General features: G+C 37.9%; 4 protein-coding genes across 9 annotated transcripts; 2 read left to right on the plus strand and 2 right to left on the minus strand.

Moving 5' to 3' along the window:
• Positions 1-25,644: 25,644 nt before the first annotated feature.
• Positions 25,645-28,940, minus strand: LOC121313235 (F-box only protein 43-like). The gene is made up of 4 exons (XM_041245566.1): positions 27,415-28,940; positions 26,988-27,090; positions 26,560-26,751; positions 25,645-26,076 (listed from the first exon to the last, which is right to left on the minus strand). The coding sequence occupies exons 1-4, from the start codon at positions 28,878-28,880 to the stop codon at positions 25,828-25,830; spliced, it is 2,010 nt and encodes a 669-aa protein (XP_041101500.1). The 5' UTR covers positions 28,881-28,940; the 3' UTR covers positions 25,645-25,827.
• Positions 28,941-31,772: 2,832 nt separating this feature from the next.
• Positions 31,773-34,426, plus strand: LOC121308470 (DNA-directed RNA polymerases I, II, and III subunit RPABC4). Of its 2 annotated transcripts, none has more exons than XM_041240894.1 (4): positions 31,773-31,889; positions 32,563-32,639; positions 33,437-33,529; positions 34,238-34,426. In XM_041240894.1, exons 2-4 carry the CDS (start codon positions 32,579-32,581, stop codon positions 34,258-34,260), a joined length of 177 nt encoding a protein of 58 aa, XP_041096828.1. In that variant the 5' UTR covers positions 31,773-31,889; positions 32,563-32,578; the 3' UTR covers positions 34,261-34,426. The 2 variants fall into 2 exon arrangements, with proteins under 2 accessions (XP_041096828.1, XP_041096836.1); XM_041240902.1 differs by having other exon boundaries at positions 31,773-31,860.
• Positions 34,427-40,462: 6,036 nt separating this feature from the next.
• Positions 40,463-71,725, plus strand: LOC121313238 (sperm-associated antigen 1A-like). 2 transcript variants are annotated; one of them, XM_041245567.1, is made up of 11 exons: positions 40,463-40,582; positions 40,875-40,991; positions 49,124-49,546; positions 51,004-51,103; positions 52,075-52,227; positions 53,100-53,275; positions 55,925-56,066; positions 56,497-56,623; positions 57,153-57,314; positions 69,391-69,759; positions 70,043-71,725. In XM_041245567.1, exons 3-11 carry the CDS (start codon positions 49,171-49,173, stop codon positions 70,172-70,174), a joined length of 1,737 nt encoding a protein of 578 aa, XP_041101501.1. In that variant the 5' UTR covers positions 40,463-40,582; positions 40,875-40,991; positions 49,124-49,170; the 3' UTR covers positions 70,175-71,725. The 2 variants fall into 2 exon arrangements, with proteins under 2 accessions (XP_041101501.1, XP_041101502.1); XM_041245568.1 differs by having other exon boundaries at positions 69,517-69,759.
• A 2,464-nt stretch (positions 71,726-74,189) lies between these two features.
• On the minus strand, positions 74,190-118,499 carry LOC121313239 (E3 ubiquitin-protein ligase RNF19A-like). 4 transcript variants are annotated; one of them, XR_005949956.1, is made up of 12 exons: positions 118,280-118,499; positions 90,058-90,886; positions 80,232-80,440; positions 79,556-79,700; positions 78,853-79,015; positions 78,184-78,298; positions 77,626-77,787; positions 76,943-77,156; positions 76,602-76,745; positions 75,599-76,344; positions 74,741-74,879; positions 74,198-74,282 (listed from the first exon to the last, which is right to left on the minus strand). XR_005949956.1 is itself a non-coding variant. In XM_041245570.1 (10 exons), the coding sequence occupies exons 2-10, from the start codon at positions 90,681-90,683 to the stop codon at positions 75,663-75,665; spliced, it is 2,460 nt and encodes an 819-aa protein (XP_041101504.1). In that variant the 5' UTR covers positions 90,684-90,886; positions 118,280-118,499; the 3' UTR covers positions 74,893-75,662. The 4 variants fall into 4 exon arrangements, 1 of the variants encoding a protein (XP_041101504.1); XR_005949955.1 differs by having other exon boundaries at positions 74,190-74,876; XR_005949954.1 differs by having other exon boundaries at positions 74,190-74,879.
• Between the last annotated feature and the right edge of the window lie 9,979 nt (positions 118,500-128,478).

The following is a 128,478-nucleotide window of genomic DNA, read 5'->3' on the forward strand; positions in this document are numbered from 1 at the left end:
GTAAGCTTTTTTTTTTTACTTCTACAAAATGAGACGTATCCACCCAGAACACTGCTACCCCTGTGTATGCCCCATGCTGCATATAATTCCATTAGGATTAACTGATCCCTTGGTTGTTATGCAGTATATGACACATTTTTACATAAATATTAAGTGCTTCCATTAGTGTAACTGCTTACAACAACTGTCAGACAATGAGAGAGCTCTCAGTGACTTAGAACTTGTATGATATATGATAGTTCTTTGGCAAATACAATGCAAAGCTAACTCGTACCACGTGTTTGTTAAACGGTATTTATAAGTAATGTTTAAGATATAAACAGCACCGGCGCAGGGTAAGTGAGTGTTGTAATGATGACCTGTATTTCGGAGGGAGAAAAAAAAAGTTCCAATAAAAATATATTTAATGCTAATTTTATTAAGATTAAAATATAAAAATATAAAATGTATTGCACCACATTTACTTGTTTGCTGTAACACAAGGATTGGTAATACACTGCCATAAACATAGTTTTACATAGTTCTAATAAAAAAAAATAATAATCAATAAAAAAAAAAAAACAGTAGTGCAGATAGGCATTGTCCAGTGCCAACTCAGAACAAACAAGGACAGCGCTACTGCTGCTGTTGTTTCAGACCCTTCTTAATTGTGTGCTTTTCATGGGAATCGTTGCCTGTTCTGTACCCCGATGCTAAATCAAAGGATTGAAAACATTACTGTGGATAGCCAGCACTTTGTAGGACTGACACTTTTATAGCCCTGCTGCCTTAATGTCAGTTTCTTCTCATTGTGCACGCGATCAAACAAAGCCATCACTCAGACGAGAGCTTCAGTTTAACCAACTTGCTTAAGTTGTTCTTGGTTACTGAAATGAAGAGAGAGAGAGAGAGAGAGAGAGAGAGAGAGAGAGAGAGAGAGAGAGAGAGAGAGAGAGAGAGAGAGAGAGAGAGAGAGAGAGAGAGAGAGAGAGAGAGAATAATAGATGGGCTTCAGTGAGTTACAGGAAAATAATTCCATCTAGGGTTTCTGTGACGTCATAAATTCCAGGACCGAAGGAATGACCTGGTGGACACCCACTAACAACTTTTTTTCACATTAATAGGGGAACATAGCTCTTATCAGCCTCAGACTGACACTTATTAGCCATCACTGCACCACATACCCACCCCCTCTCAGCTTGAACACTCGGGTTAGTGCGGACCCAGCCGAGGGGCAATGTGCTTGGGACAGACCACCCACATTTCCATTTACTGAATCCAGTAGATAATATTTTAGGGTTTCTACAGCCCACTTTTCTGCCAAAAATTATGTTTCTACTATGGCAGATTGGTGCTCCCTCGGTAACAATTTTCTACTTCGGCAGATGTTCCTCACCTTTTTACCATTGGTGACAAAACTGCCCCGACACCCACACCAGAGGCATCAGTCTGTACCAAAAATGGCTTTTTAAAATCCGGAACTATTAATACAATATGTTTTCCAGCTGATTAAAGGCTTTATTGGCCTCTCCTGTCCACTTGTAGTTTTACTCTTTGTCATTTCGGTTAATGGAGCTGCAATTGTAGCAAAGTCCGGAATAATCCTCCGATAATACCCCATGATTCCCAGGAATGCCCGAACCTACTTCTTATGTATGGGCCTTGGCTACTTTTTTATGGCTTCCACTTTGCTCACTTTTGGCCAAATTAAACCACCACTGACATAATACCCAAATATTTTGCCACCATTAACCCCATGTGGGTACTATTGTTTTTAATATCGCTCTCTAAAAACGATGGCGGATTTACACGTTACAACAAGCCGAAAATAGACCACATTCCAGACTGTTCAAAGTTCATGAATCGTGTTTGTTCAACATGAGCAAATGATTCAATACTGGGAATCTCTTCTTAGAAAGATGATATTTATTAAGTATGCAATAAAATAAGTTTGAAAATCACACAAAACAGTTACACGGTTAAATGTCACATTAAAAGCATTACAATGACAACTAAGGTTTAAAACAATAACTCACCAAAGAAATACTATTACATACTGACACAAGGGGTCACAATACCTGAATAGATATTTTAAGAGTATTGTTACCTAGCCTGAAAAGTAGTCTCTTGCATTTCTCTGAGTGTCAGGGTTCCCAGCCTTGATGGATAAATACTTAGAGCTGAGGGCTCCAGGTGCAGTCTTTAGTTTCTTAGAGAGTCTTCTTAGGTCTGAGGCAGCCATCAAAGGTCCGGGGTGGCTAGCAGGTCCGGGGGAGGCCATCAAAGGTCCGGGGCAGCCATCAAAGGTCTGGGGCAGCTAGCAGGTCTGGGGGAGCTAGCAGGTCTGGGGGAGCATGGAGCTGGGCTAAAGCAGGGGTTTTATACTTTTCAAACAAAGAGATTGTTTGAATTCCCCACTGCATGCTCTGATTGGCTATTTTGTAGCACATGGACTTGCAATCTTGACGATTGCTCCCCCCCTTCCTCTGTCTGATTATCATAATCTGGAAACGGGAAACTTTAAAACATGCATAAATTTTGCTAAATAATTCAGATTTTATTCTAAATTCCTGCTATTTTTACCAAAAGAAATTCAATTTCTTTAGACACCAAACATGTCTGGTTGCGACTTTAGTTAGGCATTGCAAACAGTTTAATTCTCTTAGGGGTTTATTACCTGGGTTATTCTTGTACTCATAGTGATATTAAATCAATATGATGTGAAATTTGTCTTAAATATTTTAAGCTAGTTTCCCTCTTTTTCAGTCTCCTAAACCACCTCTCTCTCACTAGACGGGTTAATTAAATCACAGAGACGGGTTTGATTAGCCTTTTGTTTCCTGAGTGCCTGGTGCATTCAAGGCATTAGATTGATCGTTATCTCTAGGCGGCTAGACAAATTAGATTAAGGTTCATTCAATGTAGATTCCTGATAATATAACATCATAAGAACATAATAACATTTGCAATATATTTGTGATGACAATGTCTATAGAACCTATACCCAGATGGCACTTTTCAGGGTTAGCTGTAAACCCTGTCTGGTGTAAGCTGACTAAGACAATTACCACCTTAGCCAAGTGAGTCTTCCATCCTCACTGTGCACAAAGATGTCATCAATATATTGTAAGATTATTTTATAATCTTTATTAAAGCATATACTGCACAATAAAGGGTTTATATAAAACCTGTAAGAGTGGAGGATTTTGCATCAATTTCTATTTCTTCTTATTCTTGAGTGTTAGGGGTAAGTGCTATTTGCACAGAATCTCACAGTAACCTATAACTCCGGTGAAAACTTCTCATGCAAGGACGAAAACAACTAGTAAATTTGTAAACTGTAAATTTGGCAGAGACTGCTGCTCCAGTAAATCCTAGTCTCCTCAAGTAACATTTTGGGTACCCTTCCCCCTGTGGGAACCTTGCATTTTTCCTCTCTTCTAACCCTTCTTGTTTTTCGCACTATTTGGGGCTTTACAAACAACGTTGGGTCCGGAAATGGGAAGATCTGTTCAAGACAATCTTCTGACCAATTTCGCCCTGGCACTAAATTTCCAGCTGGGGGAGCCAATTCCACTTTTACTTTAACCAGCTCCTCAAACCCTGGATAATCTCTTCTAGAATTACTGCGTGGCAATTTCGGCATGACCCCAACTCTCATTTTGCATATTGAATTTTGATATTCAAGGTTAACCATACTGGTTGCATAAAAATATGTCTCCATGCACACAAGTAATTCCAGTTTTAAGATTATGGTCCAATTGGTTTGGCTCCACAAAATTCATGGAGACCAAAATAATTGCACTGCCCAAATTTGTGAGTGCCAGAGCTTCCTTCCCATTAACATTTAAAGGAATTAAAAATGTATGTACTCTTAGTGCTGTATTCACCACATTTATCACCCCATAATCATACTCATTAACTCATGAAAGCAGCTGAATAATGTTAAATTAACATAACAAATTCACAATTGTATTACATACCGCTTTGTAGTTTTCCATATACTTTACGGAATTGACACAAATTGAAAAATGTGACATTTCTAAATCTAACATGAAATATTGTTCTACCATTATGGCTTCTGGTAGACTTTTGCGATATAATTTTGTTGTTTCTTTGATTACATGATGTGAAATAAAATATCTAAATTACGTTCATATCAGGGTTTTTTTGTTTGTTTGTTTGTTTTTTAATTATGTCTGAATTATAAAATTGTTGGTGATGCAAAATGTTTGGCCATAGCTGTATTTGTTAGTAAAACACAGACAGCAGAATGCAGTACATTTAATATAAATAGCAGAATTTATAACTAAGAATCTGCAGGAAAATATGGGCTGGGTTGGGCTGGAGTTCTCACTTTTGCAAGTCTTTCCACTTCTCTCATCCTCCTCCAGTTTTTCCAGTTGCTTTTTCCTTCTTTCTCTCTAAAACAGTCAGCACCTTAGGGACTAAGGTTTAACCTCTTACAGATTGTTTCGGAAGGCATAGAAGTCCAGCCACAGTTTGAACAGGACTCCAAAGACAGTCATCTACAAGAGAATTAGACTCTGACAGTAAAAATTAGATAGCCATGAGATGCTGTGGCGAAGTGTCCCGCCCCTATATACATGTGTGCGCTGTATTATTATTATTATTATTATATTATTATTATATATTATTAATATATATTGTGTTTTGGGCAGATGGACGAAAGCCGTCTGTCATTGTTTGCTGTTTTAGACCGGCGGAAAGCAGGTCTCAAAGTGTGGATGGGGTTGAATCCCCATCCCTGTAAAGTTCATGGGAATGTGACTGGAGTCTTAATAAGGTAATGGTTTAATGGTTAATTAAGGCTCCAGCAATGATATAAAAGACCCACTCCAAGCTCATTAGGGGAGAGGGTTCAAAGTGGAGAACGAGTGAGGAGTTGGGAGGTAAAACTAAAGTCGAGAGATGAACAATTGCTATACGTGTTGGTTAAAACCAGCACGATACTATTATTGTTTATTTGTTTGGCCAACACGCCTTTTTGTTTTGTGTCTTTTATGTTTGTTTAAATATTTGTTTTATTATTTAATAAATATACTGAGCGTCCCACAGCTCTGTTTTCATCCGCCATTACGTGTTTTGGTTTCTGTGTTCTTCCGCGTCTGACATCACTACTACAGTCATCCTGGTCACAGATGCACAAAATAGAAATATAATGTACAATTATTTTTAAAAGTAGGGTTTCAGTGCTCCTAGCAACTCAACAAGATACATTTATCAGTCTGAAATATTCAATTGAAAAATTCGAAAGAAAAAACATCAAGATAACAAAAATATTGGCTAGTGCCATCTTCTGTTTAAACTTTTCTGTATTGGAAAGCAGATGACAGTAGAGGAGTTAGTCTAGCATATTTATACAGATATCAAATACATATCAAAGATGAAGAGGTTGACACGATCTGCTATGACCCACCTGCCTCTGCTTCTCAATGATTTGCTCAACCTGTTCTGGGGGAATGTCGATCTGCAGGACTGGAGGTATGCTGGAGTTAGTGAAGCAGCTTTGAATGGTGGAGAGTGGAAATGGGAAGTAGTCGTAGTAAAAGTAGTCCTATTTGTATGAAGAACTACACCACCTGTCAACTCACAGATGGAAAACAAACATATTTAACACTATTAAAAAGAGGGTGCTAACAAAAACAGACATTTAACTCATTTTAAATTTAAAGAAAACCATGATGGTAATGTTATATTTCTATAAACAATGGCAACAAGGTAGTATAATATGGATTTTAAAAAGTTATTTAAAAGCCTCACAAAGCATCAATCTCTGTACTTTTGTTAGGGTGAATGTCATTCTTAAGTACCAAGCCAAGCTTGAGAACAAAAATATTCTGACAAACTCAGAACAGACTGGCAACAGTGGCTCTTGTTTGGAGTTTGTTGGGAATTATCCAGTCAATAACATGGCACATTCTCGTCTGAGTCATAAACACATAAAATAAATTATACACTTTTACTACAGGACCAGTTATTATGGAAAGTGGGTGACTATGCCAGGCAGCTGAATTGCAGTTAATGGGAGTTTTTAAAAAAGCATTACTTGCGCAGTAGGGCCACTTAAGCTATTAAATTTTTGGTCTGGAAGACAAACAAAGACAAAGAATGTTTTAAATTACAGTGCAATACAATACAATACAATTTTTCTAAAAATGATGGCCAGTGCCACGTCTTTACCTGAACTGCCCACATATTCAAACTAGAGGAGTGTCCCTCAGAATGTTACTTACCTTGTATTTGTCGACCTTCATAAAGGAGCAAACAAACCTGAGTGAGTGCAGCTCATTTACAATATATATATATATATATATATATATATATATATATATATATATATATATATACCCACCCCCCACACACACACACAGTGGCTCTCAAAAGTATTCACCCCCCCCCTTGGACTTTTCCACATTTTATTGTGTTACAACATGGAATCAAAATTGATTTAATTAGGAATGATCAACACAAAAAAAGTCCATTTAAGTTAAAATCTACAAATTGTTCTAAATTAATTACAAATACAAAACAGAAAATAATTGATTGCATAAGTATTCACCCCCTTGAGTCAATATTTGGTAGAGGCACCTTTGGCAGCAATTACAGCCATGAGCCTATTTGGATAAGTCTCTACCAGCTTTGTACATCTGGACACTGCAATTTTTGCCCATTCTTCTTTGCAAAATTGCTCAAGCTCTGTCAAGTTGGATGGGGACCTTTGGTGAACAGCAATTTTCAACTCTTTCCACATATTCTCAATTGGATTGAGGTCCGGGCTTTGACTGGGCCACTCCAGGACATTGACCTTTTTGTTTTTAAGCCACTCCAGTGTGGCTTTGGCTGTATGTTTGGGGTCATTGTCCTGCTGGAAGATGAATCTTCTCCCAAGTCCCAGGTCTCTTGTAGACTTCAGCAGGTTTTCCTCCAGGATTTCTCTGTACTTTACTGCATCCATTTTGCCCTCTATCTTCACAAGCTTTCCAGGCACAGATGCAGAGAAGCATCCCCATAGCATGATGCTGCCACCACCATGCTTCACAGTAGGGATGGTGTTCTAGGATGATGTGGTGTTCTTGCGCCAAACATAGCGCTTAGCGTTGAGGCCAAAAAGCTCTATTTTGGTCTCATCAGACCATAGAATCTTCTTCCACTTGGTCTCAAAGTCTCCCACATGCCTTCTGGCAAACTGGCCAAGATTTTATGTGAGTTTTTTTAAACAATGGTTTTCTTTTTGCCACTCTCTCATAAAGGCCAGTTTTGTGAAGCACCTGGGCTATTGTTGCCGTATGCACAGTGTCTCCCAGCTCAGCCGTGAAAGACTGGAACTCCTTTAGAGTTGCCATAAGCCTCTTGGTGGCCTCCCTGACTAGTGCCCTTCTCACCCAGATACTCAGTTTTTTGAGGACGGCCAGTCCTAGACAGATTCACAGTTGTGCCATATTCTCTCCATTTCTTAATAATGGACTTTACTGTCCTCCAGGGAATAGTCAATGCCTTGGAAATGTTCTTATATCCTACCCCTGATTGGTGCTTTTGAAGAACCTTATTTCGAATTTGCTTTGAATGTTCTTTCGTCTTCATGATGTAGTTTTTGTTAGGAAATGTACTAACCAATCATGGGACCTCCCAGAGACAGTGTATTTAACCTGAAATCATACGAAACACCTTACTTGCACACAGGTGGACTCCATTCAACTAATTATGTGACTTCTAAAGACAATTGGTTGCACCAGAGCTTATTTAGGTGTGTCATAGCAAAGGGGGTGAATACTTATGCAATCAATTATTTTCTGTTTTGTATTTGTAATTAATTTAGAACAATTTGCAGATTTTATTTTTCACTTTGACATTATAGACTTTTTTTGTGTTGATCAGTGACAAAAACACCTAATTAAATAAATTTTGATTCCACGTTATAACACAATAAAATGTGGCAAAGTCCAAGGGGGGTGAATAATTTTGAGAGCAACTGTATATATTTATATCAATTTACAGTAAATTTGACATACTTGGAAACTTGCTTTTCAATAGGGGTCTTGGCCTTGGATCTATCAGACTTTCTACCAAATTTCAGGCTTGTGAAAATGTACTTAAGTTATTGCAGTAAGTTTGTCGGTGGTATTGGATTTGAACCATTGAAAACTTGGGATCCATCTGATTTTAAAGACGGTTCTGGACCTTGGTCATCTTTCTTCCATACAATTATACAAATATGTATTCTAAGAAGTTGCAATGAATCACTAAGATCTTGGGCCCCAGGGAATTTCCCGTTCTCCCTGCCCTCTTGGTGGGCCTGTGTGTAGATGTGTTGTTCAGCATGCAGAAATCAGATTCCCACTAAACCTCCATTACAACACTAATTGCATTCTACTTATTCATGATTTTATCAAAATAAAGTGGCAAGTGATACATTTGTAAATGATATTCATTGAATAAAAAAAATAGCCTAATTGAAATTATGCCCACTGTAAAAAAACAAATAACAAATATTTTATTTTCACTATAATACAGTACTGCTTCCGTATACAATTTGACATTTTCTTACCCTCTTGTATGCGGTCCTATGAGAGTTTGTCATCTGCATCCATGGAACCAGTAGTAGGGTCAGGATGTATTCCTCTACAGGGTCAAAGAGGACTTCAAAGGGGAATTGTTTCTGATAGATCTGTTTTCTTGTGTCTTCATCAGCAGCAGTGTCCATTGGTGCTCCAAAACGTACAGATGCGGAATAGAGGAACTGAGACAGATTCAAAAAGTAATGTTTGTCTACATAAGAACATAAGAAAGTTTACAAACGAGAGGAGGCCATTCTGCCCATCTTCCTCGTTTGCTTGTTAGTAGCTTCTTCATCCCAGAATTTCATCAAGTAGCTTCTTGAAGGATCCCAGGGTGTCAGCTTCAACAACATTACTGGGGAGTTGATTCCAGACCCTCACGATTCTCTGTGTAAAAAAATGCCTCCTATTTTCTGTTGTGAATGCCCCTTTATCTAATCTCCATGTGTGACTCCTGGTCTTTTTTCAGGTTGAAAAAGTCCCCTGGGTCGACATTGTCAATACCTTTTAGAATTTTGAATGTTTGAATCAGATCGCTGCATAACCTTCTTTGTTCAAGACTGAATAGATTCAGTTCTTATAGCCTGTCTGCATATGACATGCCTTTTAAGCCCGGAATAATTCTGGTCGCTCTTCTTTGCCCTCTTTCTAGAGCAGCAATATCCTTTTTGTAGCAAGGTGACCAGAACTGAACACAATATTCTAGATGAGGTCTTACTAATGCATTGTAAAGTTTTAACATTACTTCTCTTGATTTAAATTCAACACTTTTCACTATATATCCGAGCATTTTGTTGGCCTTTTTTATAGCTTCCCCACATTGTCTAGATGAAGACATTTCTGAGTCAAGTATTTGACTTATAGATCTGAGATTTGAAGACATTCTAGTCAACATAAACTCCTAGATCTTTTTCATAGATTCCTTCTTCAATTTCAGTATCTCCCATATGGTATTTATAATGCACATGTTTATTGCCTGCCTGCCTGCACTTTTTTCAATTTTTTTTTTATAAATGTAGTGTGCCCAATTATTATCCGAATCCTCGGCTCACCACTCCCTAACTTGGGAAGCACGCATCCGAAACATTCTCCTGCCAATCCGTCATTTTTTGCTCTGTAGATCCACAGCAAGGCCACCACACTTATAGTGTTAGAGGACAACACAGATCTGGCAGCTCCACTGCAGAGCCACATGAGCCCTATTGGCCACAGGGGTCACTGATGCTCAGTGAGCCATGGATTCCCCTGCCGACCCAAGCCCTCCCTACCCGGGCAGCGCTCGGCCAATTGTGCGCCGCCCCCTGGGAACTCCCATTCACGGTCGGCTGTGACATAGAACTTCAGATCTCCAGGCTATAGGGCACATCCTGCACTCCACGTGGAGTGCCTTTACTGGATGCGCCGCATGGGAGCCCCTACCTTACATTTTTCTATATTAAATGTAATTAAATGTGTCTGCCCAGTTCTGAATAGATCATTTTGAATTACCTTTGCTGCTGCAATGGTGTTTGCCACTCCTCCTATTTTTGAGTCATCTGCAAATTTAAGTTTGCTTACTATACCAGAATCTAAGCCATTAATGTAGATTAGGAAGAGCAGAGGACCTAATATTGATCCCTGTGTTACTCCACTGGTTACCTCGCTTCATTTTGAGGTTTCTCCTCTAATCAGTACTTTCTGTTTTCTACTTGTTAACCACTCCCTACTCCATATGCATGCATTTCCTTGAATCCCTACTACATTCAATTTGAGAATTAATCTGTTATGCATGACTTTGTCAAAAGCTTTCTGGAAATCTAATAATATAATAATGCTTTGCAATTATCCATTGTCAATGTTGCATCCTCAAAAAATCAAGCAGGTTAGTTATACACGATCTCCCTTTCCTAAAACCATGCTGACTTACTCCCAGGATAATGTTACCATATTGGTAATTTTCCATTTTAGATCTTATTGTAGTTTCAATAAGTTTACATATAATAGAAGTCAGGTTTATTGGTCTGTAGTTACCTGGTTCGGTTTTGTCTCCCTTTTTGTGGATCGGTATTACATTTGCAATTCTCCAATCTGTCGGTACAACCCTTGTCTCAAGAGACTGTTGCAAGATCTTGGTTAGCGGTTTGTAAGTAACTTCTTTCATTTATTTTGCTATTGGGAGAATCTCATCCGGCCTAGGGGATTTGTTTATTTTAAGAGCTTCTAGTCCCTTTAACACTTCTGCCTCTGTTATGCTAAAGTTATTGACAACTGGATAGGAACAAGGTCAACATGTGGGCCATGTTGTCCATATCCTCTTTTGTCAAAACTTGTGAAAAGTAGTCATTTAATATATTTGCTATTCTTTTCTCTTCATCTATGATTTTGCCGTTTGTATCTCTTAGACATTTTACTTCCTCCTTGAATGATCTTTTGGTGTTATTATATTGGAAAAAACTTTTTGGAATTGGTTTTAGCCCCCTTGGCTATGTTCATTTCCATCTCTGTCATGGCCTTTCTAACTTCCTTTTTTACTTGCATTTGCAGTTTCAAGTACTCATTCTGTGTACTTTGTTTTTGGTCCCTTTTAAAAACTTTGCAAAGTGCCTTTTTTCTCTGAACATTATTATTATTATTATTATTATTATTATTATTATTATTATTATTATTATTATTATTATTATTATTTAGTAGTCGCCAATTGTTTTTATCATTTTCTCCCAATTTGGAACAGCCAATTATTTTTAGGCTCAGCTCACCACTACCTCCCCTGCGCTGACTCTGGAGAGGAGAAGACGAACACACGTTGTCCTCTGAAGCATGTGCTGTCAGCCGACTGCTTCTTTTACACATTGCAGGCCCACCATGCAACCACCTCAGAGCTACAGCGTCGGAGGACAACGCAGCTCTGGGCAGCTTACAGGCAAGCCCGCAGTCACCCAGCCAGACTACAGGGGTCACTGGTTCGCAGTGTGCCGATGACACCCTGGCCGACCTACAGAGTACCCAGTTTTAGTAATAGAAGCCATGAAAGTGTTGCTAAGTACTTGTCCTTAAAGGATCACTAACAGTATTTGTTTAATGTACATTTATATACCTTTGTCAGTCAGTTTCTGAGTTGGGGGTCTGTGATTAATATTGCATTTGAAAAAGAGTCTGTCAACAAAAAAAAAATTGAGAACCCCTGTGCTAGAAGCATTCAGTTAGATTTCCAAGAAGTATGGGATGTTCCACTTAAATTGTTAAACTAATAAATATAAAAAACTGCAGTTTGGCAGAATTATTTTGCGTCCAAATTACTGTAGACAAATTAATGAGGACTAGGAAAATGAGTCTAGATGGCACAGTTGGAATGCACTTCGATAGAGCACTGGCTATCACCTCACATGGGACCTCACATAGGACCACCTTACAGGATTATCGGTGTTGCTGGGATGGCATGCTTTCCTACTGAGGGATGAAATGTAGACTCTCACTGCATAGCAGTTTGAGCTTTTCCTTGTTGTACCATGAGCTTAATGAGTCACACCTGAGCATATGACCTCTATGGTTTGTCTGTGTAAGGTGCTATTAATCTAGTCACAATGGATCAAATGGTACTTCTTGTAAGGTTGCTTTATTATTCCTAGTCCCCCACAATTGGATCAAAGGTATTTTTTTTTTTTTTTTTTTTTTTTTAAATCATTGCTACTGCTGTCACAGAACTTTGTTTTGTGAAGTTCATCTAGCCAGAACAGGCTTAAATGCAAGATTAATATTATAATTCTCATTCGTAGTACTATTTTGAATTTATTCATTTATGACTGTATTCCCCACACAATTTATAAGATCATGCTAATTGCTGGATAAAGACTTACTACTCATTTGGGCTACTCTCTGTACTTTGAAAGGATTCAGGTTTTCTTGACAGAACTGTTTGTGATAATCCTTTAGGTCAAACCAGAACTGCACTCCATTCTTCCACAACTGCAAAACTAATCTAGTTAAGAAGAGATTCAAGAATAATGACATGTTCTGGAATCTTGGGACCAAATTTTCTTTGTTCTCTGTAGACTTGAGCTTGAGCTTCAGAAGAAGAGTTGCAGCCTTCATTGATTGTGTATGTCAACCGTTTGTAATAACGCTGCACTGCAGAAGTCATCCTATGTTCTGCTGACATGGTCAGCGTGTGAGAAAGCAAAACTGGGTGGTTCCCAAGCATACCGCAGTACCATAAAAAAAGCATTTGAACAAGTGAATAACAATTCTGTGGAATATACACTTACACAGTGAAATGGTTTACACATCGCAGAAAAAGAGGGAATGAATGACTACCAGTGAAAACCCCTAGGCTACACCAGTTCAACCAGTATGGGAATTGAAAACCATGTTTATAATCAAAAAAGACTGACAGGTGTTTTTTTTCCCTCCCCATTTCATGGTTCTTTTACCTTGTGTCCTGATAATTCACAGAACTGGGTAAAAAAAAGTATCCAGCTCTTTGGTCATGATGCAGTGCTTGTAGCATCCTTTCCATCTGAGCACCTCCCAGAACTGGACTGCACCTGCTGCTGTGGGTCAAAAACAAAAATGAGAGCAAAGAACAAAAGAGAACTGTAATTAGGATGCACCATTTCATATCCATTTGAGATTTGCTTTGTCTGGAGCAAACAGTTTAAAAAAAAAATTCTGAACAAATCTCACATAATCATTTACAGTAGAGTCAATTATTCGAACTCACTGGGGCCGATGCTAGTTTGCATAATCGATTTGTATGGATAATCAAACAGGTGTTAATAACAATTACTGTCCCTTTAATAATGTATAGAATAAAGTTAACATACACAAGTACCTACTGATGATATATAGCTAGTAACCTATTCTATCACATTAAGCATACAAAATTACAAAGCTTTACAAATCATTAAATTAATGCACTTCAGTAAAACTAACACCTACAGTTAAGGTAATGAAATACTGTAATTAAACATATCATATACCAAACTTTGAAAATCATCAAAGAATACAATTCTGTACAACTCTGACACGTTACAGTACTTCAGGAATCATTAAAATTCAGTAAAATGTTTCTATACTTTGATACTTGCTGTTAAGGCATTGTAATAACATACAATTGAAACAAATAAAATAAAAGTTCTAATAGCTGCTCAATAACATACAGGACATCCAGCCCTTCAAGAATGAGGCGACTGTTTAACTGCGATAATTTAAAGCACACAATGCTCCATCTAAGGTTTTGTTTGTCTGAATAATTCTGTAACTTTAATTTGCCTCAGTCTGCTGGTCCTTTTTGGCAGCTAAATCTCATAGCTGTTTTAGCAGCAGAAGCTGTGTGCGTAATACACCACATGTAATTCATCACGTCGTTTACAGGTGCGATCGGTTGAGTAGACGGTACGGTTGATCAAAGATTGGATAATTGACTCTCAACTGTATTTAAACATATTATAAAACTGAACAGTAATTCTGTCTTACAATACAAGTGAATGACAGAGAAACCTTGAAAAAGCAGCCACACAATGTCCAGGCTTTGGTAAGATTTTCCTCAAATCAGAAATAAGCAAAGGGAAAGAAAAGGGCCTTCTGTGCATACACCTTGTCAGAAAGGTTGTCTTTATTTTCCTGGACCCTGAGGCAGAGCTGTCCGTGGAATCTGAGGACCATGAGGCTGTGCTTCTAGCAGAGACGGCGACACAGAAGACCAGCACAGAAATGTATTTAAAATATGATGACAGCCAGCAACAATACTGCTCTGCTCAGTACCCACCCTATATTTCCAAATTCTACACCGCAGAACAAAGATCAAACATATAGAACGTATAAACCTGACGTAAACCTGATGTACAGCGATGGCTAAACAAATTTTGCTTTTTTTATTTTTTATGGCTCAATCTTAATTCTAGGTGATGCAAAACATTTTGTCCACAGCTGTACATCGGCCACTTTTAATCATTTATAAGGAGAAATACAAAACATTTGTATGTTTTTAGAAGGAATGCTAACCACTACTTAAATTAATTGGTCACCTTTATTATCATTATTTATGGTCCCCCTTTTATTAAATCTTTAGTATGTTCATTCAGGATATGCAATTAAAAAAAGAAACAAACATATACAAACATCTGTTGCCATTTAAAAATATCTACATATTGCAAAATCTGTAAATCTGTTGGCTAACCCCGGATGAGCATTATGATGATAGACACACAATATATGCGTATCATATTTCTGAATAATTAAAACCAACATCCAGCCATGCTTTTTAGAAATAATAATGACTATTGCATTGAATGTGTTTATCATTCATCACACCATTTAAAAAATATCAGACAGAGCTGAAATGAAATTAAGAGTTTCACAAGTCATAACTGACCAGTGTAATACATATTACCTGTATTTAAAGTAGCAGTCGCTTTGCAGGAATAATGAAAGCCTTTCCTTTTTTATCCACTGAACACCCTGTTCCCTGTCCAGACACTGAAAACGTGGTTATTTAGCCATGATTTTAAAAAGAGCCTAGGCTGAAGATGGAAGTGAACTTGCCTTAGTGTGCCAAGCGAAACTTTATTATCTGCAGCCATGCTTCTTTCATTCATTATGAATTTTGAACTCAGTCCCACAAGTCGTTCAAAGTTACAAACATCATAAGATTTTACAGAAGCAATCAAACATCGATTCAATAAAAAAAAAATTATAATAATAATAATTAAAACAATATGTGGGCCGCAAGCATAGAAGCATAAAAAGTCCAGAATAAGTAGCATAATTATATATTATATTACTATATTTTTAAAAAAGTGAAATACAAATCCTATGAAAATGGACAAAGATCTGCAGAAGTCAGCTTCCGAACCCAAACCCCAGTGCCACAACAGTCTGTATAATCCTTGAAGCACTTTCTCTCAAGGATACTTTCATCAACTGATTAAAAAAGGACATTTTCAGGAACACTCAACAGCTGAAGCAATCAAGGAACTGTTACAAATGCAGGATGTCACCTGCATTTGTTTTAACAAAGTGAAATTAACACAGCAACAAAACAATGTATGTTTTTATGTTTTTTTCATAAAAGGGTCTAGAAGTCTAAACATGACTGATAAAGCAGCTCACTATGAAGAACTATAGTACTATGAAACAGCCAGATATTACACTTTTTTCCAATCCAAAAAATGGAAAGTTTCTGAGTCAGTGAGATCACAAATGCTGTGAGACTTGATGATTCAGTAACACATACTGATATGGACACTTGGCAACTAGTCCACATCTAGACTGGTGTATTACAGGTTATTATGTTTACATACTGGTCCAAATATGTGTACACTGGAGATATTTAAATTCAAATACCTTGTTTCCATGGACAGCCAACTTGAATAGACTCAAGTGCGCTCGAATTGGTCTGAATTCTTCCAGAATTTGAGTTGATGGACAACTCGAGTTGGTGAAAAAGGAGGCGTTTCCATGCTTTTCCGAGTTACCCGAGTTATCTTATGAGTTGGGCAGGAAATACTTGCGAGTTAAGGCCCGGTCATTCGCTGCAGACGTCATTACAGTAAAATTGTGATTGATTTCAAAGATACATCCTTCTAGAATTCTTTCGGATTTGTTTCACGCAGTACATATACCTCTGGCAGACTGCTATGCAGAACAGGGAAAGATGTGCTGGACAAGGGAAATAATGTGTCAGATATCAAAGTGGATGAGAATGGCAGTGATGAAGCCAATTTGCTTAAAAACATTAAAAATAGACCGGGCATTCCCATCAATGGATTTAAAAAATCTGGAATTGATGATGCGATCAGAAACGCAGAGGCAGTGTAAACTGTGCCTGCTACTGTAGTAGGACTGTTCTTTTTTATGTTAAGCATTTTTAGTTTTTTTTTTTTTTTTTTTAACAAGGGCTTAATTAAGTGACAGCCAAATGCATTGCATTGTGACTGTGGCTAAGTGAAAAATGGCAATTCAAAAACCTTCAAAATCCTCGAAAGTAGCAAATCCGCCCCCTACAACATTTTTTGAGTGTCATTTCATGATGTAATTTCCTCCTGCCAGAATTGGGCGCCAACTCGAGTAACTTGTGGGGGAACAACTCAAGCATGTACCCGGGCTATGTGGTTCATGGAAACATGGTAAAATAGGCCCAAAGCCATGAACACAGTTTTGAAGTCTACATTATTTAGTCTTGTGACGCAGATGAGAAGACGGCTGCCTAACTCTGAAACTCTGTGCCACTGCATTGAAACTCCTAAAACATACTGATTAATGCAGCCCTAATACGACTAAACAGAATGCCAAAAGACTAACCTCTTGAGAGGCAATGGCTGATCGACAGAACAGTCAGACTGCCCCCAAAGAAAAAAACAATGAAAATGAAGTCAAGATAAGGAATAAATACTCCATGAAAGAGGAGATTTGCTGGAAAGGACACTGAATATTAGTCTTTCCTGGCTTATTAAGAGCCATGTAAGAGAAACAACAGAAATGTATTTCAACCAAGAAATTACTACATGAGGATAATATAAGATTTGCCCTGTTGTATCCAGCTACACTGTGGATAAACACAGAAGTGGGATACCTGACATTTTGAAGACCTGGAGAAAGCTACACAGTATAAGTATTGTTGTGACTACACACCATGCTGGATATCTACCGAGGAAGTCTTTATTAGCGCATCCACATAATGTATCAATGTTGTTTCACGTGATCCACAGTGTGTGACAGTTCTTGTACCGGGGTTTCCTCTTCACTAGGCTGATTAAACGTCCCGGGTACTTTTAGAAGGTGTCTCTGGTTTCTTCAAAGCACTTGACCATATCTAGTTACCACCTGATATAAATCTTTGGGTTGTTTCTTTGATTAATTTTGCAACGGGTCCCCACTTCCAAGCATCTCTTATTCGTACAATGTCCGCAGTTCAAGCAGAAGTTCCGCGGGCGATTTGTCGTTTTCAAGTAATGCTGCTCTGTAAGCGAGAAGCGCAAGATAGGATCCTCTAAATTTTCCATTGCTTTTTAAAATAGTCTTCCTACTATTTGCACTCCCTTTTCTGCATGTCCGTTTGACGGGGGGAGGGGGTAGTGTAGAGGGTTAGACCAGCATTTTTCAATGCCTGGATGTCTCTTGTGTGCTAGCTGTGTCATTGCAGATCTCATAGAGGTGGGCAGGATGATTTCTGTCCCTTTCACCAAAACTCCTTTGATCACAGACAGTTCACCGCAAAAGTGTTGGTGTGGTTTGCTCAAAAGCACTTCACTTTTCTGCGTTTTGTCTTTAGTAATTTCTGTGGCAATCTGTTGCCATTTCTCAACTGAAATGAGGAGTAGTGCCCTTACTGGGTCAATGTGGATCTCCACGTCATTTTCACTGGAGCTGGTTTCTGAAACATGCAGGTAAGCTCTGGACAGCACGTCTGCAACAATCAAGCGTTTCCTGGTGTGAACTTGAATGTCATATCATAGTTTTGCAATCTTAACTTATGCCATTGTATGGGTGGTGACATGTCTCCCAAATTCCGGTTTGAGATGGTTAATGGTCAGTTTCCAGCACTACTGATTGTCCATAAATGTATTTGTGTAACTTTTCGGAGCCGAAAACCACTCCAAGTGTCTCTTTTTCGAGTTGTGCATAATGTTTCTCAGCAGACGTCATTGAACAACTTGCAAATGCTACAGGAAGCCAATCTGTCTCACGCTGCTGCAGCAACACTGCATCAAATCCCACATGTTTGTGGTTCCACTGCCGTTCTGTCTGCTTTTAAGAGACTCCTTAGCACATCTGTGTACGTCTGTTTTGTTGTTTGGGTCAGGCACTTCTTCAATTCCTCTAATTTTTTCAGGGTCTGGCTTTATTCCTTCTGTAGACAGCTTGTACCCCAGGTAAGGTAGCTCTCATACTCCAAACAGGCATTCCTCAGTTTAATTTCAAGTTGGGCTTAAGTGCTTGCTCTAGCACTTTGTGCAGTCGTTAGTCATGTTCAGCTTTAGTTTTTCCCCATAGGACGATTTCATCCAGGAAAACTCCTACGCCTTCAATTCCTTCAAATAACCGCTGTGCAGGTCGGGGGAACATTTCTGGAGCTGAACATATTCAAATGGCAACCGCAGAACCAGTGCCTGCCAAAAGACGTGATGAAAACTACTTGTGCTTTCCTCATCCAGTGAAATCTGGTAAAAACCTGAAGATCGTTCATTGGCAAGTGGTAATGTTCCCTTTTAATCAATTTATTTAAGTGTTTTGGGTCTATGCACAATTTTTTCAATGACGACCAGCGAATTTACCCACTCGGTTGGCTCTTCGATTCCCTTGTCTATCAGTTTATTTAGTTCCCCACGTAACCTTTCTTTCACTTTTTTTGCCGGGTAAATCACTGGTTCTCCATTGTCTTTCAGCTGTACTGCACTGGCAAACACCAATTCCTTGAAATGCTTTGGGAAAGTCCCAGGCAATGTTACAAGTTATAAGTACATTTCCCTGCTTTTCTATGTTAACTGACTTGCTATTAGCTGTAACGACATCATTATCGATTATGTGAACTCTTTGAGTTAGACTTAGCTTTTCTTAAACCTAAAATACAGTTGTATGAAAAAGTCTGGGCACCCCTGGAAAAAATATATGTTACAATGAATCTTTCAGTGAACAAAAGTTGACCTGATCTCTACATGGTACAAAGTTAAACATGACACCTTTCTGCAAATTTTAATAAAGGATTACTATTTATTTGCATTTATTACAGATTCAAAATAATAAACAAACGTGAATATGGCACATGCAAAAGTTTGGGCACCCTTTTGGACCATTCTCAATTACTTCTTAAAAAGATGATTACTAAGGCCCAGAAAGGTTGATTCACTTGTTAGGGCTTCAATTAGTCAGGTGAAGTCAATTCCAGTGTTGAACTATTACCTTCTAATCTGTCAGACTGTGATGGTTTATTCTGCCTGGTTTCAACAACCATGGGCTCCTCTAAGCAGATATCTGAGGACTTGAAAGTGAAGATAATTGACTTTCACAAAACAGGAGAAGGCTATAAAAAACTCTCTCAACACTTCCAGCTAGCAATTTCAGCTGTCAGAAACATTGTCAAGAAATGGAAGTTAAATGGAACGGTTAAAGTCAAGGCAAGATCTGGAAGACCAAGAAAAATATCACACAGACTTCCCCAAAAACTGGTCAGATCTGCACAACAGAACCCACAGGTCACTGCAAAGGACCCTCAGAACAGTTTAGCTGACACTGGAGTAGTCGTTCACAGGTCCACAGTACAGCGTACCTTACACAACAAGGATCTGCATGGGAGAGTTGTCAGAAGGAAGCCGTTTCTTATACCTCATCACAAAAATCAGCGTCTAAAGTATGCAAAAGAAAACCTTAACAAGCCTGAAGCTTTTTGGAACAATGTGCTTTGGACTGATGAAACGAAAATGTAACTGTTTGGCCACAACTGAAGAAGGTACGTTTGGAGAAAAAGGGTGAAGCATTTCAAGAAAAGAACACCTGCCAACTGTTAAGCATGGGAGTGGCTCCATTATGCTTTGGGGTTGTGTGGCAGCCAGTGGAACCGGAAATATTGTGCAGGTGGAAGGAAGAATGGATTCAACTAAATATCAACAAATCCTAGAAGATAATATCCTAAAGTCAGTCAGGACACTGAAGCTGAAAATAGGTTGGATATTTCAGCAAGACAATGATCCAAAACATACCTCAAAATCAACCATGAAATATTTACAAGAAAGAAGGAGAAAGATTTTGTAATGGCCGTCACAGTCCCCAGACTATTAAAAATCTATGGGGAGATCTCAAACATGCAGTGCATGCAAGGAGACCTAAGAATCTTTCTGAACTGGAAGAGTTCTGCAAGGAAGAGTGGGAAAAAGTATTAAGTGACAGGGTGCCCAAACTTTTGCACGAGCCATGTTCACTTTTGTTTATTATTCTGAATTTGCAATAAATGCAAATAAATAGTAATCCAGTATTAAAATTTGCAGAAAGGTGTCAGGTCAACTTCTGTTCACTGAAAATTTCATTGTAACATACATTTTTTCTAGTGGTGCCCAAACTTTTGCATACAGTTGTAGGTTGCCGTTCACCTTGTACAATTACAAACAGCAAGTCTACTGTATGTCCTTTGCAAGTTCGAGGTTTATCGGCTTCTTTAAAAGTCTATGCTTTAATTGCTAAAAGCTTGTCATTGGCTGAATGTTCACTTGCACTCCTGTGTCCATTTTCAGTGGTATTATAGGTCCATTCATTTCCAGGGGTGCAATCCATTCATTCTTTGTTCCCCGATCGACATATCATCCTCATCCTCACTTGAGTCGCCATGTGCTCCCTCCTTGTGCTGAACTAGCTGCACTTTTCTTTTTCAGTATAAACAGTATTTATCAGAGTGGGACTGCCCCTGCATTTTCAGCACATTCTTCCAAAAGCTGGACACTTTTTAGGTTAGTGTTTATGTCCACACCTTCCACGTGTATATGTTTATTTTGATGTGCTAGCTTTAATTTTACTTGTATACACTTTATTTTGGCCTAAGGCTTTACACACAGCATCTACCACTGCTTCATGTTCATTTTCAAAAGATTTCATGTGAATTCTTTCCATCTCTGATGTTTGGCAGATATATATAGCTTGTCGTAGTCAAATCTCCCTCTCTAAGAAGACGTACTCTGACTTTTTGTTGTCCTGTATTCCAATCACAATCTGATCTCTTGACACAGAATCAAATAGAGGCCCAAAATTGCAAGTCTCACTTTTCAGGCACAAGTCTGTAACACAGTTCAATTGATTCTATCTCTTTTTGTAACGTAGGTTTCTTTTTTCTGCGGTGTGCAATATGCTTCAAACTTTTCCATCACAGTGTCGTACTTATCCTTTTTTTGTTCCGTGAACGTGACAGTGTTGCAGACTTCTAAGGCTCCGCAGCCTGCCACCATTAGTAGAGCAATCTTTTGTCGGTCGTTTTTTTCTTCCGCTCCGATTGCTAAAACATAAAGCTTGAAGCTTTCCAGTTTTCATACACATTTCCTGTCAACTTTAAGTCATTCGACTGAAAAATTGCATCAGTTTTTGCAACTCGGTTTCACTCTGGTGCCATGTATTGTCATGACTGCACACCACACTGAATATCTACTGAAGAACCCTTTATTAGAGCACCCACACTGCCCTCTAGTGGCTGTTTAGTATAACAGTAACTTAAACCTTTCATTAGTACTGTATGTGCGCTCCTTAGTCTAGTTGGAACTGCGATACAAACACTGTAAACTCTTTAAAATGTCCATGATCTTCCCTACCCTATATATATATATATATATATATATATATATATATATATATATATATATATATATATATATATATATAATGGGTTTAAGCAAAATAAGAAACATACATCTTTTATAACTGTACAGCTATATACATCTTTTGTAACTGTACAGCTATATATAGGCACATTTTTTTATCATTATCATTTTGAGAAATGGAGACATAGTTTCACTTCTTAAAATGCTGTTCTATAATCAGTTGAAGTCTGAGGAAATGGGGGAATCAGTGGATACTAACAATGTTAAAAAAAATAGAGAGGGGGCGTGAAGAAGAAAAAAGGTGGAAAATAAAAACACTAGAATAGATTGTTACAAATACGCGCTGGTATGATAGCACTGTTCAAAGAGTTGTGTTCAGTTCGATCAAACATCGAAACAAAATAAGAAAGATTCCAGAGACAATCGCCACCAACCGCTCTATTGTACGCAGGTAGCAGCACTCGGCACACACCTCAGGTCACCAGGAATACCCAAAATAGCCCAAATAACCTCCCTCTTGAATCAGTTAAACAGTCCTCAGCCAGGCTGGGACTGTGATCATCTTGTTAATTTATATACAATATTCAGTTAAAAATCACAAACCTAAGACTGGTAATAAAATACAAAAAGGACTACCCATAAAACACACAGCACTCTCAAAACTAGTATGTTTAGTTCTGTTTCACTTTTATTATAGTTTATGTTGATTTGTATAATTCAAGTACCTCCAGTTTTGTTTTTAACATATTCTAAAGTATACATTGTTCACTAGATAATATGCAAACCTCATTTTCACCATACAAAGCAGAATAATCATACTGTTTAAAACATATCGTTCGTGCATCATTACAATTTCAACCCATTTTCTAAACACACCTCTATAGGTCAGAACTTCTATTCCAAAAGTTGTAATAATAATAATAATAATATATCTTACCATCACACTGTAGCTGTTGTCAATATTAAGATCTTTGGTGGTTGAGGTGGTTTGAATGGAGGGGAATGATCAGCAGTCCTTCTTGTGACATCATAGACAGGGTTCTTTGGTTTATGCACACATAGTACTTTCATCTGATTGGTCAGAGATTCACTGACTGCTTAAAAAATGTCCTGGTTAAATCTTCTGGTTCTGAAAAGGTCTATGGAAAGATTTTAACAAACAAGTAATACAGTTTTTGCAATGCCCCAAACTCTGTTACCAGACTACATCATTTTAATGTCTAATGCACCACATACTCAATCTTCTCATTATGTTTCTATTGAAAACAGTAAACATGGCTTGAAACTAACACTAGCCCTGTACTTGGTCCTGGGATTCAGAACTTCCCTAATAACTCTTATAAGTAAACCTACAGATTCAGGAGTGACTTATTCATACTGTGATAAGAGCTATAAGTTAAGAGCAGATTTACCAAAGGCCTGATTGTTCAAACACCTGGTATTTTTTAATAATATACTTCAACAGTTCTGAAACCCAAGACTTGATACCAGGAAACTGAGTTTTAATCTGAGTCATGAATGCAACCCCTGAACGCTGTTTAAGAGCTTTGGTAGAATTATCCACCTACACTTCAATTCAAGTATTGACCAGGCCTAACCTTACTTGACTTCTGTGCTCTGGTGAATTATAAATCCAAAGTGGTATTGCTTTGGTATTGGATGACCATCCCTTTCAACAAACCATCTCAGGATTGAAATGGTTAGTCATCTAGTGAGAGTAATGAATGCATTAATATAATACCTTGATGTTATAGCAGTATTACAATAAAAATGAGTTGTAACATGACATATTTGCATGATGAAGTCATGAGGCCATGAAATCAGTTCAAGCAAGTGATACTACCCTTATAAAAGTTTACCACGGTAAATGTTCATGTTATTTTTGCACTTTTGCCATGTTTTTCCCATGTTTATACTTTGCTATTTACTGAATTGCAATGTGTGGAGTAGTCTGTGAGGAAGGGACGAATTCTATGTATGTTGCTGAGGAAGAAGCGACAGGAGCGCACCAGAGTAGAGATGAGAGTAGGAGAGGGAGGGGTCGAGGCTGACACAGAGGTTCTTGGTGGATGAGGAGGGAGAGGGTGGTGGATTCAAGAAAAATAGAGCTAGAGATTAGCAATGGAAGAGGGAGGGAAGAAAAGGAGGTCTGATTTGGAGAGGCTGAGTTTAAGATGATGCAAGTGCATCTTGGATTAGCACCTAGTTATTTGCAGTGATTTACTGACACTATCTTCCAAACCACACTGAGATCACAAGATGCAGGGCTGCTGGTCATTCTAGGGGCAACAAAAGCAACACGGGAGGTAGGGTTTTTTCTTGTAGAGTTCCGAAATTATAGAATGCTCTGCCTTTGTTTGCCAGGGAAGCTGGGACCGTTAGTTTTCAAGTCAAAACTAAAAACGCATTTTTGTAAAATGGCTCTTATCTTCGTGGGTTTTAATGTAACTTTAATGTAAAATTGCTGCTTTTGTATTGTGTATACTGTTATTTAAATTGTCTGACTGTGGCAATTGTATGTGTGATATGCTATAGAAATGTATTTCTTTTTTCTGCTATGCACTATACAGTCCTTTACGATACTTCTGTATAAAAAGCACTATATAAAATTCATTGATTATATCATATATACAATTATTAATATTGAAGGAATAAGGAAACGAATTTCCAGTTCTTGTAAAATTGACACATGCATATTAGTGGTGATTGTAATTACTCTTACTGGATGCTTATATTGAGAAGTTCCAAAAAATTGCACTATACAATAGATAACAGTAACATGTCAAAATAATCCAAGGAAGCAGGGAGCATAAAAAGCTTTACCCTGATCCCAAGACATAAAACACAAGGGTGAGGGTGGGTGGTTACAAACCATCCTAGGTTACAGTATGTTGTGGACTTATCAGGTGTAACTAGCCTTGTCCATAGCACACCTACTCAGTCAGTACATTTCAAAAGTGAGTGTGAACTGAATGTCAAAACTAGAAATAAACAAAAAGGCTTTTCTTTTGTTAGACTACACAAGCCACAAGGATGTTGTCCTACATTCCTGGGATCTACCATGATTTCATTAGAACATTGTGGTACCAGGTATATTGTAAGACATGTTCTATGATGATAACCCTGTTTGGATTTGTAAGACAAAAAATAAATAAATAAATAGAAATAAATCAGGAATGAGATTTGATCATGTGACAGTCATGTTTTCTAAATCTTACTTAAAAAACAAAAGTGCATCATAAAAAAGATGTCTGAAGACAAGACTAACAGCAACAGTCAGTGCATTTTAAAAGGAAAATAGAAATTGTATTTGAAACAAAAGAACATTTCAGTTATCACTTTCTAGTAATAACATTACTAAAATAATAAATAAAATGTTAACTGTATTTTGGTGTCCTGGTTCCGAGTTTCAGCTCCAATTTGGTTATGTTAAAACAAATCAATGTTTTATTCTGTCCAGCTGGTTAGCAGAAAAAAATGCTTTCTGCTTTAGTAAGCAGAAATGCAAAACAAATGCACTTTAAACTCTTGACAGTAATCTGCCATCTGGTGGCAAGAATTTAAATAGATTTTGATAGACCGAAGCACATACTGCAATTGGAGAACAAAGCAGTCAGATTGTCACCTTTGATAGCACCGACAAATGCCATTGCAGACTCAGTAGGTGAATTAAGATTACTCTCAAAGAGGAAACTGGTTATTAGAAGGGCTCTATCCTCATTTAATGTTGACCAAAATAGGTTTTCAATCAAATGTATTGCAGTCATACAAAATTCACCATTTATTAAAATTGGAAACTATTTAAAAAACACAGATTTAACAAAACCATCACTATACAAGAACGAAGTTAAAAGTATATACAAAAGGAAGTATTTAAAAGTGCAGCAAAGTTAAGATCACTGATTGGGAGGTTCTATCGCAAATTTACAGATGCATAATTAATACAACATTTCAAAAACTTAAATATTTCTATACCTACAGGTACTATATACAAAGCATCACAGTCTTTTTAAGTTGCGCTTGCTCTTGGCGCTTCCAGGAAGCAGCTCATTTTTGGTATGACGTTTAGTAGACGGGCTGCAGCATTCCTTGGACCCATGGAATGCACAGAAGCAATATGTGCAAAAATCAAATGCACACTCTTCACGACTGCATATGCCTTGCTTCTTAACTGGATGACACCTGGCAGGACACTGGCACCTAGGACAAGGCCTTAATGACTCATCATTGAAGAGGGTTTTGGCGATCTAAGAAATAAATTTGAAGCACTTTGTAAATAGAATTCAGATGTCAGTGTAAATACTTTGCACAAAAGTAAAGGTTATAATACGAATGAGCCCTTTAACAGCAGAAACATGTTTTCATTCAAATGTACTGCAGTCACCTTTTGCCAAGTTCCTAACAATGACCATTTAAGAGAATTGCTCATTAATTTTTATTTACTAAAATATTTAATGGTAACTGAGGGGGAAAATACTGGCTGATTACCCTCAATCTGCTATGCCAGGGCATAACTGTACTTAGCAATCAAGCATCCTTCATTCAAATCCTGAGACAGTTTAATTTATTGAAATATATTTATCACTGGAATATAGTCTAGGTTTCTCTTGCTGTTAAATCATCCAATGACCATGTTCTTGCAAAATGGGGACAGCTAAAATTATCTCCACAAATTAGCACAATGTCCCCAATTTAGTCCCAGCATTGTCTTTACATGAAAGTTTGCTCACCTTTAAATATGCATCACGTTTACTTGACAACTGCTTTCCATTGCTGCCTCCAACAGGTGTAAAAGGGAGTCCATTAGAGCCTGGAGTGGGAGTACCCAAGACCGTTGCCTGAGCCTGGACAGACTTCAGAGCAGATCGGCGTAAGAGATTTAGTCTGGTTTCTGCATCTGGAACACAATTCTGGCTCCCTTGCTGCAACAGCACATATGGAACAAAATTAATTAACTATCACCATAATTACATTACAAAAAGACAAGATCTAAAGAGGAGAAATTAAAGTACATCAAAAACTTCAAACACACAATCACATTCTCCTGTTATTCCATGACCTTAGCAATACAAACAAATTGCTTTTTGTTCGGAATATAGAAATGTAATGTAGGACAACTTTCTTTTGCACCTCGATTAAACAGGTTTTACTGCGATACCTCAGCAACAGCCTTTAACTGTTTCATGTAGGATCTTCTAATTCGATTCTTCATCTTGTCTTGCAAAACTATTTCATTCCAGACTTCAGATACCTGTCCAAATCTGTTAGGGAAAAATATTAAATTGAAAATACCTTTCTTTGATGGGGGGGGGGGGAATCAGAACGCAAAGCTGTATTTATGTTATTTGATACATTACATTTAGTTGTAACTTTTGCATTGTGACATTAGAGTAAGTTACTATAACAATATAGTTAAAGAAACAAAATAAAAGGTAGATGCCAATTAAATGCTCCAAAAATACAAAAAAGTAGCCTGTCCTCAAATGAGGACAATTGCACTGAATGGGTTAAATGGAATTAAAAGTTGTGATCAGTTTGTAATAAAATGTGAATTTGGTTGTATATACATATATATATATATATACCTGTAAATGTCCTCGGGAGAAAGACAATTTAAGATCAAAGCCAACACATGTCTCAAGTGCCTGTGTTTCAGTTCTGCTAGGATGTCAAGTTCTCTTAGCCCCATATTTCTGCCAATAAGCCCCGCCAGAGGCATTGTAGTTTCAAATGGCTTGGACCCCTGAGACAGGCCGAGCAAGTCCTCCACAGTGGTGTGCCGAGGCGCTTTCCTGGCACTTCGAAGGCACATTGCATGCACCGCCTGTAAAGCAGGGGTTCTTGTTAGGTCCTCAAGTCTTAAAACACTCTTATTGCAAGGGGTGGTTTCATTAAACAATTCATCATCTTCCTCAGCAAAGGGTTCCTTTTTCACATTGCCCGGGGATTTCAAGCCTTTTGTAATAGATGTATTAGAATCCACCTGTTCCTCTGACTGAGATCCCCCTTCCCTAAGTGTGGACAATCTCCGGAGCCGTTCTAGCCAGGCCCTTCTTTTAGCTTCCAACACTTTGGGGGTTTCCATGCATTTCTGTGGCAGCAGTTCCTGGAAAGAACCATCATGCTCATGAATGGAATACTCCGATTTATCCAAATCGAGCGACTTGAAGCCACTGTCTTCTGGTATGGAGGTGTCCAACTTAACAACTGGTATCACAGGTGGTGTACTCAGGACCAACAAGTTCAATTGAAACTTTGTTGCAAGGTTGCTTACTGGAGTTATAAATTTGTCTTGAATGGGCTTGGAAAACTTGTTGGACTGAGGGGTCATCAGTAACTCTTGGCTAAGGTGTTCATGAGTAAAACAAGAAATGATGCTTTCATCAAGTTCATTCTGTGTTCCAAACTGCACAGGTGTAATACATTCTGGTACCGGTGATTGGTTGGCTGCACTTTTTGGCTCTTCAACAGTTGATGTTCTCATCTGGGAGAATAAGAACCTTTTTTTTCTGCACGAAGAAACATGTTCTTCTGTTTTTAATGTACTAGTGGCTAAAGCTTCAAAATGCTCATTTTCTGTGAATTCTATAACTTCATTTGAACCACTCTCCTTAAAACTGGAAGTGTTGAAAGACAACCGGCTAGCAACACATGCTTTAAGATTATCTGTACTCCCTCCTGTGGCAGCTTTTGACATAAGCAGACGCCTTCGCAATGAGGAATCTTTTTTGGATGGTCTTGGAGTTTCATAGAAACTAGCCGAAACATTTTTTCCTTTTTTGTCTTGTTCTGAGCAGCAAAGCGGGGAGCGCCGAAATTCATTCTTTGTCCTGGAAGAGTAAACAGGAGAAATTTTTGCCAGAAGGCTTCCAGTTGATTGCTCTATACATGTTTGGCATTCAGCAACAGGTTTTTGTTTGGCATCTTTGGTTTCATCTGCCTCATAGGTTGAGGTGTGAAATGAGTCACTGAAGCCACTGTCTAGAGAAGATGTGGAATATCTTTCTTTGAAGTCTGGATACAAGATCTCAGACCTGAAACTTGCTTCCATGCTTGCTCAAAACCAGCTGCAATACAACAAGTCAATAGGACTTCAGGCACCTTCTGTGAAGATCCACTGAAAAAACAAAAACATTCAACATAAAATTACACGGTCAAGTGTAATACTGCAAAGAGGATTAAACACATTAAAATTAGTGGCGTTCTGCATGATCACCTTTGATAGACAATTCAGCTGCAAAGCCTAAAACAGTGACATTCCTATCCTATACCCCAAACGATTAGTTATATCTGATGGGCAGTATATCTACTAATTAAGTGTGAATTATTTGGCTAAAGAAATGTTAATAACCCCTCCCATCCATATATATTATAAATATAAAAACACCCCAGAAATGTGCACAGGATCAAACAGTAATGTGCCATCCCTTCTGTAGGCCAATGGATTACTCCATTACTTTAACAACTGTTACTTGACAATCTTGGTTCATGTTATAGGCTTACAGTAGTGTTTAGCAATTCGTGACAAGTACTGAACATACATTGCTTTTCATATTATGTGTCACTTTGTTTTTGCATTTATAGATCCAGCACAATTCTTCAATTAAATTTATTTTTGAAATTTTGAATATAGCTTTTGTATCCAAAATAAATGGATTGCTTTGGATCAGTTGCGACCACTTGCTGATCCTGCGCCATATATTTAATACATATGAGAAAACACAAATTTAAAACTCAACTATGTAATGAAATACCGTTTTAAAAGTAAATAATAAAAACGGTTATATCGAAGCTATTAAAAAAAATACCTACCTAACCCAGTATTAGTTTTGTGAAAACGAAGCAAACCATATGTTTTCGTATTTCCTTCCGTTTAATTCAGGTAAAGCTACCAAGATTAACGTTTTCCCTTCACTCCTGGATGTCTAGTTAAATATTAGACCAAAAGACAAGTCAGTTAAACATGGGCTTGGATTCAGGGATGCTGCTTTCAACAGGGCTATGGCAACGTCCAATCGGGTTGCCATTGCTATGGTTTTGTTGATGTACTGAGGGGACGCGTGCCGAGTCTTCAGTTGATTCCTTCCCTCGTATACTTTTGAAATTTGCGCCTTGAGAAACCCGAGCTATTTCCATTCGCTCGCTTAAAATCGTCAGTATGACCGCCAGGGGTTTCCCTGCACTTCGCTGCTCTTTCTAGTACTGTTGCCATACTGGAGCGTGAGAGACATGGTCACAAAACAGATACGAATGTGGGGAGTTAAACTAGTCCTTGCTATTTTTAAATAAGCAAAAACGTGCGTGTGTGTGTGTGTGTGTGTGTGTATATATATATATATATATATATATATATATATATATATATATATATATATATATATATATATGACACACACACATTTTGTTTTTCTAACGAATTAAATGTAAATCGTGGCGATTCTGGAGCAACTGCAGTGTACTACGTACCGTGTAATAGAAATAAATACAGAACATTGGAAAGAGTTAAGTATTAGTTTGTTAGACAATTTACAGCTACTGCAAACGGATTACGTTTTTTATGTTTACTGTGTGGTTTTAAATTCTGGAGGCGACAGTTGTTTTCAATGCAGTCAATCTAAGTTACATTTACCAAGAAAATAGAGAACACTGGCTGGTGAAAAGTGGTTTACTAACTCCAATTAGAGCAACACGTTGCAAAACAGGGTAACACGGTTATGTTTAATGTTGTAGAGAATTTTAAAAGTATGGCCTATTTATACATTTATAGTATCACATGGTTTATACATTTTCATAAAAATAAATTTGTTGAACGTAAAGGGGATTAAATTAATTTGTTCTAGTCATGAACTACATTAACAATATTAGTTTGACTATAAAATTTGTAAATTGGAATTTGTAAAAGTCTTGAGCCTCGGCGGTAATTTATATATATATATATATATATATATATATATATATATATATATATATATACATACACACACACATATATAATTAATTATACAAATGGAAGTGAATTAGGCTAGAGCAATGCAGTTTATATAGATACATATTGAGTGACATTCTAATTTCGTTTTGGATTGATTTAGCAAAGCAAATTGCCCTATATAGCGTATAAACTTATCTGCCACAAAAGACACTTAAAAATAAATAAATACAGATGTGTTTTAATTCAAAGGTAAACATATTTATAGTAATGTTTTACTTACGCGGCTTTGAGAAATCTGGAAGATTTAAATTAAATAGACGTATTAAAACATGCACGACAATAAAACCTTCCTGTCTAAATTTTACCCACGAGTACTTTCAAATATCGTGACCGGTCTCCCGATTGGCTGGAAGTGTTTGCGACATTTTTCTTTATACCGTTCCATCACGAAAATAGGCGCATCACTTATTTCAGGATTGGAATGTTTACAGGCAAGCGAATGTACTTGTCAGCGCGACTACTGGTATTTATTTAAATGTAAAAATTACAAAGATTGTAATTTGTAAAAAATAAAATTATTACTAATCCGTAGGTTTTAATATGACATTTCAGGTGGTCTGCAATCTACTCTATCAGAAGGCAGATGGTGTTAGTCGTCAAACAAACTGTAAGAAAAAGCACATCAAAACCAGCAGCCGACAAATCAATTTCAAGTTGTCAATAAGGTCAATTATCTACTCTGTCCTTATATATATATATATAACTGACATACTGTATTTCTTATGCTGGTAACATTCAGGGGAAAAAAAACGGTCTGAAGTAGCCACCCCCTAACACCACCTTAGTTTAAAAAAAAAAAAAAAAAATGTGTTAGACACGTAGAGCGGTCCCGATGTCAGTATATTTTATGGCTTTGGTCGTGTATAAAATCCTTGGTTATTAGTACGCCTATCCAATAGGTGGCAGTAAAAAAAATATAATACTAGATTAAAAACAGATCATACTGCGGAAGATCACTGAACCAATCACTGCATGTGTTGCATTTCATGCATACATGTTGAACTGTGTCACTGTTAGTGCTGCAGTCTTCTGATCACGGGCTGTAAGTGAGTTTACTTCGTTGGTTGCTGTGTGAGTATAAATAACTAAACTATGGTTTATATGACAATACGGCTTTAAAATTAATTTCGTAAAACAAAGAGTGTTGGTAATGTGATAGCCCCGTCACTCGACCTCTTGTTTACAACGTGTGAATCTGTGCATACAGACTTACAGTACAAACACATACTGTGCTCAAAAGTACATTGAATAAGAAAGTTATCATGTAGGCAGTAACCCTATTCGAGACCAGTCTGTGTGTTCTCCTTTCCACTGAACCACAGTGTAGCAGATTTATGAATCAACGAACGACTGTGCTGCTGGTCCGTGTAACTGCCAGGAACTTACTGTAATAATGTTGTATTGTTCAAATAACGCGGATGTTTTACATTGCCCGGTCTTGTAGAATTGTGTTTCGCTTTTCAGTTTATGGCACAAAATTCAACAACACAGTATCTGACAAACACCAGTAAAATATGGTGGTACTCGTACCAATAGAGTACTTGTTTTTTTTGGTGAGGCCTTCTCTCTTTTTTTAAATAAATGTTTGCTAACAAAGGGGTAAAAACCCTTAACTGCCTACAAACGGTACTACTATGCACGTGATTAGATTGGAGTAGCATTTGTCTTCAAAATATATTGCATTGCCACCAGCAGGGATTTCGTAATCTTGCATTTTATGCAATGTCGGTGCTTAATGTGTCAGTTTTAGGACTGTAGAGATGGATCCACAGAAAGACGTGCAGCCACCCAAACAGCAACCTATGATCTACATTTGTGGAGGTAATGATTTCTTTAGTAATTACAGAAATGTACACGACATGTTATGATAAATGCATTTGCCTTGTTACAGAACTATAAGATGTACAAACCAAAAATTGTTTCAGATATTTAGGACAAACCCCCCAGAACAAAAATGTAAAATATAAATAACTTGTAATAATTATTAGGCATCATGATGACCGCAAAAACATTAGATGCCACAAACACCCCCATAATAGTTGGTTCTTATTCACACCATTAATTAAAAATGTGTATAAGTTTTTGCATCATTGGAGTGAATGGGAACTACCACAGTGGTAGAGTTACTTGCTTATGTATAATATCTGATTGGTGCAAATTAAATTTTGATTGTAGGGGTCTGCACTTCCTCCCAAACCAAAGTTTCAAAATGTCATTAATGTTTAAGAATGTGTGTGTGCATGTGTTTTTTTTTAAGTGTGCATATTGTAATTTCTGAATCATGTATTTGCTCTTAAAGGCACAATACAGCAGACAAGTAACCCGTGTTATTGTTCGTTCTACTCGAAACGAACATTATTATATGTATAATGTTAATCTATATATATATACTTAATATATAGATATATAATATTATATATATATATATATATAATATATATATATATATATATATACAATTTCTAAGTAGTGCAAACTGATAGTAAACAATAGCTGCATAAAACTCAACATTATTTTAGTGTTAAATTGAAGGTGCTTATGGGGCACTGCAGCTTCAACAGCACTGTAGCAGTTTAGACTTAACTTTCTTTGCTGTTTTTGTGTTTTTATGTTGACAGAATGTCACACTGAAAATGAAATTAAAGCCAGAGATCCAATCCGATGCAGAGAATGTGGTTACAGAATAATGTACAAGAAGAGAACAAAAAGACGTATCCTTTGCACCACATGCTATATTATTAATCACTTCTTACGACACATTAGTCCTTTTGATCAGTATTATTAGCTCATTTCCTCTTGGGGAGTGGGATGGGCGTGAATTTAAGATATGACAGCCAAGGGGCTGCCAAACTGGAGAACCCATGGCATAAAGTGAAGAGTGCTAGTGATCTACAGAAAGTAAAGTGCCAAAAGCACTGCAGTTATACCCTTTAAAGACCAGACTGGTATTGGCTAAGACATTTAGTAAAAACTAAAAGATAATGCAATCCTTCAGTGCTGGGGTAACCAAGTCCATCCAAGAGTCATATAATGAGAGACTGTTCTTTGTCAAAGATGTGAACACAGAAGCAACGGCAGTATTTACTGCTATATACAGTAATGTGCAGGTACTGTCCTGAACAGATGTCACAAAGGCTCCCACATACAGCATAGCACAGCAGTCTGTTGCTAAATGACTATATATTAAATTGCTGGACCTTAAAGACCAAAGCAATTGTTGCCTTATATAATTCTAACTAGAGGACGCTTGGGGTGTAAATGGATGCAGCCATCTTCAGTTCTATTATAAAAATATGTTTTTATCCATACAGAAAACTATATTATTCTTGAAATGTGAATAGTGTTTTTTGACCAGTGGTCATGTAAAATGTGTGAAATTTGTTTTTAAAATTTTCATTCCTTAACTCACAGTAATTCAGTGGTTGTGTTTGATGCTCGCTGAATTCTGAAGTCTAACGGTTCCTTCTAATAGAAGATGAATCCTGTTTTCACCTTTTCCTGTTTAATTAAATTTTAGTTTGAACATAGTTCAGTTGCATCGTTGCTTTTCGTAAGAAAAATGTAAATGATTGCTTAAGTTTGTAATAAAAAAACCAACATGAGTGGTATAAACTGTGTTTTGTGCTGTAATTATTGCATAGCATCTTTTAAGAAGTTAGCATCACTGTCGTGAACTCTGCACAAACAACTATAGATCTGCTTCAACTTGAAAAATCCCAGAAATTACAAAGTTGAGTGTCAGCACATTTAACAGCCACACATAAACAGTTGAATATGGGCTACATGTCTCTGTTGTATAGAATAGGTAACTCAAAGGACATATGTAAAACAATATACCCAACAGAATGAATATTATCATGTGGACTGTCAAGGATATACAGTTACATTATGTACAACATTCACTATATAGCTAGCTTGTTAGTTCTGGTGTAAAATGTCATATCTTGCTGCCTTTTCCAAGTTGTGATAGGTCTGCAGCATTACAGTAAGTGCCTGTAATTGCAATGTAACTATCACATGATTTCCTCCTGATTGCAAATTAATCTTCTAAGCATGAGTTAATAACATTTCCCTTAAAACACATGAAATAATCATGAACAGACACTTATTTTAAAGTGTTACCAAATACATACCTATTCATAGGCAGCATAGTTATTTCACTCTAGGAATTTTTAAATCCAGAGTAAATCCAGAATTATTTAATTCATTAAGTTTTATTAAAATCAGTGAGATTTGTTGTGGGTACTAGAATTTATTTTCAATCTAACAACATTTTTTTGGCAATGTACATTATTTCTGTCATTTGAAAAATTTGAAGAAAAAAATGTGTTTTCTAATAGTCTTACACTGATCATGTACTTTTTGTTTGCATATTAATGTGGTGCTTTTTGCTTCAGGAATATGTGGATAAAATAGAATAATGTTAATGTGAGTGCTCACTGTTTGCTGCTACACAGGCTATGCAGTCTGCCCTTCAGTCTCAATCTGTAAAGTTTCTCTAGGGGGGAGCAGTACTGGGGGTTCTTTTAAATACACCATAAGTTAAGGGAAGGGAAACTGGGAGTCGAAAATAAAAATGATTAATCCTAGTTGTCTTTCCTTATCCTACTCCTTTTTCTCCCTTTCTCCCCTAAACACACACTTCTTTCACACGATTGTTTCCCGGTTGTTAATTGCCGGCTGGCTTCTTAGTTCAGCACCTGTTAGCTGCTACCGAGCAAATTGGTGGGCCTGGCCAAGCCAGTCTTGCAGGTCGTGCACATAGTCAGGGCCCGCCAGAGCAGGGTCATTCTCCGCTCCAGGCAGTCGGCTGAAGAGTGGGTCCATGGGGGTATGCAGCTCCCTCCCGAACATCAAAGCTGCCAGCATAGACTCCTGGAGAGCTGATTGATAGGCGAAGAGAGCCAGGGGCAAGAGGTGGTCCCAGTCCAATCGGTCTTGGCCGCTCCAGATGGCCAGTTACACGGCCAGGGTGCGGTTAAACTGCTCAACTAGCCAGTCGCCCTGGGGGTAGAGGGGGTTGTTGCATGTCCACTTGTACACTTGAACTCGAAATTGCAGCCCTGATCGCTGTGGAGCTCTGTCAGCACCCCTTCACCACGCTCACACGTTGTGGCCCGCATCCCTCAGGTCCAGGCACTCGCAGTACCGGCACTAAGTAATCTCGCGTGTCAGGTCGTCAGCGTTCCCATGCTGCCTGCCGGCCCGGTGCTGTAACCGGAAGTCAAAGCCCTGGAGCACCACAATCCAGTGGCCACTTGCCCCTCATTCCTTAAAGTAGAGAAGCCACTGCGGCAAGGTGTGGTTTGATGAAGGCCTCATTGATGCAGGTAGGCGTCCTTCTTTGTGACCACATTGAGTCGGCGGTAGTCGACACAAAACCGGAGGCTGCCTTCTTTCTTCGCGTGAGCACTATGGGAGCCGCCCAAGGGCTGTCAGATAGCTCAATCACCCCATCGGCGGCCATCTCCAGGATGATGCCCTCCGCGGCCTCCCTCTTGGCCAGCGGAAGCTGGAAAGCACAGGCACTGCATCTCCCGTGGTGATGTGGTGCTGGACTAACCCAGTCCGCATGCAGTCCTTGGACTTCGGGGCAAAACAGGCCTCATACTCCCCCAGGAGCCTTCCCAGTATGTGGTGTTGCTTACTGTCGAGCCCCTCCATGCTGCATCGATGGAGGTCCTCCATAACTTCGGCCCACAGTGAAGGAGGCTGTGGGACCGGCACATGGGTGGTGGTACTGGCAAGTTATTGAATTGGCTGGAGAGCGGTCTAGCCAGTGTGTTGTTAGTGTATCAGTCAGTGTATCATTGCCCAGTGCTCCCAATGATTCACATGGTCGTCTCAGTCTCTCTGTTGCTCTTTCAGCCGCATCACGTGTGTGAAACTGGAAGCAGCATGAACAAATTGTTATTCCACTGCACCTGCCAGCATGGTGTAGTTGGTTCTTTCCCCCGTCGATAGAGATAAAATGCAGCTCTGCACCTCTCCATCTAGCGTAGCGATCAATTGGCCTACCTTCTTGGCCTTTGACCACTGGTTCACCGTGTGGTCGCTGCCGGCCATGCCTCCTTTTCGGCCATTCCTAGCCTCGTGTAGGGAGCCTCCACCACCTCAGTGCCCTCAGAAACTGTTCAATTTGGTGCTGGGCCTCTTCACCCATTTGGCGTCTCCTCAGCTTCGGTGGCCCCATCGCTCCTGGCCGGAGATGGCGCTGCCACACTGGCTCCCCTCTAGCTGTCTGGCTGTGGCGTCACATTTATCTCGACTCTGCAAAGCGGTATATCTCAGCACGTAACTCACTCTTGTCGTCCACAACCAGGTCTTCTCCCCAGACCAGGTCTAACTTTTCGAACCGTCTCATCTCTATCCCACTTTTTCTGACACCAATGTAGCATTCATCCTGGAACCCAGTAACGTTACATTGGTGTCAGTCACAGGATGGAAGTACCCAGGCTGTGCACTTGGAAGCCTGTAGCCTGGTGAGCAAGTCTGGGGCGGACTTGAGGTTGGCAGTGGAAAGTGTAGTGTTCACAAGGGTAGTGGTCAGGGCTGGTAGGTGATGCAGTCCGAAAAGACATAAGCCCGATACACACTCCTGCAGGGAGCTGGCTCTTTTGTACAGCGGTATTGGCGCTATGCTTTAGAGTGGGAGGTCCCGGGTTCATGTCACATCTCCACCTGTGGTTCGCTACATTGGTGTCTGAAGTGGATGCAGGTACCCCAGCATGCACTCGTCAGACTGTAGCCTGGTGAGCAAGTCCGAGAGCGGACTTGAGGCTGGCAGGGGAGAGTGTAGCGTGCATGGGGGAAGGCAGCAGCAGAGCTGGTAAGTGACGTAATCACACACAGAGCCGGCTCTTTTGTACAGCAGTATCAGCACTATGCTTTAATGCGAGAGGTCCCAGGTTCGCGCCGGCCCTCCATCTGTGTGTGGTTTGCCTCGCCCTGTGTGATGTACAGCACCTGCCTGCGGGAACTGAAGTTTGCTACAATATATATAGATATTTGTTTTTCAATGTATGCAACATATTCAGTTACCACTGTATTGTGCATCAATGTTCCTTTGGTTCCCTTGCTCTCACATTTGCACACTGAATTCTACAATCATGTACTTTATTTATCGGTATTACTTTTAAGTTTCAGTGTTACATTTTCCAACATAGATATTGTTAAAATTATTTCGGTTTTTATGCAATGTTGATCTGAAGGTATGAGGTTGAAGAACATTAATAGCCATTACTTCTGCATGGTGCTTGACAAATTAAATGGTCTCTTTATTTTGGATACGTTTAGTTCTGCTGTCTACAGCTAAAAATTACAGTTCTTGTGCCCTTTATGGCTACTACAAAGAACTATCACATTTTTTTTTTTACAATGCCAGAAAGAGTGTCCACAGAAAAATCATTTAATGACTGATTATTCTCACAATGAAGCCTAGAAATGTGTATTAATGAGACACGTGCCATTTTTATTTCTAAAGCCGTGTTACAAAACTACACTGTTCCTTTAAACCCATCGCTTCTGTTGGAAAATACGTCACATGTTCTTTGTTTGGGGAACACAGCGGTGTCTTTTTGTTAATTATAATGCAATTATTTTATGCAAGACATATCATTAAATAGGGGTTTTATATATATATATATATATATATAATATATATATATATATATATATAATCTATATATAATATATATATATATATATATATATGCTTATATATATAACGCTTAATATATACATATATGTATACTGATTTGACAGCACAGTAGATGTTTACTGCACGACTGTAAACAAAATTTGGGATGGAAAATGCCGGAGAAGACTGTAAATTATTTCTGTCCCCATGGAAACGTAACACTTCACCAGTTTAGTCCCAGCAACACGAGAGTGGTGTCGTGTCACCAACGGTAAACGAGTGCTGGATGTTAGAAAGTAATTACTTTTTTTTTTTTAATAAATAGCATTTATTCCGTTTTGTATATTAATTTGGACAGCAGTCTAATCCTTTATATCAGCACCTTACCTCAGAAAATAATTTGGTAAGTTAATAATTTTGTTTTCTGAATCCGCAGAACCAAGCAAAATGGCAATTTTCCAGAAATTAACGATTCCTTAACCTATATAAACACCTAACTACTGTCAAATATTTATTTATTTATTATAATTATTAAAATGTATTATTAAATAGATTTGATTTATTTAAAATGTGCTTGTTTTTTATGCTCACTCCATTCAGGAATTGCCTTTTTTCCTTTTCATGACGCTCCAGATTCGAAGTTAAGGGACTGTTGAACCGTATTATCTGTTTTAGTTTAGATTAGCTTCAAATGTTTTCAAGGAATATGACAATGTGCCGTATTGGTTTATGAAGTTTTTTTTTTTTTTTTTTAATTATTCTCCCTTTCTTGGACTATTCCACAATGTTCCTGGACTGCTCGCTTCTTAATCTTAGCAAAACATTTGATAATATGCGCTACATGTTGTTAGAGTTAATTATTACCAATTACCTAAACTGTAGGCAAAATGCTATAGTTTATCTAAGCCCGTTTAATGTAGGGCCTACACATGTTGTAACCAGTATATTTCCCAAAATATATTATTTAATATATTTTGTCTTATGAACTGTGATGTACTGTATTTTAAAGCATAGTATAGGCCTAATTTATTTATAGTAACATTCAAGGTGAGAACAATCATTGCAGAATGTTAGCAAATTAAAGCAGTAAACAGAGCGAATGTGAAGGAAATGTTGTTTTAATCAACTTACATATCATCTATGATGAATAAAAATTACAATGATGTACTTTCCTCACTGTATGCATTTGTATTTTCCTAAACCCTTACAGCAAAAAGTAAATTTTAATTGACCCTTATGTAGTGTTTTGCCACATACTGAATGTTCCATGTTGGCAAGTAACATGTTATGCTTCTTGTTCAGCAGAAGTATTACAGTAGATACTTTGTGTTTTGTGGGCCATGCAATTTTTGTTAGTTATTACAGATCTTGGAACAACCAAAAGTTGCAAAAATCCTGTTGAATTTCTATTGCGAAGTGCACAGATGTCCGACATTTTGGAAAAGATACTGATGGTATTAAGGTAAATTTAGTACTTGGTTGTTTACAATTTGGCAGGGCAACTCTACATTTTATTGACTGTAAACACCCATATCACCTTTGTTTCGTGACCATGGAAGATTTTTATAGATGGTTCCATAGATGGTCCAGAGGGGGTTTTAAATGCACTGTCCAAACTGAAAAAGTAAATACTGTATTAAGGGTGGCCGCTGTTGGTGAGCTACTGCTAATCTTTGTCATGGACAAATACTTTATCTGATCGAAAGATTGTGACGTACGTACACCATATGAAGAGTAACATTTAAAAAAAAAAAAAGGATATTTTAACTGGTAAATTGAAAGAGATTTTTGTATAAGTCAAGTGATGCACATTGATAACATTTAAATATTGTCATTAGCTTTTTGGTTGGCTTATTAAAAAAAAAGAGAGAAATATAGATATTTATAAATCATGTAAAGTGTCTAATACAACTATATTTTATGTTTTAAAGGAAATCTTAAGTTTGATGTTAAATTTCTTTATATTTAAGGTCTGGTTAAGAGGGGATTAATCCTGATCTTACTGAGTTTTGTGAAAATCAAATTGAAAGCTTCGATCCCAGAAGAAGAGCTCTTCGAAAGGAAAAGCCTCCAGGAACTGCTGCTAGTTTTAGTTTGGAGGAGTGGAAAGAAAAGCGATTTAAAGGTATGCAATGGCAGGAGCAAGAAAATGGTGGTACAGCTGCACTAAATAAGATAACCTGATTACCTGTATTTTATCTACAGGAATGTTATTAGATAGGATACTAAATGTATTAGAGAGTATTATATAACTGTTTTTGTGTAAAATATATTAAAAGGACTAATACATTTTAAATTAAAATTGATTTCCCTTTAAACTTTAGCCAAACAACAAGTAGTCTGCAACAGTTAGGGTTGTGTATCATGTAATTCAGTGTATATAATCTCTAATAATTTTGTTTAATCATCTCTGACAGAGCTTGTCAAAAGAAATGAATCAAAGAGAAACTGAACTTAAACACCAATTAGTCCTGGATAACTCTGAAAATGTGCCACCTGTGCGTGGATCAAACATCTTTGTTGCCTCCAAGCAGGTAAAATGCTGACTGAATTTATACTATGTAGAACACAAAAAGAACTAAATCTACTCTGGATTCTATGAAAATGTAACAACATGTGATAGGTTGTGTACCTTGGATGTTTACAAAAATATTGTTACTTTAGTAGCTCAGTAGCATGTATCCTTTAACAGTCAACAATTGAAAGAATGCATATTGGTGTTTAGCAACTTATACACACATGATAACATTAGGTTATTATCGTAACCCTGGTTCCATGAAATAGAAATGTAATCATTACCTAATGGGATATATCTCTTATAGCCTGAATTGCCTGAGCACTTCTATCAAAGCTGATCCTTTAATAGCCCTGTATGCGTCAGACATTGTCGCCGCCACCAGGAGATAAATACGAGTGAAGCGTAATTCTCAGTGCCATTTTGTGTTGGAGCTGTGTTGGAGTGAACGCATCGATCTTGAAGGGTAATGGTTACATGTCTATTGCAGGGAACCAGGGTTATGATAATAACCTAACATTCCCTTTCAAGTACGAAATGTAACCATTACCTAATGGGATAGAGTATCCAAACTTTTGAAAGTGAAGGACTTGCAGCACCGGCAGATGTGCTAAAATGGAAGAAAAACTGCCTTTAAATTTCTGGCTGAGGACTGATAAGGATCCATGGCATATAGTCCACATGCAGTGTATATGCTGCAAGGTTACACTGAGTAACATCAGCATTTAACACCAGAAGTCCAAAAAGGGTGTATGGCTAACTATCCCAGGACTTAAAGCGAAACATAATAAAAATTTGTTAAAAAGCAGAATGAGTGGCTGATCTTAACATTGGTCCCAAAATCAGGGTTCTGCTGATCTACAACATTCAGTCAGTAGAACCTGGTAAAAGTATGAGGCAGTGTTGCAAATGTCTGCGACAAATGATCCTGGAATAACGCCCAGGAGGTTGCAAGGCCTCTTGTGGAGTGACCAGTAACTTTTTTTTGGTGGGGGCAGGTTGGCTAAATTGTATGCAATCCTGAATGTGTGTGCAATCCACCTTGACAGCTGCTGTTTAAATAGGGGTTGTCCGTGGAACTTAGACCTGAAGCAAATAAACAATTGCTTTGATTGCTGGCAACTCTGGGTGCGGTCAACATAATACACCAGTTCTCTAACCGGGCAGAGCGAATTGAATTTTCTCTCCCTGTCAGACTGGAAAGGAGGTGGATGGAAGGCCTCCAATTCCACTGACTGGTTGATATGAAACTCTTTTAGGGAGAAAAACAGAATTAGTGCAGACAGTAACCTTAGATCTGGCCTCCGGAAAAAACAAACAGGTTTTCGCTATTGAGAATGCTTGCATTTCACCTACCCATTTGGCGGAGGTAATAGCAAGTATGAAAGCTGTCTTTAAGGACAGGAATTTCAGTTCTGCTGAATATAGGGGCTCAAATGGCAGTTTTGTAAGCGCATCCAGAACTACATTAAGCCGCTAGCGAGGGACAAGGTCCTTTCTAGGGGGCCTTAACCTCCGAGCACCCTTCAAAAACTGTCCCACCAGGAAGTGTGCTCCTGGGGAGACTGAGTAAATTTTAATATGGCAAGCTGAGATAGCTGCCAGGTAGACCTTAACATAAGGACCTTTTTATTATAACGTGTTACATGTTCCCATGTGTTGCTACAGCTGTTTACGTTAGCTGTGTCTATTGTTTTTATTTTTTAAATTTTTTTTTTACATTTTGACCACTTTTAAACTTTTAAATTGCATTCCCTGCATCCAGTGGCTTCCCATGTTCCTGCATGGACCTCTCAGAACTACATTTCCCATCATTCTCCTGCTCACTGGTAAATCCATCTCCGTTACATATGTGAGCAGGAGGATGATGGGATAGGTAGTTCTGAGAGGTCCATGCGGGTACATGGGAAGCCATCATGAGGCATTTAAACAATACACACACCTTATGTAAACAGTTGTAGCAACATATTGGAACATGTAACACAATAAAATAAAAAGGTCCTGATGTACCCTTTAAGTGTAGAGGGAGATTTCCCTTCATCAAAAAGGTCCTGCAAAAATTGCAGCGTATCTGCCATGGGGCAAGTCCCATGGGGTCCAGTCCATGCGACTGACACCACGTCAGGAATACACCCCATTTGTAACCATAATGGGAGCATGTAGGTGCTGCTCTGATATTTTGAAGAGTCTCAATGACTTTGTCAGATAACCCGAGACTTCTCAAATGTCTCTGTTTAGGGGCCAGACCCAAAGCTGCAGAGCTGTTGGGTCTAGGGCTGCAACGAAGGGTACGTTTTGACCTTGAAAGGTTCAGAACACATTACCGAAGGAAGGTTCGAACCTTCAGTGGTACTCATTTGCATAATTTACTGGTGATATCACCATAGCTACTTGTTTGTATTTGATTGAAAATCAGATTATTTTACAGACATTTTTTTTCAGTACATCTTACGATATACACCACTTTGCTGTTGAGATGGCGAATGAAGAAATTAAAGGTTTGCCTCTGGATAACGCAAGTTGGAGGGGGGAGGTGCGAACGGTGCTCAGTTTGCGAAATTAAAATGATTAATGTTTGCGTATATTTTTCAAACATATTCTACCATAGCACTTCCTTTACACTGTCTTGTACAGTAGGTGTTCAGTACATATTTTACTGAAGCAATACAACCAGTATAGGTACCGCCCCAGTACATTGGCATATACCCTGCTCCATACACGGCAGCGGTGTCATATAGAGTTGCTACGGATAATGATTTGGTAGTGGATTTTAATACAACAACGTAATATGCATTATACAAATCAAAAGATCAAATTTTGCGTGTGAGTGACTGTCACAAGGTTGGCCGGAGTGAGTGACGTCAGACCAGAAGCAGGAAATAAAACGACAGAGGTGGAGTTTGGTGGAGCTGAACGAATGGTCTCGCTCAGCATTTAATGAATGAATAGACACAGAAAATAAACGGTTTCAACAAACAAAAACAGGACACGGCACATTCGCCAAAATAAACAGACAAACAAAACGGACTAACACTAAACAAAACCCTGTGAGCAGATATTGTACTTCTATTATTTATGATCACAATTATCCGTCTCCTATCCTGTTCTCCACTCACTGAACACACAACCCCGAGTGGGTGAAAACATGCTGCTTTTATGCAGCTGTACCGAGACTCGACTGCTATTCAATCATTAAGTTGGAGTCGCGGTACAACTGCACGTGAATTAATAAAGTGCAATTCCCCGTGATCACATATTACATTTTACTTGCATGTGAAGTGCTGTGCAATCCTCGTGCCTAAATACAAATATACATTTTAAACACTCGTGTTACACAGACCCGTTTATATCCCGTGTACCGATGACTATACACCAACATTAAAACACAGCACATAACACAAAATATACACAGGGGCAGGCACTTTGCCACAGTGACATTTAAAGTTTGATTTATAGTATTCACACATTGTCAAATGGTTTCTGTTAAAAAACATGCGTGAGTGCCAACTGACGAACCTTCACAGGTTTACAACTACCTTCGAATTCTACAGTTCCCCGTGCCTGGCTCAGCAGGCCGCGATGGGCCGGCAGTTCCTATGGCTGACTGAATAGGAGCTGTGCCAGTGTCGAAAACCAGGTTCTTCTGGTCCACTTTGGGGCAACTAAGAGCACCTGAGCTTGATCTTGACTGATCTTCTCCACACACAGAGGAAGCCGTGGCAATGGTGTGAAAGCATAGAGTAGAGTCCTGAGCCATCTGTGGGCCAGTGCGTCTATGCCAAGCGGGTAGCCGCTCTCCACTAGGGAATACCAGTGGGAACACCCGAACCTCCCCAGATGAGGTTCACAACCTCTGGGTAAAGCCACCATTCCAAACTCTGGGGGCAGCCTCTGGAGAGGAGGTCCACCGCCCAGTTCCTCACCCCTGGCAGGTGAAGTGCTTTTACTGAAAGCAAGTGAGACAGAGAGGCTGCAGACCACCCTGGTGGTTGATATAAGCAACCACTGTGGTGTTTTCTGTACGGATCTGTCGGTCTCCCTTGTAACTCTCAGAAAAATTGCTACAGGACAAACATTTATGTATAGACCCTCCCATGGGGGTTCCCACACTCCCTGTACCCCCAAGCCATTCCAGACAGTGCTCCAACCTGGGTTGGAAGAATCTGACGTCACCACATCTCTCCTCGTGACACAGCCCAGAGCTGTGCCCAAGTACAGATGAGCTGGTTGTTTCCCTCCATACAGTGACGAGACACTGTGAGTAAGGAGTGGTAATCTAAGACAGGGTGCCAGACCCTGTGGTTGAACCAGGCTTGGAGAGGTCACATTTGTAAGAGCCATAAGGGGAAGATCTGGAATGCTGCTGCCATCAGGTGTAGAAGTCTCTGGAAGGACAGTACCTTCACCGCTGCGTTGGGTTGAAACAGCTCCAAGCAAGCAGTTAGCCACTGGGTCCATGTTTCCAGAATTGAGGCTTACACCGAGATAGACAGCCCTTTGAGAGGGCATTAAATGGCTTTTCTGCCTATGCTGGTGACTGAGCAGGTAATTGAGCACTCTGATGGTTTTTAGTCTCAGAGGGGCCAATATAGCATGAAGCTAGAGAGTGGCTGAACAGCGGTTAACACGAAACTTGTACCGGGTGCCTTGAAAGGCAAACTGCAAGTACTTCCTGTGGCCAGGTCTTATGATGTGAAAGTAGGTGTCCTTGAGGTCAACTGTAGTGAACAGTCGCCTGACCTTACCGACTGCAACAGCTGCTGCTCTGTCAGCATTTTGAACATTCATGCTCTCAAGTACAGATTGAGCTGTCTGAGGTCGAAGATCACTCTGAGGCCACCATCCCGTTTCATCACCTGGAGTAAAACCCTTCTCTCTCGCTGAGAGAGTGAACAATTGAAATTGCCTGTTTCTGTAGTAGGGCCGCCACCTCCTGAGACAGTAATACAGTCTTGAGGGTATGTGACAAAGTGGATGCAGGTGCAGGGGTGATGCAGTGTGGTAATAAAACGGATGGAGAGGTTTAATCCGCTTTGGAAAAGAATACTTTGTTATTTTGTTTTGTATCCAGGTCTGGTGACCGATAACAATAATAATAAACAATAACAGGTTTGCAGACCCAAACAATAATAATAACCCAAGACGTGTCCACCCCACAATTATACACACACACGGTCACCAGTCATGGGTGAGTGCAGTAGTGCTCGTGGTGGGGGATACGGGTTATAGTTGTGACAGTAGTAGTGCTGATCTCTGTTCTCGCTGCTTAGCTCCGTCACAGGTCAGGAGGGAGATTTACCAATTGAGACCGTGGCCTCGTTTGCAAGGGGAGTCGTGGTAAGCAATTTACGAGGATAGAGACCTCAGACATTAAATTCCAAGCAAGTTTGAAATAACGTTTGTAATGTTCTTGTCTTGTTATTTAGAAAATGAAGTTTGAGAGGAAAAAAGAACACAGTTAAAAATGTATTGTTTTATTCATATTATAAGACTCCATACACAATATTTAAACTGCAAATTAAATGTTAATCCACGTTTGTAGATTAGCAGTTAGAATTTATGCACACACTTCTTTGCTTGACACAGATGAAGCCTAGCATAGCCTCAGAATCAGCTGCTGCTGCTGTACGAAGAGAAAGTTTGTTTTATTTGGGTACTTCGTCCAAATTTAGGAATAAACTGTCGTACAACTGAAATTCAATTCAACTATAAAGGCGTTCCAGAGATCCTCCAGCAGACCGAAGAACTGTCTCCTTTTATGTTTCGCCTTTTGCTGCTTTGATATTTTCGATTTTGCAATTTGATTAAAATAATTTGCTCAAAGATCGAAATAGCATTTAATTTAGTTCTTTGAAAATGCTCAAATCGTGAAGTGGTTATTTTTTTTTTTGACTATGAGTGTATCATATAACATTTCCCCCTCTCATCTGACAATGGCACCCAACAATGTTGTTCAGTGCAGAAATGCAAGCACCCAAATCCGCCGTGCACACGCACAGTAGCAGCCAGGCGTCAACCAGGACAGGCTATAATTGGCTTAAAAATGTCTGGATGGAGCGCAGCGGGTTAGCGAACACAGTGATCAGGCGATTTATTTTGTGCCGCCTGTGCCCTGTTCTCCTGAGGCTGCTGCTCTTCAGCAGTGCTTTAAGCTCAGTAATATCTTGCTGTGTTTGGCCTTTTTTTTTTTTTTTTGGTTAGTTTACCGACCACTACTGCCTGTTTGGGGTAGTCAGTTATTTAATATACTATACAGTATATTTGGATTATTTGAATATTATTTATATAATATTTAATATTTTCTTTAATCTTGTTGATAGACACTTTGTTTTTTACTATTTGTTTGTAGCTGATCAGTCTTTTATTATGTCTATTTAAATTATCTGCTGGTTCCTGGGGCCGGAGGGCGGGGGGAATAAAAATTCTACTTCATTGTTAATTAGTGTGTTTATTTTTTTGGCCTTGATTGTGACTTCCATTTAAGGTCTTATTTTTTCCTGTTCTTGGTCTTTGAATTTGGGATTGATTTAGATTCCGGGACAACTTCAATTTAAATAAATACGCATTTAAATTTCAAAGTACATTCGGTGTGTTTAATATATTTGTCTTATTTCACATATAACTTTTTATTTTATAGTTCCCTTCTGTGCTTGCTTAAGATGAGTTGAACTGTTTATTCAATACCCTAACTGGGTAGGTTTGTGAGATGTTTTCATTTGGGTCCCAGATAATATAATAATTCCAAATAACACTCTCTAGAGAAGCAGGAGTGCAACCCATTTTGGTGGGGTGCGACGACACTGAAATTACTATTTCTAACCAGAGTGAATTAACCAGCAGGTTACCCTGGATTGTGTCTAAAGAACAGTGTAATTGTGAAACAAGAAACTTACAAGTAGGTATCTTGAGAAATATAAATTGATTTTAAAATGGCTCAACCAGTGTGGTCACAGTGAAAGCCAGCCATCAGTTATTTACCTGTGTAGCTGCAAGTCAAGTCAACTGAGTTCAAAAGGTCCTATCTTCTTTCACCTCACCAATGAACAGAAAAAAAGACATTGTGCAGCCAGACAGTTAGGATAAGCACCACTTAAATACTTAAACTAAATAAATATATCCCTTATTGTTAAATAAAGAATATGTTAAAGCTCTAGAGGACATTTGGAAAACTACAAAGCATTTTTTTGTTGTTGTTGCGAGGAACCCAAGCAAAACCACTTTGGGTTTGAATGCAGATTTTACTACTGCTGTTTTGCATTTAGCAAATAGCACTGAATTATCCTTATAGTGGGCATACCATTCTTAAATATAAATCCCTTTAATGTATCTGAGATTATATTTTAGGTATACAGATGTACAAAATGTTATTATAAAATACTCTAGCTTTGTAAAACACAATCAATTAAAGTAGTGGAATTATTTGGAACTGTAATGCATGGGCACAATATTGTCAGGTCTTCTAAAGCGATGTCAAATTAAAGATTATTATTATTATTATTATTATTATTATTACCCAAGAGTCACAGATTTTCAGTAATTTACATTGCATACAGACATTTTCTACATGCTTACAAATATAACAGTGTAATAATTAGAATGGTCAGCTAGCTTTACAATAGAATGTTATGACAAAAACTCTCTAGCAACAGAATGTTATTTCCCTGGACGTTATGTTAGGAATTGTTTTGTAATTTTTTGTACTGACCTATAAGAAAACAGTTTACACTACTCAGATAATCCTATTAAATAAAAAAAAAAAGTTCTACATCTCCAATGTGGACCATAAAAACAAGAGGAACATGCATGATCTAAGTTACAGCCTGGAAGGGTTACTCGGGCTTAGTGCTGCAGCAGCCAGTTCGTTCAGGATCTGCAAATCTATTAATCAGCTATGAAAGGGAAGCTTTTTATTGTTGGAATCAAATAATGTATGAAGCTCAAGCAGAGCAGTGTCTTAATTTGAGTACACAAATGTAGTTTTAAATGATTAATTTAATTTAAAAATGTAACAAAAGGACCACTCTCTGACATTATTGTTTAGGTACCACTTCCTCACACCCCTCTATGTAGTGGTGCAGTAGGCTGTCCCACCGGGTGATGTAATCACTGACTGCGCCTGTGTGGGTGTGTTCTTGTGCTATTTCCTTGCAGGATCTTGCCTGCTTGTCGGTGGGGAGATCAGTGCTGAGAAGGGTGAAATGGGGAATGCACAGAGAAAGTTTCCTGGCAGAGGAGATGGTGGACCTCAAACTGAAGATAAACCGCCATCAACAGCCAAGAAGGCCCAGACGAAGAGAGGGAGCTCGGAAAAAGGCAGTTATCAGGGTGCAAACCAGGCTAAAGAGCAAGGGCAGATCAGTGAATTCAAGAGGAATGGGAGCTATGCAGGTGATCAGACAAGCCCCAGTTCATCGGGTACTGACAGCAGCAGGCCTGATGTGCCTGTAGACTCAGGAGCTCTGCCTCCTGCTATTGCCAGGCTGAAAAGTCAAGGCAATGAGCTTTTCAAGAGCGGACAATTTTCTGAAGCACTGCTGAAGTACACACAAGCCATCAATGACTTCACAGAGGCCGGTAAGATTTAAATTCTGTTCATGTGTATTGAGTATTTTAAATGTGGTTTCTGTAACAGGTACGTTAAAACTTTGTTTTTCTGAAACCTTCAAACAAAATGTATTTTTATATAAACTGTGTCTTCTTAAAAAGCCCTTATTTTAAGGTGGTGAGAGGATTGTGTATTTTCTCATTTGATTCAAGAGATTATAATGCTGGTTCAAGAGCTGGCGTTTTTTCTCAGATGATTCAAGAGATTATCATTCTGGTTTAAGAGCTAGTTATGCAGGTTTGAGGGAGGAAAGAAACTGAGTTGTATGTTCCCTGCTCTCTAGAATTCTGCAGTAAGTTGTGTGTTGCTTACAATAAAATGTTAACCTGTGAATCTTTGCTGGGTTTAAATAAACCAGCTGGGCAACTGTTGACAACAAGAAGTATTTTTGTGTACCAATAACCAAATTTTGCAGGTCACCCACAAACTATCTTAATTAGAATTCTCAAGTGAGGTGTATGGTAAATTGTCTGTGTATGTTATCAAGTTGAAACCCCATGTTTTCATTTAATTGGGGTCAAAGTGTAAAGTGACAGCTTCCTGAGTCACTGTACTATACGTTGTTATAATCCCTTCTAACAGAAAGATGATAAATAGCAATCGAGTGGGGAATTTTAGGTAATTTTGATAACATTTTTTGTATTCTTAATTGTATTCTTAGTTGGTAATAGTACTGTAACTAAGGGATCGGGATACATTCTTTCAGCCATGGTTAAAAGCACACTGCTCAGTGAGTCATGTGCATGTGATAATCAACCAAATTGTGTGTATAGTTCAGAGGTCTGAAAGACAAATTGTGTGTGGGGGTGGAGGGGGTGCTGTGGGGGGTGTTGTTGACATTAGCAGAATAATCATATTACAACCCTATTTTAAACCCTGAAATGATTGAAGAAAAAGAAAGGAATTAATCTTTTCACATGGTATTTAGGAGGAATGATAAAATCGGCAGTGCCGTACCAGGATACTTCGAGAATTTGTGTTTTTTTTTTTTTTTTTGTAATTTTTTTTTTTTGTAATTAGGGAGATCTAGGCAAAGCATGGCCCAGATCAAATGAGCAACAATTGAAGATGCATTTCCTCCAAACAAACATAATTCAGTTACATCACAATTGCAGTGAAAAGCTAAATTGTGGCTATTTGGACCACCACTGCTTTCTTTTAAATGTCTAAAACAAAAGCTTTGAAAACCTCAAGAAGTATCAACAAGAATAAAAAGAGAAAGCACTTTTGTATCTGCTGTGAGCTGATCACATTTGTGCATCAGGAGAGAATAAAGACATCATTTCTACCGTAAACCTCAAAGTAATGTATAAACCTGCCTAATGTATAAACAACTATATATATATATATATATTATAATTTAGCTCAAAGAGCCAGATGCCCTATATATACATCTATATATAATTTTTTTTTTTTTTTTTTTCAGAGATAGACAGTCCTGGAGATCTCAGCATTTTGTTTTCAAACCGAGCAGCATGCTTCCTAAAGGATGGTAATTGTAGTGATTGTATTCAGGACTCTACCAGGTGAGGCATGTGCAGTTTGATACTGTTTTATTTTATGAACATTGAACGAAAGTTCTTCTATTCACTGTGATTTTTGAAGTATGTCCATATGACAGTATTAAGGAAGGAAGGGTGGTGTTAATATAAGCGACTGTATTTCATAAAGCTTGAGCAGCCAGAACTGGTCAGCTTTGCCATGCATGGGGTAACATATTTTATACAATAAGAGACACCCAAACACAAGGTACAGAGCAAGTCATATTGGGTAGAAGTCATATTGGGTAGAACTAGAATGTTGAATCTAGGTTGGCCAATCCTGTTTTAATTGTATCTAAATATAAATAAAGTAATTAACATTTTGTTCAAATAAGTAGAATAACGAAGATTTAAGTGGATCCCCAAGGTAGGAATACTAATTATTTAACCAGCTGTACTTCCATTTCAAACCAAAAAATAGCATAATTTAACTCTTTGCACTTATTTTTAACCATTATTCCTCAAAATATGAAAGAATTTCAGATTTCTAATTAAGAAATCTAATTAAGAATTAATGTTTATTAGCTTCATATTTCGTTAAACAAACACTGTATCCTTAATGTTTTGGTGACCATGGCTTTGACTTCTAACCTAATATAGCTGCCATATTAGGTCATGTGACTAACATGGGAATAAATATTGAGTATATTGTTTAAATATTTGGTACACAGCTGTATTCTATAGTTTCCTCAATTGTTCCATTGCTGGTGTTGAGGAGTAAAATAATTACTGGTTCACTGCAACATTTATTTTTTTTACCTCTGGCCATTTCAGTGATGCAGGCCACTCTGTTTGTATGTTTTCCTTTCAGTCAGTTAAAAAAAAAAAAAGATGAAGTTGCTAAACATGGAAAAATGCAACACATTGTTAATTAACATCTGTTAACGTATATTAATACAGAGTAATTGACTGTTCATACCACTGCATAAATCCCTTAATTAATCTATTTTTAACAGAGCCTTGGAGCTTCAGCCTTTCACTGTCAAGCCTCTCCTACGGAGAGCAATGGCTTATGAGTCACTAGAGCGTTACCGGCAAGCCTATGTGGATTATAAGACTGTTCTCCAGATTGACAGTGGGGTACAGTCTGCCAATGACAGCGTCAACAGGTAAACATATGGCCTTTGGCTTCTTCTCAATTAACTACATTGCCAACATGAAAACAAAGTAGCAATGTCTGTCTACCTATAGTAAATATCACTGGTTCTCTCATTATTGTGCACCATGTCTTTTTTATCCTTTGCTGGTTTCTTAATTTAATTGAGGGTATGTAGATCAACCCCTGTGTCGGACTTACACCATGGGATTGAGACCAGACCACGCAGTTGACAGTCAGCACTGGAAGGTACAAGGAAGCAGCAATTTAACCTTTTTAAGGATACATGGAGTGACATAACAAAGGGACCAGTGATAATGTTGCTTATGTTTGTAAGCAGTAAGTTATTTGTGAACACACATAATTCACATTTTAGTTTTCTTTGTTTTAATATGTCATTTGAATAATAGTTGTTTAGCTGAAATGTTGGTTGCGTAAGTAAGTGAAATCTAGTTCGACTAAGTAATTTATTGTAAGACTATTGACTGGAGATGTGAATGACTGTGCTATAAATTTAAATCATGTGACAGCTTTTCAAATCTTTTCAATTAGCTTATTTCCCTTTGTTTGTACTGTAATCTTAAATTTCTTAGAAAATCATTTAGAGTGAACTTAATTATGACATATAGCAGCAGATAATACAATGTGTTTAACATTTTTTTTTAAATAGTAGTAGGACAGGTTTCTTTTCCTCACACCTATAATCAAAAATAAATTAAATTAATCCCCCCTGAAAAGCATTGCCTTGTAATCTACAGTACTGTCAGGCAAGCAAAACAATTCCGGTTGTGGCACCCTTTGTCTGAGTACAATTAACTGTTTTATTTATGATAAAAAAAAAAAACTAAAAAAAAAAAATAAACTTAAGATTTTTCTTTAATTTAGGATTACAAGACTGTTGATAGACCAGGATGGCCATAGCTGGCGAGATAAACTTCCTGAGATCCCAGCAGTCCCAATATCTGCTCAGCAAAACAAATGGGAAGGCACCTCTGGAAACTGTGAACAAACACAGCAAAAGGCTAACGAATCTGGTGGCACTAAACCTGTGCAGGACACAGGTAGCAAACGTATTATGTAGTACAGTATATTTAGTCACAGTGCATCATTTTTAGTTTTTAAATATGTATGTATAAAAAAAATAGGATTGACAGAATGTGTGTGTGAGGTTACAGTGGTATGATTGGGACCAAGACAAGTCTGTCCATCAAGCATTAAATCTGGGGATTTAGCGGGCAACTAAAATCTAGTATCATATTTCTCGAGTGAGCTGCTTGTGTACAGTTTACCAGCTGGAAGAGGTCTTCAGCACAATACGTGACCTTCCATAGGTCACATTGAATGTGAACACCCTAGCTCCACTAATATGCACTGATGGATATGTTAATTACAGTAAAATAGAATAACAGAAAGCAGAGTTATTGTCATGATGGATACACTACTATGTAAGCAACATCCGTACCATTTCTAAAACAGCAGTGTTTTTGACAATGTTTTTTTTTTTTTTTTTTTTTTTTTCTGGAGAGTAAAGGCTGCTACCGACCAGGTGCGATGCAGCAATCGGAACTGTGGTGATGCGTCAAAATGAATAGAACCTCTACTTTTTATAAGTATCTTTCACACCATAGGTGACGCAACAGAATAAATAGGATTGAGTCCTATTTTTTGTGGTTTGATGCACGTCAACGAGGGCATTGAGCAATCAGAGAACAGCTTCAATGCGCATAGTCCAGCAGGGTGAAGCAGTATCCAAAATGACGGAGGAAACAATAATACTTGTCGTTGAAAAAATACCCAGAGCTTTATGACAAAGGGCATCACGATTATAAAGATACAGATTTGAAAGATAATATATGGGAGTCAATTTCGAAGGAACTGGATAAGCCTGGTGTGTGATTTATTGCCATATATGGTGAAATACCGTCAGAGAAGACACTCGGAATTTCCACATCATGTTGATGAATATGTACCAGTCTTCATCATAGTTTTGTGAATGGCAATTTTGAACATTGTACAGGTGTGGCAGTTTTCAAACCTGTCGCATCGCCTTTGTGTCGCTTCTGGTGTGTGCGGTCAGTGTCGCTGCAAAATTGTTTCGTCACCAATTTTAAAAAAATCGCATTTCGTCTGGTGTGTGGAAACCCTAAGACATGCAGCGATTATTTTTTAACTTAATCATTTGTAAAAACGCTGTGCTGGCAGTTCTTAGTGAACACACACTAGCAATTCTATTGATTATGTCTTGAAGAGAGCACAATTGCTGACTTCTCACTCTACGGGAAACTGCAGTAAATAACCAGGTCTTTATATAATACTGGCTGGACTGCTGTCATTTTTTCCCTAGCGTGCTGCTATATCAAGTTATTTTCCTGTTAACCAATGATCACTTGAATTTTAGAGAAAAACAGAATATTTTATCTTTTTCTGATACTTGAATTACTCTTACTTCCCTCTCAACGATCTTAAAACTGTGTTTGGTGGATGCTTATATTGCTTGGTCCTACAGCAATGTGTTAGTTGGATACTTGTGTCTTCTTCCTAGTTAATACTGTGCTTTGAAACTATTTTTAACAGTGAAATTGTGTTATTTTAAAGGTCTGAGGATTAAAGGGGTTATTGTACTTTTCTGCATGGCCCACAATTCTGTAGTTACATATGTGGCTCCCCATAATGTTTTTGTGTGGATCAATGGCGTATATTAACCACATGAATTTTAAACAGAGGTGTTTATGATTATGTGACAGCAGTTTAATTTACCATTACGTTGTTGGTTCTTTTAACTGTGTAGACACAAGTAATTAAGTAATATTATTTACGTTTCTCATATTTCTCTATCTGCTTACTTTTATATCATCTCTGGTTCCCCCATCTGAACTGTCCCTTTAAATCGCTATTAGTTAACATTTTGTAGCACCTATAAAGTTGGAGATATCGGAACAAAAGAAAAGCTGAGACCTGCAATATTATATACAAAAGTCAACCATCTGTGAAATAGTCTTGCAGCAACCATGTGCTTATCACTTGGGAACACACTCTGTACTGTAGCTCTCCTTGTAAAGACAGAAGACTTGAGTCATGAAATCTGCCGAATGTTTCTTTTAGCTAATTTAAAGTTGGGGGTGGGGTTAAACATAAATATATTAATAGACAAAAGTACATGTTCTAAATAGTTCTGTTTATTAAGAAGCTACTGTAATAGCAGTGACTTGAATATACACCCCCCCAATATACACCTGTATTAAAATATTCTATAGATTAATGTCTATGTAGATTAACATTAACATGGTACTATTCCTAATCACTTTCATGACATAACTCGCTGCATATTCACTGCAATTGACTGAGCAGATATAATAATAATAATAATAACTGTTCTGCTTGATGTGGTTGTTTTGCCAGCTCCACCCCCCCAAACCCCTAAGGTTTTTCTATGATCCCCCAGGTAGTACCGAATCCCAGTTTGAGAACTGCTTTAGAGAAATAATTTAAAGTGGGGCCATTTTGAATCTGAAGCTGCTTGTGTATGCTGCTAATGTATGCTGCTAGTGTATAACAGGCAGTGTGAGGATGTGAGACTGGTGCTCACAGAAGTACAGTAGTTTAAACAACAATAGATATTTAAACAACTAACAACTAACTCTGCGATGGATCAGTGTAGTAGTTTGACAGTTAAAGATTAATGCATTTTTTTTTTCCTGGTTTTATTAAAGGTAAAAAAACAGAAGCCCTCTTCCTGTCCCATAAACAAGAAGGAAATGATTTTGTGAAGAAGGGCCAGTATAAAGATGCCATTGAAAAATACACTGAATGCTTGAAGTTAAAACCAAGTGAAACTGCAGTTTACACAAATAGGTCAGTATATGCAAATGGGTTGTTTTGTTTTGTATTGTGCTGCAAGAAAAGGTAAACATTTAAGGTGCAGAATGAACAGGGACTATTTGTAACTTGAGCAGTACTTTCAGTCATATATGTAGAATTAATAAATGGCCTGCTATTTTCCTGAAAGCTTTGACATTGTCACTGATGCATGTAATTTAAAATTGTATGTTACTGACAGGCACTGACAATTATATTCCTCAGAAATTCTTTGTTCAAATATCTCTACACTGTGGTAGTATGTGTGAGTATATATCACATGTGATATAGGTGCCTTTGTGTGTTGAGTAAATATGTATCATTATCATTAAAGTTATCAGTTTAGAAACCAAAAAACAAAGAACAAACTGTCATCAAAATGGCTAAAAAAAAAAGGAAGGTTATGATCTGTTTGTTCTGTTTTTAGAGCCCTGTGTAACTTAAAACTGAATCAATATGAAGAGGCCAAACAGGACTGTGATTCTGCACTGCAGTTAGAACCTTCCAATATGAAAGCATTTTACAGAAGAGCCATGGCTCACAAGGGGTTGCAGGTAATTATCCTCTGATATTATACTATTTATACAATTCATGTCATAAAGACCATATTAAAGTTGGGATTAATTTAAGAAACCACACCTAATAATCACCTTTTAAAATAAATCAGCTAAGGGATAATCAACCATTTTCTCTAGTCTTAATAGAAGTTGCTGGAAGTTGCATTCAACAAATATAATAAACTACATATACTGTGTTGTTTTTCTCCCTTCTACCCAGGTACCCTTCTGTTAAGAGAGTAAAAGTGTTTCTGTTCTGTAAAATACAAAAAGTAACCATCAGTTTCAATAGTAACTGTACAGCAACCTATTTACCCAACTTCCCAAAACGGAAAATACAAAAGAACAAAAACAACTGTATTGTTGGAGCAGCAAGCAGATTATTTATCTTATTTTAATTGTTTTTGCCCTGCACGTTTTTTACAGTTTCCTTTTTTTTAATGTGACACAGTCTAAGTGTGAATATGTATACTGTATATGCAGGACCATTGGATCATAATTTCTTTTTCATTAACTCTTATTGTAGGACTATGCTTACTGCGTGGATGACTTGAAAGAAGTCCTAAGATTGGACCCGAATGTTGCTGAGGCAGAGAAGGAGCTTCAGGAGGCAGCTGACCTGTTGAGCAAGCAGAGTGTTGTTCCCGATAGCCAGGAGAAGCACAGGAAGAAAATCCAGATCCAAGAGGTATAATCTTTATCCAAACAATCATCATAACGATAAAGGAAAACAGCTAGTTTTATTTTTCTAATCTATCACTGGATACCATTAAGAGTGTATTATTCATTTAACAGGCTGATTTATAAATATCTAGCTATATCCTAGGACAAAAACTGTGGGAAACACCCTTATCACAACTTCACCTACGTACCTACTTGTCACACTTCACATTCAAATTAGTTGCAGCTCGTCTCAGTGTAGAATGTATTTTAATGAGGTTCATCAGTGAATAGAAATTAAGCTTAGTCTTTCATAGAGGACTTTATTATTAGTCATGACAAAAGTTTTATTAATTGACACTTCCAACTTGATTACAGGGATCTTGGTTTGTTTATATAGTAACTGAGAGCAACATTTAGTGAACCAAATAAGGCAAGGAACGTGTACATAAATATGTAAATCATTTGTGTTTTTGTAACAGATTGTAAAGGGGCAGCATAATTAAGAATATAGTATTATTGGCTTGTTTCACAGACCCAGATTAACACTAATCTTGGTTTACCTTACCTAAATTAACATTGGGTATTCCTGGACTAGTACTAATCAGGGTCTGTGAAACCAGCCATTCGTTTAAAGTACACTAAGGCAACATTGGTTCTTAATATGTCACACAACTGGGTGTATTTTTGGTTGTCAGGCCATGGTGCTAAGCATCTGTTACCTTAGCTTGTTTCATGTAATGTAATTGTTTTGGGGAAAAAAAAAAAAAAAGCCACCTAGTGGACAATGGTGAGCACATTTTTCTTTGCAAGAAAGCACCATGCCCATTTCTGAAATAAAATGCTGTTCAAATTTATTGCAGTACAGTATGTCAAAAATGCTCTATATATTGCCTTAGATATTTTTTTTCCAATGAAAACTGCAGACTTTTGTATGAGCGAAATAAACTCAATACTATGGACTAGTAGACTAATCTTGTTTGTTTCATTAAATATGCAGCACTCTGCCTCTGTAACGTACAGACTTTTAGTTTAGATTGATTCAGACAATAAGCAGGCACCAGAGCTAATTCGTCACTAGCTGGGCTGAATCTTTGTTTTAACCTCATTGTGCAAGATTTAATGCCGAGTGGCACAGAAACATAAGCGCTAACCCTTTAAAAACACTCTACACAGACAACTAAAATCGTATTCCCTTGTCATAAAAATTAAATTGTAATGCGTGAATATAACAAGAAATATACATAGGAGCGTCCCGGGAACCAAAACAGAAATACTTAAGTCTTTAGTTTTGTCTAAATGTATGTTAAACTTTATTTAGTTTATTTTAGTTTTACTGAATATTTTGATATGTGTGTTTGAAGTTATAGATGTGTAATACATTCACATGTTACCACAATAATGATATACTACAATGAAAATCAGAGATGTGTTTTCTCAGAGAACAACAAATTATAACATTTAAAATGGTGTAATACATGTAAAAAATATCATTTCTTACCTCGACTGATGAACTCCACACAGAGTGAACTCTTGGTCTTCATGTTGCTTGGTCAGGAGGAAATAAACTGATCTCATACCCAGAGATCATTGTTGTAATCCTGTTCGGCACCAAAGCCCACGTCATAATCGTTGTCCAAATTTCTCCTGCATTCGCTCGGGTACAGAGTAAGTATAGGGGTTTGCATTTTCTTTTTTGTTTATAGTTTGTTTTATCAAATTGTTTTATATACAGTGCTGTGAAAAAGTATTCGCCCTATCTTATTTTCTGCATTTTTGCATATTTTTGATACTGATTGTTATCAGTTCTTCAACTAAAGTCTATTATTAGACAAAAGGGACCCTGAGTGAACAAATAATACAAAATTTTGATACGTATTTAATTTATTTATTAAAGAAAGTTATGCAACACCCAATGCCCCTTTGTGAAAAAGTAATCACCCCCTTAGACTCAATAACTGGTTACACCACCTTTAGCAACAATAACTGCAACCAAACGCTTCCTGTAGTTATTGATCAATCTCTCACAGGAGGAATTTTGGCCCACTCCTTCATGCAGAACTGCTTCAACTTAGTGACATTTGTGGGTTTTCGAGCATTAACTGCTCGTTTCAAGTCCTGCTACAACATCTCAATGGGGTTTAGGTCTGGCCTTTGACTAGGCCATTCCAAAACTTTAAACTTCTTGTTCTTCAGCCATTCTGATGTAGACTTACTTGTGTGTGTCGGATCACTGTCTTGCTGCATGACCCAGCTGTGCTTCAGCTCACAGACGGATGGCCTGACATTCTCCTGTAGAATTCTCTGATACAGAGCAGAATTCATGGTTCCTTCAATGATGGTAAGTCATCCAGGTCCTGATGCAGCAAAGCATCCCCAAATCATGACACTACCACCACCATGCTTGACCGTTGTTATGAGGTTCTTAATGTGGAATGCGGTGTTTGGTTTTCGTCAGCCATAACAAGGCCCAAGTTGGCCAAAAAGTTCCACGTTTGACTCATCTGTCCATAGAACATTGTTCCAGAACTCTTGAGGATCATCCAGGTGCTTTTTGGCAAACTTGAGACTAGCATTCATGTTCTTATTGAGCAGGGGTTTCCGTTGTGCTACTCTGCCATGAATCCCATTTTTGCCCAATGTCTTTCTGATGGTGGAATCATGAGCACTGACCTTAGCCGAGGTGAGAGGGGCCTGCAGATCCCTGAATGTTGTTCTAGGGTTCTTTTTGTGACTTCCTGGACAATTTTACGCCTTGCTCTTGGGAGAGATTTTGGCAGGATATCCTCTCCTGGGAAGATTCACTACTGTCCCAACCTTTCTCCATTTGGACAATATGGCTCTGACACTGGTTTGGTGGAGCCCCAGAGCCTTAGAAATGGCTTTGTAAGCCTTTCCAGACTGATAGGCATCAACAACTTTTTTCTGGAGGTCTTTAGGATTTTCATTTGATCGTGCCATGATGTGCCTCTAGACCCTGTGTTCTGACAACTTCACTCTGATGGTAAGGGCAAAAGTTAGACAGATTTATATTGGGCAGAGCTGGCCCAAATCAGGCCTGACTGGTAACCAAAGTATTCAAACAGCTGACCCTAATTATCCCTTTAATTGGGTTGAGTTAACTAGGGGGGGGCAATAACTTTTTCACACCTGAAGATTGCATGTTTGATTACCTTGCACACCAAACAAATGAAAGAAGCACCAAACTTTGGTGTCATTTTTTTCTCTGACACCCTGTATATATTACTACAACCCACAAAAAGATCTGGCCAAATTCAATGTGTAAAATGTGCAAAAATGCAGAAAATCAGGCAATACTTTTTCACGGTACTATATATATATAAATATCTCCGGTGGACAGTGTGGTACCCTGCTCAGATGTAGCAGGCATCTGTGTTTTAAGTGTGTTAGATATCGAGATCATGTGCACCGAAGACGAGGGCTCCATTGTTCCAGCTACGACCGACCAAGCCAGTCATCCTCCTTAAACACAAGATGCTGGGATCAGAACTGCACAAGATGAAATGGCAAACTAGTTTTCATACTGGCTCTTCCAGTGCTCTGACAAGGGCGCTGCCATTTTTCCCTGTGAGAGTTGTTTAGTATGCTTCTCTTCTCCTGTAACTTGGCGACTGGTACCGCGACAAACAGAGTAACAGTCGATCAGCTGTACTCTCTGCCTGCAGCAGGCGATCTGGATGATGTCACTGACTCCTGCCCTGACGAGGCTGTGCTGGAATACACAGTTGTGTATGTACCAATGCTTATTCTGTGATCATCATCATCATCCTCCTCCTACTCACATATGTAACTGAGATGGATTTACCAGTGAGCAGGAGGATGATGGGAAATGTAGTTCTGAGAGATCCATGTGGGTACATGGGAAGCCATCTTGAGACAGGGAATGCAATTTAAAAGTTTAAAATGGTCAAAATGTAAAATAATAATAATAATTTAAACAGTACACACACCTTCAGTAAACAGTTGTAGCAACACATGGGAACATGTAACAATATAAAATAAAAAGGTCCTTATGTACCCTTTAATAACTGTAAGGTAGGTTACCTAATATGAACACAAGCTTGGGGGGGAAGGCTGTCTGCAGTCAGGCAGACATCTACACCAACTTGTATATCCTAGCCATACATCGAAGTATTTTACCCAGAGGCTACATGTTATGCATTTTGACACTAACGTCATGGCTTTGACGAAGATCATCGCAGTAGGAGATGTTATCAGATGAAGACAGTCACACTAACAGCAGATGCACAAAGTCATCTGTAATTTGCCCCTCTCGAAGGAATTCTCTCTTGGCATTGGTCTGAAGGATCCCCTGTTCCATATGAAGGAGGTGAGACAGGAGATCTATCCTGCTCAACAGCTGTGATAAGCGCATTCCCCAGTGGGGGATTCTTAACAAGCAGTTGCCTTGCAGATATCTGCGATTCTAGTAGCCTTTGGAAAGGTATGCCCACTTACAGCAGGGCCGGGGATGCTGATCTTTCTAATGTTAAAATAACGAAATTGGCAAGTTTTACTTCTTGATATTCCTACCTCTACTCCATTTTCTGGCAAGTGGGCAAAATATACATTCACTCCCCACGGCCCTGGAACTTAAATTGACCTGGCTACCCCACAGAATAAATAGCCAACAACACTGAGAACAGTTTAACACCAGCAACAGATATATCTATACACTGAGAACTGGTTATGTTAGAGGGTTTTACAAAAGATTCCATCCATGCTCTCATTCTTTCAGAAGGTGGCCATTCCAGGTATCTGTTGTAATAAAAAAAAAATAATAAATTGGGTCTGAACGCTACAGTTTGGGGAAAATTCAGGAAGGCACCTCCACCGCCACCATCATCAAGGCAGTCCTCTGAGGAGACTGGGAGTTTCCATAGAGCTGTAGGAGAGCCATTTCCATTTCCACATACAATGTTTTTTTTTCTTTTTTCTTGGGATCTCTATAGCTGAAGTATTCACCAAGTACAGATGAACTAACATTCACAAGGTATAGACGTACATCAGACATCTTTTGAGAGCAAGTTCTTTCTAAAAACAAAAAAAGGACTGTACACCCTGGAGCACAGTAACTTTTTTTGGACCCTTATTGGACTACAGGGAAATATCACCTCTCTCCACAGCATACTCTTGGCATTTCTGGGAAACCAATTATATACACTTGCAGGAAAAGTGTATCTTAGAGTGTTTTCGCAGGGAGAGGGTGGTCACAAACCATCAGCTATCCAGCCTTTTCCAGATAGGGGCCAGGCCAACAGCACAGTTATTGTAGCAGTAATCTCCTTGGTAAAAGAAGCAAAACTACATGTGACATGCATAGGGGTGTCTCCTTTTTTTCTTAACTATCTTCCCAGTTTCCCTCAGCATCAAGCCGCCTTTGGGAGATAGAACACGCACCTCACTAAAATCATCCCAACTTTCAGCAATCTGCTGTATGCTGAAAACTCTTTGCCAGTCAAAACAATGGCATACTCAGTACAAATCAATAAGACATAAGGCCATCACAATCCACACAACCTACTTGCTGGACTTACCAATAGCATCCCGAATATACTTGGCACAGAGGATACCCCACGAGTAACAGATCCGCCAGATGTGCTACGTGGTCTATTCAAGTACTAGTTAGAATAGCCCCTTTCGCACAACAGAAGAACACTAGTACTACTTTGTTGCTCCAGTTTTCAGCATGCAGTAGCTATGTACACAATCCAATCCATTTCTTTGTCAACTGGCATATGTAGGCATATTCATCCCTGACAGTAGGCCAACACTGTTTGGATAGTAAATTGAGAGGAAGCCAGTCTTGTTGTTAGGTCCTCACTGGGCCGAAGTTTTGGATTTCTGAGAACCAGCGAAAGTGGTGCCCTGCTGTCCAGAACAGGACAATGTTTTCCACAATCCTTTGCAGCTGATGTTGGCTGCCTGAAGACTGAAGGAGAACTACTGAAGTGCTAGGGCTAGCTGAAGAAGTACAAATCTTACTTGGTCAAAAAAATAAAAGGGGGGAAACCTTCAGTTATCCTCAAGTGCGATCCAAGATCCTAGGGTGGCTAGAGTGTTCGGTGGGGCTGCCCCCTAAGACCCCTCGAAGAAACACTTTGTCTCTCTCTCTCTGGGGAGCCTTAGCCTATATTCAACAATTTAGGTTACCACAGTTTGGATCCTGTCTAGAGGTAAGAGAACTGTCTACTGCATTTCTCGTGACTGCGATCTCAGGAGAAGGATCACAAAACCAAGGCAAAACTGTCTCCAAACAGACATATTTAAACTGGATCTCATCCTGCATCAAGTGAAAGTTCTGTTGCAGTCTTGGAATCTTCACCATCCATCAAAACCCACAGGGTAAAGTATGGTTAATCTTTGGGCCCCCTCTGAAGCCTTTCTAGCATTACAACCTGAATGGGTCTTGTTTGCAGCCTACTTTTACTCTATGTATGTTGTGTCATCCTCTACTAACTTTTACCAACCACTGATGTCTTAAATGCTTTGGTATGGTTCACTCTGTGTGGAGTTCATCAGATGAGGTAAGAAGACAAAGATTACCTGTAATATGGTTTCTTCGTAGGATGAGCTCCACACACAGATATCCCACCCTCCTTTCCCCTTTTCTTTACTATTCTTATTTTTTTGAAATTTGGACAACGATTATGTCGTGGGCTTTGGTGCCAAAAAGGATTACATCAGTGATCTTTGGGTAAGAGATCAGTTTGTTTCCTCCTGACCAAGTATCATGGAGACCAGGATGACGACCAGAGTGAACTCCTATGAAGAAACCATATTACTGGTAATCTTAGTCTTTCTATGCTTCCACCTTTAAGTGCTTCATTATGTGTACGGTATGTTTATCGCCATAAAATTATTAAATCACTAAGCATTTACAAATTGAATTACAATATTATCAGAATTAGTTTCTCAATGGTAAAGCAAAGTTTCAAAGACTATTTGCACATTTCTCAAAACAGTTAACACCAAAAGCATCTACTCAATTAGAAAAAAAAAAAAAAAGTGTCTCAGTGGCAAAACTAAGTTTCTATGCCAAATTTTATTATCCACTTTTATAACCAAACACTTGCACCAAATAAAGAAATAATTACAGCTTTTGTATTTAAGTATAAGCAAAAGAAAAATACCTCTATTTAATCCAAACATTTCACCCAATTACCAAAACACACAAAAATCAAACATTAAAAGAAATGTATACTAAATTTAGAGTGCATTGGTCATATTTGATTGGCACAAAATACTATTTACAAAATTAAACTTACAGTAACAATATATATATATATATATATATATATATATATATATATATATATATATATATATATATGTTTATTTAACACAGAGTCATTAATTCCTATCTGGCCACATATTTTCATCCACATCACAGCGAATACTCTGTCTGGCTAAGCGCCTTGGAAAGATTTATCTGGCATGACGGATCCAGGCTTGGCAATCTTCTGCTGTAATGTCATTACAAGCCTTATCCATGGTGTAGAAGTGTGGCTTGTTCATGGGGATTGTGATCATACACCTTCCACCTCCAGGAGGATAAAAACGGATAGGAGTCAGAAAAACTGGAATATGGAAGGTACATCAACCAAACGGGGATGTGCATCAAACCACTCCCACACCAGCACATCATGATAGAACTGCAGTGTCCCAAATGATGACAAACATTGTGGCCTCTCTTCCTGCCAACATTGCTGCATTGGGTGGGACAAGGTGATTGCACAATTCAAGGAAAACTACCACCCGCTCTGCATTGTATGCGACAAGCAATGGACTGCTGCAAACAAACTCCATACTGGCAGGTGACAGCACACATGGTGATGTTATCCACAGTGGCACACTGTCCAATTATGTTTCGGCCACGTCTGTCTTTTTGCCAAGTTGAAGCCTGCCTCATCAACAAAGATGTATTCACTTGGAGACATGCTGACAAACAAAATCTGAGACCAGCAGAACATTTCACAGAATTAAGGTCCCTGCTCAGAACAGGAGAATTTGGACATTTTCATATCACGAAACTGGTCGTATTTTGCATTACCATTACAGTCAATGTACTTGTATATACTGGTACTGTAATTCCTTCACTGTTCCTTTCAGAAGGTACCGCATAGATTTGTTTCATTTGAACCTGGTGTCTCTTTACAAACACGTTCAATGGTTGACAAGTTGTCATTGTATTTCGTGGTTTAAACAGAGTCATCATTAAATGATCACTCTGTTTGTGACACAAAACATGCTCATACAGTAATTGCAGTATATATGTATGATCTGTAATATGTACTTGACTTACCAATTCTCAGTATGAAATGTGCAGATAATAGATGCAACTGTGGAGCATACCAGGTTTGGTTGAACTATCAACCCAGCTGCTTTCATTGTCAAGCCTCTGTTTGACATGATGAGTGACAGTTGCTTATATTTCATTTGAGACAGCAGCACGCCTTTGTCTCACTTGTCCAGGCTGTCTGCCCACAATACCACATCCACGATCATCTTCCTCTGCTTGCTCCATGCTTTCAAACACTGCAACATGTTTCCACTGGAAATCACAGCCTTTTATGCACAGTATTACCATTTGATAAATGATTGATCAATTAAGCTGTGTATTATTTTCAGATGGAGAATGTTATTTAAGTTAATGAGCACTGATTGTTAGCAACAGCAATGAGATTTATGTAATTTGCAAAGAAGACATTCACATGTGAAACATATTAAAGTATAACAGTTACATTTAGGCAATTGAATATATGGTTTAGAATTGTGCATTTTGAATGTAAACCTGTGAAATGTGTGAATAGTTTAGAAAATTAGAACTCATTTTTGGTGTTTGTGTTAAGTGTTTTGAGAATTATACTAATAGTTTTTTGAATTTTGCTTAAGCCATTGATACAAATTGTAATATAGGTGGTCTGTTTGCTTATATTAATTCTGGTAATACGTCTAGAAAGTTTATGTAATTTTTTTATATACTTATAACCCATTTCCCACATTTCGGCATTTCACAAACTGGATGGGATTGTTAAATCGATAATATAATTGATTGATTGATAATTAACTAGAGCCCTTTCATACCTAGTTCGTTTGGAGAGGTTAATTTGCACAAGTTCAGTGAACACCCAATCAGTTAGTTTTGGCAGGTGTGAAACATCAAACACATTTGTTTCTCATCAGAGCGCACGCCAGGGGACTAGGATTCACTTGAAAAGATGATCTCAGCTCGGAGGAGGAACTGTAAGAGCACTTCCAAACCTAGTTCACTTGCAAGTGATTCGAATCATGGTTCACTTGCAAACTAACTCCTTTTTTTTTTGGTTTGCATCCATTTGTTTCACACCAGAAAAATTTGAGTTTCTTTGTAACAGTGATGTTCTGAGCTTACCCCCACCCTCAATCACATTATCCTCTCAGGAACACACAGGTTTTTAGAATGCAGGAAACAGCAACTTGCTAGTGTTCACGGATATACATGTTTATTTTCACACTGGAAGAATACATTACACAAATGACAACTGGTGCGCACAGACTAACAGATTGTGTACAAAATGACTGATGTTCACAAAGACAAAATCACAGCTGACCTAATGCACAAGAAGACACAACATTAACTAATCCCCAGCCCTGCCTACTCCTAACAGAATCAATTATTCAAAAAACAGTTACACCTGGATTGATTTTATACAAAAATAAACTATTATTTAACATTTATCCCATTTACAATAAACATTCATATATTTTACTCATTTATATGTTTTTGCTTAACCTGCATGAATACTCTTTGTCAAATTCACTTTGCTCAACAGTATATACGATACATAATAAACCATGGCTCTATCGCCAGTAGAATAACAATCACAAACACAATAACATAAATTTAAATATTACAGTGAATGACTCACCTGCTCATTATTTTAAAGTGAATTCAAATTTGTTTGTTTGGTTCAGCTTTATCCAGACTACAGTTCTATTGGTTTCACATGGCACTTTTCCGTACGCACTCGGCTCTCTTACTGATTACTAGAGCGGAAGTTATCTCTGGAAAAACTGTTTTTCATAATGGGGAATGCTTTTGTCCATGTCCTTTTGGTTTATTTGGTGCTTACAATATCAAATCATTGCAGAATAAAGTGAACATGCCTTTTATCATGCCTTATTGTTGCTTGCTGAAGTATGTCACTTCCACTATTTGCTTTGTTGTTTGGAGCAGTTAATTTCCAAGTGAACTGGAGTACGTTTGGTTTCACATTTGCAAAAATTTCAAAAGGAGCAAAGTGACAAACGTACCAAGTCACTTCCAAGCAAACAGAGACCACCATTTCAAATTATCTCAGTTCACCTGGTTTGATGCGCATCCTGGTGCGATTGATATGGTTCTTGGAGGTTTCACATATCCCAGCAAGTGAACTGAACCGCACTTCAATCTGCATCAAAGAGTCAAAACTAACTAGGTGTGAAAGTACCTAATTCGTTTCCCCCTCAAAGTCATGCAGTGTGAAAACAATCCTGTTAGAATTCACAACGCAGCAGAAACCAAAAAAACTATTTTTCGTTCTGTTTTATTATATTTTAGCCACCAGATGTGAGCCAAGTTATTAAAGAAAGTAGGCATAAATATACCGTTTCTCATTAGATGTGTCAGACAAAGTATGTCATGCAGAGAGAGACCAAAGACATTTTTATATGTAACATCTAAAACTAATAATAAACTATGTCGAAAGACTGTACTCTGTATAAAGCCGTAATGGTTTTGCGGAATTGACTGAAATAATGCAATCTGCACATTGATTTTATGCTATATAAATAAGGATCTAAGTTTTCTAGCACCCCCAGAGCCGGCACCTGTTTGAAATGTATGTGTACAATCTTTCTACATTTTTTAAAATATATTTTGTATTATTATATTTACATGTTACATATATCACTTTAAATGGCTTGGACTCTCACTTTACATTGATCTCTCTCGCTGTGCAACTGTGCATACTTAGTCTCTCACCCCTCTTTCTCTCTCTCTGCCTTGACCCACTTTTTTCTGAAGCGGCTCCTCATTGACAAAGGGTTATGTGCCAAGCAGTAATGTATCATTACAATATGATCCTATTGAGACCAGAAAGCCTGATTTAAACAGGGATTAGTAGAGACTGCTAACAGTTTACCCATGTCAGACTGATGCCAGTGGCAATGCAACAGACAACAGAAATTCAAAGAATAAAGTATTCCTCCACATATGTCGCCTTTGAGAATGTCTCCTCCTTGCACATAATTTAGCATGAAAACATTGGTGTGCCTCCATATTTTTAACCCGACTTTTGGGCTTCCATTCTACCAATAGCAGATGGCGAATAAACAGCTAGTACAGCGAGCCTGACACAGAAGCAACCTTCCATGTTTATTATGCACAGTATACACGTTTTGGTCACAAGCATATATCCAAATGATCAGATTCACTTGCAAAAATTGCATTGTGAAAGCAAACGAACTCTGGTGCGATTACAGTGAAGAACCTAGTAAAGCAAACTTAAATTCACTTCAAGGCGAACTGAAGTTTGATTGGTTTCACACCAGAAAATGAAGCAAAATGGCAACATTTTAGTTCATTTTGAAGTTAAGTCAAAATCAGATCTTTATAAATGAACTGGGTATGAAGGGGCTCGTAGAGATTTTATTTTAGGATTGTTTTCTGGTGAGAGGAGAAAAAGCCCCATGCAGCAATGGAGGTTATTGTCATTAAGCGGGCACTTCAATAAAATGTAAACGCAGAAAATGTGATAGTGTGATTACTTGTGTGAGCAAGGTGGGCCGAATGGCCTCCTCTCGTTTGTAACCTTTCTTATGTACCATGCTTTCACTTTGTTTTATTACACTTTGCTATGTTTTACTATGGGGAAACTTTTATAATGTGCTGTGTGTGCAAAAGTGGGACATCTTTTAATATAGCATTTGTTTTTCAGTTTGTCAAGTAAAAAAAAAAAAAGGGGGGGGGGTGGGCATAATTTGTTCATGCCCAGGGGAAAGTCACTATCACAAAGTTTAAAAAGCCCTGGTGTAAATTACACCCTTTCCTTTATTTGAAGGTCAATGACCATGGTGAAGAGGAAACAGAAAATGCACGAGATAGAAAAGAGGTCAACCATCATGTTGGCACAGAAGGAGATAATGAAATCAACCACTGTGGTTATGAAAACATGTTCCCCTTACAGCTCACAAATGCTTATGAGTTTGGACAAGCCTTGAATGCAGTGAAATCTAAGGAGGACGTTGCTGCCTGCGCAAAACTTCTCTGCAGCGTGGAACCAGAGAACCTACCATCACTGATGAGCAATAAATTAGAGGTAGAGAGCTTTACAATAATCATTCAGGCACTGGACAGCCATCTCCTTCAAAAGGACCCTAAACTGGTGTACCGTCATCTAGTCCATCTGCATGAAGCAGAAAGGTTTAAGGTAAGCAATTTTTTGTTTTACTTTTTTTAATACAGCCATAATTCTTGACATGGTTTAAATTTGTACTAGTAAAAACTCTTTAGTACTCTCTACTGGTAGGGTTTGAAATTGTCAGTTGAGATCACTTCTGGAGTTTTGTTTTAATCATGACTCTAATTGGAATCTATACTTGTAGAATTTGAAATCTTACTGGATTGAAATCTCTACCTAATCTCTACATTTTAAAATGCATGTGAACTATGTATACATTTCTATACGTAACTGATATGCTTTGTCTTTGTAGATGGTGTCATTGCTATTGGGCAAAACTGAAAGGGAGCAAGTAAAGCAACTGTTTGATCATCTCTCAACAGTGGAAAGTGCACAATTCACATCAGATGATGTCCAGAATCTTGCAAAACATTATTTATTTTAATCTGCATGCATTAATTAGACTTTGATCTGTGCAAATAGTATGACTTATATACTATTACAGCTCTCAACTGTACAATGAATGAAAAAGACTTAAAATTGCACCTCAATATTTATTGTTTCATGTTAAAAGAAAATATATAATTTATATAGAAAGGGATATTATTTAATTTGGAGATGCATGTATTATTTTTCCATTTGGAGATTTTTACATTATAACTTGCGTGCGTTCATGTTTTAGTTTGACTTTTTTGCCTCAGTTTACAGCTTATCCTGTCCATTAAGTACCCGATTGCTTTCTGTATATCAGATCACCTTTTCTGTTGTAAAAACACAAAGGGCTGGTAAAGTGTATGTTTTTGGAATGTTTTAATCATTCATGGGAAGTTTGGAGCTTTGTGTCAAAGTTAGGTGCAGAGTCATATTTTTAAGGGTTACCAAATCTGCTTGTTTCTTTAAGCTGTTTAAACAAAACCAGAATGCAATAATAAATGGTCTCTAGACTGTCTATTTTTTATCTCAAATACATAATACTGCATGAAGATGACTGTACAGAGAAATGCTGCCAAATCAGCAGAATTAACCACAAAGCAGTGTATATGTGTTTTGAATTTACACTGCATTGAAGATTTTGATGGAACATGTATTTGAAATATATTGGAGATATGTCTGCTTTGAAACTTGACATTGTATATTTATTTAGGTCTTCCACTCAGGTTTCTTCTCCTTTGCAAAATGCTATTTATTTTATAAGTGGCTGAATAAAATAATAAAATGTTTTATTTATTTTTAAATGTCTGTTATACAGGTGACTGTATTTCACTGTTTTTTTTCCACTTGGAATGAAAATCTAGTGAATGTACTAAATTCAGGGGATGAGCTTGATGCAGCAATTGCCTTGGAGCAATAAACTGCATGTTTTAAACAGTATTTATCTGTTTTTTCTTCCTTAAATTATCTTTTGATAAGAGTCTTAACCGTACAACTTTTCCAAAACCCATTCATGTTGCTGCACTCTATGAAAATGTGTATGTCAAACGTATTATTAATGTTTGTCAGTCATGCAAATCTAAATGCATTAAAACAAGAAAAATGTCTCACAACACATTGATAAAACTACATCTGGATTTTCAGTTTAATTCAGTAAGACATCTGTATGTCCATGTAATTTAATACTTAATTCCCTTCTTTTCTTAATAATCGGAAGAGGATCAGAACACGTTGGCCAATTTTTACATAGAATTTGAAAAACCATATCATCCATTTACGTACCTTTCCTTTCCTTTGTATCATACACCTTATGCTCGTATTTTTTACACTTCATTGCCAAAAGAAAAACATATATATTGTGGAGGTCACAGCAAATGTCCTTTTTACATGTTTTAAATCATAACCAGATTAACTTAATTAGGAATTTATGAAGTTGCTTAAGAATCCTCAGTGTCACACACAAGCCGAAATTGTGGGCTGCAGTGCCCACAGTGTCATACAAAAGGGTTTCTTAGACATTTCTCACAAATTCCCAAACCCACGTGATGGCTTAAAACAATTCTGAAAAACTCCCTGGTGAGAGTTTGGATGTTGATCATAAATATAAAATATGGATTGTCAAGTCAGTATACTTTAGATTGTTAAATAAACGTGATATTGAACATCAATTGTCCTTTCTGATTAGGTTATGGATGTATTACTATGTGGAAACTGGAACAATATTAACCAGTAGGCAAAATCAGCCTGTATGTTTCTCTTGCTTTTTGGTTACCATCATAAATGTGATAGGTTTATTGTAAATGTAATTGTCACGAGGGCCAAACACTGTTAAAACATAGGGCTAGGATTAAGGCAATATATAAAGTTGGATATCAAAGTCTGAGGAGCGGGAAATGTACCTAGGATTAAGGCTCAACATTCACATATTTGTTACACCAATTAACTCCTAGAAACTAAAGTTTAGATCACGATATGCAACTCAAATGTAGAGCTACTATATATATAGTCTGACTGAAGTAACTTAAAAAAAAAAAAAAAATGGATGGTGAGTAAGTAGATTCAAGAAAATGCAGAGTCCTTTTCTTCAATCAGTTGTTAGGTTTATTGAAATATGCAGAGAGTCTGGTCCCAGGTCCAGGACAAACAGAATACTCATTCTTACAATTTTTGCATGACATTAAATACCCTTCTGTATAGATGGTCCACCTCCTCTTTCCCTGATATTTAACCAATAGCAAAGGTACAACACATTATTCTGTTACCATATATTTAATTTAGTGTGTATGTGTGTGTCTGTGTGTGTAGTCTTGTGTGACAACCTCTGAACTCAGAGCATTCTTCAAACCCCTGGCACCCCAAAAAGGTCCATAAATCTAGTTTTTGTCATCTTCCTTGTTCATATCTCTCCGTTTTGCTTGAGACCCTTTGAGTCCAGTGGCGTTATCTCTTATTCTCCCCGAGAACCTTTGGGTCCAACACCAGTCCCTGGGAGCCTTTTAGCCCCTTTATGCTTTGCATTCCAAAAGTCTTAGAGCCTGGCCCCTTCTGGTCCACAGCATTGTCATCTTGTTAGCTTGCAGTTAATGCTGGGCAATAAGCTTGGAGACACAAGGTCTCTATCAATTGTTAGCAATACATGCAATTTGAACCAAACAGTCTGCTATCTGCATAGTCTCTCTTCAGAAAAGAACACCAGTATAGCTCTGCCAGTCCACATGCGTAGCAAACTGCTAATCAATTCTCGCTCCATGTTTTCCAACACTGACATGAACTGCAGGATAAATTCTGTGTAGTTTATGTTAAATAGAACATACTTTTTATGGATGCATGCAACAAAAATGCCCACATTTTTCTGTGGTTTAAAATATCTGGATATGGAAAGATTTTTATAAGATGGAGGAAATTCCATACATAAAATTGTGGAAGAATGTCCTTTCTAAGTTTCAAGCTCCAAAAAGCATCATTAAATCCACATTATCTGTATGTTGTTTCCATCGGCACCAAAAGCAAAAATACTATATTCTTGTGCAAAGACAAGCAGGCATCAAAAGTTTATTCTCTCTGGAAAGAGCCTTCTGCAGAGGGCAATTCCCTGTCTTAGTCTGGTACTAGGAGTGCTAGACAGCTGTAAGAATTGTAAGCTGCTGCACCAACACTGCATCAATGCAGGATTACGATTAAATATAGCATCTTTGTTTTAATAACTTTTATTGGTTCACATTTATGTTTTGTATGTGTATTTCAAAAAAGACTTGAATTTTTGATTCACAGTAAAAACAAAAGTATGCAAGCTTACAACTTTCACTTTGCAGTCAGTCTTGACAATGACTGTTAAAAATGAGCATGTTTGAGAACTTAAGTTTCTTGTTCATATCCCACTAATGAATTTATACCATTCATCTCTCATGGCTTTCAATTAAGAGAACAGAAGACAAATTGCTTCAGAATATAATTATTTCTGTTAAGCCTGCATCATTACAAACTGTTGTAGATCATGACACAAAAAATGAGCACATTCAATTGGTGATGTTAATTTCACATCAATAAACCCATTCAATAAAAAAGCAAGACAATAAAAGTAGCCATCTTTAGATGTTTAATTTTCAGATATGCATTTTAATACGCATATTATAAAGCAAAAGTTAACAAACAAATTTACAAATACCTTAAGCCTTTCTGCAACAAACTTGAAATATAACCTGGCACTAGTGTTCAAAGCATAGTAAAGAAATGGGAGAGACACAAAGTTTGCAGCTTGTGGCATTTTTCAGTCCAGAACTAACTTTCAGCAGCACCAACGTTCCCGTAAATGGCAACATTAACAGGAAACAGAACCCAGTTTTGGCATTCAAATGTATTCTCAATATCAGGTTTGCGTCCTGGAATCTTCGTTGGGGATTCCAAAGGGAGTGTCGCACTGATTGCTTCTCAATGGCGCTACAGCAAACTCTGCTGGTCAGGCACCCAGTGAGCTCAGATCGGACACGTGCAGGGCTGGCCTTTGTCCTCCAAAGGCCAGTAGCTCACTAACATCCACTCTCGAGTTCCTGGGCATGAGAGAGGAAGCTGGCTTGGTTGTGGGAACAGAGGATGCCCATTGAACCTTTGGATCTACTGAATTGCTGCAGTGAAGAGAAAAAATTGGACATTCCAAATTGGGGAGGAAAAAAAAAAAATACAAACATTTGGGGTAAAATAATTGGGCACACAATTCAATTTAATAAAATAAGGTGTATTCCCCAACATGATTTTGCAATGCAGTACATTAATGTAGTGAAATTAACAGTGCATGTGCCTGGCTTGTATTATTTGGGTTAGTATCATTAAGCATTTACAAAACAGCCATCTGTATATTCCTCATTCTCATGTGATCCCCAAGGTTTGTGCAACCACTGCACTGTGCTTTTAGTCTACAATATCCCATAGCTGGGCAAGTGTTATAAAATAGACCTCTTACAGCAAGTGTTATGTTAACAAGGATCATCTAAAGCCTGAGCGCTGTCTTTGGTAGGCAATTAAAAGTAAATTTATACATTAGGTCTACCATGGTACATAACTAACTATAGCATCTCTTTCTTACCATGGCCAGAAAGACATTCTGTTAAACATTAAACTTTTGAAGACATGAAGAAATAGGAAAAAAAGAAAAAAAGGCTTTCAAAAAGGCACCATGAGTCAAAGAGAAAGTCAATCTTAAATCTGCGAGGTGGATTCATCTGCTGAAAAAAAAAAAAAAAAAAAAAAAAAAAAAAAAAAAAAGCCATTGAATCAATTAATAGTATACAGTTTCATTACAATTAAAAGGGTCCAGCATCCTATTACTCTACAAGTGAGTAGCACTATCACTGTATGCTCTCTCCCAGTTACAACTTATAGCACACACTCCTTTTACAAAAAAATTACACCTTTTAACCAGTTTCATAAATATGAGATTTGAATCCAGACCCTTTACAAACTGCCTGTTCCCTACCAAGTTTTGGGCTTCTGCATGAGTTTGACTGGACATATACATAGAAGTGGCACAGTGGTTGTCTTAAACCACTAACAGAATGCTAAACCACATTAACTATGTTAAGGTCTACAACTAAAAACTAAACATAAGAAAAAAGGGGGACAGGTAACCAGGTTAGTCACTACCTAGAGTGACAGTGGCTACTTTACTGTTCTTGCAGTGGCAATGGGATGCAATGTTTTAATGCTGTTTGAAGAAAACAATTCAAGCAACATTTGGGTAGTTAAAAAAAAAATAAAAAAAATTATACATCTTTACTATTTTTCCATTCCTGCATCACTTTTGTAGTCATTAGAAATTTGCCATTAGAACCTTGATCAATATAGTATGCTACCCTGTTACATAGGCATTTGGATTGAATCTAACTTTCAAAAATGATCCTAAGGCTGCTCAGAAATAAACACCAGCTCCTGTCATGTGAACAACCTCTTGTTTGCTGGGGACGTGAATGACGAGTTCAAATAGAACAGTATTTGCAGCACTTAAGGTATTAGATTTCAGTCTGAATACACGTGTTCTTCACTGCACCGGGTGGCTGGTGATGGTTGTTATTTGTTTCCTTTAAAGATTCCCCAGATTTAAAGTTCACATCAGTTGAATTCACAATGCTGATGTTCTCCTCCGCTATATATCCTAACTGTGTGACCTCTGAACTCTGTATGGGTGCAGTGGATACAGGAATGGGACAGTTTTCCAAACGATCGTTCTCCACCTCAGGAAGGGGACCGACTGTGGCAAAGCGGGTGTGGTGGTCATTGGAACCGTGGCTACAGGAAGTTTTCATACTCTCCATATCACAGCAGCTGAACTCTGAGAAGTGGCTGGAGTGTGATTCTGCTACGGAGGGGATGCTGTCGCTCAGGGAAGGAGAGTCAAATTCACTTGAGTTGGTGCTCCGCTGTTCGAGAAGCTGAGCATCCATGTCTTCTCTGGTCTCGTTTATCTTTGTACTGCCCTTTTTTCGTAGCTTGCCTTTGCATTTCTTCCCCGCAGTTGTATCGTTTGACCACTTGGTGGCACTGCACTTATTTTCCAGCAGGCAAGAGGAGGTGCAAACAGCATTGCTACGGCCCAGATTGCTGCCATCATCCACACTGCTGCTCCCACTGTGGTGTCGGAATTTAACAGGCTTTGATTCAATGTCCACTTGCACTTCCATACTGTTTACATCTCTGAAATGTTCATTTAAAAAAAAAAAAAAAAAAAAATCAGCGATATTTGAGATCTGTCCTACATGAGCAACAATAGTTTTATATGGTTTGTATAAAGCCTTTTTGAAGTTTTGGAACAAAAGTATGACTGTACAGTATATTTATCTCCTTAACTGGTCAGTGTTAACACTTCTTTTTAAATGCATTAAACATACTACATGCTTTTTTCACCACATCTAAAGAGTTTATCATGCACTTATTCATCTTTTGAATCTTACCTGTCCACAGGATTGTAGGAGTTGAGAATGGATCCAGCCATTGCCTTGGTACTTGCATTGTCACTGATTGTCCCCAGACTAACTGTGCCCGATTCACCACTCAGACTGTAGCGTTCTTTCTGTACATCCGCCTGCACCTCCAGCCTGAAAAAAAAATAAAAGCAAGCAAATAAACTCTGCCATCAAATTACAAAAGCAACATCAATTTGGAACAGTGAAAAAAAATAAAGAATGCACACGCAAGATTAAAGCGAGATGACAGTGGTGAAAATGTCATCTTACTCAAATGCTGAACTTTTATAACAGAACCAGTTCTGGTCCTAATAAATGCCTAACCATACCTGTTAAAGCAGTTGACCATGGCACTTCCAGAAAGGCTGCCTGTGATGCTAGCCCCAGCCAGTGCCATAGTGCTGGCAGTTTCACTCAGGTTATCCCGTATTGCTCCAATGCGGTCCAAGTGGCTGCCGCTGGCACTCAGGCTCCCAGTCATCCCTCCAACACTGCCTTCGCCAATACTGGGGTTGTTATGGGCTTCTGCTACGGACGTAGCATCTGAAATCAAAATATCAAAAATCAATTTTTTTTTTTAAAAATCAGAAGAATCGTCTAAACTGTTTCAACAGTTATATAACTTGTTTATAAGTGAAACAATAAAAACTGAAACTTCATTTCAATTAAGACTATCTGCAGGTAACGGCTGCAGCAGCTAAAGGTTTTGTTAAATTCAATCCAGCTGGAAGGAACACTTCTTGTATCTAGTTGATAAACCAGCATCTGATATATACCAAACCAAAGCAAGGGCAGCAGACTGTGGCTCCTCTTCAAGAATGTTCTTTCAGCCTTCCTGCTACCTAGACACATCACTCCATGCAATTATCTGTACCATGCATCCCTAAAATGTCTTTAATTTGTCTTCTAAGCTTGGCATGGAGTGATTTCCTTGTCAAAAATGAACTTGGGTTCATCCTTGAAAACACAGGGTTATGGATGGATCCTATTCCTTCAGTGGAATGAGCCTCACCAGTGGCAGCATTTCCACCTCCCACATTGACGTCATTTTCGTCATCGAATTCTATCCGCACTCCTTTCCCGTTGCCTGCTGAAACCCCGCAGCCTCCACTGCGGCACAATGAAATGGGAACAACTCCATAGACATAGGCCAGCATGATGGGAACTCCAATTCCTGCAATGTCAAATCACTGAAAATTAACATACGCAACAATACAATTTACTGCAAGAAAGAATTTTTTGATACTCTTGCCTTTTTTCATTTAACACAGCTATCAGTCATTTTTTTAGAGGGATTAAAAAAAATAAATACATAAAGAAATTAAGTTTCAGTGATCTGATTCCATCTGGCTGGCACACTCCACTTTAGTCAGGCCAGATGTAAGATTCAATGACTTCTGGAAGCACAGACCAAAAATCACCATGACTGGGATGGAAAGCCAGACATTTTTTAGACTGTACTCCTACGAAGGGTCAAATATTTTTTTGACTTCATGAATACAAACTCCAAACCATCACCAGAGCTCTTGCTGTGAGGAAGTTAGTTTAAAAGTTTTGTTTCAGTGCTTACCTACAGTTACTGCTGCAACCACTGGAGAAACTATTACAGACAAAGTGACGCCACCAGCAATTGCCAGATTCCTCTTGTGCTTTGAAATATCCTTTCCTTCATAGCGGTTGTGAATCTTGAATAAAGAAAAACAGCTTAAGTTAATACCCAGATTCTGAATGCCCAAATTTATGGACACACAGTACTTCGACAACCTGCCACCCAAAACAATACACCCTGTCACAAGCATTAACACCCTGTACCTTTCTAAACAAGGGATTTAGGGGAGCTCCCCAATAAAAGCTGAATTTCAAAACAATAACTGTGTGAATATAGTAATTGTTACAGCTGTGTATAACGGTATTTAAAATTCTCCAGCCTTACTCTGGTCCCACTGCAGTTGGATGAGATGGATTACTATACTCATTTGTATAGCAAACAACTTGTATCCCATTTCTAGTTTTATTTTAATTTCAAACTATAAGTATATAAAACAGTGCACTTAAATCTCAGTAAAAGGAGCTAGTTTCACAAATAGTCACCAGGCACAGACCCCACAAAAATATTGACTTACGAAAGCTGTCAAGCAGACCGCCAGTTACATTTTATTGGCAGTTGTTTAATATGCCATTATATCAATGATTTATAAATGGAACAGGAGTAGTTGAAACTTTTAAAAACAATGCCTACCTTTCTTCCCACGTACACAGGGATGCCAATGATCATGGCTGGAATAGCTATCCCTGCAATCAATGCAATTCCAACAGGGGCCCCCACTAGAGTACCCAGTTGCCACAGAATCTTCTTCTTCCTACTCCAAGGCTTCTTGCCCCAAAATGTACATCCTGAAGGGCTGTTGGAGATGAGATTTATGGAGTAATTCATTACTCTGCATGCACCAAATACAACTGCTTTTAAGGTTAACAAAGCAGTACATACATGTCTGGTACAGGATTAATTGATTAAGCAATATCTATTTCAGGAGTGTCCTGTTAATTGTCAGTGCAGTGTGGAATTCTGAATTTAGCCAGGACACTGGTTAACACCGATATCACTGATCAGTTGGCAGCTAAAAGTGTGGTGTGGCATTTATTCAAAAGGGAGGCACCTCCATCTCACACCACCACCACCCCCCCCCAAAACACTGGCAGGGCTTTGGTGGAGCACACAGGTTTTGCTCACTACTGTACTGTCAGGGTGCCTAGCAAAAGTACTGACTGCATATCTATTCATTTCTAAACCCCCGACGAGATCAGAAACCAAGGTGCAATAGCAATAGGCCAGATGTGTCTTTGGTAGAACAAATTGAATACAATTGCCCAAATCTATGAAAAACAAGTGGGAGAATTAAAGTTTACATGTGACACTGCATTCTCACATGATGTTCAATTACCTTAAATAGTGCAAGTCAGAGATCTCTTTCATACAGAGCCAGCAGAATTCGCAACCACACACCGCACATGTCATATGATTGCAGCTTCCATCATTCATCTTGATTATGTAAGCAGCGCATCTTGGACAGGGCTTAATATCATCAGCTGGAAAGTAAGACAAATCACACTATTAACAGGACAGCAATACTGCAGCAGGCATTTAAGATTGAATTATCCGCAATATAAGATGTGAAAAGACACCAAGATAACATTCCAAACATTGTTACTGTAAACGGGTTGAGCTGGGATTGGAACCTTTCTACTAATTTAGCCTGTACAAATATGCATTTCAAGCACCAGAGCTAAAATACTAAGGGGTACAACACAATGTAGGAAAGAAAGCCTGTTAAACATGTCAATACAAAAAGTTTAACATCTTCACCCTAGATTTGTTCACACTACAATGCAAGAAAAATAAACACTAGGTAAAAAAAAAAAGTTATTTCAACAAAGTTAACCAATGTGTTTTTATTATTTATTTAATTTATTAGCTAACTCTACATCATGACTACCTTTGCAAATAAACACAGGTCATTTTTATTTAAAAAGCAGGTATGTAGAATGTGAGATATTTACTTATTGATGACCCACACAGGTTGACATGTCTGGCACAAAGAGGGAAAACCACATCTATACCTGCTGCGCCAGACTCCTGGCTGTAACTGAGAGATGAAGAACGGATTGCCCTCAAGCGTAGACTCTGTGCTCTCTGCTGACGAGCAGCGTCACAGGTCTGATTAGGATGCCAGATCTGTTTACAGTGGTAGCAGAACTCTGTACCACACCCTTCACGGCCACAAGTAATTTTTGGACAACTGGCACAGCCAAATGCTATCACTGCATACCTGTAAAGCAAAAATAATAATAATAATAAAAATAATAATAATAATAATAATAATAAAATAATAAAACTACATTCATACACTTTGATTAAGTAGCTTTGACCTAAAAGTACCCTGTCATGCATCTCCCAAGTTAAAATAAATAAGAAATGGGGAAATAAAACAAGTAAATAAACAGATCAAATACAAGGTTGGATAACATAACATTCAGGGTTTTTTTTTTTTCTTTAACCATAATATAACATTCTAAGCAACCATTTAGGAACTGTATTAGATTTGTTATGAACAGTTTAAAATGTAGTCTTGGTACTGCAAGTAAAATACATAACAGGATACCACAATCGCAAAGCAGAATGACAAGCACCAACAATAGTTTAAGGTAAAACATCTATGAAAGTCATGCAGACAGTACCTTCAGTGTACATAAGTTTCACATTATATATATTTTAATTTATTTAGTTGTCGCCAATTATTTTTATTATTTTCTCCCAATTTAGAATATCCAATTATTTTTAGGCTCAGCTCACCGCTATCACCCCCACGCTGACTCAGGTGGGCGAAGACGAACACACGCTGTCCTCTGAAGCATGTGCAGTCATCGTCGTCAGTCGAGGAAATTGCAAAAAGAAGAAAAACAAAAAAAAAAAAAAAAAAAGAAAAAAAAAAGAAAAAATAACCTGAGCGAACCCAGTGACGTCTGAGTGGTACGTCGGGGAGAGTCAGGGCTGGGCAGTTTACAGGCAAGCCTGCAGGCACCCAGCCAGACTTCTGGGGTCGCTGGTGTGCAGTGAGCTGAACCCCCCCCCCCCCCACACACCCCACCAGCAGTGCTCGGCCAATTGTGCGCTGCCCCCTGGGAGCGCCCGTGCACGGTCGACAGTGGAATAGCATGGACTCAAACCGGAGGCCTCCAGGCTAAAGGGCGCATCTTGTACTCCACACAGAGTGCCTTTTCCCTATAGTTTAATATTTTAAAGTAGAAAGACCCCCCCCCAACCCCTCTGGTACTAGGATTTATAACAGAGGAGGGCAAAAGAAAGTCACTGTGGAAATGGCACCAATCCACAAACAAATTTTCTGAGATCGTGGCTACCTCAGCGTAGCAGCCAGGTACCGGAGATTTTCCTGATTTATTTGTTTCATCTTCTAGTTTTAGATCAAAAAGCACACACAATCCCAGGACCTAGGTCCACCATGCGGCTGCTTAGTCAAGTCCATTGTTACCAATGTGTGCTCACAGGATTCAGAGAACTTAGTTTCCATTTAAAAAGGTTTGCTCAATACAAGATTCTGCTAGGAAAACCGCACAGAAGCCACTATTAGCGAAACAAAATCAGGAGGAAAACTTTGATTTTCTTTAGGAGAGACACAGAGATAGCGCGAGAGATCTAGTTACGCCAAGGGCTTCTGGCAGAATCCCGAAGTTACCACTTTTTTTTATGCTTTCGTCCAATTCAGCGAATCTAGATTGCCCCAAAACTTCAAAAAAACAACTGACCGAAATACGTTTTTTCAACAGTTTAATGAATTTCAGTGCTAGTCTGGACGAGTCTTGTTTCGTCAAACGCTTCAACATCAATGCTGGGCCAATCTCGTTTTCCCTATGCCATTAATTTGGAAGAGTCTAGTTTTGCACTCTACACTGCCAGTTTCCAATTGCGTGTCAGGGTAACTGCCTCACCTCCACTTCTGACAACAATGTATGAACCGTGTGCTGGGTTTCCAGCAGTGGTGCAGAAAAGGCAGGGCAGGTTTTAATAGCGGTTAAAACCACCTTATTAGCACTCTCTCTCAAAAAATGTCGCTCTGCCATATGCAAAAGGCAAACTCGCTACACATCAGGTGGGCAAAACTGTCAATAACTCAATTAGTCGTTACCCAATAAGGCATTACAAGGGTACTGAGTGGAGAAGCTACAAGAAAGTGCTAAGCCACTTATATATTGTCGACTAGCACTTTGTAAGGCACATCCACTAATCAAATCAAAATGTAGAATTCTAAAAATAAAACAAACATACAAGTGACAAATAAATGAGTGAAATATAACAGGGGCATTACTGACCGTTACAATCTTAACTGTCTTATAATGAAGACAAAACAAAAGATCTGAACACGAACAATTACACATTTCTCTCCGTTGTGTGTGTGTGTGTGGCAAGTTTGCCTGCACTTACTGTTTCTCCGTCTCTCGTGTGTGAGACGAGTTTGCCTGCGCTTAAGCCAGGGACCCACTGCCCGATGCAATCGTCGTATTTCTCTGGCGGATGTTGCGTCACAAAACACACCTCTGAGCGGGCATCATACACTGCCCGATTGACATCGCAGGAAGGGACCCACAATTTGTGATTTTGTTTTCTTCTAATGTTTGACCTACCCTGGATGCATAAAGTACAGTGGCAGTGAGGCAAGTCAGTGACAATACTATATACAAGGAAGCGTGATCATGAAATCCACATATGACCGGAGACATGCATATACTCTCTATTAATACATACATTCATAAATATACATACAAAATGTATTCCATTGTGAAAACATGCCCTGACAGCCACATAAGCATTGTACTTTAATTATTAGACAAAATCCTTACACAACTTACAAAAGGCTGCTACAATCATAATTAATTTAATAGCATCAGTTTTTAAGTACTGTTTTTGGCAAATATTGTCTACCAGTTGTAGTATATATCATATACAAACCAGTGTGCTTGTGCGTGTACTAATAGCGAGAGAATACATGCGTGCCTGTCTCCAGTCATATGACTGAACGCAGTGAACTCATTGGTTGCTGACTTTGAGACTTGCAAGTGGGTATGACACACTGCCCGATGCAAGGGAATTGCATTGCAAAATATTAAACTGAGCCGACTGAAATCGAAATTAGCCGATAGTGTAAAAATCGCATCGCAAAGCATAACACACTGCCCGATGCTTCTGAAAAATCGCGTCACTATTGATCACATCGGGCAGCATCTTCCTGGGTTTATGGAGGACCGAGACTGTGACATTTAACTTTTTGGGAGAGAGAGCTAATAAAGAGTGGTTTTAACCACTATTAAAACCAGCCCTGCAGTCGCTACACTGTTGTCAAAAGTGGAGGCGAGGCAGGTACCCCCAACACGCACTTGGCAGTGGAGAATGTAGAAATCAAAAACTAGACTCACCCAGGCTTGTCCCAAAATTCAGTGAAAACTGTAAATGTATGTTTCAAAACAAACTCTTACATCTTTACAATATCTTTAACTTCGGTCTTTACTATTTTTTTTTGACAAACAAAACAAAAATATTAATATATATATCTATATATATATATATATATTATATTATATACTTTAATTTATTTAGTTTGAAATTAGAAAGAAAGTTGTGTTTATATATAGACTGATGAAGTTTTTCACTGTTAAATGAAGCTAATCAAAACTTTTAATCTAAACTCTTATAAATTATTTTTATAGCTTTTTGTTGAACCTTTACAGTTGCCACATATTGCTTCACTGCTTTATAAATGTCTCCAAATCTACAGTGCAAAGGCTTTGAAAACCAACAGGACTAAAACCCTAAATATTTATATTTAAAAATGTACTAACTTGAGGGAGTTCAACATAAATGGCCTTGTGAAGAGAAACCATTATCTCCCCAATATAAATGCTACCCAGTGCTAAATAAAAATCTCCCCAAAATGCCTGTGGCCCACCAGGCGCAATAGCCTTACATGGCCATGCCAGATCCAGATTTGTATATGTCCAACATTGAGAATGTAAACTACTTTTATGGACTGCGAGAGGTAATGTACTGTGTATACCAAACATGGCAAGAAATAGGTATATACCGCAAGTAACAGTATTATTTTACTGGTCAGAAGGGAGACTATGCTTTATTTTACCGATAGCTTTTAAAAACAGGTTTAGTAAAACAAGTTAAACATATTTTGTGAATCTACTTGTGTAATTGTCCCCAAGATTCTCACAATGAACTACAGCAAATACAAAAATAAAAAAAGGTTTTCTACATTGAGTTTTCAGTTCATTTACAATGACAATCAATATACACAACATGATTTGAAGGCTATTCTGGAAATCAGCATGCAATTTACAGGAATACGCACACAGTAATGTTATACAAGTAAAACTTACAGGCAGTAAAAGCTAAAAATCAGTCTTTAAATGTTACACTCTAGTGTTATTCCGATACAGGGGAAGCGAGTTGTTGATCACCAGCTTAAAGTCACTGAAGTGTTGTTCTGTTGGATGCCAATTCTTTGTACTTCGTTAAGTAGAATAGATATAGATTTTACATATACACACACACACACACACACAAAAACTTTTTATGCCACTGAAAAACATCTCATTTAGCAAAACCCCTTAATCATATTCAACATGCACAAAACCATGGTTACCAACATTCTAATTGAACGTTTGGTCACAGCAGAGCTATACCTTGACTTAACAAATTTACGAGTAAAAATAATATGCACAGAACTAAACATTTAATAGTTGAACAGAACTAACTTGCACTTATTATTCTGAGCTCGGCCCCTCTCCTGCTTAAGCTTAGCTGGACTCACTGGAAGTTAAGGCAGACAGGCCCGCTTCATACTGCCGCGGAGACTTCAGCTGTCGGTCAGGGTATTGTGCACAATATTCATTAAGTGTTTTTCTCTTGCGGCCCATTTTCAAATCAAACTAGTAACTGTCACTATATACCTATAGCAAAAGCTTACCTACACCATAACCTGCTAATTTCAAAAGTACGTGCTTTGAATGGCAAGCACTATAGTTGGCAAATGAAAGTGCACAGTTCTCCATTTAATTAGACCGCTGCTACAAACTTGGTCTTGGTGCGAGGTAAGCAAACCACCAAACCAAGTGTAGTGGCGAGTCAGAAAAACAAAAATGTGCCAAACAGCTCAGACGTGCCCCGGGCACAGGATTTTTGTAACACCAATACAACCCAAAAAATACTAAAACAATGTTTAGATTTATGGGTCTCCTACAGAGGAAGCATGATAATTTCATTACCCACTGAGCAACACTGCCTACACTCATTTAAGTTCATTTAAGTTCCAACCTATACCACACACTCAAGTATTTTGCTCTCAGTATGTTCTGATGAAATGGAGTGGCTTTGGTGAGTAATCTAAACCAGTCAGAATCTGCATGTTGGCTTCAACATAACAAAATTTACAATGAAGAAATCAACCAAAGTAAAGAAAACATTCAAGTTTGGATTTCAACAGCTGTGGGAAGGGTAGTGGGATGGGCCACAGCAGCACTGCATTATATAAAAGAACACAAACGAGCAATACTAAAGCTACACGTTTTTCATAAGAAAATGGATGCTTATTTAATCTGCTATATAACGAGACCCGATTGTGGTGGACTACAGCCCAGTAACTGCTCATGTTCGCAAGCCCCACCCCCCTGACAAAATATCTCCCCCGTGGAGATTTAAATAAAATGTCAGCAAAACGCTCAATACTATGTAGCCTCAAAGTAAGCAAATCACTGGGTCTGCTGCTATTAAAATAGTATTGTCTGCCCTATAAATAAGAAATTCTGCATGCAGACTACATTTTCTAGTTATTTTCAGTAAGGTTCAGTTCTACTGTAGTAGTTTCAGAAAAATAATTTTGTGGAGCATGTTCTAAAAGTTTCAATTTAGTTTGCGTCATTCATTTATTGAGAAGTAGCCTCCCAATACAAAATATTAATGCATTAACAGTATTGCCAACTCTAGCGAATTCATCTTCAATTTCTAAGTTAAATTAAGACCGGCTCGCAATCTCACGACAGTACTGTTGGATCGCAGGATTTTTTGCTTTTCGAAAGATTTACGTTAGTCATGGCGGAAAACTCAAAAGCGCAAACACTGTAGGTGGAAATTCAAGGACTGGAGCAGTTGCTTTACAGCTCCTTCACATTGCTAAACATGCAACACTCCAGTAGCTGTCATAGCAGCAACTGACTGCGCAGCAGTAACAGGTACGATAATAGATGATGTTGTTTGTAATGGTGATCTAGATTGTGTGGTTTTGTTATGCATTTTGAGAAGCACTAAAAGAGATTTGAGGTGTAATAGACTCAATGTAAGCTGTTAACAAGGTTTAAAAAACTGAAAATATTGGTTGTCTCTTAGCATTGAAATATTGGTTTATGTTTTGAAAAATAAAGTCTCATAAATTGAACACCAAATCTCTTGATTTCTAAGAGTTTGTCTCATGATTTCTGCAGAGGTGCGGGTGGCAATACTGCATTAATCCAAGAGTCTGCAATAATGTCAGCTGGATGTGAAAGCATAACTTTCCCCATTATGTGCTTTGAATAAACATACCGAAAAATGGAGAAGGATTAGCCTATATTTTACAGAACATACTGTACACTACTAGAAACTCACGCTGGTACTTAAGAAATGTATAGATATACTCTCACATTCAGTCTTGAGTTAAATTTTTTAAATGGGTGTAGCAGTGGTGAATAAGCATTGATAATGCTTACCAAACAGCCACTCGGAACTGAAATCTCCCTTCATCCCCCTTGCAATGCAAACACAATTAAATTAAATGTTTATGTCTGTGTACTCCCTCTGTATGGGATGCAAAGTTCATTGGGCGTCTGATTTTACTGTAACACATTGCACTTTTGAAGGAAGTGTAAAGTCATCTTACAAAAATGTGGAATTTTATACAGAGTTGCTTTATAGTTTCAAACCCTGCTGTATATTAGCAATTCTACATTTAAAAAAGAAAAAGATGTTCATCTCATGTATATCCACTATGGGCAACATGCTGAATGTCTGGATATTAACCTACAACCAGAGCTTTCATCAACAGACCACAGGAAGCAGCCATTCAAACTAGGTTTTCCTTTTGCGTCAAATAGGAAGACATAACAGGACTGTCTGTTCAATGGCAATGATCTTAATAGCCTTAATTCAGCCAAACATTTGAAAATGAAGGGTCAGAGCAACACAGCGTGAGAAGGTTACTGTACATAATAGTAGGTTTTAAAGCTTGAGACACAGCATGTTAACCACCTAAAAAGGTCCTTATATAGTATGTTATCACAATGATCAAACATGCTGCATTAAAAAAAAAAAAAGGATTTAGGAGTATATAATTACTGAATGTGTGTACTGTATGTGCAAGGCTTTGACAAAACATGAAAATTAGACTAACATATAGCTAATAATTCAATGCAACATGCATATCTGACAACTTACTGTAAACTAAAATCTGACTAAATTCATAATTCTGTTGGGTTGTAAAGTGTAGTCACAGCTGTATTGGCAGTTGTTGCCATTTACAAATTAGATAAGGGCTTAAAAGGCTTAAAATTGACTTGTCTTAAACAAGAAAATATGCACTGCATCACAAGTAACATGCGCTTTACCTACCAAGATACCATAAAAAGCTGGGGCAAAAATGGTGGCGTGAACTTGAACACTTCTAACATGTGGCTGTCATGAACTGCAGAAAGGGCTTTCTTCTTATACAGCAAGCCACTTTGTGAGGCCTCAGTAGTTTCAACAGCTTTGTGCGCTGATGCATCAGTACAAAAAGTCATGCAGATCCATTAAGAGGCGCTGGAGGGGGCATGACACAAGGTTCTGGCTATGTGCCACACCCCAAGAGAATTCTTTAGAAGCAGAGACTGAAACAGGACAGGAATGTAACACCACTGTTTTGGGTGTACAGATGGAACATATGATGACACACCAATAATAAACTATTTAGAATGGCATTAGGAACACAGTTGAAGATTTAATTCTGTCAACAGTGGTTGGGTACTGTACAGCCTTTTTAAATAAGTCTTACTATAGTTCATGACCACTTGCCTATTTTAATAGTAACCCTTTCAGGACCATGCATTTCAGTGGGATGCTCCCCCACGACGAGGTGTTTTAGCTGTAGGTCGAGACTCTTCCTATAAAAATTTACTAAAGATCTTTTTTATTTTTTACAGTAGCATCTTGGAAATGGTGTCCTTTTTTTCAGAATACACTGGGGAACATTAAAAAGTACTTCAAAAACCATACCATATTTTGTTAAATATTTGTTATGTATTCTGCTTAGAGAGACATGTGTTATTCTATGACCCGAGGGACCTTAAAATACTTCCTGAAAGTTCTGTTGAAAAATATTGATGTTTGGGCAAATTACAAAGACATTGTTTCACCCGAGTAATTGCAATGACAGAATACGTTTATTCAGAGTGTCTTTTAAGCAATAACAAACACTACTCCATTTGTTTCCAATCAAAATATATATTTATAAATAAAAAAATGGTTATTCTTCCATTATTATCAGTAATAAGGAAAAAAACATACCCGATACATTTAGTTCATGAAACAGTATGCTTATTTCCACTTGTTTCTTGATATTTTTACGAATGTTGTAAAAACATATTAAAACACATGAAATACAATTATAAGTCAAATACATCAGATTTACAGAGTTTTCCCTTTATTAGCTTTAAACAAGTTCATGTGATGTTTTGTTTTCGCTGGGCTGTAATCTGTCTCCACCCCCCTTTAGATGCCAAACGTCGCTAAAAAAAAAAATATGGAAGTGAACGCAAGTCCCTCCCCTATCCACTGATGTATTAAGCCTGTACTGCAAAGTACGGTGGCTCTGTATGTCAAAAAAGTGTTTTTTTTTTTGTTTTGTTTTTTTTAAATCGTGTTTACATAATTCGGTCCTAGAAGCCCACTTCAGTATTAACACGATCCCGGTCCTTAAAGGATTAAACCGGACCACAGAATTGTATTAAACTTTCCAGTGTTGCTTACATATTAGTTGTACAAATTAATAAATGGCACCTAGAGGGCAGTATCACACATCCCCCTGCCCCCAGGTCACAGAACAATAAGTAAAATACTAATGCTGACCCTCATTTTGCCTCATATATTTAAAAGTGATATTAATATGCTGTGTGTAAGATGCAATATATCCAATACCCTTATTTGGATATTCTAGTATTAAAATAACTGCAGTTATAGATTTGTCCATGTTTGAATTGTACAGGTGTTTACTAGGTAATGTGTCTACAAACATTGTTTTGTAAAGGATGCACCACACATCCCTCTGAATTTAAATAAATAAACAGGGACAGTCAAACATCCTTAAAGGATAAAGGGCTTTTACAAAGTTATGCTCCAAAGCAGACCTGCCAAGTGTTTTTGTTCTTAATTACTGATCCACCGAATGAAACACGATAGGAGATTGAATAGTTAGCCAAAGAGTTACACCTATTGTTCAACAGCCTCTGCAGGTAACTGTGTGAAAACATAGACCATAACATTTAAAATTGCGTTCCCCTTGCACTAAGACCTCTGCCAGTTTCTTTTTATTTATTTTTTTATAGGACATTTTAGGAGAGTACCTGAATTAAAAGCAAAACTGTGTGCTGGTTATAACATTACTGATATTTTTAATTGTGATGAAACTGGCATTTGGTTTAGACTGGTTTACAATTATACACAGCACAAGACAGCACACCTATCAGCACAGTAATTTAACAACAACCACCACCTCATACCTTGGTGTGCCTCATTCCTTAAAAGCAAAATATTGCGGCACACGTGTCAAGCAGCAGACAAGTACTACAAACATGTCCTTACCCGCAGTCTGGCGCAGGACACCACCTGCAGTCTGGGTCGGCCACCAGCCACCGACGCAGCATGAACTCCTCGTACTTCTCCATCAGCAAGTCTTCATTAAGGATCAAGCGGATATCGTGGGGGTTGAAGCGCTCCGAGCACTCCGGGCAGCTGATGTTCACCCTGCTCTCCGAGATCTCGATGCGCAGGTACTGCCTCAGGCAGTCGGCACACGACCGGTGGTGGCAGGTCATTATCTCAGGGAATCGGTCCCGAGAGTGTCTCAAAAGGCACAGCGGGCACTCCAAGAAGTCCCCGCTCATCTTGCTGTGGGAGGATGTGGAGGAGGTGGGGACGCCTGCCAGGGAGATGCCAGTTCCGCTCAAGGAAGCAGCTCCAGCCGTGGAGAAGGCAGAGTTCTTGTCATTGCACATTTCGGAGTGGATGCTCTCGATACTGGCAATGCCATCCACTCCTGCGTTCAAGTCCCGTGACTTGTTCTTGGTGTCCTTTTTCCGACGGAACAGGGAGCCCAGCGAAAGGCGTCGTTTCTTTGGAGCCTTCTTGACTGAAGGCAGGCTGACTGATGAGGTGGCAGACTGCAGGTCTCTGTCAGAGCCCATCTGCTGGTGCTTCTGTAAACTCATGTCTTGTGTGTTGCCAACTTGTCGGAATGTCCTACTACTAGGTGTTTTCTGTGGGTCACATCAGAATGTGAACAGGATGGAACGTCAGTAGAAAATTGCAAGTTGAGACATTTTCCTTTAAGCAGTCACCTGATTCAGCTGTTTCGGAACTTAAGGCCTGGTTTACCTCTGGGATTACAGTTACTGGAAATCTCTGGTGTTATCTGTAAAATAAAATAAGAAAGAGGATTAGCAAAACGTGATCAACAAAGAAACCGCAAGGCCAAACAGATTTCATTCACACATGCACAGTTCTAATCATGTTTACATACCTCATTTAAATTTATAATTTCTAGAAATTTCTTGAACAAAATTAGGAAAAAACCTTTTGTAGCAAAAGTTTTGCTTTTGTGGATGAGGGGGAAAAAGTTTCAAGGAATAGGTGTCTACAATTATTTCAACAATTGTTTTGCAAAACTCAAAATGCTAATTCAAAAGTACTCATACCATTTGATGCTATATTATCTACAAGGTGCTAGAAATTTCAATATAATAATGCAGAATCTAATTCTAGAAAGAGTATTTATTATAGATGAACATTCTTAAGAGTATAAAACGGTTAGTCATAGGATGATTGCTGTCATTACGAGAAAGTAAAGAGCTATCTGAATAGGCAGAAAATGATTTAATGTCAAAGCTGCAGGAGGATACAAGAAGAAGATTTCCAAGCATTTGAGTATCCCAATTTCAACTAATGTTTCTATTATCAGTAAGTACAAGACTCATGGTACTGTCAACACTCCCTTGGTCTGGATGAAAGAAGGTCCTTTCACCAAGAACAAGTAGAAGAATTGTGAGGAAGGTTAACAATCCAAGGCTGACTGCCCAAGATATTCAAAGTGAATTAGCTGAAAGTGGGACTGGGGTTTCCATTTCAACCACAGGTCAAGTATTGCATGGTGAAGGTCTCAATGGTCACAGACCAAGGAAAAAGCCACTCTTAGGAAAATGTCACAAGGACAACTGCTTTAAGTTCGCAAAACAGCATTTGAATGATGGATATTGTCAAATACATGGTAAAATGGATTCCATAGCATACCAAAAGATACTGGCAAACCATCTGAAACCCTCCGCTACAAAACCTGGTTTAAGGAGGAACTGGACACACCAACATGACAACTATCCAAAGCACACATCAATCTACTTCAGAATGGTTAAAGAAGAATAAAATCAAGGTTCTGGAATGGCCTAGTCAAAGTCCCGATCCAAATCTGATTGAGAATCTTCAGTAGGCTTTAAAGAAGGCTGTGCACAAGAGAAGTCCTCAGAATTTGAGTAAACTGGAACAATTTTGCGTTGAACAAATGGTTTAAAAAAAAAAAAAAAAATTTAAAACACTAATGAATCATACCGAAAGCTCTGACAAATATCCTAATTGTTTAAAAGAGGTTATTATTGCTAAAGGTGCCTCAACTAGCTATTAATTTCATTTTCCTTGACAGACTATGAATACTCTTCAATCAGCATTTAATTTAAAAAACAATTGCTGAAATAAATTGTAGACTGTCTACTTCTTGTAACTTATTTTCCTCATCCACAAAAGCAAAACTTGTTACAAAAAGATGTATTCCTATAATTATTGTTGTCAAGAAATTATACATTTCCATTGTGGTATGCAAACTTTTGACTAAGTGTGTGTGTGGATATATCTTTACTGGTGAGATCAGGGCAGATATTATAAAAACGAAGGGCTTTGGCAATTGCCTCCAAGTAGCTTTTCTAATTGGTGCACAGAAAGATTGACACTGGGGCGGGTTTTTCTCAGTCAATCTGGCGCTTCATTGGTGCACTCTTTCATGCTGTAGTGGTCATGGTATGAAACCCACTCCACAGTGTGAATGATTTACTTAATTTAAGTTATATATTTAAAAAAATGGCATCTCTAAACAAAGGAACAAAACTACATTTGGAAGTATTTTGAGGAACCAGATGATAAAACAATGGGGGGTATGTGTATATACACACACACACAGCCTTAGAAACCCCCTTGCACTTTTTTCACATTTTATTGTGTCCGTGCCTCAGAGTTTCATGTATTTAAATGAGGATTATTTCCCCCCCACTTATCTACACACCATTCTCCACACTGTTAAAAGGGAAAAAAGTTTGAGAAATTTCTATTAAAAAAAATACCAAACTGAAAGATCATAATTGGATAAGTCTCCACCCCCCTGAGTTAATACTTGGTGGAAGCACTTTTGGCAGCAATTACAGCTGTGAGTCTGTTGGGATAGGTCTTTACCAACTTTGCACACCTAGATTTGGCAATATTTAACCATTCTTCTTTATAAATCTGTTCAAGCTCTGTCACGTTCCTTGGGGAGCCTCGACGGACAGCAATCTTCAGGTCATGCCACAAATTTTCGATTGGACTTAGGTCGGGGCTCTGACTGGGCCACTCAAGGACATTTACCTTTTTGTTCCTTAATCACTCCAGTGCAGCTTTGGCTGTGTGCTTTGGGTCGTTGTCATGCTGAAAGGTGAACCTCCGTACAAGTTTCAGCTTTCTTGTAGATGCAGCAGGTTTTCCTCAAGGATTTCTCTGTACTTTGCTCCATTCATTTTCCCTTCTATCCTGACAAGTGCCCCAGTCCTTGCCAATGAGAAACATCCCCATAACATGATGTTGCCACCACCATGCTTCACAGTAGGGATGGTGTTCTTTGGGTGATGCGCTGTGTTTGCACCAAACATAACGCTTTGCATTTAGGCCAAAAAGTTCAATTTTTTCGTCAGACCACAAAACTTTGCCACATGGGTCTTATTTTGCATACTTCAAACAGGATTCAAGGTTTTCTTGAGTAAAATACAGGCCAGATTTGTGAAGTGCTTGGGATATTGTTGTCACATGCACACTTTGACCAGTCTTGGCCATAAAAGCCTGTAGCTCTTGGAAAGTTGCCATTAGCCTCTTGGTAGCCTCTCTGATCAGTCTCCTTCTTGCTCTGTCATCCAGTTTGGAGGGATGATCTAGGCACGGTCTTGGTGGTGCCAAACACCTTCCACTTCTTAATCGCCTTGACTGTGCTCCAAGAGATATTCAAGGCCTTTGATATTTTTTTATACACATCCCTTGATCTGTGCCTTTCAACAACTTTGTCCTGGAGTTCTTTTGAAAGCTTGTTGGTGCTCATGGTTGAGTCTTTGCTTTGAAATGCACTACCCAGCAGAGGGAACCTACAGGAACTGCTGAATTTATCCTGAAATCATGTGACTCACTACAATTTAACACAGGTGGAGGCCACTTAACTTGGTATGTGGTTTTGTAGGAGATTGGTTACACCTGAGCTAATTAAGGATTGCTATTACAAGGGGGTGGCCACTTTTCCAACCAAGCTTTTAACTGAATACTTTCTACAAATTTCTAGAATATTTTTTTTTCACTTGGAAGTTGTGGGGTAGGATGTGTAGGGGGGGGGGGGGACTATTTTAATGCATTTTAATTCCAGGCTATAAGGCAACAAAAGGTCACCATTTTGAAAGAGGGTGTAGACTTTCTATAGGCACTGTATATACATAGTATAGACTTATGAGAAATGTAATATGTAACTGGATGGTCAGTGGTGTTTTACTGTATTTCTCAAGGCAGGATGCACAGTAGACTAAATTACATCACAGATGTAAATAAAATAAATATTAATTTGATTAAAAAAAAAAAGTGACTACAGAAATAAATAGAGGGTGACTAAAAAAGTAACAGGACTGCAGTAAGTGACCACAGGGCAAAGTTAACCATTTCAGGACCAAGCACTTTTCAGTGGGATGCTCCCCATGGACCAGGAGTTTCTGTAGTTGACTTCTTCTTCCAATAATTCACTAAATTATTATTTATTTATTTATTTATTTATTTTTATTTTTTTAAATAGCATCTTGGAAATTGTGTCCTTTTGGGGAACTCTGGGGAACATTATAAAGTACTTCAGAAACCTTACAAACTTTGAGGGACCTTACAATAATTCCTGAAGTCTTGTTGAAAAATATTGTGGCAAATTGCAAGACATGTTTCACCAGAGTTATTGCAATGACATAATACATGTTTATTACCAGGGTCTTTATAAGCAATAAATGGACACTACAGTTATTGAGAAATAAATATTTATAGTTATTCATTTCATTATCAGTAATAAAGGACAAAAACCTGATCCATTTAGTTCATGAAATAATCTGCAATCTCGACTCGTTTCTTTATATTTTTACAACATTTTAAAGATATCTATTAAACACGAAACAGAATAAATTTTCTAATAATTATAAGTCAAATACATCACATTTACCATGTTTCCCCTTTTTTTATTAGCTCTAAAGTTCCTTTACACACTGAATGCCTGTCAGTGATGTTACATGAAAAACAAAAAAAAATATCAGGGAGTGAATGTCAGTCCCTCTCCTATCCACTGATGTGTTTCCTGCCTGTACTGCAAAGTACTGTGGCCCTGTGAGTCATCAAAACACGATCGCGGTCCTAGAAGCCGACTACGATTGTGATAACACGATCCAGTCCTTAAAAGGGTTGAAGAACAGAAAACACAGTTTGCAAGGTGAATAATCTTACAACTCCAATGTAATGGAACCAATAAAGCAAACACCACACGTGCCACAGAACAGTTCAACTGTCCCTGTCCTGGGTCCCTGGGTAATGCACAGGTTTTCAGGCTCTCAATTTAAAAGGGACTAGACACCTGTAGAAATAAAATCAAAATAAAATTGTATGCTCTGCAACCCAGCGCTAATTTAAGCCCCTTCATTGGTACATGCTCACATAGGCTGGTGTTAAGCTGTGATCATTAAAAAGTCCACTTAAATTTCACAGCTGTCAGAGATCGTGTTCAGACTACACATAGGACCTAGGCGGAGGATTTTTCAGGCCACTTAACCCACATAAAAAGCAACACTGTACCCTTCTAGATTAAAGTTAACAATATTTGTTTGAATCTTCTTCAGCAAAGGCTCATATTTATAGTCTGTCACCTCTCGCTGCTTAGGAAGACAAAAAAAAAAAAAAAAAACCAAACAGGACATTCTTTCCCTTAACTGCCCACACACAAGACTTGTGTAATCAAGAGTGAGTTAAAGCAGTTACTTCTACTTAACTCACACCATGGCACTAACTCTTCTATGGCCCTTCAACTGAGTGAGCAGTTAGGACTCCTCCTACTACAAGACTGTTTGCATTTCACGGATATAGAAATTTATTTCACACTAAGTAAGCAGTTTTAAATGCCAGAGTAGAGCTGGATTATTCTACAATGTGTCACAGAAAAATGTAGTCAGTGATGTTGCTCAATCCACTTCATAAGAATTTTTTTTTTTTTTTTTTTTTTTAAAAGTACGAAATTTACATTAATGGGATCAATCTGATCATCATACTGGCTGCAGAAGAGATGTAATAAAGTATATCAAAAGAAAGAAAGTGTGAACAATGGAAAAGGAACTAGACAAATGAAACCCTGTGAAATTCTGTATTTGTGTCTGTATTCTGTTACAACTTTGGCAACTGCTGTATTACTAATTAACCACTCTACCATTAGGGCTAGACTGGAGTTTCCCTTGTTCTACACCCACAGGAGACCGAGACAAGAGTTTAGATATAAAGTAACGCAGATAAGATACAAAAGATAGGTTGCCCTTCACTAAGTGTCATGTTAATGTTCCATTTTATAGTTTACATAGTGCTAAAGAAAACATCACAAGTAAAGCCTTCAGCATTTTTTTTGGGGGGGGGAGGTTCTGCGTGTTCAGGTTCCTATTGTTTTACCCATATTGTTTTAAAAAAAAAAAAAAAAAAAAAAAAAAAAAAAAAAAAAAAAAGCAGGCGGGCCGGTTTGTCAGCTCTGTCCCAGTATAAACATTACAACATCCAAATGTGCTTTGGAGTCCAGGAAACTTTGTTGTTTCTGCTAAGCTATACTAAGGAAACAGGAAATTTATTTATTTTTTCCCCCATGTTGAACGTGTACTGCTGTTGGAAAATGGTGAAAGGTCAGGCATTTGGCTGAAGCTCACTTTAACCCTCAATATGCAAGGAGAGATGATTATACTGTATGGTAAATCATAGTAAGGTTAGGCATGTTAAATAGGGGCTTACATTTTAGTGTGGTAATATTTTAGGGATAACCGAGAAAAACAAAGAATACACAAGGATTAGCAGTTTTTTTTTTTTTTTTTTTTTTTTTAACATTTTACTAATCAAAGCAATCCAAGGGGCAACTAGGATGAAACAGTTGGCAAACGGGTGGGAATTTTGAAGATGATATTGGAGTATACCAAGAATAAAAACGGTTGAATATTTCAACCTCTAATTACACAGCAGAGGGGTTTTAACTATAAACGTGCAGAACTTTATAAAAAGGACATTCAAAATGTTTAACTGCATTTCTAACACCCCTTGACAACTCATATAACACACACACACACAACTGCTTACTAACAAAGCACAACAAAATATGTTTACTTAACATCTAGGTTATAAAATAACAAAAATGAGATGTACTGTACTCGTACTTTCTGATTTTATAATAAAAAATAAAGTCTGATTAGGGAACGAAGCAGATATGAGTAGAGACCGATAACGACGGAACTCAAAACAAAGGCTTAACATTGTCCAGGTAGTTTGCGCTTAAAATCCTAATTAAAAAAAAAAACACACACAACACACTTACCCACCCCCCCCCCCCCCCCCCCCCCCCCCCCCCCAAAAAATGCCTGTGTTTTTCAACCTGACACACATTACTAGCTCAGTAAAAAGATTGAATGTTTTTTTCTTTTGCCACATTCTGTATTTTCTTCCAAAATAGCAGAAAGGTGCTTGCATATTAGTGAATTCAGCACTAACTCAATTTATGATACTAAATTACATTGCACAGTTGTCTCATTTGGCTTTTCTAAATACTTCTACGCGTTTTAAGTGCCACTTTCTCTGCTCATGTACTCCCTTAGCCAATAGCAGAGCAAGGTAATGAAGTGTGCCCCCCCTGTCAATTGTCAGTAAGGTGAGAACTGTAGTGGCTGATCACTTAACTTCCTCCTCTCAAATACTGTGCCAAGTCTCTCTTTTGTTCGGGTGTAGTTAGCACATTTATTTTGTTTTAGACATGAATTAATATTCGAAACTTGATCAAAGTATTAGAGTAGTCATTTTATTTATAATACTCAATTCAATGAATATTAAAAGACTCACTCCTAGTAAACATGCTGTGGCAGAGCAAAGCTCTGCCGTTTAGAAATTGGCAGGGATGGGGTTAATTTCCCCTACCTGCCTGGGTTTATTATGTTCAGGTGGCTGGGGTTGATTAGTTGATTAACTTAATTAACGATCAATCAGCACCCAGCCACCTGACATAAAAGGAGGCCTCTACTTCTCATTTGGGAGGAGGGAGCTGAGGAAGCAGGCTGGTGGTGTTTTGTTGTTTGTGATTTTTTTGAATTTTTTGAATCCAGTGAAGGCATTGCCCAGCCTGGAAACCTTATTTTTGTAAGTTTTGCTTTTTGGTCTGTCTTTATTTGTGTTTGTACCTTTTTGTTTCGCCCTTGTGCACTTTTATTTTGTGTTATTTATAATAAAATTGTTATTTTTTTTTGAACTGCAGTCTGTCTCTGGGCCTTTATCCACTCACCAGCCTGCCACACATGCATTAAAAAAAGATGGGTCTTGGGTGGTCAGTGGTTAAAATAACATGGTCAGCAGGTAAATGTCATGTCCACATGTAATTACAAAACACTCAATGGCAGTACAGTATTTGTACAGTAGTATGCTAAAAGAAATACTCAAATACCTCTAGTCCGACTGCCATGGCATTGGTCACCAACATTTATCATAGTGTTTATGACACTAAATATGAAGTTACTGCATCAAATGGCTCAGAAATATGAAGCTTTAGTGACAAGAAACCAGCAATCAAATTTACCTAGAAAACAGAGATGTATCAAATCAAGTCCTAGTTCAGAGAGACTAATTTGGATAGTTGTGTGACTACACCATGTACTGTAACCTACAATAATATCCATAAAAAACATCCACATCACATTTTACTTAAGTACCATTAGGATTTTAGAGTAACCCAATTAGTCAATATAGTTCACAACTTTGTATCTCTACATATACACAACTGCTGTTGTATTAATGGAAATACATCCAAATTAAAGCTTGCTACTTCCTGGTTGGCATAACACATTGTTCATTTCTACCATTCAGCAGTACCTTATAAGGCTGTTTTTTGTAACAAATGTAAAGAAACAGGTTTTCCAGTTCAATACAGTTTGTACAATAGTCCACCAAATGTGAAGAGAAACTGAGACTGTTTCCTGGCAGCTGCAGGCATTTAGCAAGTTGTGTGTTGTAGAAGCAAGCTGGGAATGTTCACTCCCCAAGGGGTCAGGCACAGGCAGTGAATGAGCTGTCAACAACTATACAGTTAGACTGTTGCAGGATTTATTCCTCACATTCTTATAAAATTGTGGAAATAACTACTGAAGCATACAAATAAATACAACTGCTTTCAAGTGTTCTCCACAGGTTATATGCCATGGCAGGGAAAGGCTTTTATACATAAAATAGTAATTCCGCAGGGTATTAACCACTGTGCACACTACCACTTGTGGACATTTGTTACTAATAGTCCCTAACAACATTTCCATATTTACAACAGGGAAGTCTGTTCTGTAATACTAGTAAACGTGACCTCCAGGGGGTTCTGTTTTAGTTTCTCCTATAATATTTTTCCAGCTGAAATTATGAATTTGCTAGTGCACTATTTGTAGATTTCATCACACATTACACTGGAAAAAGAAAAAAAAAAAACACAGGATACATTTTGGGTGAAGTACAAAACAGGTGATGCATCTACTACATTTCACAGCAGTTTCTTATACATGATAAATAGCCTTGAAGCTACTGCACAATACTGCTTACCCCAAGTGTTATTGCTACAGTATTGTACTCTGCCGGACTGAAAACAAAGAAAGCGTAATCATGGCAAACAAAGAAACTATAACATACTGTTACGTTAACTATATATAAAAATAAATTAGAAAAAACAGTATGGAGTAAACCAGAATGATTTTTGCACAGATTTTTCATAATTTGAGAGTCACAAAAGGGTTAACATACCAAACTGAGCTTCTATGCCATCTAACCACATAAGAGCCATACGCACATACCTACTGGCAAAAGATGTTTGTGTTTACATAGGTGTATGTTGAGAGCAACGATAGCAATATGAATAAATTGTACAAAGTCAGCTAAATACACGTACACTGAAAGCAGAAGACAGGCAACAGTATTTGCGGACCATCAAAACAGAGAAAGTGGCGTGAAGATGTGTTGAGAACAACGTCACACTTTTGCCCGACATCACGTGGCAAGACATTGAAAGTTACCTGATGGACAGAGTCCATTCACAAAGAAAAATCTGAAAAAACAAATTATTCACTGGAGGCATACAATTACTTTCTGGCTGTACATGTTCAAGATTGTTATGCCGGTATATCATCAGAAAATGCACCCCTCTGTCATATGAGCAATGGCTCAGTCGGTCATATGAACATGCGCAATAAACCGTGGATTCGAATACCTACAAATTGTGTGCCTTTCTTCATTTTTCACAGTTCGCTGCAATATTAATTTGGTTTCTGGGCATTGTAACAGAAATGCCAATATCACTGTGTAACAATTTTTTTTTTTTTGGTTCCTGGGTAGTAAGTGTTATTTCCTAATTGCTTATGCCTCAGAAGTATAGAACATGGCTATTATTCCCCACAAACTTTGCTTTTGTGACCAGGACAGTGATATTTTTAAAATGTACCTATTTCCAAAGAGAAAATGGGGGAATTTGTGTCTTTTTGTTCACATAGTCAGAAAAAAACATATGAATCCAAATTAACATGTATTTATACTAAAGTAATACAAAAATGACTACAAAAGATTTAGAAGTGAGTAGTTTTTCGAGATTTACAATTATACTGTAAATCACTTTCACGAATCAGCCCCTAAATGTAGTCTCCCATCATGTTCTCGTTATACTGTCCTTGGTAGCGGCGTTCAAAGTCCAGTATATCCTGGTGGAAGCGCTTGCCTTGCTCCTCCGAGTACGCTCCCTTGTTCTCCTTGAATTTATCAAGATGAGCATCAAGGATATGGACTTTGAGAGACATCCTACAGCCCATTGTGCCGTAGTTCTTCACCAGAGTCTCAACCAGCTCCACATAGTTTTTGGCCTTGTGATTGCCCAGGAAGCCCCGAACCACTGCGACAAAGCTGTTCCAAGCCGCTTTCTCCTTACTAGTGAGCTTCTTGGGGAATTCATTGCACTCCAGGATCTTCTTTATCTGTGGTCTGACGAAGACACCGGCTTTGACCTTTGCCTCAGACAGCTTAGGGAAGAAGTCTTGAAGGTACTTGAAGGCTGCTGACTCCTTATCTAGAGCTCTGACAAATTGTTTCATAAGGCCCAATTTGATGTGCAGTGGTGGCATCAGCACCTTCCGGGGGTCCACCAGTGGCTCCCACTTGACGTTGTTCCTCCCCACAGAGAACTCTGTCCGCTGTGGCTAGTCCTGCCTGTGGTAGTGCGCCTTTGTGTCCCTGCTGTCCCAAAGGCAAAGATAGCAGGGAAACTTGGTAAAACTGCCTTGGAGACCCCTCAGGAATGCCACCATTTTGAAGTCTCCTATGACCTCCCAGCCGTACTCATCATACTTCAAGGCATCCAGCAAGGTCTTGATGCTGTTGTAATCCTCTTTGCGGTGCACCGAGTGAGCCAGGGGAAGAGACGGGTTACTCCAAGTTTACTCAGCACTGAATCTATCTGGAATGTTCTGGAAAATAGGTAAATTTCAAAATATCACTGTCCTGGTCACAAAAGCAAAGTTTGTGGGGAATAATAGCCATGTTCTATACTTCTGAGGCATAAGCAATTAGGAAATAACACTTACTACCCAGGAACCAAAAAAAAAAAAAAAAGTTACACAGTGATATTGGCATTTCTGTTACAATGCCCAGAAACCAAATTAATATTGCAGCGAACTGTGAAAAATGAAGAAAGGCACACAATTTGTAGGTATTCGAATCCACGGTTTATTGCGCATGTTCATATGACCGACTGAGCCATTGCTCATATGACAGAGGGGTGCATTTTCTGATGATATACCGGCATAACAATCTTGAACATGTACAGCCAGAAAGTAATTGTATGCCTCCAGTGAATAATTAGTTTTTTCAGATTTTTCTTTGTGAATGGACTCTGTCCATCAGGTAACTTTCAATGTCTTGCCAAGTGATGTCGGGCAAAAGTGTGACGTTGTTCTCAACACATCTTCACGCCACTTTCTCTGTTTTGATAGTCCGCAAATACTGTTGCCTGTCTTCTGCTTTCAGTGTACGTGTATTTAGCTGACTTTGTACAATTTATTCATATTGCTATCGTTGCTCTCAACATACACCTATGTAAACACAAACATCTTTTGCCAGTAGGTATGTGCGTATGGCTCTTATGTGGTTAGATGGCATAGCAGCTCAGTTTGGTATGTTAACCCTTTTGTGACTCTCAAATTATGAAAAATCTGTGCAAAAATCATTCTGGTGTCTGTTTACTCTATACTGTTTTTCCTAATTTATTTTTATATATAGTTAACGTAACAGTATGTTATAGTTTCTTTGTTTGCCATGATTACGTTTTCAGTCAAAAATTGTTACATAGTGTATTCATTATAAGGTGAAACACAAATAACAAGGGGGGGGTGGAGATTTAGCTTTAACTAAGGTGGCCAATGTATTGTCCCTCAACGACAGCCTACAATATATCCTGCATCAAAGTACATTTTTTCATTCCTGCATTAAACAATGCAACGCTTAAAAAAAGTCAAGTTATGTTAACTTCAAACCTAATCATCAGTAATGAATAAGAGAACAGAGTAAATGCCATCTCATACTGTTAGCATCAGTGGACAACAGTTTAAAATAACATTCTGAATTTACTGTAGTTTGTTCAAATTAATAATGCAGCTTGTCAGATGAGCAAAAATTGTCATGGGGTTTATGCTACTCCAGAATAAGGCCTTTTGAGACAATTTAAGACTTCAACAGGACTGCCAAATCAAAATAAAACTTTTCAGTGAAAATCTTTTATGACAGAAGAAATCGGCCATCCCACCAGTATTTTGAAAGGCACAGTTTAATAATAACGGCTGGTATAAAAGTACCAGTGGCACATACAGTACCAGAATAAATGATCATTTTGTAAGAAAGTATGTTTACAATTGTATTCTTGAGACTTCACTAGTGTAAACACAGTTCAGTGATGGAACTGCAAATTCAAGATCAACTAAATTTTTTTTCCCCCCCAAACTCCACCAGAACACCACAGCTACAGAGGCATCCACCAATGCCTTTCCACAACCAGCAGATTTACACACAAAAAAATAATAAAAGCCTAACTAATAAAGCACAGTGGCACCAGTTTATTTCTAGATCTAGCACTGGTTTATTTGGCTTTTGGCATTTCTGCTTTAAAAGGTATGAAAAGCAGAAACACTGCAGCCAGCTACCGAGGCATCCACGTTAAGAATGAAACATGAAATACTTGGCAGGATATCAAGATTCTGAAATCCTTAACTGAAAAAGATCAAACTACAATTAACATGAGTCACCAATTCCTTCAACAACAAGCAGCAGCCAAATCGGAGATGATACCAGAGCAAAAGTAGTCTGGCTCAGCTGTGCAAAAAGCAGATGAACACCACTCCCCTCCAGCCACCCAAAAGGCACTTGCTTTTTTTATTGGTTCAAAAAAGAAGAAAAAGCAGCATCATAGCTCTTTCATTATCACCACAAACACTTGCAAAGGATTCCATTTCCAAACATCTTAAAAAAAATAAAAAAATAAATTAAACATAACAAATCTCATCCATTTTGTTCTGGGCTTTAAGCAGCTTTCCAGTTCTAAATAAACATTAAATAAATCCACCTACATTAAAAAATAAATCTTGTTACTTGTGCAATCTGTTTTATTACTGGCTACTATTACTAAAACTCTGGATTTACCTTCCTACAAATATGGACACATGCCCCACTGGTTGAGAGCCAGTGAATTAATCAAAAATGAGAGAATGAAGAACCACTTACAGCAGCAAGTAAACTACAGTAACTTTCTGCCAACAGATCACACCAACCCACAGTCAACTGTAAAAAACACAATTCTGGAGTTCTTAGATTCTCTTATTCTGTGATATTAACTGAGCAGCCAACACTACCCGAAACCTACATTCAGTGAAATTCTTATCAATTACTGAAAGAGGAGCTTTCGCATTTCAGAACTGCCAAAGGTCATCTCCCCACCATCAGCAAGCTTACCCAGTTTGGCAGACTTATCTGGTGTATATAGCCTTGTAGCAATGGACTTGAACATGGTGGCATTTAATAAGCACCTCAGGAAGTAATCTCGATGTAGAAACAAAGCATTGTTTGTTACAAAACCTAATCAGTTTGAGTAAAAACTGGTTTCCTTTATTCTGTAGTGTTAACATTTATCTTGCTCAAAACAAAAAAGCTGCAGAAAAGTATTTGTATCAAACCCATTAAATCACTTAATGGTCTTCCTCCCAAGACATTTGCATGCAATACAGTCAATTCTCATGAAGACCCAACTCTGATTTAACACATTTCCTGATATTACATAGTCCTGGCCAAAATTAGCAACTGCTTATTGTAAATTACTTCCTATTATACGAATTCAATTAAGATGAATTTCCTGTTTGTGTAAATTATTTTGAAGCCCACCCCCTCAGGGAAAAAATTAATAAAACAAGTTGTCCCCGTTGGAACAGCTGAGTGTAAAGGATATTGGGATGTGTGATGGTGGTGCAACGGGTCGGAGATGTGGTCGATCCTCCCGATCGCTGGTGGCGTTGCGCAAAACGGGACGAGACCGTCAGAAAGGCAAAGGTCGAGCCGTCCGGGAACTCCAGAAAGATCACCCGCCCCGTCCGAACGCGGAAGTCCGCGGCCGCCGCGCCACGTACCCCAGTCAGGGTTACTATGTATGCCGACTGGGTACAGCGGCGACCGGGGCCGGGGCCGAGGCCAAGGGCGGGGTTGGGCAGTATTTAAGGGACGGTACGACCTGCGCTCGCTCTCTCAGTCCTGGGGGGTAACAGTAAAAGGAGACGCGCTGTGTAATTTATTTTCTTGTTAAAGGTGTTGTGTTTACAGAGACCAGAGGCGGCGATCCAGTCGATTACCCGGCAGAACGAAAGGAAGCACGGCACTAAAACCAGCCCAGGACTGGGAGCCCCCTAGAGGCCAGCGGAAATATTGTTCTTTATTTATAGTTATTGCTTGAGTGTGTGTGCAGGACTTTTGTTAATTTTTACCTTTTTATTTTAGTCTCCTCCTTTATTGTTGATACTGGTGGGGACTTATTTTGACCATTTTCTTTTTGTTGTTCAATTTTAGTCGGTGGCCACCTTCGGCCAGACAAATAAAAACCCTGCTGCGGGGAAACTATACAAGCCTCCTGAGTATTTTTGCTGGTCCCACCACCACCACCTGACTCAGCCCACCAACCTCTCACAGGATGTTTTGGGACTATAAGCCTAGGATGCTTTTTGAGTTGCCAGAGTGCACACCCCTAAATGCCCTTTCCATGAAGCATAGAGATGATTGACCAGTGCAAAAAACATGCTTTATCCTTGGAGACAAAACAGGTGTTGATAATACACCACTGTACAAGAAGATGTCACTGCAGATTAACATTCCTGGGGTACAATGAAGCACTATGAACAGTAAAACAGTGGATACAACAGGTCAGCGTTTTATTTAAAAATGCTTGTCATCAGACTAGGACATGGAGAAGTTGCAATTAATACTTTTTAAAAGCTCACTTACAGCGTATTTTAAATAAAATGAATTGTACTTTTACCCGTATAACACTTCAATGTACTGTCAGATTTTATACAAGTTACAGCAACAAGTATGGATTTATTTTACTGCCATGCAACAAACCAGTCAAGCACAGCATTTTCCAATTCGTTTTCCATTAAAGATGCAATGGTTATGATTTTCCCAAACTGAAACGGATCCGAAACTGTCATTTGCAACGATACCGACAAAAGAAAACCGAAACCAAATCTTTTTTGTAGTATGAAAAAGTCAGTCTCGGCATTAAGCCGGCAACATTTTTGGGGTACCTTTGCACACTTTGCAGGTAGACACTTCATATTAACATCTTTAATAATTTTAATATGGCAACATAAAAGGTTATGACTAAACTTACCTGACTGATTGACAACCTTCAGTAGGGATAACTGCTGCTTCATACTTTAGTCTGGGTGTTGAGAAATTTAGGGCTATTTTCTTTTCAGGTTTCTAAAACGGTTTGACAGCACATATAGTACAGCCTAACCTTGTGCTTTCTGCATGTTATGGAATTTAAACTTGTTTTCATGCAAGTAGGGCCTACACTGTGGTGCATAGTTTTGTATAGCCTCCTGCCTCCACACAAAAAGATTACTGAAGCTCTGGTTAACTTATCCCCTTTAGGTCCTAGTCTATTCTGTGCGAATAGTCCCTGAAGGCACTAATCTCACTAAAAGCACCCAGTCTATTCTTTTAAATTGTTTCTTGAAACAAACATGACAAATAAATACTGGTTTATAAATAATAGATACTAATCCATTTCGCTTGAGTTAACTAGTAGTTCACTGGGATAACGCAAATGTAAATGCAGGCCAAATGAATGGTAAAAACACACCAGGGGCCAGAATAAGGATCTTTTCTAGGTTTTGCTTGTTGACCGAGAAGGTTGAGAAGGAGAGGTTTACACACAAAAAGCAAGGTTTACTGTGGCAGACATTCATATTGAACAGAACACACTGCAGTGTTACATTTTTTATGCTTATTTTTCAGAACACTAGATTAATGCAATGAAGAGCTTGAACAATGGATCATGGACAGTCCATAATTTCCTAGATTTGACAGCAGTTACGTCATGATCAGTAACGCATAGCAGTGTAGTGCAGACTATCTAAATAGTTACAAATCACAATGCTGAGGTTAGATTTCAGAAAAAGGATCTGTTTCTCAACCAAATGAAACACATTGGATAAAAGCACTTTGTAAAAACTGGCACAACTACAGTTAAATCTTGAATTAATTTGGCAGTGCTACACCCTGCCATGCCATTTAAGGCCATTCATGGATATGCTACATGGTTTACTCATAGGACTTAGAGAGACAGAGATAAAAGAAAAAAACACAGATTTCTGACATACAGGTTTTGATTAATTCCTTTATTGCAAACACACAGCTGGTTTTCCTTGGCGTTCCGCCACTTAAGTTAACTGGGGTGCATTCCTTTCGCTCAGAAAAAAAATGAATGCAGGCAGATTAAGCAAACTTAAAATATGTAAAATACAATGTTATTACTTATTGGCGCTTCCTTTTGATTTTATTAATTTAGAGAAGTAAGCAGGTACACCTACAAGTGCTGTGTCACAAAGTTAATCAGGGCTTGAAATTACAGTAACTAGTGGAGGGGAAAAATCCACCAGACCCACAAGTTATCTGTTTATGTTTCCATTGATATAACTATCTGCAGGGACAACCCCACTTAAATTCCAAGTGCAATTTAAGCTTCTGGCAGGAATTAAATCCATGTGTGTGTATATATTATTTATATATATTTCTTTTTTTTTTTTTTATTTTTTTTTTTTTTTTAAATAAAAGCAGTATATTTTGAATAGTTTAAAAATAAAAAAAGTATGTTCCAAAGAACAAAGCATTTGAACACTTCAGCTACAAATGCTATGTCAAAGTTTTGTTCTCAAAATAAATTAAACCTCCAAAAAGTCTTAAAATAGCAAGCTGCTAGTGCAGTCTAGGGAAAATAACTCCACTTACAGTAACACAGCAGACTTCGGTATTCCCCCTGTATTATACTGTATGACTAATTTTACTACCCACAATACTGAAACCATTACAATATACCTGTAGTAGTACGTACTACGTATAGATGCCTTTTGCTAAATTTCTTAGTTTGAAACAGGGAACGTTTCTTTGACCCAATGAATTGTGGCTTTTGTTGCTCAAACCATTTGTTAAATGTGCTGAAGCTACAAGCTCATGACTAAACTGGCAATTTTGTTATCAGATCTATGGAAACAAAGAGGGCTGGTCTGTTACTAAATTGAACTTGATTGAAAGATACGCCATACATACACCACTAGCCTTCAATATGTGCTATTTTAAAAAACAAAATGACACACAAGGGCCAGTTTGCCTAGATTCACTTTCCTTATAGGAGCATACCCCAGCACGTGTGTGTCAAAGACCATCACTTAGCCCTCCAGCCTGAATTACTGCAGCAGAATAAAAACTGCTGAGTAATCAGAGCACTTGATTATAGCAGAATACTCAAATAGGCACCTAACTTTGTTGAAAAGTGGGGGAGCAAACTGAAGGACTAACTACACAGTGAGGGAATTTACAAGCAAGAAGCTCCAAGAAGCTAAGCAAACCTTTCAATTAAATCTTTGTCAGGTTACTGTTTCAGTAACTGTAAGCCTGTAAAACTGGGCAGGTGTTTACTATGTACTTACTGAGAATGTATTAAAAGCATGTAGCACCAAAAGGCACATATAAATTCCACATGCATCTAATTAAAGTGTTAAACAAATAGAAAAGCAAGTACAGTTGCCACCGCTTAGATCAGGCGCGTTTGTGTTAACATGATATGCCCACAATAAGCGAGACTGTATAAGCATGGAGCAGCTCCCACACATCACCCTGACATTAAAACTGTCCCCTGATCACCAATACAGCAAACAAAACAAACAAGCATGCATGCGGTCCATTTCAGGTACAGCGTCATGGTTGCTAAGGTGACACTGTACAGAGAATTCTTCCTCTGACACCCCATCTGGTGTTGTCAGCAGTTTCTGTAGTATTTTCTTTGGCACTCTCCATTGAGTTAAAGGGCAAAGTTTGCCCATAATAAAATAACTTTACCTAAAACTGCTGCTACTGCAACCATGTAATTTTAAAATGATTATATATTTGTTATTTAACATTGGGGCAAGTTCTCCACTTGCTTCGCATTAGGTACATTATTTTAAATCTTTAACAATGGGTGATGGTGGGGGGGGGGGGGGGGGGGGGGGGGGGGGTTCAGTATGGGGGCGGGCACCGTGGGGATTAAAGTATGAGACTGTGACATTGGGAAACATTTTGGACCTTATCACAATTTGTGCTAGTATGACGATCACCTGAATCCTGGTACTAGTACACTTTGTGTGATTTCTCGGTGGTATGAAACTTCATGCAAACTTTGTGTATAGTTGCTATCTTTTTACTGTTGTGAGTAAAGGAAAGGGGGCTATTTTTTTTGGGGGTGGTGGGGGGGGGGGGGGGGGGGGGGGGAGGTGTGGGGGGGGGGGGGGGGGGGGGGGGGGGGGGGGGGGGGGGGGGGGGGGGGGGGGGGGGGGGGGGGGGGGACGGGTGGGTGGGGGGGGGTGACATGTGTCGGTCGCAATTACTGTCTAAAGGGTGGAGAGAAAAGGCATCACAGCCTGCTTCAGAGAAACTTGCAAGAAAGGTAAGACAGACATGGGGGAAAAAAAACTGTAAATCTGATGTATTTGACAGTTATATTAGAACATTTAATCTCATGTGTTTTAATTATATATTTGTTTTTGCAACATTTATAAAATAAGAAATGAGTGGCTATAAGCTGATACTATTTCATGAACTAAACAAATTAGCTATGTATCATTATTCCTATATTGCACACTACTACGGTAACACGCTGTATTAAAAAGGCAAATATGCATTCTTATCTGTAATCCTTGAACACAACTGAATGCTAGTTTTTTATTTACTGTTCAATGTTGTAATCAGACACTGCTGAATGTTGGTTTGTTATAATTATGTACAATAAGATTGAATGTAACAATGCAAAATCATTAGTCACACACGCTGCGGTACACTGGACAAACATCTAGTTGCAGCATGAGCCCAGACTGTTGATCCAAGATCTGTAGGATTTTAACCAATCATAGTTTTGATAAGGACACCATTTGGTATATGTTGCCTCCTACAGGGACTAAGGGTGGAGCTAAGGCTATTTAACCCTGGGAAATGTGAATGAAAAGTTCATACTAAGCTCAGTGCCTGGAGTCAGACCCAGGAATCTTGGATTCCTGTATTGAAGATTGTTATTTGGTTTACATTTTATTATTGGAATAAAACATTTTAAAACCAAACAAGACAAGCTTTCCATTAAATGCAAGGGTACAAGGCAGCGTTTCCTCAAATCAGCGTAAACGCAGAGCGAGCAGCCAGTGATTCCAGAGACAGAGCAGACATCGACGGGACTCAGCAACAGCGGATCCAGCATGTAAGCAGAGTAAACCGCCAGCGTTTCCCGAGTCAGACTGAACAGGTGGCGATGTGACTCAGCAGCAGCAGATCCAGAGATTCCAGAGTCAGACGGAACAGGCAGCGGTTCGGTTCTCATCAGCAACACCACAAAATTAAATAATATAACGAAACACACGACACCCATCAATAAATCACTACGTGAAATAAATGTATCCCCCACCCCCCCCCCCCCCCCCCCCCCCCCCCCCCCCCCCCCCCCCCGTTTTTTCTATATCACTGATAATTGAATGATTAATATTTTATTCATAAATATTTATTTTGATTAAAAAAAAGTGTCCATTATTGCTTATAAAAGACTTTGGGAATAAATACATAAAAATACTTAACTTTATGGTTTCTGAAATACTTTAATGTTCCCCAATGTGTTCTGAAAAAAGGACACCATTTCCAAGATGCTATTGTAAAAGACAGATGTTTAGTAAATTTTTATAGCAAGAGTTAACTACAGCCAAAAAAACTCCTGGTCCTGGGGAAGCATCCCACTGAAAAATGCTTGGTCCTGAAAGCAAATTGACACTAGCTGCAAAAAAACTGACCACCTCGCTTTTTATACAGAAATATGCTTACTTGACTTGAAAAACAATGCAAGCAAATTCCTACACTACTTAATTTGACTAAGTAAGTAGTAGACAACAAGCTTCAATATGAAAGCTGAACACTAATTTCAATGAAGTACATTAAGTGTTGTGTGAAAAATAAATATTGTACATTACTTCACTAAAGTAAAAACAAACTTCTGCTACTTTGAAATACAGTACCACTGCTTCAGATTATTACCCCTGCTTGATAACAGTAACAAATAACAGCAACAACATTTTATTTAGGGCTGGTGATGAACTTAAAACTGTTCATAGCCACACATGAATATTAACCTGCTAACTAAATTTAAATAAAATAACGGTCTGGTTCTAGCTTGCATTTTTTTCAATGAATTTTAATGTAACAAATGGAGAATAAACAAGCTAAAACTAGCAACGACCTAGCTTATATTTAACTAATAATTTGTTGTAGTCTCAGCTTAACTGGCCAGCAGCTTCAGTCACTCTGCCCTAAGCTGCTAACTTTAAACCGTACGTGCAGGGCGAGTCTTATTGTGGGTTTCTATCATTGTGGCCCTTCTGGCATCCTCTGAATGCTTTTCCATGTGTTATGTTAATTTTAAATTTTAAACCATTTAAAAAAAGGCAAAACCATAACAAAACAATCATTGTGTATACACTGAGCAAAAAAAAAAAAAAAAAAAAAAAAAAAAAAAAAAAAAAAAAAAAACAGGGGCAAAATATAGTTTGCCCCCTGCCTCCCTATAAATCACAGTGAGGAGGCACGTGCTCCCTCTGCCCTGTGGGTCAGGCTCCTATGCTAGATAGTAATTTATTTCTCTTGGGACTTTTTTAAAGCTGCTTTGCAAAAACTTCCAGGGTTGTGCCACTGTAAAATGAAGAAGTTAAGGCTCCATTGCTATTTTGAATGAAACACCCTTAAAACCACCACTTCTGTTTTCACTCTCCCTTTTGTTAAAAACAGAACATTTAAACAAATAAAAAATTAAAAATAGGCACACCTACAATAGCTACAGTTGTACTATCCACACAGAGATAAAACAAGACAAAATGATCAAACATCCTTTAGGGAGTCTAGAGGATTTTAAGGTTACAGGGATATAATTTCTTCACCTTAAAGTTGTATAATAAATTGTAACCAGTACACTAACTTGACAATTCATTTAGCTGCCTACTTTGGACAAAAAAAAAAAAAAAAAAAACACAGGTAAGTGGTACTGCTGCCAGACCATTTAACCTGAAAAATGTCAATTCCCAAGGTCTCATGCCTTTTCAGAAAAGCTTTAGTCTTCTCAGAGATCTAATCGTAGGATGGCACTACACTGGTAGAGACTTGCACTGACTGTTTCACTAGGAAGTCATAAATTACCACCATGGAAAACATTAAACAAACATTCAAGTATTAAGTATTGTTGCCTGTAGTAGTTTTAAAAAAAAAAAAAAAAAAAAAAAGGAACAATTACCACAGCATCAACTTCGTTTGTGGTTTTGATTACTAAACCAGGCTTGCATTTTCAAATATCAGTTACAACAAGCAGCACTTCCTCCTATACTGTATATGGTGGTGGAAATTCATAGCTGTAAGAGGTTGGACTATAATCAATAAAGTGCATCTAGACAAATACACAAACGAGCCAAACCCTTCTTAGGAATAAACGTGTTACTTTTAAGTGTGGCAAGACTATGCACATGTAGGGAAAAGGAATATAGAAGCAGAATGAGTTACAACAGGAATCTTGTTCTTCGAGTCATAGATGGAAGAATAATTCCTCGGAAGTAAATTTCCCATTAGGCCTGTCAAACGATCATTAAAATGAAGTACACAATTAACAGATACCGCTACAAAGCCATTGTATTTTATAGCCTGTACCATTTTAGATGGAGACTTATTTACTTAATCTATCTGTATACCAACTAGATAGTTGTTACAACTGCTTGAAGCCTATGAAAGCAAGATCTGTGACCAAGAAATAAATCTACTGTAAACAAACAAGCAACAGGAGGTTAAAGGCAGCAGGAGGCATTGCAAAGAAAATGAATGCGACTGTGAAGCTTTCTGACTGCAAAACAGCATTTCTTTTAGGACATTCAAGCAAACTTAAATTGCAAAACTTTAAGAGCATATTTCAGCAGTAGTCAAATGCCCAACACATCTACAGTAGAGTTACAGGACTGATCTTACAGAAGCCTTTATTTATTGAAATATCACGCTACTCCCGCTGTTTTTTTGTAAGAAGAATGTTAAGCATGATGACGAACATCTCAAATAATTAACGGCCAGCAGCTTCTATCAATCTTTTGACACATTTTCTCTTAAAATATATTTGTCTGGTTCCCACTCATCCAACATCTGGTGAAAGGACATGCAAGCTGATATTGTAGATCGACCAATAAACATTTTTTCACCCCCCTTATCTGAACAGCAGCTTAAACGTTATAAAACTATCTACTTCTTGTGGGCTGCGGCAACCAATCCATAATTCACAGAAAATGTCACTAGGAAGCTCTGCCTTACCTACTGCAGACCAGAAAATGGGCACCCAAGGCATCAAAATAATACTGTTTAGAGGCAGTAAGGGGGGTGGGTTGAAGAAAATCATGCAAAATGTTTCTATTGGAATAGCAAATCACCACTGATCCAAGTAAACGTATGAACTTATCACAGATATAAACATTTACTTTAAAAGATATATTGGTAGGACTTTGTCCGAAGGTTCGTTCGCTAGCCAGGGTTTCGGAGATTCTTTGAAACCTTCAAAGGTTCAGACGGGTTCACGAACTGCGTTTTTTTTTCCCCTTTTTCTTCCTGTTAACAGAAACTGTTTGACACTATAAATTCACATACTAAATGTCATCTGCATACAAAATTCAATCTTTGATTTGTATAATGTATATTACATTAACAAATGTTATTAAAATCCGCTACGAAATAGTTACATGTAGCATCTCTACACGGCACCGCTGTAGTGTATGGAGCAGGGTATAGTATGCAAAGCAGTGGGATCATACCTCTAGTGGCTGTATTGCTTCCGTAAAATTACGTACTGAATGCCTAGTGTATGGAAGAATATGTTTGAAACATACAAAATATGCGCTAACACTAATAATTTTAATTTTGAAAACTGAGCACCTCCCCGCTCCAGCTTGTTATCCAGAGGCAAGCTATTAATTTGTTCATTTGCCATCTCGACAGCAAAGAGTTGTACAGCGTAAGCTGTATTGAAAGAAATGTCTCGAAACCCCTCTACTGTTTGGGATTTTTTTGTTAAAAACGCCCAGACGACAAAAAAAAAAAAAAAAAAAGTTACATGCAAACTGTGCAAGCAAAAGATATCATGGCGTCATAACCAATCTCTGGTGTCAGTGGACAAGCGCAGGTTCATATTATTAATATTTTTAGTAGTAGTAAAATGCTACCGATAGCCTGCTTAGAATGATGACTGTTAAATAAAGCTTGTCCGCTGCAGTTAGTGTTGCTACAATGCAAGCTTATTTTATATATCGCAAGCAGGCTCAGTTAACGTGTAAATAAACAATGTGTATTTTTATTTAAATTATTAAAACAATTACTGTTCTATACAACATTTTTAAACAACATGTGAATGCTTTATTCCATGTAAAGGGATTACCTGTAAAATAGGACTTTCAATAAAATATAAACAAGTAGCTATGGTGACATCACCAATAAATTATGCAAATGAGTACCATCAAAAGTTCAAACCTTCCTTTGGTAATGTGTTCTGAACCTCTGAAGCTCAAAATGTACCCTTCGTTGCGGCCCAATTATTGGACAAAAACACAGAATGCTAAAAAGATCCGATAGGCAGTGCATTGTATGTAAACGTGACACTGGCCTCAGAAAAGGAGATATATGATACTGTCGGCTTAACAGTGACTTTCTACAAATGTTGTAACATAACATTTATTATGTTATGTTATTTATTATTATGAAATAATTATTACAAGGTATGGTTTTTATCTATACATGTATGTGTTAAAGTTATACATTTGAGAATGTTTGTATTATAAAATATTGCATGCATGTTATTTAAAAATTAACTATTTATAGAGGGGAGGGGGAATGGTACTTTATAATAGCAACAACACAAGACCTTGTGGTCTTATTGACAGGGAGATTGTGATGCTATGCTATGAGGGGTGATGAAGTGTATAAAGCTGGGGGAAGTTAAAACTAATGGCACACATGTACAGTAATATGATCTCCAGGCTCCTAGACCACGGTTCAATGTCTGCATATGGTTAACTTCTTCAGGAATGTAAACAAATCAATAAAGACAACTGTTGCTAAGGATTATAAAACAAATGCTATACTTCAAAAGCAAATCAATCTGTGTTTTTCTTGGCACATCAGTGTAACTCAAAGCATAGAAACTTATCAATCCACATTAAGACAAAAAAAAAAATACAAAAAACAAAGCCCTCAGGCTACAGTGCCTTTAACCAATATGTATTGATATAGCAAACAACACTACCAATGAAAATAAGTTCAGGATTTGATGATTTAATTTATTTTTTTGCAACACACACTTAATTTGTTTTAAGCCTTGAATGGGCAAGAAACACAAAAATAATTTTACAATTAAAAAGTCATTCTTCCATATGTTTTACAATCAAAGGGGCAAATGATCTTATAGTATTACCACTAGGACATGCTATACAAATTATTTAATGAAACTGTGCGTCTAGAAAAACTGCTATGTTTTGAGAAGAGGGCCCCTCTCTTGCAGACATACTGAGCTGTGGCCTACTGAATGAGGTGACCGGGGCTAGGTGGTACCTAGACTGGATTAGGCTGAAGGACAGTTTAATTATGTACAGATAATTCATGTGCAACATCGTTTTGATGCAAGGAAGACAAACTAGCGATGTCCCGGTGGAAAAGGACTTTAAAATATCAAAAGGACTTGAAGTTTAAATAGGCAAGATACACAAACGATCTCATGAAAGTGTCTATTTAGCAGAGTGAAAAGACAATGAATATCAAAGCAAAACTAAACATTTTGCAATCCACATCGAATGCTAAACAAGGTGCTGTCACTCTGCTATGCAAAGCTGCAACTCCAGGACTCTGCCTAAAAACGGACCCAAGGCGAGGAAGCAAGCTGCAAGCGAGTCAACGACCACAAGCAATAAGACTGAGGCCCGGCTAGATGACTGCTGTAAAACTTAGAGACTGTTATCAGACAAATCAGTCTAGGTCTGCTGTACACCTAAAACCACAGTATCCAAAAGAAACTGCCCTGTTACCTGCATAGCTAAAAGATTCAGCGAAGAGGACAGAGCGGATGGGCGCTGTTGTGGATCCTATACAGAGGACTGAAGACTTTGTTGCTGCTGTTTGTTGATTCTATCGAGAACAGAAAACGTCGTTGCAGAGTTTGATCCAATGTGGGATTGAAGACTGTTGTGGAGAGGAGAGCTTTTTGTACTGGACACTTGAACAGATTGAGTTTCCAAAACAACGGACCAAAAGTAAGCTTCAAGGAACTGTTGAGTATAATTCCAGTTTCATTTTCCTTTCATGGAACTAAATTAATTGTAACATTTACATAGAACTGAACTGTTAATTATTTTTCCTGTGAATTAACTATCATTGAAACTTGATAAAGTAACTAAGCAATCTACCTCATTGTTGTATGAAGAATTTCTTTAAAAGTAAAACTTGCCATATACTTAACCTATATACCATTAATAAGCTTAATGTGATATATTCTAAGGTTGTCAGCATCATTTCAGTTAGACTGGGTGTGTGCATGTGTGTGATCATGGTACTACCTACAGCTTGCTCAAGCTGCTGTTGTGTGTGTGTGAGGAGACAGGCTGTGTCACATTTTGATTGCCAGCTACCCAGCATGAGTGCAGTGAGAGTTTTGAATTGTTTTGAGATCAAGATCTACTTTCTGACTTCCGATTTCTGTTTATTAGTTGTGTACTTAATACAACACTACCGTTGATTTGTCTATCTTAGTGATGTGCATGTGTGCATTCATTTGTTTGTTTGCAAACTTCAGCAATTTTAAAAACACCCCCAGTGTTTACTGTATGGAAGTTTACTCATGGTTTTTTCAACCTTGGACTGACTCACCAGTTTTTTGTTTTTATACCTACCTAGAAAGTTCAATAATCTCTGGTTCAGTCCCACATTACAAATTACTCAATTTTCTGTTCTTTACTAAAACATTAATTTATGTGCCCTTTTTAAATTATCAGCTTGCCAATTAAAATCTGGTGAAGAACATTTTTTCAATGAGAGTTGAAGAGAATAGTTTTCACATCAAAAGCATTCAATATGTTTCTTTAAAATCTTAAATATTAATAAAGCATTACGTAACACAGGTGGTATGTGAACTTTGTTTTAAAATTGTGAATGAAATGTTAAACAATTGAACAGCATTTCAGAAACGTTTTTCCAACATAAGAAAACAAAATGAGTTTCAATTGAAAAGACAAAGCTCTGGGGAAATACAGTAGTTACCAATTATGAAAGCATGTTCTGTGCAGCAGTTTTGACTGTTCAAAACAGGTATTAGCTTAATCTTTGTTTCCATGACATTAAATCAAATGCACCTTTTCTAAATGAAAACTAACTTGCCATATTTTGAAATCTAACTAAAGAAAGCCAGACAATACAGCTTTATCATGTCACCATTAATTCTAGATGTCACAGTGAAAACCATAAACCACAGCATCAGAACACAGACATTGGGCATCAATTTCTAACGATGTGCACTTAAACCCTGGCCTAAACTCGAAAAAAAAATACAGTTAGAGGTATTCATTATTCACCGTTCTCGTTATAGTACCGGAGAAATTGAATCTTTACTTTTCATAATCATCTCTACAGACTGTATATAATTTCACATTGATTTGGTCCCGTGTTTTGTAAATTACGTAGCTAATCAGTTGACTGTATTGAAGCATTAGTTTACATCAGTGTGTCTAAGCATCTGTCTCACAGCGTCCTCCTTTGTACTTTGTCGAGTTCAGTTATGAATTCCAATCAATTGTTTAACTATAATTCCTTTTCTTGAACTAGTGAAAATAAAAACCGCCATATGCACACCAACACATACAATAATGTGCCACCAACAAAACACTCAAAAATAAACTAATACCAACTGAAACAGTAAATGTGGTTATTGTCAGTGTGTGTATGTTGGTTGTATAAATTATAACAGGAAATATGTATTGTATAAAAGAGCATCTTGTTTTACTCGAAGTAAAAAAAAAAAAAAAAGTAGTTACTTGGGACGAAATACGGTGGTGAATGTTTTATTTATTTTTTCTTTCTACGTAATAAATTGTATTTAAAAACGTAATGCGTGAATTCATACGTGCATTTAGTAAGGTACTCTTTCGTGCAAAATCCCCAAACTATACGCACGGTCAGTATATACTACAAGGGCAGGCCTCACACCGCCCATCTGATCTGATTCATAAGTCATTCTGCTAATGCAACACTGAGGCGAATAGAGGATACACACAGCAGGGTAGGACACATACACATGATACACAGCGAACGGAAAAGAAACACCCAAATTACATACCTCAAGAAATCCACAACGACCCAGGCAGTACTACAAAATTCCAACAAATAAAATATATCTTTAAAAAAATCCCCCATAAGAAAATGTCCACAATTTACTGTCTTGTTATATTTCTTTCTGTTTTAACTCTGCTTCTTACACGTCCCCCTAGTCAGCGCCCTTTATCTCACACCGACTGCTACTCCCGCAGGCGTCCTCTTTCTCTCTCGCATTCACCCACGACGAGTTCAAATTTTCTCGCGATAATCTGCTCAGCGTAAGGAGGGGGACCGGAAGGGAGGAAGTCTTCTCGCGAGATCAAAAATGGAAATTTTGTTGTGTGAGAGGAAACGGTGATGTGCTGCATGCGAGCTTAATGTGAAGTGTTTGTTCCGTTGTGTTTTATTGTTGAAGTAAAATACGTTTTAAAACTGTACCGTATATCAGACATATGAAGTTTCTGTTTTCTTTTTTTTTTTTTTTTTTTAGTTTATTATGTTTTCTTCTTGAAGAAGTAGATCTATTTTGAATGACAACAAGTTACGACGTGTTGGGTCAAAGTTTGAGTTTTTATGCAACTCAATTTCCAACAGATCGCACCCATATAGATATATATATATATATATATATATATATATATATATATATATATATACTTTCAAGTCATTTTATTATAAGTGAAAACTTAATTTGTTTTTCCTTTTTGAACCGAATAATGCTACGTTGAATTTTTTATTTTTTAACAGGGAAATCAACAAATGTCCCTCCTACTTTTTGTTCTAACTGTACCCTAAATTACGTACTTGGACCAATTATGTGCTTATTAAAAGCTTAATTGGTCAGCTGGAAGGAACACCAGGAGGGACAGCGGCCCTCCAGGACCAGGATTGCCCACTCCTACTCTAGCTGCTGTAAAGAGCCCCCTCTGTGTCAGGCACTGACCCCACACATGAGGGAATAAAGTGCCACGAGCAGGAGGGGATCGGTGCCATTTTCTTTAGCTTGCTTGGAAAGTAACATTGTGCCTGACCGTCATGGTGATTTGTCGCTGTGCTTTTCTTGTATTTGTTTTTCTCTCCCTCTAGTACCAAAAGAAAGAGAGTGTAATATGTGTATTACTAATATTAGAAGGAAACATATATTTTACTTTTCCTTCTATCTTTCGTTCCAGGGAGAGTGGCTCCAGCGTGAAAGTGACCTCTCTCCATATTGCTACGCTACAGAGGCTGTGCACACAGATGGCCTGAGTCCAGCTGCTTGACTTGATCTTCAATTTTTCCTCACTTCATGACGAGACACTCAGAAATACGTCATACACAGTCTTGCGACCTGTGACTTTTTTTGAAAATCATACAGCCTTTTCTAATGTGTCTGCGACCTGAAATCGCATAGGGTCGGGTAATGTTGATCATTTGCTGCATTGTTTTAGTGAAGCTGCACAGCTTTTATAGCTGTGTGCGTCTGATTTGTTGCATTAATCTGCAATAGAGGTATGATTCAATCAACCTAGGTTGGGGGGTGGACGCAGCCCACTCACTTTTTTGGAAGGGTGGAACTATTTTTTGTGGAACAGCATTTTTCACACTCCATCTTTATTGTTATTTATCTTGAATAAGTAGACTGCGGTCAAGCTATCAGCCAGTTTTGAAATGCCGGTCAAGCTATTAGACACTTTTCAGACGCTTAACATGTATAGACAGTTTCCCTCTTTCAATCAGTGAAATTATTCACTCCTCAAGATTTAGAAGTATACTGGAATGCAACGAGCAATGAAACACACTTTCATACATTTTCAAAAAGTATGAAAAATGTAATATTTAATAAGTATGAAAGAAACCTCACTAATAGCTTATTGCAGCACACTCAAAGGATGATTCTATGCTGTTTAATTTATTGAGAACAGACATTTTTGCTGCTTACTATTAAAATGTATTTGACCAAAAACGTGTGTGTATGTGTATATATCTGAAACAAAAACACATTGGAAATGTGAAAGTTATCAAAAGTGCCCAGCCATTTAAAGTGGAGATATCAATAACACAAGCCAAGTTTCAAGAAACCATTGGGGCAACCTTGCCCAGCACCAAGAAAATAGGCACAACAGCCAAAGCGATGGGGGCCAAGGTTGCCCCAATTGTTTCTACTAACTTGGCTTACCCCAATGATTTCTTGAAACTTTGTAATGGCGTCAAGCTCTGAGGTGCCAGATAGTAATCAATGTCTTATCAAATTATTTAACTTAACCGCATTACCAGGACCAGAAAACCCATCATCCTATTCAAGTCCTGTGCAGTTAACCAAAGCTGATTAATGGCTCAGGATTCTGTTTATCACTAAACAGATGCTTCAGGTGCCTGTGACACTGCTGTTGTTGTAACCAATTCAGTACCCCCTCAGAAATCTGTATCCCCTGGCGCATTGCCCATGCGTAAAATCAGATTGTCTCATAGGCACATCTAATTTTTCTTTTGCTTGTGTCAGGTAAAATACGAGTGATGTGCACACACAGCAGTTGTTGGCTGCAGTTTGCAATCATTTACTAACTTTTTCGACAGGACTGCATGATTTCTTTGTGATGTGTATAATCAGTTATAGTGTGTTTTCATTAAAAACGTCTTTGACATGCACAGCTAAAATAATCTTTAAATAATTCATGCTTAATGTATTAACAATGTTTATAAACGATTGCGACAATTTCAAGTTAGCCTATTTTTTATATATTTTTTGGGAATTTCAAAACTTGAAATTAAATGATCACGAATGCTGTTGCTCTGTGATTTGTGCTGTTATGTCTGGAATAAGCACAAGTCATGCAAATTATATTAAAAATGCATAATTTATTACATATAACATTATTGTTTACAAATATTTGTTTCTATAATTATGTTATATACAGTACACACAATTGATATTGACAGTGAGAAACACGGGGGATACCAAATTAGACAGCTGACAATATCTTACTCTATGGCTGTATTATTTGGTATCCCCTGTGCATTTCAAGCAATAGAGCTCCTAGAAATTTCAAACTTGCATAGCGTGTCTACCTGTGTCTCATTATCACACACAAAAGGTTTGATTGACATTGGGTGTATTTACAGTGGGAAACACAGGGGACACCAAATTAGACAGCTGACAATATCTTAGTCTATCGCTTAATGTTTACTGATGTTTTAATGTTCTGCTATTTTGAATGTTATTCTAGCCTGTTCATTTTCTTCATAGAGAACAACTTATTAAAATATTGTATCATTTAAAAAGATAATTGCTTGAGGGTACACACTGTCCCATGCCACATGGGAAAGAGAATTTAAAATATCATATGACATGTTCACAGGCTCTGGTTTATTACATGACTATAAAAAACACATGTTTGTTGTTTTGTATACTGTCATAACTTCTCATTAAAGCCTCTGTGAGATTTGGTTTTGTATGCATTGTGTTTTTTTGTTTTTTTTTTACTGTAGAGCTTTTAAAATAATGAATGCTTTAAGTCTTAGGAGTATGCTGTGCTTTATTGCAATATGCAGTGTTCCCTTCATTGCACTAGTTCCAATCTTTTTAAAACCAAAAGGAAAAAAGCTTGCCTGCCCAGTGTTTGTGCAATGGACTGGCCACATACCGGTCCACTCTCTGTACCAGACTGCTTTAAGGTGTACCGGATCTGTCCTGCTTCCTTAGATTTGGATTAGATCACTCACAGAACCTGGTCCGGTCCGCATCCCTAATATATATATAACCCTAAAGTCTACATCTCAAAAGTGTGTCAATTACGTTATTCATTAAAACAAGATAAAAGCAGGTACGCTGACGTGTTTCGACATGTTCTTATCAGAGCGTATTGAAAGCAGGTCTAATTAGATTTATTAAACGCACCCTGTACTCATTGTCATTTAACACCATTATCTGATTACTAGAAATAGTAATCTAGCAATCAATGCATTCAATTCACATTACAGATACTTAACAATCTGCTGTATATTGTAGCGGTGGCGTATCTGGTCCGCAGCAGGAAGAAATGGAGATGGCACAGGATGCAGTTTAAACAGGTGAAAACTGCTATTTTATTGAAGCTTTGGAACAGCAGGCAACGGATGCTCTCTTATTAAATGGTTTAGCTCATAGACAGCTCAGTGAGAACCACAATACAACCCTGAGCTGCACACAGACAGCTCCTAAATAGTGATCCCCCCCACGACTGCAACTTGGATTGTTTACATCACGTGGATATGTCTGGGTCGTTACCATATATTTTCAGTTTAGAAGTAAAAATATATGAAAGCATGATGACTTTATGTACAAAAATCTTCACTGATATACAATTGAACAAGAACTGTTGAATATTTATTTTGTTTCTTACAGTATTACATGTCATTGTTTATATGACAGTGAAAAATAAATAAATAAATAAATAAATAAATACATAAATGCCTATGTATTCATTTATTTCAATATTTATATTAATGTATTTATTTATGTGTGTTTTACTTTTAACAAATATATAGGCAATCCATCAGTATAGCTGATTCTCAGAATTGATGTTCCTTTTTTGTCCAGTGGGGACCACAAATAGTGTTACATCGACCAGTATAGAGAGAGGAAAACGTAGTTGTTTGTGCCAATAGGGACCACAATGAGCGTTACACTCGTAGGAAACCAAAAATTTTCAGAACTCAAGCTCAAAATCTCAGAATGAGTATGAAGAAGATGAATGATAGCACGAAAAATCTCAAAAATATAACAAAGTCCAAAGAATTTTCAGCTGGCTGACTTCATCTTTCAAAATACTGCTTGTCCCAACTAATGGTGGAGCACTGACAGTTAACACAACATGCGTGTAAACTGAAGGTTGTAGGTTAAAATCCCACGTATACCAGACCTCTTTATATTTTTTATAAAGAAACATTTTTGCAGGCAAATGTTCCATTCCAAAACAGAAATAAATCATTTAATATAAATGATATAGACATCACAATAAGTGCATTCCCTAGTATATTTCCATGTTGACAAAACAAGTTAATTGTTATTAAAATCGGATATTATGTAACATACCTTGCGTGGATAAAAGTGCCTGGGGTCTTTAATTTTTTTGCCTGCGATGCATGCAACTAGTCCATTTTAAAATATCAATAAATCGTTTAATATACATGATACAGACGTCAAAATAAGTGCGTTCCCCAGTATATTTCCACGGTGACAAATAAAAATAAATATTACATGTCTTGTAAAATACATATGTATGGATAAAAGTGCCTGGGGTCTGCAAAAATCTGCAAAAAATACGTCTGGCGAAAAAGGAGATGGACAGTTTTACCTTCCTTTGGCGACTTATTTCTCTTACTGTATGACAGCTGTTGACTTTTTTTCCTACATTTCAAAACAATTAACTTGTTTTGTCAACATGGAAACATACTAGGGAATGCACTTATTGTGACATCTATATCATTTATATTAAATGATTTATTTCTGTTTTGGAATGGAACATTTGCCTGCAAAAATGGTTCTTTATAAAAAATATAAAGAGGTCTGGTACACGTGGGATTTTAACCTACAACCTTCAGTTTACCAGCATGTTGTGTTAACTGTCAGTGCTCCACCATTAGTTGGGACAAGCAGTATTTTGAAAGATGAAGTCAGCCAGCTGAAAATTTTCTGGACTTTGTTATATTTTTGAGATTTTTCGTGCTATCATTCATCTTCATCATCCTCATTCTGAGATTTTGTGATAGTCACTGGCAGTTCTCATGCTTCGCTATAACTTCTCGATATATGTGTGTGTGTGTGTGTGTGTGTGTGTGTGTGTGTATACATACAGTTCCAATACATGGTAAACTGGATTCCATAGCATAACAAAAGATATTGGCCAATCATCTGAAACCCTCCACTACAAAACTTGCTTTAAAGCACAACTGGATGTTCCAACACAACAACGATCCAAAGCACACATGGTTAAAGAAGAACAAAATCAAGGTTCTGGAATGGCCTAGTCAAAATTGTGATCTAAATCCGATTGAAAATCTTTGGTATGAATTGAAGAAGGCTGTGCACAAGAGAAGTCCTCAGAATTTGAATGAACTGGAACAATTTTGCATTGAAGAATGGTCAAAAATCATTAAAGAATCATGCCAAAAGCTCATTGACAAATATCCTAATCATTTAAAAGAGGTTATTATTGCTAAAGGTGGCTCAACTAGCTATTAATTTAATTTTCTGTTTCAGGGTATGAATACCTAATTGTAGACATCTATTTTTTGTAACATGTTTTCTTCATCCACAAAAGCAAAACTTTGCTACAAAATATTTTTCCTATAATTATTTGTTTTCGAGAAATTTCTAGAAATTCTAAATTTCCATTGGGGTATGTAAACTTTTGACTACAACTGTATATACATGTATTGTATATATACACTGCTGTGCAAAAGTCTTAGACATTTTGTATATTTTAGAGGGGGGGTTATACTACCATAGAATCAACCTGCTTTAATACTACCATAGAATCATCCCGCACCATCTACAGAACATCATATCATATATATTTAAAATATATACATTTTATTGGATGGTTCTCAGATGTACAACACATCTACAGTGAAATTAGTGAGGTCCCATGGAAGGTTTTTGCAATACTGTAGGTGCGAATCTGCATAAGTGGAGTATAACATATAAACTGATACAACTGATACTTTCTGAGAACCATTGAAAAAAAATTTCAACGCTTCTGCTTCAGTGATAAATGGAAAAAAAAAATCTCTCTCTCTCTCCATATATATATATATGGGGTAGACACATCACATTCACTTTACTGCTTGAAACAATTTGAAATAAATCACAACATCCTATGTGTCACTATGTGTCATTTGTATATGCTATTTAGTTAACAAGACTGAAGACCCCTGTGTTCGTTGATTTTATGCATAAGATCAGTTGTTAAGTAACTAATTAGCTGCAGTAGGAGTAGATATGATAGCTGTTACAGTACTTCTAAAATGTCACACTGTGTCTGTGTTCTAGAAAACAAAGACCATTTTAGATAACAGATCATAAAAATCCCCACTGGGAACTGTGTCTCTCAAGATCACAGGTTTAACAAATAAAAACACAGATAATCAGTGCACTTCTCATAGCTGTGTCTGTCAAATACAGTTTTTTACATTTACATGCATGTAAAACAGTGTGTAATTGTAATTAGAGTAAATTCTTTTATGGGTTAAGAAAGATCTGGAGTCAAATTTTTCCCCTTGTTTTTTCTAATATAGACTAGCTTAAGAAGCAGTAAACTTAAAAAAATAAATAAATAAATAAAAATAAAAAAGCTGCATGAATCCCACAGTGGTAATTTTTAGATTCAAATGTTATTCCTGTACAGTAGGCATCTATTAACTAAAATCTTCAATCAGCTAAATGGATGTGACTTGTCCTTGTTACAGCTTAGATTACTAATAAAATTTTACAGGAAACTGAGGCACTAATATTTCCAACATGGCTTGTAGGGTAACATTCATTTAAATATGCAAAAATGATGCGTTTCTTTGTTTATCACAAAATAATAAAAGTAATTTATTAATTAATAATTCCTGATTGGTTCTACTCATCTAAACAACCTTATTTCACCCTCTATATTGTGCATACAGCAACGTTGTGCAAGCTAGTAGGTAATTTCCCTCAGGGTCCCTGAATATTTCTTTATTTTGTTACAAATATTTCCTGATACACTATAATCTGTGAAACACTATTAGACTTCGACCTGTTATAGTAAGGAAGTGCCTCCAGACCCAAAACAGGCAATCAATCAGAGTTGAACCCATGACCCTAAACTCCTAAGGCCAAACAAAATGGCAGATTGGTATATACTTGCTTAGTTTTTGGGGTTTTTTTTTGCAGAGGACAGGTGACTCATATGCCCTTCTATTGTTACAGCAAACCCTTTTCCTTTTTTAGCTTATGTCAGCTTGATTTGATGAATGGACGTGGAAAAAAAAGACGCAGTTTTTGACTTGGGTGCCATAGTCCAAATATGGACCACTAGTCCCTTCGAAGTAGTTGCAGAAAAGGTGTCTTTGAGGTTCTGAAGCACATTATCACCGTCCGGCACATTTGGAACATACGCTGGATTGGATGTAATAGTCAAGGGGATTTCTCCAACACCCAAAACTATTGAAACCTTAGCTGCTGTTGTAGAAGAAATCTTCTTTAACTTACATTTACCGTAAGCCACATGGTGTTTAACTGGAACTTTCTACTTCACTGAAGACTGTCCGATGCTGACAACAGACTCATTCAGAGCATCGTCATCAATGAAGGAAACGAATGATGAAGCAGAGCTTTCTTTGCACGTGCATGAGTGGCGCAAGCACCACTTGGTAGAGAAATCTGTCGGCTTAAACTGACTTAAACTGTTTATAATTCCTATTAATATACTGAAAGATATGAAACAAAATTGGTTAAATGGTTTAAAATATGGCTAAATGGTTTTAAATATGGTTAAATGGTTTTATTTCAACAAAACACAAAATAAACAATGGCTCAAGGGCCAAAAACCAACAAAAAAATGGCAACAACTTGGTAGCATTCTGTCCCATCTAGTCTCTCTCGCTTTCCCTGTGTTTTCTCTCCAAAAAAGAAAGCTCCTTTTTATAGTGTGGTGTCTACCTAGGGGGATAATTGGCTGATTGGCCAACCATTCATGAGAAAACCATTTGCTGCATTCTCATGCTGGCCAATCAGTCAATTAAGCCCCCTCAGCAGGCACCCCTGAATGTCTTTGTAGTTGAAGTCTTCAGTGGCAGGGAACCTCTACCTTGCCACAATAGGCCAAGTGCTATTTCTTCAGGATGTACCAGTTGCCAGTATGCATGGTGCCAAGACACTGGAGCGCCACAGAGCACTGTTCAAAACCACATGGCAACCATGCTTCATTGTCAAGATGGCGGAAGGCATGTGTATGCAGGTGGTGAGGTAAATGGGAAAGATGTAAAAAAAAACAAAAAAAAAAACAGTGAATTTTCCATTTTTTCAACACCAGACCTCACAGCCAAAGAAAATTAAATTTGGAAACTGCATACGGTACAGTAAACATGTCATAAAGATCACGAAATGGTTAACCCCTCAAGCACATAAAGTTTGCCAAGATTATCTATTTTTTGTGTTTTCTATCAGTGTGTGGTTTTTAAAACGCACCTAAGTGAGGTTTTGGTAGTTTCAAATCTTTGGTAGTTTCAAATGGAATTCTGTGACAGTTTTGAAAGGTGCAGTTGTCCAGGTGGGTTCAGCTCAGCTGCGTCTACAAGTTGGTGACTGAGTGAAGGTGTTGGATGACAATATGAAGTTGAGCATGTAAAGGTTATGCATTCTGCTGGATTGAACACCTTCAAGTGGCTCTTCCCCGAGGACAGACTGTTCTATGAATGGAAGAACATTGTGAAGAAAATCTCACTCCCCGTTCCAGTTCATGCCTGCAATAATTTTAAATTTGATGATTACTTTGTAATGTGTGGTTTCTATAGCGGTCTTTCCTAATTGCATAGTTATATACCTGTCATAAGAACTGAGATTTTTTTTTGATTCCAGTAGGACTAGATGTGAAATTCGAGTGACACTGGAAGTTGTTAACCCTTTAAGTTACTTTTTTTTACCATGGTAATCTATTTTTTATAGTTTTTAAAACGCACCTAAGTGAGGTTTTGGTAGTTTCAAATGTGTCACAGTAAGAAAGAAATCTAAGTTCCACACGCAAGTTCATAACCCCTCAGCTCCAAGCTAGTGCCAATGAAAGCACACCCTGTCACTTTTCACTCTAGATCTAACCCCAGACAATGCAAAATTGAAAAATAGCACCAGTTCAGTTAGGACTATGTGGTACTTTAGCGTCACCAAAGTGCTCGAATGCATGACAAATGCAACTTCAAAAATCTGCCAAAAATTCAAAATCTGTGGTTACCAAAATGTTTTGCTTGATTCTTGTAGATCTCATCAACATCCAACCAAAAATACTGTTGGGTGATTTTTTGGAGCCCCACGCCCAACTTATTTAAGCCTAAACTTAGTTGAAATACCAAAAATTTAAATGTCAGAGGGTGTTAATGTCCAGTGGGGGGGACGTGAAACCAAAAGTAGAAGTGGAAACCAATTTGGAAGAGTGGTCCCTGAGGTTCTTAAAACAATACTAACATTGTAGGACTCTCATCCCCTACTGGGTAAAGAGTTGGGCTGAAGTTCGAATA

This window comes from Polyodon spathula, chromosome 3 (genome assembly GCF_017654505.1).
Source record: "Polyodon spathula isolate WHYD16114869_AA chromosome 3, ASM1765450v1, whole genome shotgun sequence".
Taxonomy (NCBI): Eukaryota; Metazoa; Chordata; class Actinopteri; order Acipenseriformes; family Polyodontidae; genus Polyodon; species Polyodon spathula.

What these genes read in the sequence shown, in the direction of transcription:
- LOC121308470 (XM_041240894.1), top strand. Translation starts at nt 32,579, where the DNA reads ATGGATCCACAGAAAGACGTGCAGCCACCCAAACAGCAACCTATGATC. An exon ending in TATGATCTACATTTGTGGAG is followed by an intron (nt 32,640 to 33,436) that starts GTAATGATTTCT and finishes TTATGTTGACAG; the next exon opens with AATGTCACACTGAAAATGAA. An exon ending in CAAGAAGAGAACAAAAAGAC is followed by an intron (nt 33,530 to 34,237) that starts GTATCCTTTGCA and finishes ACAGTAATTCAG; the next exon opens with TGGTTGTGTTTGATGCTCGC.
- LOC121313238 (XM_041245567.1), top strand. Translation starts at nt 49,171, where the DNA reads ATGGGGAATGCACAGAGAAAGTTTCCTGGCAGAGGAGATGGTGGACCT. An exon ending in TGGCTCACAAGGGGTTGCAG is followed by an intron (nt 56,624 to 57,152) that starts GTAATTATCCTC and finishes CTCTTATTGTAG; the next exon opens with GACTATGCTTACTGCGTGGA. An exon ending in ATGAAGCAGAAAGGTTTAAG is followed by an intron (nt 69,760 to 70,042) that starts GTAAGCAATTTT and finishes TTGTCTTTGTAG; the next exon opens with ATGGTGTCATTGCTATTGGG.
- LOC121313239 (XM_041245570.1), bottom strand. Translation starts at nt 90,683, where the DNA reads ATGAGTTTACAGAAGCACCAGCAGATGGGCTCTGACAGAGACCTGCAG. An exon ending in TGTCCTGCGCCAGACTGCGG is followed by an intron (nt 80,441 to 90,057) that starts GTAAGGACATGT and finishes TTTGCTTTACAG; the next exon opens with GTATGCAGTGATAGCATTTG. An exon ending in ATGGTCAACTGCTTTAACAG is followed by an intron (nt 76,746 to 76,942) that starts GTATGGTTAGGC and finishes TTTTTTTTTCAG; the next exon opens with GCTGGAGGTGCAGGCGGATG.
- LOC121313235 (XM_041245566.1), bottom strand. Translation starts at nt 28,880, where the DNA reads ATGGAAGCAAGTTTCAGGTCTGAGATCTTGTATCCAGACTTCAAAGAA. An exon ending in TCTCCCGAGGACATTTACAG is followed by an intron (nt 27,091 to 27,414) that starts GTATATATATAT and finishes TTTCCCTAACAG; the next exon opens with ATTTGGACAGGTATCTGAAG. An exon ending in AGTTAAAGGCTGTTGCTGAG is followed by an intron (nt 26,752 to 26,987) that starts GTATCGCAGTAA and finishes GTGCTGTTGCAG; the next exon opens with CAAGGGAGCCAGAATTGTGT.